General features: G+C 43.0%; 4 protein-coding genes, 1 non-coding gene and 2 pseudogenes across 14 annotated transcripts; 2 read left to right on the top strand and 5 right to left on the bottom strand.

Annotated features, from left to right (window-relative positions):
• The first annotated feature begins 10,146 nt into the window (after nt 1-10,146).
• Nucleotides 10,147-11,549, top strand: LOC113928000 (annotated as a pseudogene).
• Nucleotides 11,550-13,413: 1,864 nt separating this feature from the next.
• On the bottom strand, nt 13,414-14,453 carry LOC113927999 (annotated as a pseudogene).
• A 16,423-nt stretch (nt 14,454-30,876) lies between these two features.
• On the top strand, nt 30,877-46,663 carry TUBB2A (tubulin beta 2A class IIa). 2 transcript variants are annotated; one of them, XM_035728659.1, is made up of 4 exons: nt 42,511-42,667; nt 43,916-44,024; nt 44,373-44,483; nt 45,413-46,663. In XM_035728659.1, the coding sequence occupies exons 1-4, from the start codon at nt 42,611-42,613 to the stop codon at nt 46,471-46,473; spliced, it is 1,338 nt and encodes a 445-aa protein (XP_035584552.1). In that variant the 5' UTR covers nt 42,511-42,610; the 3' UTR covers nt 46,474-46,663. The 2 variants fall into 2 exon arrangements, with proteins under 2 accessions (XP_035584553.1, XP_035584552.1); XM_035728660.1 differs by lacking the exons at nt 42,511-42,667; nt 43,916-44,024; nt 44,373-44,483 and adding exons at nt 30,877-31,036; nt 31,380-31,490.
• Nucleotides 33,119-42,519, bottom strand: LOC113927123 (arf-GAP with GTPase, ANK repeat and PH domain-containing protein 2-like). Of its 2 annotated transcripts, none has more exons than XM_027602780.1 (3): nt 42,136-42,519; nt 41,221-41,306; nt 33,119-33,190 (listed from the first exon to the last, which is right to left on the bottom strand). In XM_027602780.1, exons 1-2 carry the CDS (start codon nt 42,452-42,454, stop codon nt 41,257-41,259), a joined length of 369 nt encoding a protein of 122 aa, XP_027458581.1. In that variant the 5' UTR covers nt 42,455-42,519; the 3' UTR covers nt 33,119-33,190; nt 41,221-41,256. The 2 variants fall into 2 exon arrangements, with proteins under 2 accessions (XP_027458581.1, XP_027458580.1); XM_027602779.2 differs by lacking the exon at nt 33,119-33,190 and adding an exon at nt 40,520-40,647 and having other exon boundaries at nt 42,136-42,469.
• Nucleotides 46,664-47,160: 497 nt separating the features above from the next.
• Nucleotides 47,161-83,779, bottom strand: BPHL (biphenyl hydrolase like). Its single transcript, XM_027602773.2, is given in 9 exon segments — nt 47,161-47,501; nt 59,004-59,127; nt 62,312-62,443; nt 71,786-71,939; nt 74,009-74,053; nt 74,056-74,150; nt 74,153-74,176; nt 76,537-76,640; nt 83,570-83,779. Coding segments are annotated over 9 exon segments (885 nt in total). The 5' UTR covers nt 83,677-83,779; the 3' UTR covers nt 47,161-47,401.
• On the bottom strand, nt 80,337-80,440 carry LOC113928134. Its single transcript, XR_003521815.1, has one exon. It is a non-coding gene; the product is annotated as a U6 spliceosomal RNA (small nuclear RNA).
• A 2,179-nt stretch (nt 83,780-85,958) lies between the features above and the next one.
• RIPK1 (receptor interacting serine/threonine kinase 1) lies at nt 85,959-134,286 on the bottom strand. 8 transcript variants are annotated; one of them, XM_027602759.2, is made up of 11 exons: nt 134,191-134,286; nt 124,064-124,283; nt 122,959-123,115; nt 120,067-120,204; nt 118,507-118,735; nt 116,547-116,696; nt 97,322-97,398; nt 93,726-93,822; nt 92,283-92,849; nt 90,914-91,087; nt 85,959-89,177 (listed from the first exon to the last, which is right to left on the bottom strand). In XM_027602759.2, the coding sequence occupies exons 2-11, from the start codon at nt 124,213-124,215 to the stop codon at nt 88,891-88,893; spliced, it is 2,028 nt and encodes a 675-aa protein (XP_027458560.1). In that variant the 5' UTR covers nt 124,216-124,283; nt 134,191-134,286; the 3' UTR covers nt 85,959-88,890. The 8 variants fall into 8 exon arrangements, with proteins under 8 accessions (XP_027458560.1, XP_027458556.1, XP_027458558.1 ...); XM_027602755.2 differs by having other exon boundaries at nt 133,842-134,253; XM_027602757.2 differs by having other exon boundaries at nt 133,878-134,253.
• Nucleotides 134,287-144,179: the final 9,893 nt, after the last annotated feature.

Genomic DNA, 144,179 nt, shown 5'->3' with positions numbered 1-144,179 from the left:
TTGTGTGTGTGTGTGTATGTTTTCATTTCTCCTGGGTATATACCTAGGAGTGGAATTGCTGGGTCACGTGGTGGTAACTCTATGTTCATAATCATTTTGACTTCCACCTAAGGATGTAAATGCTTTCGGATTTGCCTGGAAGGCCAAGATAGGATAGAGATCAGGCCAGCCCTGGCTTTTGTACTTGGGCACCCGTATAGAGTCTTAAAATTGTAGTTATAGAAATGGTGGGCACTGGAGGGATCTAACAGGACTCCATCAGTTTGCAAATGAAGAAACAAAGCCTCATTGCTTAATTAGCAAAGTTCCCAGGTCACTGTATCAGTTAGGGCTGATATTTGGCTTCTAGCAACAGTGGCTTTGGATTATTTTTTTTCCTCTCCCTTAAAAAAGTCTAGAGACACACAGCGTAGGCCTTGGGGCTCCACAATATCCTCTTTCTGCTCTACTGATCATTGTCACTGGCTTTCTGCCTCATGTTCTCCTCAGGCCACAGAATGGCCATTGCAGCTCTGGTCATGATACCTGGGTTCTAAGCACGGAAGAGGGGAAGAAGAAGGGTAAAAAGGTACCTTCCAGCTGAGTAAGCCACTTTAAAGACCATGGCAGGAGTGCCCCCAATGACTTCTACTTGTACCTCCTTTTCTGCAGGGAAGGCTGCACAAAGTTGGTTTTTAGATGGGCACATAATCCAGCCTCTCAACCATTTAGACGTTCTGTTAGGAAGGAAGAAGTGGAGAATGGACACTGGATGGGAAACTGGTAGTTTCTTCCATAATTAAAGAGTGGCTAAGAAGTGACATTGACCCAGATCTCACTGCTCCTCTTCCAGTGCTCTCCATAGACATCAGTTTGCAAAAACCGTCATGAAACTAAGAGTCCTCATTTTCTACAACAGAGAGCTGAAGACTGAATGAAAATATTTCTTGATTCAGATTTCTGAATCAAAATGTTTACTTACTTTTCAGCATTTCTAACTTTTAGTCAACAACACATGTCCATGACTTCTAGAGAGATTTCTTTCAATGACCTATAATGGAATGTTCATATTAGGTTGGGCTGATCATGAATATTTTTCAGCTAAAGCAATGGGATTTTTTTTGTCACGAATATATTTCACTGGGACTCACAAACCTGATCACTGAGGAGAAAGAACCAAGAGTACTTTGATGAATTGGGTGGGAGGAGAGGACACCAGGGAGCACTCCAGGCATGAGCAGCTGTGGGACCACATGGGACAAGTGGAGGAAATTATGGGACACACCTGCTCAGGAAGATATGGGTAGGTGTCGGTGACTAATGCAGTCAAAGGGCCCAAGGGATGAGCTTTCAGAGGTTAAGACAGGAAGAGTCAGGCACTAAGGAGGTAAGATCAAAGTTAATGCAGACTATACCTAAGTGAGCCAGATCTAGAGAAGCAACCTTCCAGGTTCTGCTTTCCTCTAGATCTCTGGGTAGATAGGCATGATTTCAGGATCTCATGTACAAGAAAGAGGAAGAGAATCAGCATTTACCAAGTGCCTGTTACGTGTTAGGAATGTGACTGCAGAGCCTATAGTGTAGAATGGAGAGAGAGCTCAATTATGTTGTTTATCGACTTTGGGACCTTAACAAGTCACCTCCCTTCTCTAAATCCTTCTATAAAATTGAGTTCTTAATAGCTACTTGTGCAGAGTTTTAAATGTCATTAAGGTATATATAGTGATAAGAAAATGAAAAAGGCCAGTATTAATCAAACATGTGCTGTCTGTTACACATTTATCTCATTTCATCCTACAGAAACGCTATATAGTTTAAGTGCTTTTAGACCTTTTTATAAAAGATTTATTTAGTTGAGAGAGAGAGAAAGAAAGCACGCTCAGGGAGGTGCAGAGGGAGAGACAGAATCCTAAGCAGACTCTCCACAGAGTGCAGAGCCCGAGGCGAGGCTTGATCCCAATACCCTGAGATCATGACCTGAGCAAAAATCAAGAGTTGGACGCTTAACCAACTGAGCCACCCAAGCGCCCCTAGTTTAGGTGCTTTTGGCTATGTCCAAAATCATTTAAAAATTTACTTACAAAAGGGTAAGTTTGGGAAATTATTGACTCAATCAAAAAGTCCAGGGGCAGATCTTTGAAGTTCTACCATGACTAATTCTGGAGCCTCTAAATATGTTATCAGAACTTTCTCCTTTATCACTCTCTGGGCTCTGCATTCTTCTGTTTTGGCTTCCTTCTTTGGCAGCCTCTCCCCAACTTTAGGCTCCTAGCACCGTGTTGCTAGAGACCCTGAGAGGAGAAGAACACAGACTGGCCAGAACTGTGTCAGGTGCCCATCCCTGAATCAGTAATGTAGGCAGGGGAAAAGGGACATTGATCAACTACCATGTGACTGGGAGTCTCCTCTTTTAGGGAACTGACAGTTCCGAAAACAATTCAGGCTTAGATTAAGTAATTTGCCCCAAATCAGTCTGCTCTAGGTGGAGGACCTGGATATAAACCCCGGGGATTTCTGACTCCAAAGTGCATGGTATTTGCAATACAACAGCAAAAAAAAGTGATTATAGCCCATTAAAAAGGGGTATCCAGAGCGGCAGCTGAGGACGCGTGCCTGAATCAGAGACAAGCAACCCTTCAGAGGCTCCATCTTGCCCACCGGCCCAAGTCTAAATTCAAAGCACTGGACCATCTGGCAAACCTCTTTACCTCTCTTATTACTTTCCAATATTCTCTTGTTACTTTCAGCATGAACACTTTGTAGTCTTAATTTCTCCAACTAAAAAATGACGTTCTTCCTCTTCTCCTACTTTCGTCATTACATATACCATCCTCTCTCCCAAGACTATCTTATTTTACTTCTCTCCCCAAAATGATTTTCGGTTCTTAGAGTTAGGCTAAAGTTCCACTTTTTCTCAGAAACCTTTCTTTACTCTGATGACTCGTGTAGCACATTCCTTGCATTTTTTATATACTAAGAGCCCAGTTCTAGGAGCCAGGCAATGTCAGTTTCCGTCCTGAGAGTTTCAGCCTCAATTTTGGCTATTGTTCATTGGTTATCTATTATGAGTGGGGCTTTTTATTCCATTTTTATCTCCACTATTGGCTTAGTTGTGTGTATGTTTTTAGTGGTTACTCTGGGGTTTCTAATATAAATCTTTAACTTGCTATCATCTACTGTCAAATAATACCGTCTCACTCCATGCACAGGGTGCGATTCTTACAGCAACATGCTTCCTAAGGTGGGGGGGGAACTAAAAAGAACATATTTATCCACATATTTACAACTCAGGTCTCTTCATCTGTTTGGGTGGATCACGTTTCCTTCTACCTGAAAAACTTCCTTTAACATTTTTTTGTAGTGCAGATCTGGGGCATGAATCTCAGCTTTTATTTGGCTGAGAAAGTCTTTATTCTGCCTTATTTTTGACAGATATTTTTCCTGGATATAGAATTTTACAGAGATGACTTGTTTTCTGCCAGCACTTTAAAGATGCCATTCTATTGTTTCCAGGTTGTGCTGTATGAGTAGTCACTAGTAATTTTCAACTTTGTTTCCCTGTATGTAATGATCTATTTTTGTCTAGCTGCTTTTATTAAGAAGATCCTTTTTCTCTTTTTAAAATTATTTTTATTTTTTTTAAGATTTTATTTATGTATTTGACGGAAAGAGAGCGAGAGAGCACAAGCAGGGGGAGTGGCAGCGGGAGAGGGAGAAGCAGGTTCCCCAGTGAGCAGGGAGCCCAACATGGGGCTTGATCCCAACACCCTGGGACCATGGCTTGAGCCGAAGGTAGACGCTTAACTGGCTGAGCCGCCCAGGTGCCCCTCCTTTTTCCTTTTTCAAAAAAATTTTATTATTTAAGGATAATTGATATACAATGTTATATTAGTTTCAGGTGCACAACATAGTGATTCAACACTTCTATATATTATGTAATGCTCACCACTTACAGGTAGTTACTACCATCTGTCACCATTCAACATATTTAATATGATGTGCCTTGGTATGGTTTCCTATCCTACTTGGAATTTTATTCTGCTCGGGATTCATTGAACTTCTTGAATCTGTGAGCTTATAGATTTCATCAAAATCGTACAATTTTCCACCATAATTTCTTCAAATATTCTTCCATCCCCCACTTTATTTTGGGATTCTAATAACATGTATTTTAGAGGTCTTGACATAGTCTCATAATCTATTGATGATCTGTTCATTTTTTTAAAGGTTTATTGATTGATTGATTTTTTTTAAAGATTTTATTTATTTATTTGAGAGAGAGACAATGAGAGATAGAGAGCCTGAGAAGGAAGAGGGTCAGAGGGAGAAGCAGACTCCCTGCTGAGCAGGGAGCCCGATGTGGGACTTGATCCCGGGACTCCAGGATCATGACCTGAGCCCAAGGCAGTCGCTTAACCAACTGAGCCACCCAGGTGCCCCTATTGATTTATTTTGGAGAAAAAGAGCAGGAACAGGAGAGGCAGAGGGAGAGAGAGTCTCAAGCGGACCCCTCACTGAGGGTGGAGCCCAAGGTGGGGCTCGATCTCATAATGCTGAGATCAGGACCTGAGCCGAAACCAAGAGTCTGATGTTTAACCAACTGTGCCACTCAGGTGCCCCAGATCTGTTCATCTTTTGTTCAGACCTTTCTCTCTTTGCTTCAGTTTTGACGGCTGTGACTTCCATCCACTGATCTTTTCTGCAGTGCCTAATCTGCTGCTAATTTCATACAAGTATTTTTCATCTCAGATATTATATTTTTAATTTCTAGTTCTATTTTTGTCTCTTAAAAATTTTCCATTTCTTGGGGCGCCCTGGTGGCTCAGTCGGTTAAGCGTCTGACTTCCGCTCAGGTCATGATCCCGGGGTCCTGGGATCGAGCCCATTTCTCTCTTTGTGTCCACACTCTCCTCTCCTTTCTTGAATGAGGGGCACATGTTTATGCCAGCTGCTTTTTGGGCCTTGTCTTCATCACCTTTGTCTTTTCTAGTCTATTTGTATGAGTGATTTTCTTCATGGTTATGGGCCATATTTTCCTGCTTCTTTGTAACTTTTGATTGAATGGCAGACATTGTGAGTTTTTTGTTGTTGAGTGCTGGATATGTTGTAGTCCTTTAAATGTAGTTGCACTTCATCCTGGCATACAATGACATTACTTGGAATTGGTTGGATCTTTTCAAAGCTTGCTTTTAAGCTTTACTAGGGCAGGTCCAGAGAACTCTGGTCTGGGGATAATTTAACCCCACTAGTAAGACAATGCCCTTGAGGCATTTCCATTCCAGTCAACAGGAACACAAATCATTCCTAGCCCTGTGTGAGCTCAAGGAATTGTTTGGTCTGCTGCTTTCCAGTTGTTCCCTCCCTATTCTCGAGTAATTCCTAATTTTGCACATTAGTATCAGTACTCAGCTCAAGACTAGAGAGGGCCTCTCTGCAGATCTCCAGAGCTCTTTCAGTGAAGTTCCTCCCACGTCTGTGTTCTGCCTGGTAGCTCCCCCTGACTTGGGTGCTCTGAATTCTGCTTTCTCTCTGCTCAACTCAGTGCACCCACCAAGCTCTGTTTGGGTGCCCCCCCCCCCCGCACTGCATCCTCCAAATCTGTTGGGACAATCACAAGCTAATTTCATGTATTTCCCTTTCCTCGGGGGTCACTATCATGCGCTGCCTGTTGTCCAATGTCCTGAGAACCATTGTTTCATATATTATGCCCACTTTTTTTAGTTATTGCGGTCAGGCAAATAAATCCAACTCCTCCTGCTCCATCACAGCCAGAAGTAGAAATCCTCTCTTCATTTTCTTTTGATTAAAATGTGTTTTCTTTCCTTCTATCTACCAATTCTCTTAGTGTCTGTCCTGTTTGTTTGCTCCTATATTCCTTTTAATTTGGACTTCATTTGCAATTTTTTTATGTTTTTTCTCAGTTCTTTCCCTTTTTACAAGTATTTCTTTTCTCCAAGAATCTCATTTCAGAGTTTTTCTAATTTTAATGTATTTTTTTCTTCCGCATTTGTGATCCTTTGCTTGACTTTTTCTTTTTTTAGCTAATTTGAAATTTTAGGTTATAGTTTTCACCAGTTTGTATCTGTTGTCTTTCTGGCATACTCTCGTCATCTGCAGGGACATTATTCTGCTCCTAATTCTTCTTGATATTATTAGTAATTTTGTATGGATTTGGTCATGATCCTTTTCTGTTGCCCATGTTTAAGTGAAACGAGTTTTATTGTGGTTTTAGGAGTAAGAGAAAGGCCAGGAGAGCTTTAAGAGCTGCCTGGCTCTATAGTTCCCCCTTCTGTTGTTTTCAGAAACCGCCCTACGTTAGAGATCTTTAATGCTCCCTCCTTCATTTTTACTGGGATTCTGATTTTTCCCTTACTGCTATTAATCCTATCCTCCATATTATGGAGGATATCACCGTAAGGCTTTTTCTGAAAGGGAACTTTGATTTTTTTCATTTGAGAGTTCATTTACTTAGCTTCTTGGTCTGTTTTTTGATGGGGGCTAGTAGGGGCGGATGGTCAAGGGAGAGTCAAACTTACGGTCCCACCTCCACGATCTTCCAAATCTCCCAGGATCCAGTCATTTCTAAAGTCTTGTAGTTCTGACTGCCATGTCTCTATTTCATTACCCATTTACTTCAACAAATGTTTATTAGATACCCACTATGCACAATGCTGTGCTAAAAATCACAAATATGAATAAACAAACTCTAGCCTTCAGGAAGTTTCCAAGTTAGTCGGGAAGGCAAATATATGCACAGTTAAGTACAGCCAGGCTGTGGTCACTGCTGTGAAGATGCTAGGGAATAGGAGCAGTGTCCACAATAGCCAAGATAGGGAAAGAGCCCGGATGTCCATTGACAGATGAATGGATAAAGAAGATGTGATATATATATACACACACACACACATACACACACACAATGGAATACTACTCAGCCATCAAAAAGAATGAAATCTTGCCATTTGCAATGATGTGGATGGGACTAGAGGGTATTATGCTAAGCGAAATAAGTCAGAGAAAGACAAATACCATATGATCTCACTCATACGTGGAATGTAGGAAACCAAACAGATAAACGTAGGGGAAGGGAACGAAAAATAAAATAAGATGAAAACAGAGAAGGAGGCAAACCATAAGAGACGCTTAACTCTAGGAAACAAACTGAGGGTTGCTGGAGAGGAGGTGGGTGGGCGGATGGGGTAACTGGGTGATGGGCATTAAGGAGGGCATGTGATGTGATGAGAACTGGGTGTTATATGCAACTGATGACTCACTAAGTTCTACCTCTGGAACTAAAAAAAAAAAAAAAAATAGATGCTATGGAAACACAGAGATGACATCAACTAATTCTTATTGGTTTGAAACCAGGGCAATTTTCATAAAGAAGCAACATTTACATCCCCCCAAACTCGAAAGTCTAATGTGATCCACCTAATAATAGGAATTAGGGTTCTTGTAGGAGAGTGGACTGATTTAAACAGTAGCTTTTGAAATAGCCAAGCTATGTTATTAAAGAACCTGCGGTGAGATAATTAGTGCTGTCTCCTCTGCAGAGCTGCAAGCTTCTCCTCGCCGTCAGCCTGGCCTCCTCTCCTTTTATCTGTTTTCCTCTTCCCTGGCAATGTTGACAGTTCTCTGGGAGGAAGGCAGGGTGGTTGCTGCTTGGTGTAGATCCTATCTCGTTCTCTTTGTGGGAGACACAGCAGATTACAGCTTTGCCTTCTTCTGCTGGAAGAGGAGTCCCGGACTGAGCAGTCCTGCTCTCCCAACCTGTGACGTGCACCCCCAGCCCCACGCCACCCCATCACCTGGGGAGACGTGCGGGCTAGCGAAGGAGCCAGGCTGGCATTTCACACAATCAAGCCCCTTTGTTTGGATCTGCTCATAAAGCCAATGGGTGGATGTGTGTACTGGCACAGAAGGAGGGCAGGCTGCCATCTACCCAGCTTTTACCCAGAACAGTCTTTGTGGGCCGATCTTCATTATACAGTACCAATGTGTGTGTCTCCCTTCTATTCCTAAGAATGTTTTTTTTTTTTGTAAGTGTTGAGTCCTGTATTCAATTATGCAAGGTTTCCACTAGAAATTTCTTTAAAAATGTAGGAGATGTGTTATTTTTTGCAGTATTTTCCTGGTCTGTGATGCTATGGCTTCCTACAGAATCAGAAGCTCAGAAGTAACCCGCGAGGCCAGGCAGGAGGTGGGAGAAAGGAGGACGTGCGCCAAAGAAGGCCTTCTCTCTGTGAGCCCCAGTAATGACCTTCCAGAAAGGGGAGCCTGCTAAGGATAAACACACCCTGAAGCTGTTGACTAAAAGAGGAAGAAGAAGAGAATTCCAAGTCCTGGAGGGAGGGGACTAGCAGCCTTCCCAGCTGCTCCTCACCCTGGCCCTTCTGGGGACCCCACTGTCCCTATACCAGCTTCCCTGCCTAGGCCTTCAGGCAAGTCACTGCCAGATCACCACTGCTTGTGCAATCTAGGGGTTCACTGACACCCCCCAATTCTTTGCCAGGTGGGGAGCTCTTTTGCATGATAGGTCCATAAGATGAGCTTAGAAATTTCACTGAAGAAATTAGAAACTAGAGTTGAAATTAGAGCTACCGTTCGATCCAGCAATTGCACTACTGGGTATTTACCCCAAAGATACAAATGTAGGGATCCGAAGGGGTATGTGTACCCCAATGTTTATAGCAGCAATGTCCACCATAGCCAAACTGTGGAAAGAGCCAAGATGCCCATCGACAGATGAATGGATAAAGAAGAGGTGGTATATATACACAATGGAATATTATGCAGCCATCAAAAGGAATGAGATCTTGCCATTTGCAACGACGTGGATGGAACTGGAGGGTGTTATGCTGAGTGAAATAAGTCAATCAGAGAAAGACATGTATCACATGACCTCACTGATATGAGGAATTCTTAATCTCAGGAAACAAACTGAGTGTTACTGGAGTGGTTGGGGGTGGGAGGGATGGGGTGGCTGGGTGATAGACATTGGGGAGGGTATGTGCTACGGTGAGCGCTGTGAATTGTGCAAGACTGTTGAATCACAGATCTGTACTTCTGAAACAAATAACGCAACATATTTTAAGAAAAAAGAAAAAGAAGAAGGTAACAGGAGAGGAAGAAAAGGGGAGTATGTCAGAGGGGGAGACGAACCATGAGAGATGATGGACTCTGAAAAACAAACTGAGGGTTCTAGAGGGGAGGGGGGTAGGGGGATGGGTTAGCCTGGTGATGGGTATTGAGGAGGGCACGTTCTGCATGGAGCACTGGGTGTTATGAACAAACAATGAATCATGGAACACTGCACCAAAAACTAATGATGTAATATATGGTGATTAACATAACAATAAAAAAATTAAAAAAAAAAAAGAAATTAGAAACTAGAAACTCTAAAGCCTGGAAACAAAGGACTTCCAGGCTACAAGATCCTTTTTTCTAGGGAAAGAGAGAGAGCATGGGGAGGGGCAGAGAGAGGGAGAGAGAGAATCTCCAACAGACTCCATGCTGAGTGCAGAGCCTGATGTGGGGCTCCATCCCAGGACCCTGAAAACACGACCTGAGCCAAAATCAAGAATCAGATGTTTAACCCACTGAGCCACCCAGGCACCTCTGAGTCACAAGATTCTTGTCCTAACTCAACTGTCTTGCAGCTTGGCTCAGCCAGCACAACCCATGGGCTCCCCTCCCATGTCTTCCTTCAACTCTGCCTGAGATAGGCACCGAGCAGAGAGACTCAGTCATTTGGGCCACAGTGGACCTGGGACAGAGCACTCTGTCCCCCTAGGTACTGGCTTCCTTCTTTCTCTCTCACTTCTGGGTATGGCCTGAGGTGGGACCTCTGGCCTTGGGGCGACCCAGAGTTTCCCCTTTGTTCCCTCAGGGATCCCTGAGCCACTGGTGATGAAGACACTTCATCAGTCAGCACTTCTCTTTGGAGCTTTAAACCTTCTTGAACAAATCCTTCAGCTCTGTGACCTTGGCCTGGTATTCTTCCCCCACCCATCTTCACTCCATCTCTCCTGGTGCTATCTGGGCTTCCACTCACACAGCCTATTGATTGTTCATGATAATTACATCCTTCAGTAAGATCCGTCCATTCGTCCCCAGTGGCATGGGCTGGAGTTTGGAAATGATTATGCTATAGTTATGGGGAATTAGATGGAGAACGTTGGTTCCTGGTAAGTGAGTACATCTACCCCGCAGGGGCATGGATAACCAGATTCTTTTCATGTCCTGGTTTTAACTCATTTTTAAACCATTCACTAAGTCCCTAGTTCCTTCTGAGTGGTTTCTCTAGCTTTTAGCTCCTAGGTCCAACAATAAATGAAAAAGCTCTTATGCTAAACGTTCTGTCCACTAGAGCGCCAAGCGGCTCTAGTGATAATCAGGCATCATTCTGATTACAAACTGGGGGACTTGGCAAGGTACAGAGTGCCCTTCTAGGCAAGCCTCCTGCCCGTCTGTCCTTAGGAGGCATGGCTGGTGCTCAGGTCGGAGAGCAGGAGGATGGTGACCCCACGCACACGCACACTCGTGCACACACGCATGCACACAGAGTAGCTGAGTGAGAAGTCATGGACACATGAGACTCATTCTGGGTGCTCCCAAAGTGTGAGGTTGCGCTCTCTTGCTCAGGCCTGTGGTGCTGGCAGGACAGGTAAGTATTGCAGTGTTCGTACTGCCAGGAAGCTCCGTTGTCACCGTCAAGATCAGAAGTGGCATTATAAACAGTACAAGAAAGCCCATTTGGGCACAGCTGTGAAAGCCAACCCTTTTGGAGGCACTTCCCATGCAAAGGGAATTGTGCTGGAAAAAGTAGGGGTTGAAGCCAAACAGCCAAATTCTGCCATCAGGAAATATGTGAGGGTCCAACTGATCAATAGTGCAAAAAAAAAAAAAAAAAAAAAACCAAAAAAACCAAAAAACAAACCACAGCCTTTGTACCCAGTGATTGTTGTTCAAAATTTATTGAGGAAAATGAACCAGTTCTGGTTGCTGGATTTGGTTGGAAAAGTCCTGCTGTCAGTGACATTCCTGGAGACATTAAGAATGTCAAAATAGCCAATGTTTCTCTTTCGGCCTCATAAAAGGCAAGAAGGAGAGACTGATATCATAAGTTTGATGGTGCACAAATGACAGTAATAAATTTTCATACGCCAAAAGAAAAAACAAAAAACAAACCAAGTGTGAGGTTGAACCATGTGGAATTTCTGGGACTTGGGGAGAAACCCGTAGATTCCTGTTAGGTCCCACTTTTAGCCTCAAGCAGAGCATGGGGGAAATGGGGATTCCTAGCTCTTCTCACTTGCCAGGTTCTCCTGATGACTCCTCCCGTGTGAGAGAGCTTCTGCATCCAGACTGGCACCTCCAACGTGAAACTGCCTACTCTTCGCCTCCTCACCTCTTGGGGGAACTCATTAAAATGCAGATTCTGACTCAGTCGGTGGGGCGGGGCTGGCGATTCCACATTTCCAACCAGCATGCTGGGGATGCTGCTGCCCGCCAGACCATCCTGGAAGGAGCAGGCTCTAGAATGTCGTCGGTAGAGTTGTAATGCATCCTAGTTCTGAAGATGGCAGAATGAATCTTTCCAGTGCAACATTAGCAGACCAAAAACAAAATAAAGCCAAGCTGCAGCCGATTGTGTGTGTCACATCCGTGTCACATTTCCCCACCCCCACCCCACCGGTCTGGAGAGTTCCATAACCTACGTTTTTTTTGCTGCAAACCCACTAAGCCTATAAAAAGGGATTTTTTTCTTTCCTTTCTTCACTGATCTTTCATTCAACAGATATTTCCTGAGCACCTACTATATCAGAGGCACCACGTAACGAAGAAAAATTCCAACCCATGCTTCATACTGTGGCAAGAGTAGTTGTTGGCAGTGAAACCTGACCCTGTGATTTCTCTTCTTACAATTCTGTTTCTGCAAATATAAAGTGCAAGTGCCCTAACATAGCCCTTCTGATACCTGCTGAAAGTCGACTTATCCTCTCCCCAACCACTCACCCTGCCTCAGGCCCTGCCTGGTGTTAGAACCCTGTCCCCTCCAGCTCCTGCTGAGTGGGTCTGAGATTTGGCACCTGCTCCCTTCCTTCCTATGGACAATCTATAGAATCTAATCTAATATAGACATTCATGGCGCACTTACCCGCTTCCAGATGTGACTCCCCACCACTCCTTTCAGGAATTCTTTTCTGAACACCCAGGTGGATTTCCCGCATCCCCTCAGTTCTGAACAATTTTACATTGAAATTCCAGTTCTCTCTCCGCTAAACTTGAAATTTCTTAAGTGTAGAGAAATGTCTCAACTCTTGCTGGCAGGTTTTCCCATTTGAGATGCCCATGGACTTTGACCTGCTTCCAAGTCATTAGTCTTGGCCTCACAGCAGCTGGTGAAGGGCTGGGCGACAGACCGCTGAGGAATGAAAAATGTTCCGGGGTGAACATGCGTCATCCGTGCTATGTGACATTTTACAGCCCAGCTGTCGGGACAGAATCAATAAAAACCCGGTCAACGCAGGGTGAGGAGAATACGAAGTAAGCAAGCGAAGGACGGGAGGGTAGGGTGCTGAAGTCTAATGCCAAGCACTTAGAGACAGAGTGGGTCAGGAATTTTAGATCTGCTCCTGCCCTGGAAATCTCTCACCCTTGGATATAATGCGATGAAAAAGGAATCCAAATGCTTTGCACCTTCTAACACTAGTTCTATCTTGCTTTACGCCTAATGTTTGGCATGGCTAATCTTTCCCAATTTGACAGTTTTGTAAACCATTTCACTTTACATCTTTGGATTGCTAAAAATCCATTCTTCCATTTTATGGGGAAAGGGTTTTGGAAAATATTTAGTTTTCTTGCTCCTCTCTTGAAATCGCAACCCCCATTCAAAAACCATGCACACTAACACACACCAACAACAGCACAAAACAAAGACTTCTTTTTCCTTTATTAGACACATTATGCATTTTTATTGTAGAAGGACATATACATATAAGTGAAAAGGTCATTTCACTTGGTCTCACCATTTGTAGGTAACCAGTTCACACCTAGTGCATATCTTTCCAGATTTATTTCCATGTACACACACATGTATAAATATTCTTACGAAAATATGATCATACTATGACTGCCATTCATAATGGTATCTTGGTGTCAATTTAGATCCATATCTTACATGGTGTCCATACAGGTTTGTACTGTTAAGACTGCATAGCCTCGCCCTGTGTGGACCTACCAAAATTTATTTAATTCCCTGTCACTGGAAATTTCTGTTGCACCAATATTTAGGCATTGTAAGCATGCCTAAAACAACGTTTTTGAACTTGTGTCTCTGGCATCATTATTTCCTTAGGATAAAGTCCAAGACATGGAATTCTTGAAAGTGGAAGAGATTAGCAGCATTTTAAAGGTTTTACAACGATGTCTTTAAGGTGTATCTGTTACGTCTTGCTTCCTACGAATTGATCTGTGCAGCCAGTGCCCAGTCTATAGCTTTGACCGCCAGGGAGGCCAGCCGGGTGGCCTGGTCAACACGTGTGCCCAGTGTGTCTGCCTCGAGGTAGCTGAGCTGCTGAGACATGGCCTGGAATTCAAATACTCTCTTGGCACGACAAGGGCAATCTGGAATATCCTTTTCTTGAGGGCTATTTTCACCAGGAATCCAGATGAGGACAATCCCTCTGCCAATTTCTGAGAATTTGTCCGGATTCAAAAGCTATTTTGGGTTTAAACTTCTGCAAAATGTTATCTTCCCTGGATCCATGTTTCGCCATGGAATCCAATTCTTTTTCAGGCGCTTCTCCCACGCTTCCTGTAATCTCTGCGACATCATCCTTTTCTACAACTTCAGGTGTAATCCCATCTTCTGTTTCCATTCCGGTTTCAAATCCTGGAGAAAGGAAGTGGCAGTCTAGAACTCTACTGTCTGGACGATCTGTGCACAAGCCTGCTTGTGTCCCAGTCTCCGGTCTGGACTTGGATGCTGCCTACTGCAGTAATGTGCCTTGTGACATCTGGGGCAGGTTTGGGGGCCCAGATAGCCACAGGCCCTGCAGAGAGGAGCACCAGACCCCAGCTGGAGGCACCAGGATTTTCCTGTCTGTGGGGGAGGATTCTCAGAAGGAAGCTCAGATGAGTAAAACTTTTTCTTGGGTTGCTGATTCCTACAAACTCACAGCTGGCGTAGCCCCGTGGCTCTGGGTAGCAGAAGAGAAAGAGGCCTCGGTGAGAGTTATCATGGGGAGGCCGGGCAGGGACACGCGCACCTGCAGCACAAAGGGATGAAACAGCACTGCCCGGCTCACAGGCCAGCGGCTGCCACCCCAGCTTCGCCAGCCCCCCGGGCCGCCCACCCACCTCATGCAGAACTGCTCCCAAACGAGCTGCCTCCTCTCCAAGCCCTGCTCCACCGACTGCTTAAATCCTTCAATATATTCATAACAGCTGTTTTTAAATCCTTGTCTCATACTGACATTTAAAAGAATTTTTCATTCCTGGCTCTTTTTCTATTGCTTTGATTTTCCCCGATTATGGGTCACATTTTCCTACCTCTTCTTGTCTAGCATCTTCTAATTGAATTTAGGGCCCTGCAAATGTTTCACTTTTAAAAAGCATGTGGATTTTGTTGTCTTCTTGTAAAGGGTGTTGGGCTTTGCTTTTGCAGGTAGTTCACTTACTTGTAGATCAGCGTGGTCTTTCCCAGGCTTGTTTCCAAGCTCCGTTGGGTGGGTCTGGAGTAACCTTTCCTTCAGTGCTACTTAAGTTCTAGTCCTAAGGTGGGACCTTTCTGGGATTTCTACTGAATATCCTGGGTAGCTCACTGAAATAACTCCTTGTGGCTGGTCAGAACTCGAATGTCTCCAGCCATGTGAGCGATAATTACCAAATAGTTGTTTTTTCCCTGGTGGTTGTTCTTTGCTTGGCCTTGTGGAATCTCACCTGTTCATTCCAAAGCCAGCCTTCAGCCAGAACCTTCAAAGGTGCCATGCAGGTTTATGGGGCAATTTCTTTGCGTGGCTTTGCAGCTTCAACCTCCCTCAGCGTTCCAAACATCTGTCTCTGTTTTCTCAGCTAAGACTGCTGGGCTCCACTTGGATTCCTTCTCTCTGTACAATGGTTTAGAAGGTTCTTCAGGCAGAAAGCACAAGTGATTGTAGGGTTCACCTCATTTGTTTCTCTTTTTTTCCAGAAGGTACAGTCCTCCTGGGTCTGTGTTCCGAGGACTGAAAACGGTTGTTTCATAGATTTTGTCCAGTGCTCTCATTGTTTATGGCACGAGGGTTGGTCTGGAATCAATTTACTTCCCATATACTCCTTTTAATGAGGCTTTTTGGGGGAAAAGGGGCGGGTTATTATGTGGTTAAAAAAAAAAGAGTACTCTGGTTCTGAGGGAGGTTTTCTTTGCTCTTAAAAAATAGTTGGGTAAAAATACATAGTGCCTTTTCTGCCTCTGAAAACATGTGATGCCACAGAGGGTTGCCACAGCCCGTGTGAGGGAAGCTGATATAAGGGGAAGGCCAACAGTGTGTTGAGAATAACAGTCTAGAAAACACCTGGGTCTGGGGTAAAGTCAGTGAGATGGAGTAACCAGTCCTGGACCTGTCCTGGCTCTAAACTAGCTGTTCTCAAACCTGTCAGCCTCAGGGCCCCCTGACACTCTGAATAATCACTGAAGATCCCAACAAAATTGTGTATGTGGCTAATCACCGTCAATATTTACCATATTATTAATTGAAATTAAGAACATTTAAAAAGGTGTAATTATTATGAATTTAAATAGATCGTTAATCTTTGATAGAATCAAAAAACCATTACATATTACCTTAACTAACATTTTTTATGAAAAACCATGTTTTATAAAACAAAAAAATAACTTAGGGATATGAGTGGCATTGTTTTACATTTTTGCAAATCCCTCTAATGTCTGGCTTTTCATAAGTGATTTTCATACTGGCTTTTCAACTGGATTTTCATAACTGCTTCTGCATTCAATCTGTTCTCATCTGTTGTTTCATTTGAAAATCAAACAAACAAAAAAATCTGGCCTCACTCAGATATGTAGTGGAGAAAGGGAGGAGTATTTTTTTTAAAGATTGTTTATTTATTTATTTATTTGAGAGAGAGAGAGAGAGAGAGAGAGCATGAGGGGGGGAGGGTCAGAGGGAGAAGCAGACTCCCCATTGAGCAGGGAGCCCTACACGGGACTCGATCCCTGTACTCTAGGATCATGACCTGAGCCGGAGGCAGTCAGTGAGCCACCCAGGTGTGCAGGGGGGAGTATTTTTTATTCACGTTCAGAAAATCGTGGGTATTCTTCTTTGGTAAACACCAAAAACGTAACAAGTTGTAATTCCTTAAAGGTTAGTTATAATGTGGACTCTGAAACGATCTCCAAAAATACACTTTATTACAGGGCTCGGTACATTTTTTCTGTAAAGGGTCAGATAGTAAATATTTTCCCCACTGCAGGCCTTGAAGTTTCTGTTACAACTGCTGAAGTCAGCCCATGCAGCTCAACAACAGCCACAATGATACATAAACACATGAGTGTGGTTGTATTTCAATAAAACTTTTACAGAACCTTCTTTGAAATAAGCTTTTTATAAATAACTGCTGACTTCTGCTTTATGACAGTTAAAACCTGTTGTCTATCCTGCACTTGGAATGGATGGTTTTGACCATACAGAGGCCCTGAAAGGGTTTCAGGCACTTCCAGGGGTCACTAGAGAATACTTTGAGAACTGCTGCTGTAATATTTTTGTTATATGGGATAACACATTTCTTCTTGCGAAAGGCATTTTCAGTTGGATCTTCTGTTCCTTGCAGACAAAAGCATCCTAGCTGATAAAGTCCTAGGTAGTTTCTCAAGCGAGAAATCTGCATACCGGTTTCTATTTTGGATTCTGGGAAATGGCAAATTAAACCCAACCACGTTCCCTCCCACCAGTTTGATGTACCAGCAGTAGAGTAGAAATTGCAAGTTGTATGTCGGGGCTGAGAGGTCCTGAGGCTGGGAGCCTCGTGGGGCCCCAGAACGTTGCAAGAGAGCTTTGGAAAGTTTCATGTTTTCACTGGGAAGAACAGAGGTAGCCAAACAGTCCTCATTATCTAGACAAGGGGTATGTGAGTCAGGGTTCTCTGGAGAAACAGAACCAATAGGATATATTTAAAGACATTTATTATAAAAAAAAAAAAAAGGCTCACAGGGTGCTCAGTTGGTTAAGTGGCTGCCTTTGGCTCAGGCCATGATCCCAGGGTCCTGGGATCGAACCCCACATCGGGCTCCCTGCTCAGTGGGGAGTCTGCTTCTCCCTCTGCCCCTCCACCTGCTCATGCTCTCTCTCTCTCAATAAAGAAATAAAATCTTTTTAAAAAATTGGCTCATAAGATTATGGAGACTGAGAAGTCCTGTGGTCTGGCATCTGCAAGCTAGAGATTGAGGAGAGCCGGTGGTGTAGTTCCAGTCTGAATCCAAAGGCCTGGGAATCCAGAGAGCCGATGGTGTGAGTCTGCGTCTGAGAGCAGAAGGTCAACATCCGGCCCCAACAGTCTGCTAGAGAGCAAATCCTCCCATCCTCCATCTCTTTAATCTATTCAGGCCTCCAATGGACAGGATAATGCCTGCCCACACTGGGAACAGCAATCTGTTCCACTCGGTCTACCAATTCAAGTGCTAATCTCATCCAGAACCACCCTCACAGAAATAATGTTTAGCCAAATATCTGGGCACCCCATGGTCCAGTCAAGATGACACATAAAATTGACTCTCACAATGGGACAGGGCAGGATATGTCAGTGAGAACTTTATAACGTGAGCCTCCAGGGACAGGAGTCTGAGAATGTGTGAGTCTGGAAGGCAGGCAGAGAAGAGGCCGTGTAGGACGCGCCTCTCTGGTGCGCCCCTGGCCCCCATCACCACCACCTCGCATTGCTCTGAATCCACCTCAGTGGGGAGGGTAAAAGCTCTGGGGTGACTGAGGGTCTCCCAACCCGACAAATACTAACCTTCACTGACTAAGTTGAAGTTGTTTCTGCCAAACAAAACAGTGGCTCTTGAGTTAGAAATGAAGATCAATTTTAGGAAAACTTAAAAATTTTTATATGCCTGTGTTTATGTCCTAAAAGTTCATATTTTCTTCCTTCCTTTTTTTAAAAAATATTTTATTTATTTGTCAGAGAGAAAGAGACAGAGAGAGAGAGAGAGAGCACAAGCAGGGGGAGCGGCAGGCAGAGGGAGAAGCAGGGTCCCTGCTGAGCAGGGAGCCTGATGCGGGCCTCGATCCCAGGACCCTGAGATCATGACCTGAGCTGAAGGCAGCCGCTTAACGAACTGAGCCACCGGGGTGCCCCGATTTTTACTTCTATTTCTTAATTATTGGTGAAGATGAGCATCACTCAGATGTTGGGGGCATCATATTTGAATCCACCACAGTGCCTTTGAGCACAGTGCAGTTCACATTTGCGGGCTCAGATCTGCAGATGAACCTACGTGCCCCGAACTGGTGACCACGACTTTTACCTTTACAGTGACAGAACTTACAGTTTGTCAAGCATTAAACAGACCACTCACGAGACATATTCCTCCCTTTGAGGTTGACCTGCGCTTCTCATATGTTGATGCTATTTATCATGGAAGTTACATTTTGTTTTCCTATGTGCACTGCCCTGCCCATGCTTTCCAATCAACTCTGTTGAATGGCTTCTGGAAACAAGGCCAGGGCACTAAGTCTCCGTGTGATTCAGGATTTTGTTACTTCCTAAATCTCTCTTCTCCTTCCCAATATTCTAATAAAAATAAACACGTACTTTGGGTCTACATTCCTCATGACAGAGGCAAGTAATTTTCCATGTTGTGCAATTTTCTTATATATTAAAGGGTTTGCCTTTGCTTGCCTGCAGGAGTCATGCCCATTTATAAATTACTCTGATTAAAAACAAAATGGTACACAGGCTACTTGAAATCTCACTGCTCTAACAGAAGCAGTTAGTTTCATTTTTTAAACATTAGCTTTAATCATTGCTTAACTCCACAGGTATTTTAAATGTGTATCACGCTGTGTCATTAACTAAGCATCTCTCCTATAAAGGTCTGTTATATTTAGTCTACAAAAGTGATAAAAACATAAAAACAATTGTATTGTGGATTTGCACAATCCTTGGCTATTGTGAAATCCAAATATTGTCACATCTCTTTATTCCACTTTATTTATTTATTTATTTATTTACTCATTTACTCAACAAATATTTATGGAGCTGGGCAATGGGAATACAAATATAAATAGGAGAGACACTGTTCCTGCCCTTAAGGACATGAAGTCTAGGAGGGGAGATAGATCTCACACGGTTCTCATGCATTTACCCATTGAGCCATGTATTCATGTTCTATCTGCACAAGCATCCAAATAGAAATCCCCCCTTTTTTAATTATCTTCCAAATTATGTACAAGCGTGGCAGCTCTGTGTGTTTTGGTTGATCAAGTTATTTCCTCAGGGCTACAAAAGCAGAACCATGACAGGGATGTGGAAGACTTGCTGTCCTCTTTTGTGGTTTAATCTCCAGACAGCACTCCCTTCTACTTCCTGCCACAGGATGGGTAGGCAGATAAAACATTCTTCTGAATGAAAAAAACAATTAAGCATTGAAAATGTGAGAACAAGAAAACACAAGATAAAAATAGAACTCACTAGCCTGCTTTATGAAACACGTTTTTAACTGGTGGGTTTAACGATAGCATTTTGTTCCTTAGTCTATCCTTTCTGGACTATACCATGTTTATAAAGAGGAAGTCAGCAAAACATTAACTAACTGTACCACTTAGTATTAAAAAAAATCTGTTTTATGGTTCAGGCCTAGAATTAATCATTAACCCCTTTAAAAAAAAAAAACCTTCAAAAACGTATTTAAACAATAACACTTAAAACCTACAAAATGGGGGCACTTGGGTGGCTCAGTCGGTTAAGCGTCTGCCTTTGGCTCAGGTCATGGTCCCGGGGTCCTGGGATGGAGCCCCGCGTCGGGATCCCTGCTCAGCGGGGAGTCTGCTTCTTCCCTCTGCCGCTCCCCCGGCTTGTGCTCTCTCTCTCTCCCTGTCAAATAAATAAAATATTAAAAAAAAAAACCTACAAGATGAAAGAATAGCTCAGACAATTCTTGAATACCCTTCTAATTCCAACAGTTATTCATGTTTTGCCCATTGTGGGGCGTTTGCTTGTGTATGTGTGCATGCGTGTGCATATACACATTTTTTTTTGCTAAATTATTTGCAAGTAGACTATAGACATCATAACAATTCACTCCTAAAAGTTTCGGTATACACCTCCTAAGGACAAAGGCATTGTCTTATGTAACCATAATGCCATTACCATTCCCAAGAAACTTATTAATTCAAGAGGGCCGCCTCATATTCAGCTCCCTGCTACAGTGTCCTGGGATCGTGAGCAGGCTCAGCCCATCTTCCTGCTGGAACTAGCTTCCAGTCCCTGCTGCCTGGCCACTGAGCCTTGTCCCTGCCCTGTCCACTGCCTGTCCAAAACTAGAAGTCTGACTTGGGGTACTGTCACTGCCCAGAGACTGTGCCAACCACCTTCATCCATCAGCTCAGACCCCTGGATGCTGATGCCTTCTCACACCCCTAAAACTGAGCCCACCATTTCCTATCCCTGCGGGCTCACCCTGCAGCTAGGCTGATGCCTCCTGACCTTCACCCAAGACCATGCTGTAGCTGTCCATTGATATTTCAGATGGCAAGTGAAGGTGTTAACCATATGTAATAAAGCTGGCTAGAGACATTTCCAACTTTGTTCCATGAGCATAGTGCTACTGAAACAAAATGGCTTTTAGCAGCAACACCCGTGAGCTTCACTTTCATTAATATTTATATCAGAAGAGAGCTTCTCATAAAAACAAAGTGCATTTCAGCTTCTTAGTAAAGGGAATGCTTTGGACTGATGAAGATCCAATTGTTGGCGGCGCTGAAGAAGCGCTCTGCTTCAACTCTCATTCTCCTTGCTTATTTAATCTCTCCGGCTAAGCCCGTCTCCTGCAGCAGGGCATGGAGAGCAAATTCTTCCAGTTCCAGTGGCCCTCTGCAATGACCATCACAGGACGGAAGATAAGAGAAGCAAAGACTCCGTTTCAGGATGAATGGATCAGGCGACACAGACATTTGCCAGCCCTGGCCCTTGTCCTGGTCACTGGCAGGTCCAGAGAACGGCGAGGATTCTGCAGAGCCCTTTGGCCATGGGGGAACAGGTGTTGGTGTTTCTCAAGGGCACAGGCTCATTGGAATAAGGGGTACTCACTACTCTTGCCCCCTAGGAAGGGGAACTTGCTGCAAGGACAAAAAGCCTAAGAGAAAAAGGAAAAAGCAGGGGAGTGAATAAAAGCAGAAATAGGCTCCATGCTCTGAACAGGCAAGATTCTCAATGCATCTGGTCCTTCAGTGAGTAGAAATTCTCATTGGAAACATAATCCCACAGGCAAGTGCTTGGGCTTTCTGTTTTCGCCACATTAACACCCCGACAAAGGCTGCGGCATTGTTGATGCAGGAAATGAAGGGAAGACTAGATGGATCCCCCGCCCCTTCCTCCCTTTCATGCAGACAGTCCTGGAGGCTGTGTGCTGGTTACCTAGGAAACTATGCATGTGAAACTCCAGAAAATGTGCTGTCAGGCGTCAGGGGATGCAACTGCTGAGGTTTTTGCTGGCATTGCACGATGCCAGGCCATTTTCTTAACCCCTCTGAACCAGTTTCCTTGTGCACAAGGAGGAGATAATCTCTACCTTGTGTGTGTGTGCGCGCGCGTGCGTGTGTAAAGTGCCTTGGTTGACTGTAGAATACAGAAGGAGCTCAGAGTGGATCTCCCTTCTTTTCCCTTCATCTCACAAACATGTTGCACGGAATAGGCGCCACTGGATAAATGGGATAGAGATCTAACATAGAAGCAGTTTTGGTAACAAATGAGACATTCATTCAATTTTTGTAACTGGAATGATATTAACACCTAATAAGAAAGTTTATTATGATAAATCTCTTGCAAATTGAAAAATCATTTAAAATGCAAATACTTCTAGTTTATCCGCTCCATACATGTGAAATGTTTAAAATGTCTTAGATGCTCTTTGAATCGGCACAGCCTCGTAGTAGGGGTTTGAAGAGCCCGTCAATGGCACTCCCTTGTGCTCTGCTTGAATTCAGACCGCGTGAGGGCTGGGTGTGGGAGTCGGCCATATCGAGGCAACACGGCCAGCCGCAGTATTACTGATAAAAACCCTATTACTGACTCTGTGACAACAATGGGGCTTTTGAGGCTGCTCCTCAGAAAGACTTCACCCTCCCTTCCCAGGCAGCTCCCCACAACTGTGGCCAGGGCTGGGCCTCCTCACCAAGTCTGGGCCTGGCACGGGCAGCCCGCACCATGCTCCCCCAGTAGACAGACCACCATCTAAGCCATGCAACACAACGAGAGGTTGCTGACCACGTGTGCATTAGGACTTCCAAGGACTTAAAACTGGAAGTTTCCAAGTGAATTAAGGAAGTGCATTCCCCCTTCAGGACTCTGAGGCTCCTGGAAGTTGGGCCACTGATGGAACCTCAGCTAGCTCTGCTCTTCGAGTTGCCTTCAGTTAGCAAGCTGCCTCACCCACAGGCATGGTCCCTTCCTCGGGGACCTGTTGCATGCCAGGGCTAGTCGGTGAGGGGAGGGTGTGAAGGTTTAGCCCCCTTGCTTCAATTTGGGACGTCCCTGAAGAGTCATCATAGCTCCAGAGCATCCCCCGGGACTGTACACCTCAGCTTCTCATTGCCCCCATTTCAGCTCCCTTCGTTCTCCAATACGCTTCTTGTGCAAATCTCTCCGAGTCTGTTTCCCAAGAGACCGATAGGAGACAAGGCATTTTCAAGTAACTGGATCATGCATTCAGATCCTAAGGAGGTGATAGACTCCACCATACAGAATTATATCTGGAAACTCACATTCTTCTGTCATTTTCTTCATATATTTATATGATCATATTTCTCCCAGTTTTTTTTTTTTTTTCTTCAGCTGCTTCTCTGTGGAGCTGTTATTCATCTGATGTTGGACCTCTGGTTAGTCCTCTAATTTTTTAATCAAATTTGCTCCTATTTTCCATCCCCCACCCTTCTTTCCTATACTTTTTAGATTTGCTTGCTCCAGCGTCTCAACTGAGTGTTCAATTATGCTCTTATATTTTTTAATTTCTAAGAATCTTTCTCAATTCTTTAATTTTATTTTTTATGTATTCTGTTCCTATTTCATGGATACACTATCATCTCTCCTCTGAGGAGATTCGTAAGATTTTTAAAGGACGTTTCCTTTTCCCTTCATAATGTTTTCCATGTTTCTTTCTTTATTCTTAATCTTTGTTTACTTGTTTGAGCCTCTGTCTTCCAGGTATCTGGTCATCTTCAGTTGTGTGCTCATTTTTAAGAGAGAGACACTAAGAAGCTCTTTGGGATCTCCAGGCCCGTGCATAGAGCTTTTTGAGCATAGGATTCACTGGGTGAATTCTGAGCAATCTGGTTATTTGTTTAGGGAACTATCAATGGAGTATACAGACTGAATGAGAGCTGAATATTTGCTCTGTGATGGTGAAACTTCGTGTGTCACCTTAGTTAACCTATGGAACCCAGTTGTTCAAAGAGTAATCTAGATGTTGCTGTGAAGGTATTTCATAGACGTGATTCACCTTTGCAATCAGATTACTCATCGTTTTATTTATTTATTTATTTATTTTTTTAAAGATTTTATTTGTTTATTTGAGAGAGAGAGAATGAGAGACAGAGAGCACGAGAGGGAAGAGAGTCAGAGGGAGAAGCAGACTCCCTGCTGAGCAGGGAGCCCGATGCGGGACTCGATCCTGGGACTCCAGGATCATGACCTGAGCCGAAGGCAGTCGCTTAACCAACTGAGCCACCCAGGCGCCCTACTCATCGTTTTATTAACAGATTATCTTTCATAATAAGGATGAGCCTCATCCAAATGGTTGAAGGCTTAAGAGCAAAAACTGAGGTTTCCCAGAGATGAATCCCTTCAAGACTGTAACATAGAAACCCTGCTTGAGTTTCCAGTATGTGGGCCTGCCCTACAGATTTCAGGCTTTATTGGTTCTGTTTCTAGTGAAACCGACTGATACACACTATTTTACAATGTGATTTTGCTACTCTATCAATCAAGAGGTAGAGTCTGTTTCTCTACCTCTTGAATCTGGGTTTGGTTACATGATTTGCTTTCACCAATGGGACATTAGCAAGTGTGATACAAGGAAGGGTGGGAAAAGCACTTGTGGATTGGGGCTTGCCCTCTCCTGCCACTAGGGACAGTTTTGCCACCATATAAACAAGCGTGGTTAGCCTGATGGATGATGAAAGACACATGGCTTTTCCAGCTGACATCAAGCCAACTGCCAGACATGACAGTGAGCCCCTCACTAGACCAACAAGCCTGCCAACCAACTGACACGTGAGTGAAGCTACCCCAGAACATCAAGCCCCAGATGAACCGGCCCATAACAAAACCACTCAGACAACCTCAAACTTATAATTAATAATAAATAGTTTGTCTCAATCCACAAAGTATTGGGGTGGATTTTTGTGCAGCAAAAGATAGCCTATATAATCATCATTATGATGTCTTTGTTCTTGAAATGATCACATAGCCCAGATCATCCCCACACATATCCTGCTTCTTCTGCCTGGCCGCCAGCATTCTGATTGCTGAGTAGAAGGCTGGAGGTTTCAGCATTCATAATGTAAATATTCACTTCATCCCCTGAATAAAATATGGACAAGTATGAAGTTCTAGAGGACACAAAGTGTCCACACAGAAGACTGCCCTCACTTCTGACAACAAGTATAAGTTCAAGGGGCCCCCAAAACCACCCTCAGTTTTAACAATTTGTCAGAAGGAGTCACAGAACTCACTGAAAGCTGTTATGTTCATGGTTATGGTTTATTATGGGGAAAGTATATAGATTAAAATCAGCCAGGAGAGGAGACACTTGGGGAAGAGTCCCAAAGGGTCTGAATGTCAAGATTCCCGTCAACCCGCCCTCATGTAGTCAGGGACAATGTTAATTCCCAGCATCTATGTATGATAACACACACAGAGGACTGCCAACCAAGGAAGTTCACCTGAGCCTGTGGTGTCCAGAATTTTGGGGGGAACTTTTATCTCCTGCCACCAGGGACACATATGGCTCATGTGGCCAACCATTAGTCTCCAGCCCGTCCTGGAGGTTGAGCTGATACCTTCAGGCTCTAGTTCCTGTGATCTAGTACCAAAGCCCTATCATACAGCACATTGACAGACTGTCTAGTGACCAAAGCCTTCAAGCAAATAGAGATGCTCCTATTGGACATTCAAGGGGCTTAGAAATCACCTCCCAGGAGCCAAGAGCAAAGCCAGACCTCTCTTCGGATAAGATTAAGTCTCCATTATATAGAAGACCCCCTGGCCTTTGGCCAAGACTCTGTTATGGCAAAACAATCACCTTTGTCTGGGCATCTGTAATTACAGATACAGTATTTACTAACAAAGCAATGGTAAACAACTAATCAATTCACCCTATAAAGCCATGACATGGACATTCACCTTTTGGTGCTAGGTTAATTACTCTTTTTCTCTCTTGGTGTGTTGCTGTTTGTACCTTATAATAAACTTGTACAGAACCCTTTAGCATAAAAATTAGCTTATGATTAGTTAAATCCAGCTGTTCCCCAAGCCAGTTGTTTTATTAACCCTGATGAGGCTTTAATATATATATATATATAATATATATATATATAATTATATTGCTACCCATATATAATATATATATATATGTATAATTATATTGCTACCCATAAACCAAGCAGCTCTTTGTTGGTTAATAGAGAGTTGTTTATATGGCAATACCCAAGTGGCTTTAGGGTCCAACAGCACGTCAGATGGTTCCAAATTCAGTCCTAAAGGAGAAGGAGCTCCCTGCTCATCAGTACCTCTCCTTGGATTCCCTTGTTACCATTTCCTATATAAATGACTTCTTTTTTATTATGAAACTCTTCTGAGCACTCCCCTCCCCATTATGGTATTTTTTGACATTACCCAAGACATTATGGGTATTTCAAGATTATTTTATGTCCTTCAGTCATAGGAACAATTCCAATTAACGTCAAATAGCAAGCTAGTAATTGTCTCTCAAATGGGAATGTTCTGGAATTTTCAAACAGCAATCCCAGGGGTCATTGCTGGGGTGGCACTCCCAGGCTTTCGTCATGAGCCCCAGTCTGCACCCCACCCCTCACCCAGTGTTATTGTACAGATGATATGTCTGTACCGCTACCCCAGTCAAATTAGCAACAGCCCACGTTGTGTGCTGTCTACTTAATAATGGCTGAAGGGTGGCTTTACATGACTTCCATTGTATAATACTAGGGTAGGGGAAGCACTGCCCAGTTAGACACAATATTCACCCCCATAATATAGTCAGGTAATGGAGATACAACCACTTCATATAGTCTGTTCAGACATTTCAGTCTTCATCTAAACTTGAATCCCACCACCCATGTCATTCCCATAGCCTCCCAATCTAACTGCAACCCCGGTTAGGACTTCACCAGCTGTGGCGTCAGGGTGCACGGGGCTCTCATGTCAAGGAGTCCCCGAAATATCATTCTTAGACTCCCTGACCATTTTACCCGCTCCTGTGTATATGCCCTTAGGTCCCCAGCTGGGGATTGGGTCAAGGGACCAGGCCCTTTTGTCAATCTTTAATGTGATTAGATTGTGGGATCATCACCTCAGGCAATTCCAGGGTGGTTTTTCCATTTTCATTTTTGCCATCCAGCTTTTGAAATTCTTCCAAACTATGGCGAATAAAGCAGATTTGCTTAAGGCCCTTCAGTGTAGGGGGAAGAGCAGAGGCTCTCATCAGTCTGTCCAACTTCTGAGAGTGCTACAGGAAGACCTTTATTTTGATCTCATTAATGTCTGCTTTAAACAAATAACTGTTTAAAAGTTTCTATCCTCCTGGCATGGGTTTCTTGACTCTCCCCTTCTCCTTTCCCCCATTATCTTGCAAATCTTGGTTATCTGTGGCTTCACCTTAACTATTTCTTTTGGCGGAAGTCCTAAAATAACTCAGATTCCAATCTTGGCTCTGTCTCAAGATCCACCCACCATCTACCTTTCATTTTGGTTATTAGAGATAACAACAACCAAGGGATTGATATTTGCTTATTTCTTGTTACTTTGCATTTCCTTATGATCCAGTGAGCCACCTCCTTAGGGTTGGAGCCATCATTTCTAAATTCTTTTGACAACTTTTTTTTTAATTTTTTTTTTTTTAAAGATTTTTATTTATTTATTTGAGACAGAGAATGAGAGACAGAGAGCATGAGAGGGAGGAGGGTGAGAAGGAGAAGCAGATTCCCCGCTGAGCAGGGAGCCCGATGTGGGACTCGATCCCGGGACTCCAGGATCATGACCTGAGCCGAAAGCAGTCGCTTAACCAACTGAGCCACCCAGGTGCCCCAACTTTTTTTTTAATTTTTAAAAAATATTTTATTCATTTATTTGTTTGAAAGAGAGAGAGAGAGTTGGGGGAAGAGCAGAGGAAGAGGGGGGGCAAGCAGACTCTGTGCTGAGCATGGAGACCAAGGTGGGGCTTGATCCCATGACCCTGAGATCATGACTGGAGCCAAAATCAAGAGTCAGACCCTTAGCCAACTGAGCCACCCAGGTGCCCCTCTTTTGGCAACTTTGTCTCCAATAACTAATGGCAGCATAGCTCCCCTGTATTCTAGGGAACCCTGTGGCCACCCAGGTAATCCCTACCCATTCTTCCTTCTCTTCTTGAACCATGTTTTGTGAGTCAGGGTCAGGCTAGCGAATCCCATTTCTGACCCAAACTGAGAAGCATTTGGGCCAATTGTGAAGTCAGAATGAACAGTCCCCAAGAATATTCTTAGTTCTGACACCAATTGCAAGGTGAAGGGTCTCCAAGATCACCCTTAGGTTTGATAATTCAGTAGAAGGACTCACAGAACTTACTGAAAGCTCTTAATATTCACAGTTACAGATTTGTCTTTATAAGTAAAGTCTATAAAAGATATAGATTAAATTAGCCAAGGGAAGAGTACAAAGGACAGAATCCAGAATAGTCCTATACTCAGAGTTTCTGTTGTCCTCCCATGGAGTCAGGACATTTTACTTTCACTGCACTGATGTTTGACAGGATGCATGGAGTATCACCAACCAAGGAAGCTCAAATGAGCTTCAGTGTTCAGTTTTTATTGTGCCTTGTGTGCATGTTTGTGGATGTTCCAGCCCACACATCCAAACTCCATCACCCCCTCCTCACATGCAGTCTGCCCTTGGTCCTAGAGGTGCATACTGCAGGCATGGCCTGTCCTCAGGGAGACTTGGGGAGAGAGACTTATACATGCACCAGAAGTGGGCTCAGAGCAGTTTGGGCAGGACGTTCAGACATCCTAGGATTTGGGACATGGTCTGAAAGAGGGGTTGCAAGCTTTGGGTGGATATGATCTCTTGGTTTGACAAATGTCTCCCATGGGGAAGGGCATGGCAAAGAAAGAGAAAAGAATGCCTATAGTTGGAATAGATCCTGTTATTGAGCTAATCTTATTAGCCCATATCAAATCTTTAGCTAGGCTGCCTGCTTTTATCACCATAGCTATATTCTCACTTCTGATTTCAGTTTTTCAGGCACTAGTTGATCCAAAACATTGACAAAATCATGTCACATCTACAAGCTGGATGTGGAATCCCAGCCCCAGACAGGCTTTACCCTCCTTCCTTGCCAGGTTATCAAGAAGCCTTAGAACAAGAGGCTAGGGGATTGGAGGACTCTCAGAAGGCTTGACTGCTACAGCAGATCACATGTGGGCAATCTTTTTGCCTGGAGCTGCGGCAATGTGGGCCATTCAGAAAGTCTGCCAGAACAACATTTTCTATGTTCTGCTTCAGGAAATGACCAGAACTATGGACAATGTTACCAAAGACCCAACACCATCACAGAGAACTACGGGAAACTCCAATGAATAGGCCTCAACAAGGGTCTGGCGTTGGCCATGATTCTGGCTTCCCAAAGGAGCAGAAGTCACCACTGTGCATGAGCTCCCATAAATGTCTAGGCCACCACCAGAAATATCCACTGCAAACCATGAAATCCATCAAATTGTCACTGTCATCTTCATTTCTGCCATTAAGTATGCTTTAAGCCCAACATCTCAGAGCCTACTCGACTCACTCACTTCAAACTTCAAATTGTGGTTTTACTCCCTAATTTAACCCTTAATCATTATTCTTTTTAGTATATTCCTAAGTTTACCTCTTATGACACCCCTGATTTTGAAGACCCTCTAACACCTGTCAGTGTAGGGGCACACCCAGCAGATGATAACAGCTAGTCCTTCAGAGCCAACAATGGAAGGCAGCCCACCCCTGACAACTAATTGAACCAATACAACCTCACAATGACTGTTATTCCATCCCCCACAGCATTTTTTTAAATTTTTTTTTAAAGATTTTATTTATTTATTCATTTGAGAGAGAGAGAGAATGAGAGATAGAGAGCACGAGAGGAAAGAGGGTCAGAGGGAGAAGCAGACTTCCTGCTGAGCAGGGAGCCCGATGTGGGACTCGATCCTGGGACTCCAGGATCATGACCTGAGCCGAAGGCAGTGGCTCAACCAACTGAGCCACCCAGGCGCCCCATCCCCCACAGCATTTAACAGAAGATTGTATCTATGAAACAAAGGAGGTAATGACCAAGTGTTCACAATTGCCCATTTCCTACCCTCTATTTTGCTTCACCTAACTGTAGGCAGGTTTTCCCCCACCCACAGCCTATAAATTTTGGCTTGCACCAAGTTTAAACAAGCACGCAGGTGAACACTGCCCCCCTTGACAGTTCAGTCTGAGAATCTGCTGACTACAGAGGAAAATATTCCTGCTGGGTAACCTGACATTGCACCTACAGCCCCACCATCTCTTTCCCTCCTCACCCACATAGTCCCTGCCAGTCCTGCCCACCTCTGCCTATAAAAGAAAAGTCTGTTCTGATTGATGTCTGATGCTTGCAGATTTCTCAGATCCGAATGGTAGATAACTTCCCTAATATGAGCACTCTCGACATGATGAGACATAGTGTCGGAGTCTGGCTTCCTGTCTGCGAGGCGGCAGGTGATGTCCCCGGCGCTGTGACTACCGACCGCAGTGGGCGAGGCAGGAGCCAGCCTGGTGCAAGGCTGTGGGCGGGCGCCTGGACAAGGACGTGGTCTCTTTCACAACCGCCATATTGCCCACCCCAACCTCCCCGCCCCCTTTCCTGCTGCAAATTCACAATGGAGCCTGTGCCCTCACCGTGCCCAGCTCTACCCACTGTCCCCGGTTGGGCTCCCAGACTCCTCCTGCCTGCCCTTCCCCACCCACCCCTGCCGTGGGCAGGGGCGGCAGGCCCTCTGGATGTCAGTGGCCTAAAACTGCTCTGCCTGGAGGGCTGGGTGGGGTTTGCACCAGGAGACCTTGATCCCTGCAGGCAGTTGAGGGGTGGGGTCCAAGTGGTCCTTGGTCCTGGCAGGACCCACCCATCCGCTGGGATGCAGTGACATTCAGCCCTGCCTGGGGGTGACGGCCCCCCAACCTCCATGGCTTTCCCTAGAAGGGCATCGCTGTGCCCACCCTCCTCGTTCAGTGCCCTTCCCAGCTTTTCAGTCTGTCGCCATCATATGGCCGATGCTCTGCGGATTTCCAAGCCCCTCTGCAGCAGCCCCTGGAGGAATGGGCGGTGCAGCTCTAGGACTCCTTCACTGGCTGACCACAGTGGCCGCTGTTCCAAGCACATGAGAGGGAGAAAACAGCCATCCTTAACCCATATTTAGGATGCCAGCCCATCATGTGATTTTTTTTTTTCCCCAGTTTTGGGAGGTCATCAGTGATGAGCATGGGATCGACCCCACTGGCAGTTACCATGGAGACAGTGACTTGCAGCTGGAGAGAATCAACGTGTACTACAATGAAGCTGCTGGTGAGTACTTGAATGTTTTTGCCCACTTTGCTTTGCATACTGTGGCAGATGGAACGTACTAGGACAGACAAATGACAAAGATGTGCTTCTTGCATTCGTTTTAAATGTCAGCTGCTAAAAACGACACGTTCTGTAGCTCCTCACGACTCCTGCACGTTGGCCATGACTAAGCATGCCGTTATCTCCTCTTCTGAGGCAGAAAACACCTCTATTCGCTCACTTTTGTCTCAGATGCTAGAATGTTCTCTAATGATTCTGCTGTGAAAGGAGCATAGAGCACAGCCTTGTCTGTGATCCCTTTGCCCGCTGCACATCTAAGGCCGGCCGGCTCTGTTCCCCACAGGTAACAAATACGTACCTCGGGCCATCCTGGTGGATCTGGAGCCGGGCACCATGGACTCCGTCAGGTCTGGACCATTCGGCCAGATCTTCAGGCCGGACAACTTCGTGTTCGGTACGTAGTCACGATCAATGGCAACTGGCTCAGTGAGTCTCCCTTCTCAACACTGTGGAAGTCAGAGATCTTAGTGCTGAATGCCAAGGTGGAGACTGTGTGTCCGCAGAGAGCCCTGGGTCCTGGCCTAATTCCGCGTAATCTTGGGGCGGCCACTTCTCTGGCCCCTCTCTGGGCAGTTCAGAGAACAGTGTCAGCCTCCAGTGGGCCCCTTCGCTCCCCGCGACCACCCCCAACTACAGAGCAGCCTGTGACAGGTGAAGAATACAGAGCAGTGACTAACCTTCCAGCAGGAGTTGATAGGCTGCTGGTGACGTCAGAGGACCAGGGCCAGCAGGTAAGCATGTCAGGAAGCCAAAGGCCAAAGGCACAGGTTATGACCAGACGTGGGGCCAGCTGCTTGGAGCCCATCTTCTTTTCGGATCATACTGTGCCCTTGCCCTTGACCATTTATGGTATCTACTTTAGGTATGTTAAATACTGAACGCAGACCTGCACAAATGGGTCATGAACACGGTGCCTTTATAGGCCCTTAATGGTGTCCAAGCTCACCCACAAATGAAATGTCCTTCCTACAATCCCAATACTAATAGCAGAGGAACAGGAAGGGTGAAATAGTTCTTAGCAGCTCCACAAAGAAGCAGGACAGCTTCATATGAGTCACCAGTAGGATGAGGCTGCCCAGAAGCTGATGTGGTCAGACCTACATTCATAGCTCCCAATCAAGACAATCGAACTAGTTCTGAACTGAAAATCCTGTTTCATGGGGCCGGGGGGAGGGAGTCCAGGAAGGGACTGGAAATTTTAACTAGTAAAACAACACCTCAGGAATATGGAAATTACAGGTATCTGAAAAGTATGGAGAAGATAAACAGCATTAGCTAAGGAACCAAACCCGGACAATTGGCTGAAGTGTATGTGTCAACTGATATGAAGGAACTTTCTGAGGAATGTCTTTGTAGCAGATACCGTTGGTGCCTGCCCATGCTCCTGGGACACTCATTCTTCCTAGACTCCCTACTGCATATCCTGCCCATGGTACCCCTTTGGAAGGAGGACTGTTGAAGGACAGACTAGGGGCTAAATAGCCCAGCTTCCCCAGCTCTTGGTGAAACCACTCTGGGTGATGGTCTGCTTCGTCCCTTACAGATCCCCCAGCATGGAAGCCTGTGCCCACCCCAGCACCTGATTGCAAATGCAGCCTGGGGTCTTCCCTTTCCTGGCTCAGTTCCCTACTACCCTCCTGCTGCTTCCTGGGGTAAACTTCACTCAAACCCTTGTCTCAGGTTGGCTTCTGGGGGACTGACCTGAGACACTCACCAAAGAGGAGATGCTGTAGTTTTTCATTGCTACGTAACAAGTTACCACAAACTCAGTGGCTTAAAGCATCACAGTTGTCTTACAGTTTCTGTGGTCAAGAGTCATGGGTCTTCTGCTCATGTCCTCAACTGACCACCCTGAGCTGCTCCATCTGGAGCCCAGGACCCTCGTTCATGGCCCTCGGGTGGTTGGCAGAATCCAGTTCCTCGCAGTCATAGGTCTGAGGCTCCTGTTTGCTTTTTGGCCATTGATCAGAGGCCATTCTCTGCTCCTTGGGGCTGCCATGCACATAGCCCTCTCCACTAGGTGGTAGTTCCTCCTTCAAGGCCAGCAGGAGAGGGTCTCTACTGCTTTGAAATTCTGATGTCCTCTTCTGCCACCTGCCAGAAAAAAATTCTCTGCTCTAAAAGGGCTCATGTGATTGAAGGAGGCCCACCCCCATAATCTCCCTATTTTAAGGCCAACTGACTTGTAATCTTAATTATTTATCTGCAAAATCCCTTCACCGGAGTACCTTGATTCGTGTTTGAACAACTGGGAAATAGTGTATATACACCAGGGCTGGGTGGCTCCCGGGGCTGTGTTAGAATTCTGCCTACCACAAATGGGCCGTTTGGGGAATCGAAAGCACATGGTCTATGAAACTGGTTCCAACATTTGAACCTATGTTCACAGAGTAAGTGATGTTCCTACTTACTAGTTGTATGGCTTTGGGCAAGTACTCAATCTCTCTGAACCTTAGCTTCTTTTTCCAAAAAACATGGTTATAATAGTATCTACTTCAGAGGGTCATTGTAAGGGTTAAATGAAATAACATCTGGAAAGTACTGGTCACACAACAGTGCAACAATTGGTGTGCAGTGAGCATCCCATTAAGGAAGGTGTTCGAGGACAGGCTATATGACTTCTTGTTCGGAATTCTGCAAGGAGGGAGGAACCAAGATAGATTAATTTTGGAATATCTTTTTATTTTAGAAAATGTGATTTTCCCTTTTGACCAGGTCCCTTTTGAAGTCTATGGATCTATGTGAATATTCTTGGAAGAGTTAATATACTCATCAAAATAAGACCTTAACTGATTGGTATTAAATAGTTTCCCTGGTACAGAATTTCATAAGGGGATGGAGCCCGTGTGCTCAAATTTGGGAAAGAGTAGCAAGAGGTGGGAAAAAGAATCAAAAGAGAAACCTAACCGCTCTTAAATTTGCCTTAGAACTAGTTCCAATTCTGTAAGTTAAATTTGCAACTGCAGGCGGCTACAGTGGAAATTTCTATCTTAGGCTGGGCTCAGAGTAGCAACATAAGATTTTCTGAGGCAGCCCTGCAGGTCAAGAGCCCATTCTAACTTTCTTCTCACATGTACTTCCTTGTTTCCTTGTCTTGTTTTTCTGTCATTTCCTTTCAGCTCCAGTTTAAGACTGGACCACAGGTTCTGGTCCCAGCATTAATCTCTAGTCAGACTCGACAGTTCATTTGTTGACTCAGCTCCTGATCTTGCTGGGCCTCTTTATTTCCCTACTGTTCCTGTACTTAGCCTATAGTGGGCTCTCCCCACTGTGGAGACTCTCAGTCGGTGCCCTATTTTCAGCTTCATTGCTCCAACATCAGTATTGGCATCTCAACGGGATCCAGATGCCTCATTAATTGCAAAACAAGCCAACCTTAAAAGTCATCTGTGAATCAGCAGAGTATTCCCTGAGTTAACAAAAATTTGACTTTGAAACATCCAGTACATAAGAATTTCTGGTTACACACTGCTTCTCTATCCTACAACTCACCAGAGGCCTTACCCTCCACTCTTCCCCCAACGCACACACACCCCACAGCCAAGCTGTCCTTTGCAGGTACACCCCTATACTGGTGAGGGGAAATGACTGGTCCAAGACTACACCTCCTTATTTTCACCAAAGTAGTTGTGCACACAACGTGCCCCTCCCTTTCCTCTTCTTTCTTTCTTTTTCTTTCTTTTTCTTTCTTTCTTTCTTTCTTTCTTTCTTTCTTTCTTTCTTTCTTTCTTTCTTTCTTTCTTTCTTTCTTTCTTTCTTTCTTTCTCTCTCTCTCTCTCTCTCTCTCTCTTTCTTTCTTTCTTCTTTCTTTCTTTCCTAAGACTTTACTTATTTATTTGAGAGAGAGCAAAAGCAGGAGAGACCACAGAAGGAGAGGAAGAAGCAGAATCATCACTCAGCAGGGAGCCCGACACAGGACTCAATCCCAGGACCCTGAGGATCTGAGCCAAAGGCAGATGTTTAACCAACTGAGCCACCCAGGTACCCCTTCCTCCCTTTCCTCTTTCAACAGTCACAGCTCCGTTAAATCTCTCTCAGAGGATGCCTTTCCCAACATAATTGTCTCCATCTTCTTTAATCTCCTTCTTTCTTCTAATTATCAAAAAAATCTCATATTTCTTTGTAAATACTCTATCATTTACAGAAAATAATCTATTTTGTAAAATGTTTACACTAATTGTAATTTATGTTATGATATAAAAGTTAAGTTGCATTTGACTAATTGACATGCTATGTTTGGTAGACATATCGTTAACATTTATTAATTTTACTATTGCAGTTTTCTTTTCATACTCATATTTTGGAGTTTTATCCCTCCCCCTGCACCACTCATCTCAAACATTTTCTTAGGTCTTGAAAACTAGTAAGTGCTATGCTTGTAGGGGTAAGATAGTAAAATGGGTAAAACTGGCCTTGCTGACAAGATGAAAAGAGTGGAAATAACAACTATTCCGTGTAATTACGAAAAACAAAAGAATATCGGGAGTGCGTTACCGAGGCATCACACTCTGAGTGTTCAACAAAATTCGGTACAGTCAAGTACTAAATTTAACAAACTTAATCTACCACATATTTGAAATGCAGCCTATTACTATTTTTGTACTGCATGACAACCAGGCATAAAGAATAACTGATTACAAGAACATACAATGGGGAAAAGACAGTCTCTTCGAACAATGGCACTGGGAAAACCGTAAAAGAATAAAACTGGGCCGCTCTCTGGTAGCATACACAAAAGTACCCAAGATGCACGAAAGACCAGGATGTGAGACCTGAGACTAGAAAGGCAGCATGGGTAGCAATTTCTCTGATATCAGCCGTAGAAATATATTCTGGAAAGGTTTCCTAAGGCAAGGGAAGCAAAAGCAAAAATAAACTATTGGGACTACATCAAATTAAAAAGCTTCTGCACAATGAAGGAAATAATGAAACCAAAATACAACCTACTGAATGGAAGAAGATATTTGCAAATGACATACCTGATAAGAGGTTAATCTCCACAACATATAAAGAACATACACAACTCAACACCAAAAAACAAATAATCCAATTAAAATACGGAAGGAGGCCTTGAAGAGACATTTTGCCAAAGAAGACATCCAGATGGCCAACAGGCACACGAAAAGATGCTCAACATGACTCATCATCGGAGAAATACAAATCAGAGCTACAATGAGCTATCACCTCACACCTGTCAGGATGGCAAAAAGTAAAAAGACAAGAAATAACAAATGTTGGCAAAGATGTGGGAAAAAAGGAACCCTAGTGCATTGCTGGTGGGAATGTAAATTGGTGCAGCCACTATGGAAAACAGTAGGAAGGATCCTCAAAAAATTAAAAATAGAATGACTATATGATCCAATAACTCCACTACTAGGTATTTATCCAAAGAAAATGAAAACACTGATCTTCCCTGTTTATTGCAGAATTACTTGCAAAAGCCAAGATATGGAAGCCATCTAAGGGTCCATCGATAGATGAATGGATAAGGAAGGTGTGACATGTGTGTGCGTGCATGTGCGCGCGAAACACCACAGGATGTCACTCAAATGTGGAATCTAAAAAAAAAAAAAAAATGAATAAACAAAGACAAAGCAGAATCAGACCTACAAACACAGAGAACAATCCGATGGTTGCCAGAGGGGGTGAGGGAGTGGGACCGTGGGACACACAGGCTTCCAGTAAAAATACAATAAAACAAAACCGATTGCAAATAAATAGTAGTATTTCTGCACAAAGCAAGCATTTCTGGCACTCAGTTGGGAAAAAAGGAGGGCAGCAGGACGGAGAAACAATTTCGGGGTTTCTCTGACGACTCCCGGCTGCACAATGCAGCAGACCCCAGCAGCCTGTAGTTTTCCACAATTTAAATGAGCTCGATCCAGTAAACAAAATGTACCTCAATATTATTTCATAGCTAAAAAATAGGCACTTCATATACTGAGTGCCTCTCCCCCCCCACCCCCCCCCCACCCCCCGGTATTTAATGAGTGGTGGTGGTTGGTTGGTGCTCCCAGGGCCAAGCCCGACCGTGAGCAAGCTGGATGGCCCATGCTGGTGGTGGGCAGAGAGGAGGTGACTCCTACATCTGGGGCGGGCACTGAAAAGGCACAGAATGTTCTGGGACGGCGGAGGCGGGCCCAGGCTGCAGCAGCTGGGCCAAGGATCCAGAGAAGCCAGTCTTGCCACTCCCCACCAGCCACCACTGGAAGCCTCTCCCCCAGCATGCTTGTGGCAGAAAGCAGAATTATTAGGCTCTGCACAACCTAATGGCTTTCTCACCACCGGGAGGAAAATGCTGACGTCAACCTTTCCATAACTGCCCTTTGCCTTGACAGTGAAACAGAGCACCACTTGAGCCCTGGAGATTCCAAGAAAATGACCTGCACCTTTTGTGCACCCGGCTTGGCCACAGGGGAGTCGGCATGGTTGGCCTTGCCCAGATTCTTTGCAACTCACTGGTGTGAAAAAAAGCCTGTATTTGGAAAATAGGTGGTGAGGAGCCAGAAAGTTGGAAAGTGATGGGAATTGGGCTCTCTTGGGTTCCACGCCTCCTCCAGGAGCTGGTCCAGTTCCGTGAGAGGTGCTCGGGCTGGAACTTCCTGCAGAGTGTGGCAACACCCACTCACCCGCAGACCCTTCGGGTCTGGGAGGGGAGACAGCATTCAAAGGGTGCCTCAGCTCACTGCCTGCTCAGTTCTTCTGCGTGTTTATTTCTACAGTAGTGCCTTTTGTTGCTAAATTAATCTCAGGGAAGAAGGGTTGGGATTATAATATGAAGATGTGTACACCATATGATAAGGTACAAAGGAGGGAGCATCACAGAGAAAGTGACATTGGAGTTGAGCCCTGATTTGTGGAGGGGAGCTTCCTGGAAGGAAGGAAGGAAGGAAGGAAAGAAGGAAGGAAGGAAGGAAGGAAGGAAGGAAGGAAGGAAGGAAGGAAGGAAGGAAGGAAGGAAGGAAGGAAGGAAGGAAGAAAGGAAGAAAGGAAGGAAGGAAATAGTAATACTAATTATAGTAGCTAAGATTAATGTAACATTTACTATGGAACAGGTGGCATTCTAAGTGTTTTCCCATATCCATTCATCCAGTCCTTGTAGCAACTCTAGGAGGTAGGTGCTATTATTATTACCATTTTACAGGTGAAGAAATTGAAGCACAGAGAGGTTAAGTAACTTCCTCTCAGTCACACAGCTAATAAGTGTCAGAGTCAGGTTTTGCACCCACTCCATCCATGGCCTGTGCTCTTAACTCCATCCAGGGAATATGAGAATGGGCTGAATGGGGGGACATTCATTCAGGTCATGTGAACAGCCCTGGCTGTATGAAGCAGTTTGCTTAGAGAATTTGGTACGTTCCAGATGCTCTAGATTATAGGGAAAATGGTAGCATTTGGAAAAAGGTTACATACGTTTGAAAATTTGTAAGATTGTGATTTAGGTCATGGCATAAGAAAATGCAGTATTTCTTCATTTTTTTAATGTCCAAAGCAAATGTAATTGAAATGATGTTAAAAAGGAACAAACAAAAACACCCAAATGACCAGAAAAAGGAAGAAGAAAAGAAAGTAATGCATCAAACATAAACAGTGAAAAAAAGTACATACAGAGAAGAGTAGAAAGACATATTTATGTTCTTTGGTATTTTCTAAAGTTTCTAATTTCATAGTCAGAAAATATGTATATATAAAATAAGTTTTCTTACCATAATAAAATATATATGTATATATGATATGTGTGTATATTATACACACACACATTTGTTGTTTTCAATTTTGAAAGGCCCAGATTGACAATTCTAGTAAAAATAACACATACTGGGACATGAAACATTCCAGAAGGGGGCTGAAAAACATTACCGTATATTACTCCAAATTATTATTCTCTGGTGCAAAAATTTATAAACTATAAGTTGGTGGAGTTGGTATTTTCAAAGTAAGTTAAATTGGGGTTCCGACTATTTATACTTCAGGCAGTCTTTTTTAAAAAAAGGAAGAATTTTAAATGCTTTAAGTAAAATTCCTCCGTCTTCATAAAGAGATGCTTTTATTAAAAGCTTGAAAATGTGTGCTCACAGTCAAAGGAGCAGGCAGGGCTATTTTAGAGGAGTTTCACGGGAAAGAGAAATTGAGGTGCCTTGTCCCCTAGACCCTCTCTGAGGGCAAAAACAAGTAAGCTGTGAGACTGTTCCAGAATAATGCATGCGACTTGATTGCTGGAATGGTTCCTGGGTTTTTGTTATTCTATTGATGTTTTCCCAGTGTCAGGGTCCCAATGAAATCTCTTTCAAGCAGATCACACGTGTCCTGTCAGAGACGGCATCCGCTAAGAGCAGCTCTCATCATGGACCTCCCAGGCTTGGGGGCGGGGGGGCGCTTTCACTACGATCCTCTCACCCAGGGCAGGAGACAAGAAGGGCAGGCAGAGCGAAGGGGAGGCTCCTGAGTCCGTCTTTACAATGCAGGCAAGGCCCAGCCTTCTACTGGGAATTCACTCCTTTCTTTCCAGTCTGAATGTTGTCAGCATCACCCCAAAGTGCCTTCAGGGCAGGGACGGCTCACACACTGAAGTCAGTGACATCAGGTCCAAAGCAGGAAATGACATGCGGGGGCGGGAGGATGTTGGGACCCCTCCCCCCTACCCTGGTGAACAGCCAGAGAGCTGCTCCTTTTTGGACAGGAGGGTCTTGGGGGGGTGGGGGAACCACCTTTCCCCAAAGCTTGCCAAAAGCCTATTCCAGGGGAGAGGGGAGGATGCGCCGGCCCCATTCCCTCCTGTTCCCTTCCCCAGGGCGGGGGTGGGGGGGTGGGGGTGGGGACGGGTTTCCCTAGACCCTTGCTGTGTGACAGCATGCTGGTGCCGCCTGCCCAAATGGAGGAGAGTAAGAGCTCACAGCCGTCGGATGAGTCACCTTAGGCTGGGCAGGCATTGTTTAAAAATCTGCCTGTGTGCCTCTTTGATTATATTCCAACGGACAACAGGGGCGGGTACTGGGGCGGGGGGCGGGGGGAGCGAGCAAATGAGAAAGCAGGCCGGTGCAGACTGGGTGGAGGGAGGAGACAGCCTCGGCAAGGGCATGTGCTGCCAGTAACCCACGGGCAGCCCTCCTGTGCCCAGGCCTGCTGTAATCAATGCTGTCATTGATTTATCGACTGCATAGGTACTAGACGTCCAGTTCACATTGTCTCTTAGACTCACAACATAACAAAACCGGATTTCCACGCTAACAGAGGCTCAGAGAGGGTAGGTGACTTACTTAGTGACCCAACCAGCAGATGGTGCCCAAGCAGAGTGGGCACCATCCATGAGGGTGATCTTTCCCTTCCACAGGTAGGGAGATGCCCACCTGTTAGGGTCCCATGTCTCCAATATCGTCCCTTCCAGGTCACATCTTCTGTGCCTACTTGGAAACAATGAAGACCAAGAAGCAATTACCTCCAGAAAATCTTTATTGGCACTGTGTTATCCGTGAAGTTACCCGGAGCAGGGCCATTCTCTGGAAGGGAACTGGAAGGCTCCATCTGCTCATGAACAGCCCAAGAAATGGGAACTGAAGGTAGAGATGGGGAGAAGGTGGAGGCCAAACCCTCGGAACGTGGGAACAGCATCAGTGGGAATAGACTGTGCCCTGGGGGCCCAGCTGCATGGGGAGGGGAGAGAGGAGGAGAGAGCCAGGAAACCCACACCCCCCTGCCCTCTCCCCAGGGCACCAGGCACCTGATCAGTGCTGAGAGGACCCCCAGAGGACTGGCTCCCTCAGGCAGGCGTGATGAAGCCATGACGTTGCCCACCTCTGACAGATGCCCACTATTAACACAGCAAGCAGGCTTCATACTTATAACAACAGCATCACCTTGGGTTTTATGGGGGCATTTTTGCTCCATAAACTTGACCTGCTTTCATATAGAGCTTCTCATTTCCTACTCACAAAGCTGGCTGCAGGGCACCTATAATTATCGTCATTTTATAGTTGGAGAAACTGGCCCCAGAGAGGAAAAGGAATATGTGCAGGCAACAAAAACAGTCCCCAGGTCCCCGCTCACCTAGCCCAACGTTCAGGATCATCTTTGAGAACAATCATGATTGGGTGTCACCTCACGCTGACCAAGCCTTTAAAACTCACCTGGGCTTTGTCTTTGTAGAAGGAATCCAGATGCCTTCACTTACTAGCTTTGTAGCTAGTCAGCTCTTTGAGCCTCTGTTTCCGAGCTGTGAAATAGGGATAGTAATTATGTATACTCTAGAGCAGAGCTGTTCAATGGAAATACAATGTGAGTCACATAGGTAAGAAAATTTTCCAGTAGTCACTACTAGTGTAGTAGTCATTTAAAAAGGTAAAAAAAAAAAAGTGAAATTAATTTTAAAAATCTATCGAAAATATTATTTTGATATGTAATCAATATACAAAATTAGTAATGGAATATTTTACAGCCATTTAACTTACTGAGTCCATGCAATCCAGTGACTCTTTTACACTTACAGCACATCTCAATTCAGACTACCCACATTTCAAGTGTTCAGTAGTCACATGTGGCTAGTGGCCTTTGGACAGGACTGTGCGGCTCTCTAGGTGGCAGCGAGGATTAGGTGACATATTGAATGTAAGGTATGGGTACCTCGGGGCTGATGTGCGGCTGTTCCATCCTCTCGGACACACACGTACGCATGCAGACTGTTTCACATTTAGATGGCCTTTACAAAGACCCAAGAGCCCAATGCAGACATGAGACAAATCCAGCACCTTCCAGACGGACCATCTTCCTCACAAGTAGAAGTAAAAGCCGCCCACTCGCCCCATTCTCTCTTTCCTCCAACACAGTTCCCATCTGCTCTCACCGGGGAACCCCCCACTCTTCCCCATGTTGCACCCCCTCCCCGCGTTTAGACTGGCTGCTGCGAATTCCCACCCGGAATAGAAAGAGACCGTGGCCGGGAGTCCAGGACCCTGCCCTGGGAGGCAAGAAACCTGAGGAACAGCTGTAGAGCCCACTGACCATTCTAGGCTCCCCGCTCCAAGAGGGTACTGGCTGCCTCTCACCTTCCACCAGGAGGCGAGGACCCTCCCACCCGCGTTCCAGCCCCTGTCGGGTGTCCAGAGTGGAAGAGTAGGTGGGATGCGGTGTTACTGAAGGTGCCAGTGCAAGGGTGGGGCCGCGTCGGTGCCTCGAGCCGACCGCGGCGGGCTGGGCCGGAGGCCCCGACACCACCCTTGGCGGCCGGACGCCAGGGCCGGGAGCCCTCTCGCGAGCCAACAGGCGCGGAGCCGGGCCTGAGCGCCCCCGCACCTCGCACCGCGCCCCAGCTCCCCCTCGCGGTGCCGCAGTCTCCGCGGCACCGCCCCCAGCCCCGCCCGCCATTACGTCATCGCGGGCCAGGCCGGGGAGGGGGCGACTGCCCCGGTATAAAAGGCGGCGCTGGGGGGGCGGCGACTGGTCTCTGCTGCGGAGTCCGCCGGTCGCGCCGAGCGCACAGCTCCGAGGGCCAACGCCACCACCCTCTCCGCAGCCGGCACTATGCGTGAGATCGTGCACATCCAGGCGGGCCAGTGCGGCAACCAGATCGGCGCCAAGGTGGGCGCGCCGCCGTGCAGGGTCCAGGGAGGGGGCGGCAGGCCCCGAGGGTGCCGACCCGGGTCGGGGGTGGCGGGACCCCAGGGTGCGGGCCAGGGCAGGGGCCGGGGGGAGGTGGCGGCCACCCGCCGGCCCCGGTGGCGCGTTCTCGGCGGGGCCGCCGGGCGGGGCCCAGGAAGCCACACAACCTGCCACGATGCTCGCGGCGACGCAGTGGGGTGTGCCTTTAATCAAGGCCCTGCGAGACGTGGTTGGCATTTTCGTAGGTGTATTACTCTCTAGAATTTGGATAGGGAGAGCGGTCATATTAATCCAGTGGCATCATGTGGAATTTAATTAGTGAATTTTCCTCTATACTTTGAATGAAAAAAATGCACTGTCATTGGGGTGACATGCTAGAGAGGCTTCTTGTTGGGTTTCAAAGACGGGGATTTAGAGAACTTCCCTAATATGAGCACTCTCGACATGATGAGACATAGTGTCGGAGTCTGGCTTCCTGTTTGCGAGGCGGCAGGTGATGTCCCCGGCGCTGTGACTACTGACTGCAGTGGGCGAGGCAGGAGCCAGCCTGGTGCAAGGCTGTGGGCGGGCGCCTGGACAAGGACGTGGTCTCTTTCACAACCGCCATATTGCCCACCCCAACCTCCCCGCCCCCTTTCCTGCTGCAAATTCACAATGGAGCCTGTGCCCTCACCGTGCCCAGCTCTACCCACTGTCCCCGGTTGGGCTCCCAGACTCCTCCTGCCTGCCCTTCCCCACCCACCCCTGCCGTGGGCAGGGGCGGCAGGCCCTCTGGATGTCAGTGGCCTAAAACTGCTCTGCCTGGAGGGCTGGGTGGGGTTTGCACCAGGAGACCTTGATCCCTGCAGGCAGTTGAGGGGTGGGGTCCAAGTGGTCCTTGGTCCTGGCAGGACCCACCCATCCGCTGGGATGCAGTGACATTCAGCCCTGCCTGGGGGTGACGGCCCCCCAACCTCCATGGCTTTCCCTAGAAGGGCATCGCTGTGCCCACCCTCCTCGTTCAGTGCCCTTCCCAGCTTTTCAGTCTGTCACCATCATATGGCCGATGCTCTGCGGATTTCCAAGCCCCTCTGCAGCAGCCCCTGGAAGAATGGGGGGTGCAGCTCTAGGACTCCTTCACTGGCTGACCACAGTGGCCGCTGTTCCAAGCACATGAGAGGGAGAAAACAGCCATCCTTAACCCATATTTAGGATGCCAGCCCATCATGTGATTTTTTTTTTCCCCAGTTTTGGGAGGTCATCAGTGATGAGCATGGGATCGACCCCACTGGCAGTTACCATGGAGACAGTGACTTGCAGCTGGAGAGAATCAACGTGTACTACAATGAAGCTGCTGGTGAGTACTTGAATGTTTTTGCCCAGTCAACCTTGCTTTGCATACTGTGGCAGATGGAACGTACTAGGACAGACAAATGACAAAGATGTGCTTCTTGCATTCGTTTTAAATGTCAGCTGCTAAAAACGACACGTTCTGTAGCTCCTCACGACTCCTGCACGTTGGCCATGACTAAGCATGCCGTTATCTCCTCTTCTGAGGCAGAAAACACCTCTATTCGCTCACTTTTGTCTCAGATGCTAGAATGTTCTCTAATGATTCTGCTGTGAAAGGAGCATAGAGCACAGCCTTGTCTGTGATCCCTTTGCCCGCTGCACATCTAAGGCCGGCCGGCTCTGTTCCCCACAGGTAACAAATACGTACCTCGGGCCATCCTGGTGGATCTGGAGCCGGGCACCATGGACTCCGTCAGGTCTGGACCATTCGGCCAGATCTTCAGGCCGGACAACTTCGTGTTCGGTACGTAGTCACGATCAATGGCAACTGGCTCAGTGAGTCTCCCTTCTCAACACTGTGGAAGTCAGAGATCTTAGTGCTGAATGCCAAGGTGGAGACTGTGTGTCCGCAGAGAGCCCTGGGTCCTGGCCTAATTCCGCGTAATCCTGGGGCGGCCACTTCTCTGGCCCCTCTCTGGGCAGTTCAGAGAACAGTGTCAGCCTCCAGTGGGCCCCTTCGCTCCCCGCGACCACCCCCAACTACAGAGCAGCCTGTGACAGGTGAAGAATACAGAGCAGTGACTAACCTTCCAGCAGGAGTTGATAGGCTGCTGGTGACGTCAGAGGACCAGGGCCAGCAGGTAAGCATGTCAGGAAGCCAAAGGCCAAAGGCACAGGTTATGACCAGACGTGGGGCCAGCTGCTTGGAGCCCATCTTGTCTTCGGATCATATTGTGATGCCCTTGACTGTTTATGGTACCTAATGTAAATATTTACACAAGATTCCTGTCCCTAATTTTAAAACCAGTTGGGTTTTGGGATGCCTGGGTGTCTCAGTTGGTTAAGTGTCTGCCTTCGGCTCAGGTCATGATTGCAGATTCATGATCCCTGAGTCGGGCTCCCTGCCCAGCAGGGGAGTCTGCTTCTTCCTCTGCTGCTATTTGTGCTCTCTTTCTCACTCTCAAAACAAAAACAAAAAACAAAACAAAAAACCAGCTGGGTTTTGTCAAACCATTTTCCTGATCAGTTAATAACTCCATCTGAACTAAACTTGCTTTTTATCCTATTATGATGTCTAGTGTTTTTGAGGATCATGGTTATATAGACAGTTTTCCATAGGTAAAAAAGGTATCTAAAAGAGAAGAATCTGCAACTCTTAAGATTAGTCTACAAATGACAGAAATTGGAATTCCTAATGTTTTAGTGTCTAATATTCTCCTTTCCCTCTGGCAGGCCAGAGTGGTGCGGGCAACAACTGGGCGAAGGGCCACTACACAGAGGGAGCCGAACTCGTGGACTCGGTCCTGGACGTGGTGAGGAAAGAGTCAGAAAGCTGTGACTGTCTGCAGGGCTTCCAGCTGACCCACTCGCTGGGGGGCGGCACGGGGTCCGGGATGGGCACGCTGCTCATCAGCAAGATCCGAGAGGAGTACCCAGACCGCATCATGAACACCTTCAGCGTCATGCCCTCGCCCAAGGTGTCCGACACGGTGGTCGAGCCCTATAACGCCACCCTGTCGGTGCACCAGCTGGTGGAGAACACCGATGAAACCTATTCCATCGACAACGAGGCCCTGTACGACATCTGCTTCCGCACCCTGAAACTGACCACCCCCACGTACGGAGACCTCAACCACCTGGTGTCGGCCACCATGAGCGGCGTCACCACCTGCCTGCGCTTCCCGGGCCAGCTGAACGCCGACCTGCGCAAGCTGGCCGTGAACATGGTGCCCTTCCCGCGCCTGCACTTCTTCATGCCCGGCTTCGCGCCGCTCACCAGCCGCGGCAGCCAGCAGTACCGCGCGCTCACGGTGCCCGAGCTCACGCAGCAGATGTTCGACTCCAAGAACATGATGGCCGCCTGCGACCCGCGCCACGGCCGCTACCTGACCGTGGCCGCCATCTTCCGCGGCCGCATGTCCATGAAGGAGGTGGACGAGCAGATGCTCAACGTGCAGAACAAGAACAGCAGCTACTTCGTCGAGTGGATCCCCAACAACGTGAAGACGGCCGTGTGCGACATCCCGCCGCGCGGCCTCAAGATGTCGGCCACCTTCATCGGCAACAGCACGGCCATCCAGGAGCTGTTCAAGCGCATCTCGGAGCAGTTCACGGCCATGTTCCGGCGCAAGGCCTTCCTGCACTGGTACACGGGCGAGGGCATGGATGAGATGGAGTTCACCGAGGCCGAGAGCAACATGAACGACCTGGTGTCCGAGTACCAGCAGTACCAGGACGCCACGGCCGACGAACAGGGGGAGTTCGAGGAGGAGGAGGGCGAGGATGAGGCTTAAGAACTCAAATAAATCGTGCATCTTTAGTGAACTTCTGTTGTCCTCAATCAAGCATGGTCTATTTGTATACTATGGTGCTCCGTTTTGCCTCTGTCAGAAATTCACACTGTTGATGTAATAATGTGGAACTCCTAAAAGATTACAGTATTGTCTAAGATATCTATACTAATAAAAAAGCATGTGTCCAAAACCGTGTGGTCTCTAATTTCATTTCAGGCAATTTTTATTCTTTCACTGAATGCTTAAATATGTTTCTGGGTTTAGTGACTTTAACAAACTAGGATTTCTGCTGTAATGTTTTTAATTAATAGCTTTTCTGCTGTTAGTGAAGACAGATAAAAAGTTTTTCATCTTCACTGGCCCAGAGTATTAAAGTAAATGAATCCGGGGAACATGTGGAGGAAATAGAGATTTAAGGACAAAGCAAACCTTCCTACCGTATTTGCTGTAGTTCCAGCAACCCTTATGAAAATGTAGTATCAAGGGCCCTAGGCAAGGATTTTCTTCTGTTTCTCTACTTTGAACAATGTGATAAATTCAAGTAAAAAGACCAGTGAAAGCTTATACCGCTCAGATAAAAGGAACAGCATGATTCTAGATTCAAGGTATCCTGAAATCAGTCATAAATACTCCAAATGCCTCACCTAAGATTCACTGGCAAGAAAGTAAATCAGAATCAGAATTCAATTTTTAAGCCAATAGTAGACATTCACAACTTTAATGTTAAAAAAAATCAGCTTTAATTTTTGTAGCACTTAGAGCTGGAAGACGTTTTAATATGTCATTATTTCTATTTGACCAGGAGCAGTTTGCAGGGAGGAATAGAAAGCATGGGAAGGCAGGTGAGCTAAGGAGGGACTGCAGTGTGTTTCAAAGGCAGCAACAGGCTCAAGCTCCACAGTAAGGAATCCCCGGGTCCCTGCTGTTCTCAGGGGCCTTTTCCCAGTAAGAAGTCTTCTACTAACTTATTGAATTCATCTGCAAAATGTAGATGTAGGTTGTGCTTGCCTTCTCGTATCAGATGCAACCTAAAAAAAAAAAGTTTGATTAATGGCACACCATTTAAAAAGATGCAACCTAAAAAAAAAAAGTTTGATTAATGGCACACCATTTAAAACTCACCCTTTCCAACATTTCATGAAAATCTGAAGTGAAAACCTGCCCCATCCTTTTTTTTCATGATGACTATTGGGGAGGAAAGGTAAGGTACATAATATAAACTTTCCCTGATTATAGACGTAAGGGTGAGAGCTTCTTGGGGCGTTTACCACCAACCTGGGGGTTGACTAAAGAGAGCACACACATTGTATTTGGAATCTGGAACTGTATCATGTAACACATGGTTTGACTTCAAATCTGAGAGTGGGGGATGTGATTTGATCATTACAATAATAATTACATTATTATTTTAATAAGGTTGATTTTAAGAGAGAAGGTTGGAAAGCCAAGAAAAATACGAAATGTCCAGAATCCACTGGATTGGAACAGGTGAGCTTCCTGGGGTATCCTAGAGTGAAAGCCCAAGTCAGAAATCACGGCCCCCAGCAGCCTGTCATTTAAGGGTCAAAATCACCCTGTCACTTTTGGATTCAAGAAGTCTGAATATTAGCCAGCAAACAAAGGGCACGTAAGTGTTCCTGGGGACCGTGGGGGCAACTGGAGCTGGCCTCAGCAACCCTTTGTGCATGTCTTGTGGTGAACCTCACTGTATTCCTAAGACTTCTTTCATAAGCTTTTGGTCAAACGTGGCTGGTTTGCAATTTCTTGAATATAGGCAGTCTTCTTTGAGTTCTACAGTTTATTTATTGGCTGTAAAAGTGCAGAAATAAAGTGTTAAAGCTTCTAGGATATAGGCACAAGTTCAAGCTGTTTTGTCTAATAACAACGACATTAAATGGATCCTATTGGGGCAAAATGCCAGTTACTACACCGCCTAATTCTCTGACCTTTCAACAACTGGGGGTTGAGAGCTCTAAGAACTTGAGGATGTGTAGGGAAAAGGAGCCGGGGGATAGAGCTGTCCTTGGACAACATCGAGCCTCCCTGCAACTCAACCACGTGGGGCGTGGGGTAGATACACAAAATAATCTACTTGAAAGAAGTAGATTGTTGGCATCTTTCTGAGGCCCTTGGGAGAACTAATAATGCCATTCATAATAGAACACTCCAAATTCAGTTTTAATGCTATTCAGAAAAAAAAGGATCAACTGCACCAACTCCAAAGGTAGGATCCCACTTGCCCCACAGGAGCAGGGCGTGCAGGGATGCTCGGGGCCTCCATTTTTAGAAGGCAGAAAATAACCAGCAGCCAAGGATACTGAGGTCATAGAACGACGTGTTTAGGCTAAACTGCATCCCCTAATGTGTGCTAAGCTGAACTCTGAAGCAGAGGGACCCTGACCTGCCAAAGCTGGACGTCTTCTTTGTGGGTAGCCAAATTGGTTATCACAGGGCCTACCCCATTTCTACAATTTGCTCAGATTCCCAACAAGGAAGGAGAGACACCAGCTGTGCATCTCTTCTTTTTAGTCTCAGTGTATCTGCACTATTCCTATGGTAATCTCTGGGTCTTAGGGAAATAAACACTAGGTCCTCTTCATAAAAATATGGGAGGCCTGTTTTCAGGCATCTACATTCAGAACTGCACTGGACTGTGGATGGATGGATGGAACGATGGATGGATGGATGGATGGGCTATAAAGAAAATTGCTCTTCTTGATACATTTTGGGGGTCATTTCAAGGTCCTTAGTATATCTTTATCCTTTAGGATTCACTATACTTAAAACCCATCATGTGAGAGGCGCCTGGGTGGCTCAGTCGTTAAGCGTCTGCCTTCGGCTTGGGTCATGATCCCAGGGTCCTGGGATCAAGCTCCGCATCGGGCTCCCTGCTCCATGGGAAGGCTGCTTCTCCTTCTCCCACTCCCCCGCTTATGTTCCCTCTCTCACTGCATCTCTTTCTGTCAAATAAATAAATAAAATCTTAAAAACCTATCACGTGTTCCTCTTTGGGAACAGTCCTCTGGACAAGCATAAATATATAGCTGTCAGGGCAATGTTGCGATATACTGCTGATGTAGATTCTTACCCAAATAACAAAAGGAACTAATCACATGCTCCATGGAGGGTGGTTTTCAAACAATCACATTTTCCAGGAAAATCAGTAGCAAGTCCCCCACCATCAGACACATAGTGCAACTGGAAATGTAGGGGCCTCTGAGGGGGCAAATATAAATTCCTCTTTCCCGGGGCAGGTTCCTGCCTGCATTTGGCACCTTCAGAAAAAGATTTGATTCTAGATCTTTTGAGGAGCTAAAATGTGTCTGATCCCACAGTGTACATTCAATGGTCACTTTACCTCTGCTTGGGAAGAGTCCTTCTAGGATGCTCCTTACAGATGAGGTGGCCAAGGACAAACACGCTGGCCCCACCATACTACCTTTCCTTCCTCAGTCTAACCTTCAACAGCTTTCAAATTAAGCTGTGAGAACTACAGACAGGAGGAGCCCATAAGTAACATGCCGTAGCATTTTTTTCTTCACCTTGGATGTGATAAAACTCTGGTGGTATATGAACCCCTAAAGTTGCTAGTCAAGTCTGTGAGCATTTTTGTTTTAGTTGAAAACCAAAGTAGGCTGCTGGTTCTGTGTACCTGGATCTCTTCCACGATGACAACTGGACAGCCATGTGGCTAACAGGGAGGCCTGGTCACTTTCAGGCATTTCTTCCAAGGCCATCCAGACCTCACTGCCAACAACATCCCCTTTTAATTCTTTATTCTCAGGCACCTGGGTGGCTCAGTCAGTTAAGCGTCTGACTCTTGATTTAGACTCAGCTCATAATCTCAGGGTTGTGAGATGGAGCCCTGCGTCAGGCTCGATGCTGGGCATGGAGCCTGCTTGGAATTTTCTTTCTCCTTTTTCCCTCTGCCCCTTCCCCCACAGTCACTCTCAAATAATTAATAAATTATATTTATACTTATATAAATATAATTTATACATATATATATATGTTCTTAATTCTCTGCTCCTTTCAGAAAGCCCAGTGGGTGGGCCACAATACCCTTCAAGCTGGTAAAATGGGGGTGTAGAGCATGGCCTCCAAGCCTGCATCCTCTCCAGCAGGCTCTCCTCCCCAGCCCAAGAGCCGAGCAGATGTTTGGGAAAGGGAAGTAGACTTCTGGGAAGTTCCTTCCCTCAAATGCAACCATATCTCAAGCATTAGAAAGAAACCAAACTGCCTCAGCGGCTGCTTTTCTGATAACACCACAGCAAGGAGTGGACCCTCTCTGGGCTGTCCAGGTCTGCCAGACTGATGCTTTTAACTCGTGTGTAGAGAAGCAAGCCCTGCCAAACCTGCGGGATGACAGGGGCCACGTTGGGGCCTTCTGACCAGACTGAGAGCTCTGAGTCACAGCTGAACGTAATTGGAGGTGATACCATAGGGTTAAAGGCATGGGCTGTATGGGGTCAGGATGTGTCCTGTCTAATCAATGTGGGATCCATGCTGGCAAGTTATTTCATCTTCCCAGGTCACACTTTCTCATCTGGAAAAGGGGGACAAGTAACAGCATCTACCCCACAGGATTATTCCAAAGACAAAATGAGATAAGGCACACAAGGCACATCGCACAGGATCTTTGGGCACACAGTGAACAATAAATGTTTTCTATTATTTTCTTATTCTATTTGAGTCGCACTTTAGCATATGCAAAAGTCCTCATAATGGTTCTAATTATGGACAGCATTGTTAATGAAATGCTCTGACTTGGGAGCTTAATTTATTTACATTTGGCTAACATAATCTACTCCAAGTAGAAGAGTCTCAAGAGAGATTTTACAAGATGTCATGGGTAAGGTTTGTCTAGAAAGGAGGAGACCCCATTCTCTCTAAAATACAAAGGACTCGGCTTTGTAAGGACGAGGCTAATCCTGTTTGCTGTTCGTCCTGTAACCCGACCGTAAGTGGGGTCTTGAGCTGACTGCTTTCCCTTCAACCACAGCAGCAAGCAGCTAGGGATGAGGAACCAGAAGCAGCCTGGGAGGAGGAAGGGATGGGGAGAGGTAAGAGAAATCACCTGGGGCAGTCAGGAGAGGGGAGGGCAGATATTCCCTCCCCCATCCCAAGGCTAGAGTTGGTCCAGAAATGGAAGTCAAGGCAGCCATCCCTCCTGCACTGTCCACCTCCCCCCAGTAACCTGGCTCACTCTACCAGAGAGCTGAAAACAATCCTTTGTTTTCCATATTTCCATTGGATGGAATTTCCAATCCTCCATAATTGCATGAGCCAATTCCTTATTCCATAAAGTAAACCAACCTCCGCGTGCGTGCGTGTCTGTTGTGTGTATCCTATTGGTTCTGTTTCTCTGGAGAACCCTAATACCCCCATACACCTATCGGCATGAACCTCTGTCACCTAGGTCAGTTCGTTCCAGCTCCTCCTGGCCTACACCAGAGGCCCTGGGCCAACTTACCTCTGGTGGTGGGATCTGAGGAGCCCAGGCAGCTGCAGAGAGGGGTCCTTCTTCCCTTCCATGAGTCAGACAAAGAACTCATGGCTCCTGGCCCACTGCCTAGACAACCTAACCCTCACTACCAATGTGTACCCTCACTACCACCCTGCTGGGACACGCTCCAGTGAATCTACCATAGGCCAAGACCTCTGTGGAGAGTAGCCTGTACCTGTGCCCTCCCCACTGTGATGGCTGGTTTTGTGCATAAACTTGACTGAGCCATGGATGCGCAGCTATTTGGTCAAACATTGTTCTGGGCATTTCTGTGAGGGCATTTTTTGGATGAGATTAACATTTAAATCATTACAATTCAGTGAAGCAGACTGTCCTCCCTGATATAGGTGGGCCACATCCAATCAGTTGAAGGCCTGAATAGAACAAAATGGCTGACCCTCCCTCTGGAGGTTAAGAGAAATTCCTCCTGCCTGACTGCCTTCAAACTGGGACATCAGCTTTTTCTTGCCTTTGGACTCACATGGAAACATCCACTCTGCCCAGTTCTCAGGCCTTCAGGCACACTGGAACCACACCATCAGCTCTCTTGGGGCTCTAACTTGTTAATGTTCCAGCTTGCCCACTGAAGATCTCAGACTTCTCAGCCTCCATAATGGCATGAGTCAATTCCTTATTCCGTAAAGTAAATCAACCTCTGCGTGCGTGCATGTCTGCTGTGTGTATCCTATTGGTTCTGTTTCTCTGGAGAACCCTAATACCCCCATACACCTATCCTGACAACGGTCTGAAAGTCAGGTCAGAGGGCAGCTTGCTACTGACCTCCTATCAAGCGACACCCCAGCTGCCTCCTGGGACCCCTGATCACTTGCACCCACCCCAGCACTCCAGCCACGGAAGTGGCAGCTACTGTGCAGCTCCCACTAGATCTACAAAATATTCTGAAATGATACGTATCATCCCCATTTTACCCACAAGGAAACAGAAGTACAGAAATACATGCACGCTGCTGAAGGGCACACACAGGGACAGCGCCAGCACTCAAACCTGGGTATGAGTCCCTGCCCGTGCTCTTAATCCCCGCTGTGAACGCTGCTCAGGATACCAATGTACCAATCCTGCTCTCCAGCAAGACTCCATTTCCCACCGCTCCCTGGTAGTTCACACTGAACCCTTGGTGCCAAGTCTTTGCACACATGGACTTTACCCCTCATTCTTTCCCACCTGATCTAGCTCTCTGGCCTGGGCCCCAGAGCACACAGTTGGACTCCACACCACACTTTTTGGGACTGAGTCACCGGTCAATGGCCCCTGTGGTGCCTCTCATATTCTCTTTCAAAGCGTACTAAGCACTTTAAAATGCACTAGACCACATCCTGGGACCGGTGTTGACATGCTCAACAGGGAGAAAATTAAATTCATATGCTCACAACTGTTAAAAAGGACCATGCAGTCTCAAAACGATGAGTAACTGGAGAAGGATACATCTGAGTTGCTACCGGAGGGATGAGTACACTTGGCCAGGCAATGGGAGGGGCTGGAGGGGAGCGCCACGGAGAGGGATTCCAGGCATGGTGCTGGTCATCTGCAGCTGGGTCTGGAACCCGGGTCCTGGTCTCTGCTGGTCCTCCTATTCCTGAGATCTGAGCACCTCCACAGAAACAGAGGCTCAAGCACACTGAATTGCACGTCCCGCAAATCCATATGCTGAAGTCCTAACCCCCAGCATCTCAGAGTGTGACCTTATTTGGATATAAGGTCTTTAAAGAGGTGACTAATGAGATCATATGGGTGGGACCTAATCCAACGTGACTGGTGTCCTTCTAAGACGACTATACATAAGCCACATAAAGAAGCCTAAGAAGAAATCAACCCTGCTGATACCCTATCTCAGACTTCTAGCCTCCAGAACTGAGAGGGGGAATACGTTTCTACTGTTTAAGCCGCCCAGCGCCCAGTGTGTGATACTTGTTACAGTGGTGCTGGCTGATCCGTACACAGAGCGACACACACGTGGCTCGACCGGCTGTAAAGTCACATTGTCTTCTGAGCTGGCTCAGCCCCACCGCCTCCCGAGGCTTGCCCACAGCAACCCCAAAGGGTCTCATGGGTGCTGGCCTCTGATCAGCGCAAATCCTCTGAAAGCGAGCTGGGGCTGGCCTTGCAGGGATGCCCAAGAAGCAGCCAGCTAGCCAAGGGGTGAGCGGTCAGGGCTTTGCAGTCTAGGGGGGAGGGCTGGATGAGCAGGGAATGCACAGGGGCTGGGGCAGGACAAGGAGAATCGAAGGGGCAGGGGTGCCCCCACCCCCCACTCTAATCAGAGGAGCTCTTATTTTATGTTATGTCTTGGGTTTTTGCATCAGAGTTTGTTAGGCAGAAGCGTTCAGCTGCCTAAAAACAAGTTTTAAAAACCACTGAACTTGAATGATCCTTAAGGCCTCTTCACTTCCAAGAGACTACCATTGTTCCTCACAAAGAGAAAAAAGCGAGACAAATTAACACAGGCCTGTTCAGCAGGCCTGAACAACTCCACCCTTCATTTGGCCTCCTTTGGAGGAGAGAAAGGCATTTGTCTCATATGTGATTATCTATTTGTTGGTATAATCTCTGAAGGGATAGACTGTATCCTTAAGTTTAATTATAAATGTACCTGGCAAGGTAATGAAATACCAAGTTCATTGGAAACTTGCCACTCTACCTTGCTTTCCTGTTGTCACATAGCCTGCAGCGCTGAATCTCAGTAGGACTTTGGTGCTCAAGGAATCCACCTTCCTTTTCTGGGGTCCGAAGTAAACCACCTGGGTTCTAGGTGGGTTCAGGCCAAACACAAAGGGCTCTTATAGCACAGCAATGCAGGTGTAAAATGCAAGCCAGTTTAAGACAATCATTGCCAAGAATACTTGGCCTTCCACTCATTTGTTCCAAAGAACACTGCTCTAAGAAAATGATCTTCCATAAAATAGTCTCCTGAAATAATTAACATCTGAACAGGAAGGGACTATTTTCTTTCCCATATTGATGTATTCCGTTGCTAGGAGATGGGTTTGGAACAGAATTCCTAAATTAAACATCCTTGCAGACTGACTTGTATTGAACCTGGCTCTCTAAGAGAACACACTGCATTTATCATGAGCATCAGTGTGCAAAAACCTGTCATTTCTGAAGCTAGAAGACAATTAACCAGGTCGGCAAGCATATAATCCAGGCATCTTACCATCATATTAAAATAAGAGTATGTTTATGAGAGGCAGCTGTGCTGTGGGGGAAAAGTGCTATATTAGGAGGGAAAAATATCCAGGATTCGTCATGTACTAGCTCTGCAATCTTGGAAGATTACTTAAGAACTCTCAACCTTGATTTTCTCATCTATACATGGGGACAATATTTTTTTCCAAAAAATCCTTTGTTATGAAGTATAGTTAGATATTATATGTAAAATGCCTTTTAAAATATAAAATGCTATATGGGATATAAAAATTATACAGGCTGATAATAATTATATTTTATTGTAGAATAAGAAGCATGTCCCCCACATTTAAAAACTCTCCTTTTGTTTGTTGAAATTTATCATGGAATAATATGATGAAGAAGTAGTGCAGGGGGGCGCCTGGGTGGCTCAGTTGGTTAGGCGACTGCCTTTGGCTCAGGTCATGATCCCCGAGTCCCGGGATCGAGTCCCACATCGGACTCCCTGCTCAGTGGGGAGTCTGCTTCTCCCTCTGACCCTACCCCCCCTTGGGCTCTCCCTCTCTCCCTCTCTCTCGCTCTCAAGTGAATAAATAAAATCTTAAAAAAAAAAAAAAAAAAAAAAGAAGTAGTGCAGGGGCCCCTGGGTGGCTCAGTCAGTTAAGCATCTACCTGTGGCTCAGGTCATGATCCCGGGGTCCTGGGATTGAGACCCACACTGGGCTCCCTGCTAGGGGGAGCCTGCTTCAGCCTGCTTCTCCCTCTCCCTCTGCTCTTACCCCCCAACCCCGCTTATATGCTCCCTCTCTCCCGCTCTACACTCTCTAATAAATAAGATCTTAAAAAAGAAAAAAGTAGCGGATGGCTTACACCATAGACAAAGATAAACTCAAAATGGATTAAGAACCATTTCTTAATGTGAGGCCTGAAACCATAAAACTCCTAGAAGAGAACACAGGCAGTAACTTCTCTAACATTGGACGTAGCAACTTTTTTCTAGATATGTCTCCTGAGGCAAGGGAAACAAAAGCAAAAATAAGCTATCGGGACTTCATCAAAATAAGAAGCTTCTGCACAGCAAAGGAAATAATCAATAAAACTAAAGACAATCTATTGAATAAGAGAAGATATTTGCAAATGACATATCTGATAAAGGGCTAGTATCCAGAACATGTAAAGGACTTATGAACTCAGCATCCAAAAAAACAAATAATCCAATTAAAAAAAGAAGATCTGAATAGATATTTCTCCACAGAAGACATCCAGATGGCCAACAGACACATGAAAAGATGCTCAACATCACTCATCATCAGGGAAATGCAAGTCGGAACTACAAGGAGATATCACTTCATACCTGTCAGAAGGGCTAAAATCAAAAACACAAGACAAGAATTGGAAAGGACAGAGAAAGGGAAACCCTCTTACACGGTTGGTGGGAATGCAAACTGGTGCAGCCACTCTGGGAAACAGTATGGAGTTGCTCAGAAAGTTAAAAATGGAACTACCCTAAAATTTGGTAATTGCACTACTGCGTATTTACCCCAAAGAATACAAAAACACTAATTCAAAGGGATACGCGCACCCCTATGTTTATAGGAGCATTATTTACAATAGTCAAATTATGGTAACAGCCCAAGTGTCCGTTGATAGATGAATGGATAAAGAAGAGGTAGTATATATACACATAGGAATATTACTCAGCCATAAAAAAGGATGAAATCCTGCCATTTGTAACAACACGGATGGAGCTAGAGAGTATAATGCTAAGGGAAATACGTCAGAGAAAGACAAATACCACATGATTTCACCCAGGGGTGGAATTTAAGAAACAAACAAGTAAAGAAAAACAGACAAACAAAAAAAGGCAAACCAAGAAACAGACTCTTAACTCTAGAGAACAAACGGATGGTTAGTAGAGGGGAGATGGGGGGGGAACAGGTGATGGGGATTAAGAGAACACTTATCATGATGAGCACTGAGTAACGTATCAGACTCAACACAAGAAAGGGCGCCTGGGTGGCTCAGTCAGTTAAGCGTCTGCCTTCGGCTCAGGATCGAGCCCCGCATCGGGCTCCCTGCTCCACAGGAAGCCTGCTTCTCCCTCTCCCACTCCCCCTGCTTGTGTTCTCTCTCTCGCTGTCTCTCTCTCTGTCAAATAAATAAAATCTTAAAAAAAAAAAAAAAATTGTTGAGTCACTCTATTGTATCCCTGAAACTAATATAACACTGTATGTTAACTACACCGGAATTTAAAAAAACAGTAGTGGAACTGTCTCTGAGTCTGGATTCCCTGCTGGATTGTGTGAGCTCTCAGGACAGGGACCAGCACTAACCACGCCAGGCAGTGCAAGCCCATGAGGCATCAGAAATCAGCTCCTGGAGGGAAAGGAGAAAAGGAGGGAGGCAGAGAGGAAGGGAAGGAGGAGAGGAGGAAGGGAGGGAGGATTTTCTTAAGTCATTAATAAAGCCAATTTCAAAAGAATTCCTCAGAATTCCAAAGATGGAATAATGACAGCATCTCTGGAATTAATATATAGTCTGAAGGGGTCAAGGCTCACTTGGATATTTATCCTCTGGTATGTTTGTTAAAAAAAAAAAAAAAAAAAATCAGGTCACTACCCCCTAGGCATACCTCACTTTCTCCTTCAGGGTATGCATCCATTTCAGGGAAAGAAAATGCTAAATTTATTCAACTTTAAATTTTCATCTTGATATAAGTACCAGGGAAAGCTGGCTCCTGCGTTAGCCAAAGTATTTAAAAGAAAAATTTCTATTCCATACAAAAATGCATGGGCTTAAAGAACAGAATTTCTGCTGACATGTACAATAAGCTTCTTCGATGTCCAAGGCTGCTTGGCAGAAACAAGAATGCAAAGAACAAGTAACATGTATCTGCTGTTTAATCAAGTGAGCCACCAACATGGCTTGGTATATGTTGATATTTTGTGATTCTGAATAACAGGCTTCCCATCTGATGTGTACATATTTAAGGCTGAAATAACATGAGAAGTTAACATAATTTTAAGTGGAAAAAAAGCAGGATTCAGAGTTGAATACAGAATATAATTATATTTACGTTTACAAAATACTAGAAAGGAGAAACATATTAAAATTGCTAATAGCAGGGGGCGCCTGAGTGGCTCAGTCGGTTAAGGGTCTGACTTTTGCTCAGGTCCTGATCCCAGGCTCTCTGCTCGGCGGGAGTCTGCTTCTCACTCTGCACCCCGCCCCCACTGCCATGTGCTCTCTTCTTCCACTCTCCGTCTCCGTGCTCTCTCTCAAATAAATAAATAAAATCTTTAAAAAAATGCTCATAGCAGAAGTACTTAAATGGGTGGCAAGCGGCAGGCAATTGGTTTTCTTCTTTTGATTTTAGAAATTTTCTTTCCTGGGTAGATAGTACTTTTATAATGATAAACACATCTGAAAATTTCCAAATTATATAAAACTGTTTTAGTTAACACTGATGGCTAGAAATCTAAACTGTCTGCAGTGTTACAGAACTTGGTACCTATTAGCACATTTGCCATAAGACATCCATCTAAGAAATCCTTTCCTTCTTTACTGGCAAACTGGGAAGGGAGGGGGACACCTTAAAAACTCCGAACCCCAGGGGTGCCTGGGTGGCTCAGTCATTAAGCGTCTGCCTTCGGCTCAGGTCATGGTCTCAGGGCTCTGGGATCAAGTCCCGCATCAGGCTCCCTGCTCTGTGGAGCGCCTGCTCCTCCCTCTGCCTCCCTGTCTCTAATAAATAAATAAATAAATAAGATCTTCTGAAAAAAAATCCCCACCGCAATGTTTCTTTTCCTTCCCTAGCTCCTTCCACGCACGCACGTCCTGAGGCTGTGAGGCAGAGCGCAGGGGCAGAGATGGCACTTACTGCGACCCTCTCACGTGTTTGTGTATGAAGTCGGCGTGGGACCGTGGGACCAGCGGATCCTTCTCTCCGTGCACGATTAAGGTGGGGCACTGAACAAGCGGCAGCAAGTGCCCACAGATATTCCCTGCAAGACAAACAGCACCGAGGATCTGCCTCCATGTGACCAGTGCGCCAGGGGAGTCAGGAGAAGCAGGGGGCTGGCGTCCGTCCTGCCTCCCTCAGGATCGGTGTCCCCGTCCCTAAAAGAGGTGGTCTGCATTAGCCGGGGCCCGAGGGGTCTCCTAGCTCTCACAACCTGTGGGCCTCCTTTTCCAGTTCTCTGCTTTTTTTTTTTTCTTCTTGGTAAGTTCTAGTAAACAAGCAGTTTTGCCTGATTATATGCGTAATTGATGCAAAACAGGAAAATAAACACACCAAAAACCCCACAGCTCTTTATATTATGGAGAGAAGTCCACAGTTTGCAAAACGCTGGTAGATGCTTGGCATCTGAAAAGCTTTTCCCTTGAAATAATGTCTTAAGTGGTCCCCCCGGGCCCCAGCTACCCTCAGAGGTTCTATACCTCCTGTGAAGTTAAAACTTACACATGGCAAATGAGCTGCTCTTCATTCCTCCTGCCTCCATGACATTCCTGTCTGCCATACTCTGGAGATGATAAGGGCCTCACCTCCGTCGTAACAACCTTCCTGAGGCAGATGAGGAACAACCTGGCTCTGGTCCTGCCCTACCATCTCCTGCCTGGGAACTCTTGGCGGTTCCACAGTGAGGAGTTTCAGCCTCCTCCCTGGTCAAACGGGATAGTTCCAGTTCTCTGGGGTGGCCGTGAGGCCAAAAAGAGGTGTCCTATCTACAGTTCTGGGCAGTGGGCAGGTACTCCATAAAGTGAGCTCCTTCTTCCTCTGCCTCCTCCCGGCCTCTGTGGGGGTCACTGGGGCCCTGAGAAAGCTGGGAGCCAGCCCACTGGGGTGCTGCCCAGGCACCTGGCCTATCCCTCCTCCTCAGGGGCCGGGGTGGGGGGCACTGCCTGCTAAATGAGAAGGGGATGGGTTGGCCAGAGAAATACTTCTCTAGGTCTCAGAAGCTGCCATCTCCTGTCCCTGGGATGACACACACTTGTTAACTGCGTAATCAGAGGACGAAGCAGTCATCCCGAGCACTATGGGTCAGACACGATTTCCATGGGTTCATGCCCATGACACAATGCCTTACCTGCTGTAGCTCACTTGGTCTGTACAATCATTGGTAGATCCAGTACCTTTCTAAAGAGAGTCCTAATAACCTTTAATCAAGCGCTTACTGTGTACTTGGTACTGCACCACAGCTGAACATGCAGAACCCTGGTTAGTCCTCAAAACCCCTTACGGGGTCGTTATTAGCTGCTTCAGTTCACAGATGGGGAACGGCAGCTTAGAGAATCTGAGTAGTCAGCCCATCATTTTGACAGCAACCAAGTGGCAAGGCCAGACTTCACACCCAGGCCTGTCTGACTCCAAATCTGCGCAGTTAACCCCTATCCTAAACCGAGCATCTACCAACGTGCACAGTGTACAATTACGACAAAAAAGGGTCCTGTGAAATTAATGAGTGTGAAGGGGAGATAAGTAGTTTATTAACAGTCTTGCTGTAAGATCACTGCCATAGTTCCTCTACATTTTGACATTTTCCCCCTCCCTTTCTTTTTTTTTAATAACCGTATTTGATTTTTTTAATTTTAGGTTTACAGCAAAATTGAGTGGAGGGTTCAGGGATTTCCTCTGTACCCCAGCCCCCCACATGCACAGCCTCCCCCACTATCAATATCTCCCACCCAAGTAGGACATTTTTACAATTGATGAACCTACATGGACACATATGTCATCATCACCCAGAGTCCAGAAATTACATCAGGGTTCACTCCTGGTTGTTGCACATTCTGTGGGTTTGGGCAAGTGTATAATGACATGTAGCCATCATTATGGGATTACAGAGTATTTTCATGGCCCTAAAAATCCTGTTTTGGACATTCTAACAGGTAAGTATTGGGATCTTGTTATTTGGCTCATCTTTTAATCAGGTTTTCTTCTTATTGTTCAGGTTTAAGAGTCTGTTGCACATTTGGATAACAGTGCTTTATCAGATATGCCTTTTGCAAATATTTTCTCCCAGTCTGTGGGGCTTGTCTTTCCATACTCTTGACAGGGTCTTTCACAGAATGGAAGCTTTAGATTTTAACAGATACAGGACATATGTTTGAGCTGCTGATTTAATTCTGCTTCTGCCTCTGAATCTTCCTACCCCACTCTCTAGTCAGGAAAGCACAAAAATTTACGTTTCAAGAATGTGCCTTCTTTAATGGAGAACTGTCTTAGACATCTTTATGGCATTTTTGTTTTAAGAGCTGAGGGAGACACATTTTCAAAGATCTATTTCTCTGGGTGGGTACTGCACTGGAAGAGGATATATTTGCTGTTCTGAACTTGAACCAGAAAAGTAATAGTTCCAAATGTCCTTTTCATTGTGAAAGTTTTGATAGGTGACTCACTCTGGAAATGATTACCTAATAGATCAAACTGCTCCTTCAGCTGCAGCCATTTTGTCACAAATGTGCTCCCAGATTTGATCTCAGCTACCCTCTATTCTTTTAGCAGTTAAAATAGAAGAGTGAGAGATTAGCAATGTAAATGGCTATTGAAAAACAGCCTTTAATTCAGAATTTTTCTTAAAGATGTCAGTTCTTCCTGTTAGTGGAAATCTTGTTAATTTTTCTGATGAAGACAGGGAATTAGAGCCACATAACTAAGTTCTGAAGGTGGGAAATAAATTGAACGCTCTTCCTCAGGCTAATTCTGCTGGAGCTGAAGGTCATGACACAAAGGCCCTTCTTTTTTATCCTGGTAAGAGAGGATATAGCAGGGTCATGCATCTAAATGTGAAAAAGAAAAAAATATGGTACGCACGACAGCTTGTTTGTTTTCTGATTACCCACTCCAGAATTAGAGAAAAACAAACACTATTTGAGGCTTCTGGAGAATTATTTTGTCATCGTACACACAAAGGATTAGAAGGAAAAAGGAACAGTCTATTAAAGACTGACTTCACACTGTGAACCCTGATACATAGAGTAGGTGTATACATATAGCATCGCTTAAGGCGGATTTATTATGCAAGAGCGTGTATGGTATACAATCACTAGCATCCTCTGTTCACGCATTAGTGTGAAAGGACAGTGGGTGAGTGCTTTCATCACCAGGGAATTCTGGAACACCAGGGGAAGAATGCAAGCAGCCTCTCTCATCAGCAAAGGAACAGCTAAACAGGTCACATAACCTACCATCTGGAAGATGTTTAAATTGTTTTATGCCATCCACCCACTTCTCACAGGTTTTGGCAAAGTAGTCATAGCCATATAAGGTTTCAAGAGGTTTTCTTATTTTCTCACTCCATTTAGAAACATCTCGGATACCTGAAAAATAGAAGTATTGACAAGAAGAGGTTTAGTCTAGGGGTACCTGAGTGGCTCAGTCAGTTAAGCATCTGCCTTCGGCTCAGGTCATGATTCTCAAGCCCTGTGTTGGGTTCTCTGCTTGGCAGGAAGCCTGCTTCTCCCTCTCCCCCTGACCCACCCCAGCTCGTGCTCTCTCTCTCTCTCTCTCAAATAAATCTTTTAAAAAAATAAAACATGAACAAATTCAATTACTTAGCCCACTCCTTTCCGTATTTCTTTAAACACACTGATAATTCTAATGCTTCTGAGCGTATTACATCTTGCTTAATAACAGCTTTTAACACAGTGCTGCTGCTACACAATACACCTCAAAGAAAACACACGACTAATGACATGAACTCATATCAAACAATAACCCCTCCATGGCACTCCCGACAGCACCAAGGCCCTGACAGGCACCCTGTATGTACTCAGTGAATGCAATTACAGAGTGGAGGAAAAATTGCTGTTTACAAGTGCACTGCCTTCTAAGGTGGGCGGATGCTGTGACAGAACGAGCCGGATCTGTTCCGACCTGCCCAGGTTAAGCCCAGAGGTGCACATGGAGGCTGGGAGAGCTGACCTGCTCTGCACAGGAGTGAAAAGACTTCACAGAGGGGTGCAGAGAAGTCTGGAAATTAAGAGGGTGTGGAGGAAGTCTGGGAAGAAGAAAAAGGAGAGTTGGAAGAGGGAGAAGGAGAGAGGAGCCAGCAAGAGGTCATAAAGATGGCCAATAAAAAAAAAAATCTCCTACAGATATGTCTACTTTGGGCTCCATTGCAGACCACAGCCTCTGCAAGGTACCCTTGCAGTGGAACGACTAGTTTTTGTTTTTGTTTTTTTTCTTAAGTAGGCTCCATGCCCAGCGTGGAGTGCAATGCTGGGCATGTAGGGAACTCCATGGGAACTCATGACCCTGAGATCAAGACCTGAGCTGAAATCAAGAGTCAGACATTCAACCAAGTGAGCCACCCAGGCATCCCTACGACTAAATCTCCTTCATAAAACATATTCTTTGTTGCATTGTTGGAGTTGTAGCAATTAATGCAAACTAGGATATGAAGGTGTGTGTGTGAGGAAGAGAACCTAAAAAGAGAGCAAAGAGTGGTAAGACTACTCAAAAGGCAGGGTGGCTTTTGCGGGAAATGTAACTGGTAGTTGGGGGTGGGTGCGTAGAGCCGAACCCAAGATTCCTAGATTAAGTGGAGATGAAAATGGCTCCAATCTGGTATGGAGCCTGTGCTTCCCTAGAATAGCAAATGTAAATCCTCTCTGAAAGAAAGCATCATCAATTTGTATGCATGGTCTTGTGTGTGTGTGTGTTTTCAGATTAAGAGTAAGCAAATATTCGCTCCCACTCACAGGTCACAACACAATCAGAATCTTTATAAAGCTAATGAAAAAGCTAAAACACTGGAAGAGAAAGCTTAAGAAATGATGCAGACCACCACACGGAGAGACAAGAAGATGAACAAGAGACATGGAAGATGGGAAGGCAAGGCCCACAAAGTCCAATCAGTGCCCTGATGGAGGAGAACGGACGAGAAGCAATATGGGAAGGAGGACACGGGCAAGAATGGTTTTCAGAACTGATCAAAGATAAGGATCCACAGATAAAAACTGAATGTAACCCAAACTGGATAAATAAAAAGGAATTCGCATCTGGACACACAACAGTAAAATAGCAATACATCAAAGAAAGAGAAGAAACCTGAAAAACAGCAATAGGTGAGACACATTCACTCCAGACGGGGGAAAGCTACACGGGCAAAACTTCTTAACAGTGGTCGAGGAAGGCAGAAGACCATGGAATGGCTGAGCAAATAATTTGCCATTTACATTTCTGCACTTAGCCAAACAATCTTTCAAGAATGAGCGTGGCATAAAGACAGTATGAGGTAAAAACGGAGCTCACTATTAACAGAGCTGCCCTTAAAGATCTTCTAAAAAAATAACTTGAAGACAAAGAGAAGTGAGCTTGGGAGGAATATCTGAGATGAAAGAAGGGGAGTAAAGAAACTGACGAACATGTCCGTTAAGTGTGAAAATACACAAAACTTGCCAAGCTAATGAGAAAACAGAACACGAACATTTTTTTACATTAAAATTAGTTCTGTCTAGAAAGGAAGTGAAAGGACAAGCCACAAGCTGTGCAGAACAAGGACTAACCCAATTACTAACCAGCAAGGGGATAATAATCAGACTGTCAAACAGCAAACACCCTGCAAATCAGTAACATCGTAATAATACTGGAAGTGTTCTAGTCTCGAGCATCATGGAGAGTCCTTGGGTGTTTGTCTGTTAGACTTCACACGGTATGCCTGTTAAACCTATCGTTTTAAAACTTTTATGTAATCTTGATACATATAAATCAACAAAAAGAAACAAAAAGACATGAATAGGGACAATACAGGAGAAGAAACCCCAGGGGCGCATAAATACATAAAAAGATTCTCAATCTTATTAGAAAGAGGAAGATGCAAATTAAGTCCGCCAGTAAGATACCATTTCATATCCATATGACTGGCTGGGACTAGGAAGTCTGATGATTCCAAGTTTTTGAGGATGTAAATTAAGGAATCTATTACGCTCGTGGTGGAAATGCAAATTTATGTAGTTGGAAAACAGCTGGTCACTGGTAACATGGCGTATTTGCATACCACAATATTCAGCAAATCTCACGTTTGGGCCTATACCCCAGACTGATACCACTGCTCATAGGCCCCAGGAGAGATGTACATGAATGTTCACAGCAACAGTGAAAACAGACCTACAGTCCATTGATAAAAGAGAGGGAAAATAAAATACTTTTGCCCAATGCAATACGATACAGCATTATCATGAATGAATCTTAGAAATTCAATGTTCATTGAAATCAGTGAGTCACAGAAGATGATCTATGGTATGAAGAAGGCACTACTTTGTATGACTCAAAAACAAATAAAACTAAATTACATATTGTTTAGGAATATAAACAGATGTAAATAAAATATATAATTACAAAATAAAATTTAAATACATATTGTATACCTTATAATATATAGCATAAATACATATTATTTGTTTAATTTACATATTTAAAGATACACAAATATATTTAACATAAATGTTTAATTTATATATATAAGGTATTTTATTATATTGTTAATAGTATTATTAATATGTAATATAAATGTAACATTTTATAAAATTTTATATGTTTTTATAAAATTTTAATACTTTTTTAAAACTATAAAATTTTATAAGACTTTTAATAAAATTATATATTTTTTATAAATAAAAAAATTCCCCTGTGACAGAAGGCCAAGATCTTTTAATCCAAATGGGCTAATGTTCAATGTGAAGACATTTTTCTTGCTAACATGTAAATTCCTCTTTGGGATAGCAAGAGATTTCTCAAAGTGAATTAACTCGGTCAAAGCAGGCATTTAGAGTGAGAGGTATCTGTTAGTATATAAACTTTAGACTTTAGACTTTAGCTTTAGACTCTCAGGGAAATATTATCTAAATCTCAAGGGGCAGAAAAATCCAGCTGTAGCTGGGGCAAGCCAGATGTTCACACCAAGCAATGTGGTTAAGCACACAGGCTCAGAAGTCATACTGGCTGGGTCGCACCTACTAGCTCTGTGACCCTGAGCAAGTTCCTGAACCTCTCTGTGCTAGTTTCCTCATCTGAAAAATGAGAATTATACCACCACTCTGAGATAAAGAGTAAATAAGTTAGACATGAAATGTGCTAACAACAGTACCCAGCATATAACACTCAAAAATATTCTATGTATTTATATACTTACTTCTGTTAATTTTTAAGAGGAAGCCAGTTTTATCCCAAAGCATAATTTCCACCAAAAAATAAGTAGCAATTATGTTTCACAGTTAAGTTCCTAATTTAACTATTTGAATCAAACTATTTGCTGATGTGAAACATATAATTTGTATCCCCCCCCACCCCCGGGAAAACAGATACATTTATTTTTTGAGCATATAATTTGTGCTAAGCACCAGAAGAAAACTCATTGGCTCACCATTAATTAGTGAATTAATCCAGTAAACATTATTTGAAGGCTGCTGAGCGTTACTCACAGCACGTACAAATCTGAATGAGATTTGGTCTCTGCCCTCAAGGGCCTTATCGTTTAGAGTTGTAAACAACCTCTGTAGAAGAGTGGGAGAGATGTCGTGGGAGAGGCTGGGGAGGACAGAGGAGGGTCAGTGAGCTCAGAGGGCAACGGCAGGAAGTGGCAGTGGTGGTGGGCTTCCTGGAGGAGGCACTGCTGGGTCTAAGTCTGCGAGAACAGAAGCCAGCAAGCAACTATGGGAGCCATTCCATCTATTGCTAGAACTTCAGGAGTTTCCAGGTGGCCGAAGAAAAGGATGGGTATGTGCGGGTAGAGGAGACAAGGTGGCAGCGGATGGACCTAGAAAGATGGGGGCGGGGGTACCAGCTCACTCAAACTTTGTGAGCAAAGCCGAGGAGTCGGAACTCCACTTATCTGGAAAGCTATGCGAGACTTTGGAGGGTTTTCAAGTAAGACATAATGAGATTCACATCTTAGCAAACTACCATCCAGTCAGGAAAGTAGACTGAAATGAGGTAAAGACAGGGCAGGTTGGAAAGTGCTGGTCGATCTAAGTGAAGACAGATGCGGAGGCCTGGAACCGGGGCCTGGCAGGAGGAACGGAAAAGGTGAGATGGATTCCAGACAGAGCCCAGCAGAACGCAAGAAGAATGCAGAGGGCTGGATCACTATACTGCAGACGCGAAACGTTGGGCTTTACTGGCGGACCTTCCCAGTTTGTGCCAACATCACAGGTTTCTTCGCGGGTCTGAGCCCAGAGTTGAGTCATAAACAGCCATGTTAATATTAGCTCATGGCAGGCATTCCATAAATCATAATTAAAATATTCTTTTGTGGAAGAAAGAGTATATTCCACCGAGTGTCACTTAGCAAAGTGAGAAATGTAGCAGGAAGACCAGGTGTGGAGGAAAGATCCTGAGCTCGACTTTAGACACGCTGAATGTAAGGTGCCTGTGGGGCAACCAGGTAAGAAAAATGGACACGAAGTTGAATACCTGGAATTTAGGAGTTTGAGGACGCCAAGGGACGAGGGAAGCTCCTTGGGTATAAGAACGAGAAGAGAAGCAGAGAGCTAAGGATGGTGCCCGGCAGAGCAGAGCAGGGAAGGTGTCAAAGACAGAGACTAAGCAAGGTAAGGGGAAAGTTCTGGACGTGGTGGCAAGAACTCCAGGGCACAGAAAGCTTCGAGAAGAGGGATGTGTATTTTCAAATGCTGCAGCATGACCAAGGAGCCGAAGGGCGATAAAGCATCTGCGGGGCTTGGCAGCACGGAGGCGCTGGTTCCACGAGGCCGGTGGGTCGCCCAAGTCAGGGCAAGAGGGGGCCGTGAGGGAGTGGGCCTGGGAAGGGCAGCAGAAAATGCGAAAGAGGAGTGTGAGGTGAGGAGGGAGCTTCTCGTGGTTTGTGTGCAGCGCAAAGAAGGGAAGTCAGGGTGACTGAACATGGGGAGTTCACACAGTTGTGACTGAAGGGAAGGTGCGACAGGGTGACAGCGCCCAGGACAATCGGGCCGGTGAAAGGGTGTGCGGAATACACCAGCGCCAGAGGCACAAGCATCGGCCGGGGCACGGGCTCCAGAACGGTGGCTGGAGAAGACGCGTGTGGGGAGACCCGGCTGGAGGGCAGGCCGCGCAGGCGAGCACACAAGCAGGTGCCGAGGCAGAGAGGCGCAAAGGAGAAAGTCTGTTCCAGGAGTAGCAGCTGTTCAGCGTGGGAGGTTGGGGGGGGGGAGGCAAGGTGCAGGGGGAAAGGTGCAGGGAGGCTGGGAGGGGGAGAAGGCACAGGGAGGGCGGGGGGGGGAGGGGAAGGCTCAGGGAGGCAGGGGGGAGGGGAAGGCTCAGGGAGGCGGGGGGGGGGGGAAGAGACACGGAGGCGGGGGGGGGAAGCACACAGAGGCCGGGGGGGGGGGAGGCGCAGGGAGGACGGGAGGGGGGGGGAGGCGCAGGGAGGACGGGAGGGGGCGGGGTGGGTGCAGGGGTAAGGTGCAGGGAGGCTGGGAGGGGGAGAAGGCGCAGGGAGGGCGAGGGCAGAGGGGAAGGCGCAGGGAGGCAGGGGTGGGGGGTGGGGAAGGCACATGGCATCCGAGGGGGGGAGGGGGGAGGGGAGGCGCACGGAGGCGGGGGGGGGGAGGGGAAGGCGCGGGGAGGCGGGGGGGGGGGCACCGGGAGGCGGGGGGGGGGGGGCACAGGGCTGAGGTGGGGGTAAGGCTCACGGAGGCCGGGGCAGGGGAGGCGCAGGGAGTCCGGGGCGGGTGGGGGGCGGGAGGTGCAGGGGGTAAGGTGCAGAGAGGCTGGTTGGAGGAGAAGGTGCAGGGAAGCGGGGGGAAGGTGCGGGGGGGGGGGGGGGAGAGGAAGCGCATGGAGGCGGGGGCGTTGGCGCACGGCGGCCTAGGGGGAAGGCGCAGCTCGCTTCAGGGCAGGCAGGGCCCAGGTGCTTGGAGGTCACTTAAGTCACTGAAGGATTATAAGTCACAGAATCTGGTGACCAGGTTTTTGCTAGTGAGGAAACTCTTTCATGTAAGACCAAGTGCCCTCAGAGGCCAAGGGTCCGAAGCAGGAAAACAGTGGGCGGGAAGAAAGGAGGGGTTACGCTTAGAGGTCGGCCCTGGATGCCTCCCAGGTGGCCCGGGCCCCACTCACTGAGACACGGGCTGGGCTGTGGGAAGAGTTATGAGGTAATGAGTTCAAGGCAGACACACTAGTTTTGACAGACTTACAGGCTATCCAGAGGAAGGTGCTCAGCTGATAGATAGAAATCTGGCTCTGGGGCTCAGGAGGAGCCTGGCTGAATAGTAGTTTAGAGAACATCACCCCCTAGTCATAGCAGAAGCTGTGAGACATCTGCTCAAGTGAGTACCCAGTATCTCTTGGGCGTGGGTGCTGGCTAAGCTGGTGTGAGCGCCCCCCCCCCAATGGATTATAGCTGAACTCCAGACGGAACAAGGAGCAACTACATGCTAATGTATAAGAGCAGGAGGCTGAACAGTCAAACCTTGAATAATGACACAGAAAGGGGATGAGTTTCTTATTTCCCTTTTCTTCCTTGGAGTCCCAACTTTGAAACACGGAGTGGGGGGGTGGACCACACATGTGGTTTGGGATGCGGAAAGTGGGAACTTCAGAAGACCCCTAGAGTTAGCCAGAGGACCTGGACCAGGCTCCCCTGCTTGAGGAAGACTGTTTCTCTCTCTCTCTTCCTACTGTAGTCCATGTTGTGAAGGTGCACAGCCATGGGCCTGCACTACTAGTCCAGCAACAGACAGGCCCCTAAAACCCCAAGAGAAGGCTAGCTTTCTGACCGAAGGTACCAGAAAAAGGGGCCCCTAGTAACTGAAGATTGTAGGTGAAATCCCTGTTAATTCTTCCACCTCTTTTCTCTGGCTGCTTTGCCCTAAAGATGGCTCCAGTTGCGCGAAGCACAGCAGCGGGGGGTGGGGGGAGGCTGCTGAAACCTCTCTTTCTGAGAGAAATCTGTTTCTGGTCATAGGAGCTTTGAAGGGGGTCCCTAATTCTGCATATGAACTAATGAAATGATTCAAGTCCTGGGATCACCCCTGAGCGCTCCATGCATGGGGAAGATCCAAAAAAGCACACAGCATAAGCATCAAGAACTGAACTACCATATAAACCACCACCTATGTCCCAGCATAGCCTGAGTAGGGTTTGTGTGGGGCAGACACGAAGAAGCATAGAACAGGCTCTGAGAATGGACCTGCTGCTGGAACTATAGCCCACAGAAGGCTAAACAGAATTTGCAGTATGAACCTAACCAGGCTGATGGCATGCCAAGAAAAAAAAAAATCAACATTCCTCAGAGTTTTAACAGGATACCAAGTCTCACAACATAGCACAATAAAAACAATCCCAAATTAACCAACATATAAAACAAATAAATAAATGAAAAAACTCTACAATCCCCAAACAGGCAAATCTGACCAATTCTCAAGGGAAAAGACAACCAGCAAATGCTGACCCGAAAATGACCCAGACATTGGAATTATCAGACAGAGAAGGCAGGCATTGTCACAGGCATTTCCATTCCATTTACAGTATATTTTTTCAGTATTTTTTTTCCTCTGAACCTGGTACGGATACAATAAGGAAAAGCAGGAGTGCTGATTAGGATAGGTGACTGCCTCCGACTCATCATTTAAGAGGTTCATTGTCCTTTCACAAACAGTGCAAAGAACTAAGATTCTACAACAGAACACTGCCATTTAGTGGCTTACTTAAATCAGGTGAATTGCAGAACCAGCTGAATAAAACTAGACTTGTCATAGTCTAGTGCCTGGGTCTGCAAATGTTTTCTGTCAAGGGCCAGAGAGTATTTTTGGCTTTGCAAGCCAAGAGGCAAAATCAAAGGTATTAGGTAGGCAGATTTACGCTTGACCCTAACTGCCTGGGCCAGGCCATCTGAGATCCAGGAGAGACATACTTGAGATCAAAAGCCACCAGACTGAAGAAGAGGGTCCTGGTGGGTCAACCCGGCAGATGGTGGTGGTGGGGTACCCCAGGGCAGTTTTGATTTTTGCCCCAGACACCCCCAGATCCTGATGTGTCCTCTTCTCCTCCCGAGAGCCAAGCAGTTTCAGTCTGGTCAGCTTGCTGGAGGCTAAGCGAGTCCTGAGGTGCTGCCTGCAATCCCACAGCTGGGCAGCAACTCTGGGCACAGAGGAGGAAACGGGGACAGAGGGGGCACCCCGCTTGATCTCTAGGCCTGCCACTGCTGGCCTTCTCCATCAGTGCCCGGCCTTACAAAAACAGATGGGCTGGATTTGGCCCACAGGCTCTAAGTTTGCTGGTCCCCATTCTTCTGCCTCTAAAACCTTCAAAGATAAGCTTCAAGGACAACCTTATGAAATGTGAACAGCACAGAATTTATCAAAATATAAGGTTTCAATACAATATTCCTTTTACGCTCCCATAATTTTAAGAGGTTATGAAGAACACTTTCCATCAAGCCCTTCCTCCTTGAAGTTCACTATCAGCAGTCGGAAATGTGAACGCGGATTTTCTAGGACCTTTTCCTGAGTCACGAAGATGTCACTTCTGCCAACAGAAAGCGTTAAAACACAGACTGGTTAAACTGTAGGGCTTTTGTGAGAACTCATGGCTTTTCTGACCTCAGAGCTGAGAACTGGAAGCAGACGAGACAGGACTTGTCAATACAGATCGAAGTAAGTCCTGAGAAGGGGAGAGCAAAGGTACCACTTATCATGACATCTACGATTCGTGAGACCTACCCTGATAAATCTTCTCATCTTCATCAGTCACGTAGGCATTGGCTCCCCAGATCACCATCTTGCTGATGAACGATGGATATTTTGCAGCTGCAATAAGAGATGTAATGCCGCCATCACTCCAGCCCAGCAGGGACACCTTCTTAAACTTCAGCATCTGCGAGGAATACAGTGAAATGCACATAGCACAGCTGACTGCTCCTCTCTGCTAAAAGAATCCCATAATTGACAGTTGTCAAAATCAATACAGCTGTGAGGTTTGGAGCAGCTGTTGGTAATTAAAGAAAAATCCTAGAATCCACCATTTGATGACGCAAATGTTTTTATCTCCATTAGTTTTGGTGTAAATCTAAGTGTCGTAAAATCCTAAGTACCTCTGAAACTAATAATGCAGTATATGTTCATTAAATTGAATTAAAAAAAAACCCTAAGTACTTAGTATTGTTTTGAATTAATGAGGGAACTACATCTTCTGGTTGGACAGACTCTCTGGAAACAGTGGCGATCACCTGTCCTTGGAAATGACAAGTAACATGTGCATGCACACCCACGCGTGAGCGAAGGCTTTGAGAATAGTAATGCAGATTAGAGAGGGAAACTTGATATTTACTGGATGGAATGAAGTCACCACATCTGATAAAACCACTGACTGCAACTGTGGGAAGAACAGGCTGGAGGAGAACGGTGTCACGGGGAGGTTATTAGTCCTTAAATCAACCAGGCTCTGAAAACGTGTTAGGGAAACTGAACAAAGATGACATCGGAGAGATGCTGCCTAGAAGTAAAAATAGAATGACCTGGAAAATGAAAGATTTAACAAATATCAGTCCAAGATACTGATGGGACTATACATGGCTGTAAGTAGCATGGATAATAATTTGGAACTATCTTGTAAAAGGAACATTTGCATCTTCCATAACCCAGCATCATCCCCTAGGTATGTATGGAACTCCTGCACCCGTACATCTGGAGACAGGTCCAGGAGTGTCCACACAAACTCTGTTTATAAAAGAACTAAAATGTCCATGGACAAAACAATATTCACTGCACTGCTGTTTCTAATAACAAAAAAAAGCAACTTAAAAATTTGATTATTTATCTACCATTAGAGAGAAGTGAAATAAGACACTGCATCCCCACAATGGAATACTGTGTGACTATTAGAAGATTTACGTAAACTTATTATTTGTTAACATGGAAGTATCTCCTTGACAAATTGTTCAAAAAACAGTAATTTGGAAAAACATTATGTATAAGTATGATGCCATCAATACAAAACCATGTATTTATATATGAAAGAAGACTGGCTGGAGGGGAACCCCCTTGCACTGTTGGTGGGAATGTAAGCTGGTGCAGCCACTCTGGAAAACAGTGTGGAGGTTCCTCAAAAAGTTAGAAATAGAACTACCCTACCATCCAGCAATTGCACTACTAGGTATTTATCTAAAGGATACAAACATAGTGATTCAAAGGGGCACATGCACCCCAATGTTTATAGCAGCAATGTCCACAGTTGCCAAAATATGAAGAGAACCCAGATGTCTATCAATGGATGAATGGATAAAGAAGATGTGGCCTAAATATACAATGAAAGATCACTCAGCCATCAAAAATAATGAAATCTTGCCATTTGCAATGGATGAAACTAGAGGGTATTATGCAAAGTGAAATAAGTCAGAGAAAGACAAATACCACATGATCTCACTCATATGTGGAAGTTAAGAAACAAAACAGATGAACATGGGGAAGGGAATGAAAAATAAGATGAAAGCAGAGAGGGAAGCAAACCATAAGAGATGTTGAACTCTAGGAAACAAACTGAGGGTTGCTGGAGGAAAGGTGGGTGGGGGGATAAGGTAACTGGGTGAAGGGCATTAAGGAAGGCACTTGATGTAAAGAGCACTGGGTGTTATATGCAACTGATGAATCACTAAATTCTACCCCTGAAACTAATAATACACTATATGTTAACAAAATTGGAAAAGAAAAAAAAAAAGATGGGCTGGGAAGGCAGAGTGTCAAAGTCATACCAGCAGTATCTCTAAATAGTTGGATTGTGGGATATTTCTACTTCCTAATTCATACCTATTTGAACTCCCTGAATTCTCTGTAAGAATTACATGGTATTACCCCTAGAGAAATAAAAAAACCACAAAACCAAAAACAAATAGATGAAGACAGGCCCAGCCATCCTCCCTTCTCTGGGCTCTTCCCTAAGAGACCCACCTTCATCAAATCAACAGCATCTTTTGCATCCCCTTTCAAAAACGTCCACTGGGAAAATCTCGATCTGGGGGTCTGGAGTGTCCATACCCTCGAGGATCCCAGGCAACCACTGTGAAGAGCTTCTTATTTAGGTTCTTAATCTGGGTCCAAAATCAGTCTCTCCACTTCCTAAAAATAGCCACTCAGTTACCCTCAGGTGAATGATTTCATTATTTCAAGCACATTACAGTAAAAGAAGCAGAAAACAACTACAATCTTAAAACAAAGTAACTAGTTTCTACTCGAAGTTAGACAGCAAGATGCAGTCAGCAAAGTAGCCTTGTGATGATAAATAAATCCATTTACGGGGAGGCTGACTTCCTTTCCTGGTGTTCAGGACCTGCCTTTTGTCTCCTCCTAGTGGCTACTTTGAGGATTCATTTGGTCCTGTATTATTACTTTTGATACTTTCCCAGTTAATCTTCCTTAAAAAAATTTTTTAATTTAAAAAAAGGAATTCATGAAACTGCATAGAATTACTGATATGATATGTTTCTGGGTGATTTTTTTCTTTCTTTCTAAAAAGTGACTTTTACAAATGAGAGCTATCTCAATATTATCTGTCAACAAATTTATGAGATTTGGTCCAAGTTATTCAAAGTAGAATTCTAAATTCCCAGGTTGGTTTGTTGTTGTTTTTTTTTTTTTTTCAAGGTTTTACTTATTTGAGAGAGAGAGACACAGCAAGAGAGGGAACACAAGCAGGGGGAGCAGGAGAGGGAGAAGCAGGCTTCCTGCTGAGCAGGAAACCCAATGTGGGGCTCGATCCCAGGACCCTGGGATCATGACCTGAGCCGAAGAGGCAGTCGCTTAACCAACTGAGCCACCCAGGCGCCCCAAATTCCCAAGTGTTTTTTACTAGGCTAATGTGAACAGCCCTGGAGATTTTATTTTCTGGTTATAAGTGAACACCAGAAAACTCAACTAAAACTCTAAAATGAGGGAGAGGGCAGGGTGTGGAGGGAAGAAATCAGATTAGCTTGTTTCAAACAGCAGCATGGTAACAAGCAGAACCACGTTGAGGCTGTAGTGGAACTGACTGGCAGTTCCCAGCCTCCCCACAAGGTCACAGCCACTGTGCGCACACACCTACTGCGTGTGGCCCAGAAGGCCAGACTCTCAAGGAGCCCAGTCCAGGAGCAAGTCCACATTTCATTTTTAAAGTCCACTTACTTTCTAAGGGCTTGTAGCTCAGGCCACCTAAACATCTTGCTTGATAAACTAGCTATTATTACAAAATGTCTTTTAAGATGGTACAGGATCATTTAACACTATCAAGGACCACCATTCTTCCTGGGAAGATCTACCTTTCTCACCATCAGGTAAATCATTCAGAAAACCTAAGGCAAAAATATAAATGGAGGGGTGCCGAGGTGGTTCAGTTAGTTTAGCATCCAACTCGGGATCTCAGCTGTCTTTTTTTTTTAAGATTTTATTTATTTATTTGAGAAAGAGAATGAGAGCATGAGATGGGGATGGGTCAGAGGAAAAAGCAGACTCCCTGCCAAGCAGGGAGCCCAATGCGGGACTTGATCCCAGGACTCCAGGATCACGACCTGAGCCAAAGGCAGCTGCTTAATCAACTGAGCCACTCAGGCGCCCCTCAGCTCAGGTCTTGACCTCAGGGTTGTGAGATTGAGTCCCATGCTGGGTTCCATGCTAGGCATAGAGCCTACTTAAAAAAAACTTGTATATGTGTGTATATAATGTGTAATATATATATTGTACATATATGTTTTTTGCACATATGTTTTTTACACACACACATATTATGTGTATATAAGTTTGGAAAGGCATTTTAGCATTTTACTTTTAGAAGAAGAAAGAAATCATAAGGAAATAGTATATATTGGTATTATTTAACTAAATTAAAACAATACTAAAATCCTTAAAACCAAATTTGAGTGTCCTGGGATCACTGGACATTAATTATCGTCCTGAGCTGTCTACATGTAAATTACTTATCTGAAAGATAAAATTGGGATATAGTCGGCTTTACTATGCTCCATTCATGCCAATCTAATTTTGACTTCCAAAAGGCTTTAAATTAAGTCTTGTTCTTAGCTCGTATTTTAATTGAGCATATAGTCAACTGTAACAGGATGATCAATCCATCTTCCAGCACTGGAAGTCTTGCATCCTGGAACCCCTCAATTCCAGGCACACTGGGATGGTTGGTCAGTAACTCGTCTCCTGCCTTTATCTATCCCTTCTGCCCACACACCTTTCCTTGACCCCTGTCATCCTCCCAAATTGTAGGTAACTACACAGTATATCTCTATGAGAAAAAAAAAAAAAAACCTGGGTATTTAAAGGAATAAAGAATACATATAGTAGAAAGTTATCCTTCTTTTCTGAATCACTTAAATTTGTAGCAAATATTAAAGCATTTAGCAAAGCACTAAAATTAATAATCAATATTTGGCATCTAATAATGTGAATGCATCACAGACTACACAGCATGAAAATTCCATTAAAAACTTCCAGACCCAACATTCCAGGAAGCAGCAGGACTGCATGCTCTCCCTCTCCAGTCTGCTGATAATGCAAATGGACACCATTCACAGCCACTTTGGCAGAGGTTACGGAGGTGCTGAAAGAGAAAAACCCCACCCCCAAAGAATTATTACAAAGCAGTACAAACGTAATATGACCAAATTGCCCTTTTATATACCCAAGTCAACTCCAGTACCCTCCTCAGGCTTCTTGGATTCCTTTGAGTTGTGCTTAAGTTTTCCAAACCTAAAAGGGGACCGCTTACTAGACTGCAGATCTGAACTGTGCCTTCATGTTTGAATATCCTACAGCGCCAGCCCAGGGCTTACCCTACAAAAGTACTGAGAGGTTGCTGAAATCAATGGCCATACACCCCCAAGGGCATACACCTGGTGAGCTGGAAGCCAGTGAGTAGTGCCAAGGTCCAGGCTGACGCACGAGCTTCACACAATGACATGCGAGGGTGGAGCAACCAGGGACACAGAGCCTGGAGCCACTTGTCAGGACCTTAGCAGATCTAGAGGGGCGACCTGGGCCTTCAGCTGCATTGGCGGTGTCCCTAAGGGTGAGGCTGGTCTCAGGAGTCCTCAGAAAAGGCCTTGGTCCCTAGGCAGTCCTTTAGGCACATGGCTTCTCATGTTCTCTGGCCAGCCGCAGAAGGGCTCTTGGCAGGAATGGGTCTGCACTGCTATGGCCAGCCTGGTTTTTAACACATTGAAATATTTGTGTTGATTGTTAAACATGCAGGTCCATTAGCTTCAAGTGCCCTCCCTGTGCCGCTGACCCTCCTTGGCCCAACGCCTCCCATGACACAGCACCTAACTGGACATGTTGGCACAGCAGAGTGCCTCAGGCAGGACTCCTGCCCCGTCTGTTCTGCCTGATGCTTGCACCAACCGTATCAAGGGTCCTGCTCTGATGAACCTCTCCTCTGCGGCTCTTCCGGAAGCTCCAGAATGACTGTGCGGGGATACACAGCAATAAGCCCATACAAGGCTCCTGCATCAGGCTCTTACAGCCTCCCCACTAATCTCCCAGGTGGCTGGGTGACCTCTGCTCCTGGCAGAATGTTAAGGAATTTAAATTAGCCACTGCCCCCCTTTTTCTTTACGTACTCTCTACCCCTATTACCTCTCTGCAATTAATCAAAATGCTTACGGAAATGAAGCATTTTTAAAAAATGAGGTCCTCGGCGCCTGGGTGGCTCAGTTGGTTAAGTGTCTCCCGGGGTCCTGGGATTGAGCCCTGTAGAGGGCTCCCTGCTCAGTGGGGAGCCCGTTTCTCCCCTCTCCCTCTGCCCTCCCCCCCAGCTCATGCTCTCTCTCTCAAATATCTTTTTTTTTTTTAAACTGAGGTCCTCTTTCCTCTTGTCGCCAATTTCAAATGAGAATGCAGAAACGAATGTGTTGAATGCAGGTACATTAAGTCTTAACACAATTTCTGCAAAAATGACAGAATTGGGTGGTAATAAAACCTGACCTAACTATAAGCTCATCTATAGAAAAGTCATGAGGAGCAAAAATAAAACCACTGAGCAAGAGTGGTATCATACGGACACTGCCAAGTCCTATTCTTTGGAGTCATTCATTTTTATTGTTAAGGTGGCTCTAGGATCCAGATAAAGGCAAATAATACTCTGGTAATAAAGATTCATTTCCGCAAACATTTACTGACATATTTATTTTTGCCCACAATCTAGCAGGAGAGAAGATAAAGAGACAAGAGATTTCGCTCTGCAAACCATCAGGGAGGGAAGGTTATGACTGAGGCCAGGAGCACAAGGAGCACGGCTGGAACTAGTTAGTAGGATTTCCCATATTCACCACACAGGAATGAGGCAGCTCCTAACTAGAGATGACCAGCATTTGCACGGTTCCTGTTAGTGATGACGTGTACCTTTATTATACCTCACGCCCTAAAGATTTTTGAGGGGGCTCCCTTCCTTGAAGCATTCAAGGACATGCTTGTAAGAATCATTTTGCGCAGTGAGGATGTCACATACAAAGAAAGGAACGCCACTCCCCACAGCATCCTTCTCAATGTCCAAGGCAGTGGGTTTTGTGGCTGGGTGTTGCTGACTCTCGCTGTCTGCAACTCTTCAGGGGCCCCAGGCGTCCTTTCCTTCAGCTTTCATGATCATTCCCAAGTCTCTTCTGCAAAAAACCTCTGCTTCCCTTTGCACTTTGCTGTATTTGTGTTTCGGTTTCCCATTCCAAACTTTTTCCCCATTAACCCTATCCCATCTTTTGGTTGCCCAAGATGAAGGTAAAAACAAAACCATGAAGTCTAGAATTCAGCATAATGGGAACTCAATCTCAAGGCAGGGTTACTAAGGCAGAAGACTTTGAAGATGGTTTTAGAGAGAGACAGAGACCATACTGGGTTGAGTAGAGGTATCTGGAGAAGAGTGAAAAAAGTAGCATTTGAATTGAACTTCCAAGAGACGTAAAATTTTGAAAAAAAGAGAATGTGGTGGGGAGGGTGCTTCTAGAAGAAATAGCATGATCAAAGGCCCGGGAGGAAGGGAGGTCCTCGGCACCTGGGTGGTTCAGTCGGTTAAGAGTCTGCCTTCGGCTCAGGTCATGATCCCAGGCTTCTGGGATCGAACCCCGTATAGGGTTCCCTGCTCAGCAGGAGGGACAAGGCAGTGTTCAGTCTGGCAGGAGTGTGGGGGCAAAAAGGGAGCAAGGTTTGGGCTGAATGCTAAGGAGGTCTGCAGCTAGGCTAAGGGGAAAGGAGATGACCCCGGTGCCTTGTCATCAACATCCTATATGTCCCCACACCAGAGGTTCTTGCCACTATCACATCAGCCCACCCCCTGGGGTTAATGGAGGCTGCCAAAAACCCTTTATCAATCTTCAGGTTGGGGAAACAGGACAGAGAAGTGTTTATGAATAAAAGTAAATCAATTTCAAATGTAAGAAAAAAAAATTCATTTACAAAAATAAAGTTACTGAATGAAAAAAAGTTACTGAAACATTTACTGAATGATTCACTTATCATCAATAGAAGACCACTGAAATGAATAAAGCATTCTTTTCTCCAGCTTAGCAAGGGACTCTTAAGACAGCAGTTCAAGCCTCATTATGTGTCCGTTGAAAGAAAATCGGGCTGCGGGGCGCCTGGGTGGCTCAGTTGGTTAAGTGACTGCCTTCGGCTCAGGTCATGATCCTGGAGTCCCGGGATCGAGTCCCGATTCGGGCTCCCTGCTCAGCAGGGAGTCTGCTTCTCCCTCTGACCCTCCCCCCTCTCATGTGCTCTCTCTCTCTCTCTCTCTCTCATTCTTTCTGTCAAATAAATAAATAAAATCTTAAAAAAAAAGAAAGAAAGAAAGAAAGAAAGAAAGAAAATCGGGCTGCGGAGAGACCAGGCCTTCAATGGCCCTAAAATGTGCATATTACTTGAGCCACAATCAAGATACCAAATTTCCCAAACTCTCACACAGGAAAGAGAATAGAAAACTTCAGAAAATTTAAAGACCAAAAACGAATCTTTCCTTTGGGGTGTCCGTCCGTCTTTAGCACCACTTTCTCCCCACTAATAATCACTTCACTTCTCTAACCCATGCATTCTTAAGCAGGTGTGCTTGTTAGAATCACCTGTGGAGAGTTAAAAATATACCTGCCTAGGACAATCCCGGGAGACTATCACTCAATGATTGGGGTAGAGCCCTGGCATGTGATTTTTTTTCTCTTCCTTCCTTTCCTGCCCTTCCTCCCTTCCTCCCTCCCTTCCCTTTCCTTTTCCCTTCCCTTTCCTTCCCCTTCCCTGTCCCCTTTCCTTTCCTTTCCTTTTAAATATGGAACGCCTCATGAATTTGCATGTCATCCCTGCACAGGGGCCATGCTGATCTCTGTGTCATTCCAATTTTAGTATATGTGCTGCCAAAGTAAACATGCCCTTTTTTATGAGAGCATTTCCAGCTTCCCACTATCTTAGTGGGAAGCTCAAACTTAGATTTAAATCATCTGGCACACTTAAATCTCCAGATGCCCAGGCCACAAAATCTCTGGGGTGGGACACAGGCATCTGTATTTTTTAAATTCCCTGAGAGATTCCAATATGCAACCAAAGTTGAAAATGACTGTACTGAGTTAATTTCTTGTAGAAGAAAAAGAAAACCCTAACTCCCCGTTAAAAACAGCCTGTAGGAAGGCATGCTCACCTAAAATTGCCTTACTTCATATTTGTCCCTCTCTTTTTCGGGGAAGCTGGATAAGCAATTTTGTGAAAGGGGAAGGTCACAAGCAATACACTGATAATAACTCCCTGATTGAGGGGGCTGAGCTGCTCCTTTCCAAGAAGGAAAGTTTCTTTCAAGAATCTAACAACTTGGGGAAAACAAACTAACATTTAGTTTCATTATTAAGCTAAATAATGAATTCTACTAAGAGCTTACTTATCTTATTTGTTTTGCTATGTGCTGTACATACACTTACCCTAATTTTACCATTGAGAAACCTGAGGATTAGAGTGTCTAGACAACTTGCCCCAGTCACATTACTGGTAATGTCTGACATCAGCGCCTTTGGCATTTTGCCCTTTGCTTAGAAATAAAAATGGAGCGAGCCAATTAATACAATACATCCTCACTTTGAAAGTCCTACATATTTGCCGTATATCTTATGTTCAGCTATTTTTTTTTTTTGTATATTTTTTCCAAAGTAACCATTAGCAACAATAAAGTAGTAGCTACCCGTAGGGCTTGGAATTAAATGAATTTTGATAACTTACTTTGCACCTTTTACACACTGCATTACTAATCTGTATCAGTACTAACTGTAGCTACTACTTAGTGAATTCTTATTATATTCCAGGCCCTTTATATATATATTTTTTTCAAGATTTACTTATTTGAGAGAGCAAGAATGAGAGAGAGAGAGAGTACATGAGAGGGAAGAGGGTCAGAGGGAGAAGCAGGCCCCTCACCAAGCAGGAAGCCCAATGCGGGACTCGATCCCAGGACTCCGGGATCATGACCTGAGCCGAAGGCAGTCGCTTAACCAACTGAGCCACCCAGGCGCCCAGCCCTTTACATATATCGTCTCTAATCCTCAGAACAATTCTGCAAGGCACTAGGCTCCAGGTTAAGTAACTTGCTCACATTTGTGCAGCTAGAAGTGGCAATGCAGCCATGTAAACACCAGAATCCATGTTCTTTCTGTTAGGTCAAGGCCGAACAAAGTCTCCCAGTGAGGCTCTGGCCCCAGGGCCCCACCAACCCTGACTGCCAGACAGAAAGAAGGTGGTGGCAGGTGCCAGGGGAAAGGAGGGTCTCTGATTCTCAGGCAGAGCATCCCAAGGTTGAACTCAGAAGACATTTTTCTTCTGGCAGGTTGTTAGGTTTTTATTACTATTATTTTTTTACCTGATCCTGGAACAAAGCAGTTTACAGATTACAAAATAAAAAAGAGCCAGAGTTCCAAATTACAGACAAAACAAGCTTTTGGAATACAACTCAACTGTAGGCTGGGTACTGGCTGTTTTGAAAGAAAGGTCTTAAAGGGGTGCTTTCACCTATTTATATTGGGCTGCAGCTTCATTTCAGGATCAACCACTGCTGGTTTTCTCTGATTACATGTAATATCAACTTGCAAATGCATTTACAAAATGGCAATTCAAAATCCAGAGAAACCTGTTTTTCAGAGATACTTTACGAAGAATGATTTGCACTAAATGGATGAGGCCTTCCTGCAACCATTAAATAACCTATCTTAACTTGGGTATTGGTACACAGTAACCTCATTTCAATCTCTTTCTGCAAATAGGAAACTGGATAAATTGCCATTTTTCAATGTTTATTTATACAGCTGTGAACATTGACCTATTTTTCCACCTATATTAAAATAGTCCTGAAAATCTAAAAGTTCTAAAACAATAATAAAAAAGAACTTAAATCAAATATGAAACTCAGAAACTAGTTAATCACAACATAAAAATTTAAAGCTGGTCAGATTTTTCCCTTCTCCTTCCAAATTAAATTTTCAAATGAGAAGTTTCCACATTGGATCAACTGAAGTTCTAAATGCCAGGTACCCATTTGGGATTTGACTTTCCCTAGTCATAAATGGAACTGACCCATCACCAGTTAATTGCATACATGCCCTGCGAACGTTTGTGTGTAGAGTGTACAGGTAGGTCTATGGGAATAAAGTAGAGCAAGCCTCATGCTGCTCTAACCACATTTTCTTAGTGTCTCTTGGGACCAAGGGCACCCATTTTTAAGACAGTAGGTCAAAGATTAATCTAGTTTTGTTTTTTTTTTTTATTTTTTATCTCGAAGTATATGTGAGTATGGGGGATAGGGAGTCAGAAAAGAAAAAGGCAGATTCTTGGCCTTTCCGGCTACATCAGAACCTCAGAGTAGGCCAAGATTTTGAATTTTCCCAGGTGCTCAGGATGGTCCTTTTGCATATTAAAGTTCAAAATCAGCAACAACAAAAAAAAGAAGACAACGCAGGGACTTCGGACCTGGGACCCGTGACTATGAGAGCTAACAGGTCACGGACATTCTCAGGCTTTTTTTTTTTTTTTTTTTTAATATAAGAAGCATGAGAGATCAGAGTCCTGAAGGTGTGAAGAGACTGGACAGAGCAACGAATAAGAATGAAGGGTTCGGGATTCTAACCTCTGTCGTGAGAGTGTCTGTGGCCGAGAGCAAATTACGTTACCTCCCTGGGTCTCTTTCGTCTGCACAATGAAGGGCTTGAACTCCATCACCCAAGTCCTTTAGGGCTCCAGAGTCACCGAACTGAAGCCGATGCAAGGCTGGAAGTGCTCAGTCCCGGAGTAGCAGAGGTGGAGAACAGCCCCACCGCCTCCAGTGCAACCACGTAGCGCAGGCTCCGGGTCGCCGTGCAGGGGCAAGAGGGCGGAGACCCTGCGTCCACCGCCGCTGCTCGCACGGCCCAGCCAGTCCCCCCCCCCGCCCCCCCCCCCCCCCCAAGCTAGCGCGCTCCTCTCCCGCCGCCCCCCAGAGCGCGGACCTCGCCGCGCGGGCTCCCGGAGGGAAGCGGGCAGCATTACCTGAACGCGGCTACAGGCCCGGCACGGGGGACCGGGTTCCCGGGCTTCAGAGCCGACAGGAGGATCGGCAGACGCCGCAAAAGCCGGCTGTTTGGCTCCGCAGCCATGACCCCAGGGGCGCCCAGCCTCGGAGCGCGCCTGCGCCGGGCTCCACCCACTGCCCCGGGAGGGCCCGGCACCGCCGCGGGAGAACAAGCCTGCGCCCCGCCCCGCCCCGCCCCGCCCCGCCCGCTGCCCCAGGCCCGCTGCCCCAGGCCCGCTGCCCCAGGCCCGCTGCTCCAGGCCCGCTGGCTGAGTCGCTAGGAAACACGCATGCGCCGAGGGCCCGCTCCGCCGAGGGCCCGCTCCGCCGGGCTGCCCGGGAGCACGCATGCGCCGGGACTTCAGTCGGGTGATGGGTGCATTGGTCACCTTCCGCCAGGTTACGCTTGTCACGCTGAGATGCTGGGCCGTCCGTCTCTGACCCTTGACAGAAACGGGGCTCGGGGTCCCACGGCACTGCAACACAGATCGTCTCCTCTCGGGGTGCCAGTTCTGGCTCACGAGGAGCACGTCCCAGTGGGCTCTGCCCCGCTTGTCGCCACGGTGACTGGTCCCTTCAAGGAGGCGAGGCCGCATCCGCCCATCTTTGAGAGAGTGGGTGGTGAGGAGGGGCTCCGGAGGGATGGGTGAGAGAAGGGGGGCTTCAGGCTGGCTGCTCTCGGTGAGGTGAAATGCATTTGCTTCTAAGAATGATGGGATTAAAATTTCCCTTCATACCATCTCACATCCATTGGTATAGCTATTGTCAAAAAACAAACCAGAAAATAATAAGTATTGGCGAGGATGTGGAGAAATTGGAACCGGTGCACCGCTGGTGGGAATGTAAAATGGTGCAGTGGCGGTGGAAAACAGCATGGTGGGTCCTTAAAAAATTAGACCTAGAATTACCAAAAGATCCGGCAATTCCACTTCTGGGTATATACCCTCAAGAATTGAAAACAGTATCTCAAAGATATTTATACACCCATGGTCGTAGCATTATTCACAACAGCCAAAAGGTGGAAAGCAACCCAAATGTCAATGAAGGGATGAAGGTATAAATGTGTATACATATAATGGAATATTGTTCTTTAAAAAGGATGGAAATTCTGTCATATGCCATAATATGGATGAACACTGAGACATTATACTAAGTGAATATGCCAGTCATAAAAGGACAAATACGGTATGATTTCATATATATGAGGAATAGGCAAATTCAAAGAGACAAAGTAGAAAGGTGGTTTGCCAAGGGGTGCCAGAAGGGGAGAATGGGGAGTTAGTGTCTAAGGGGCGCACAGTTTGTTTTGTAAGATGAAAGGAGTTCTGGAGATGGAAATGGTGGTGGTAGCACGAGGATGTGAGGTTACTTAATTCCACTTAACTATCTCCTTAGAAGTTAAGATGGTAAGTTTTATTTGTATTTTATCACAAAATATGTTTCTTCTTCAGATTATATAATTGCAGCTTTCTAAAGATTATAAATATTACCTGCAATTCACAATTCAGTGGAGAAAAAACTACCGCTGTAATTCTGGCTACCACTCTGACTTAACTGGAAATAACTGGCAGATTTACGGTCACTGTTTAGCCTTGGCTCCAATTATCCAGAATAGCTGAGGCTTCCTTGCATATCACATTCTTTCTCTTCCCTGAGACCCTTCTATTGGAAATAGTCCTATACACACAGTGCTTTTTAAAGTGTTACAGCCATGGAAAGTTCTGATACCTGCAGTATCCCCACTGGCCATTTGAGTTTCTGGAGCAATAAAGGCAAGGCGGGCCTAAAAATGGATTATGCAGAAATATTCTCTCAACATGTGTCACATCAATTTCCTGCATAGAAGGAAAGAGAAATACATTTCAGCTGATTACTATCATCTGACTTTTAGAAACCTTTGGTGGGTCAAGATTTCCTTATTTTTTCCTGAGACGTTGATTTGGGATTTCTGGTCAGAGATCATGAGAGTAAGAATAATTGTACAATTTTAGCAATGTTATCCTACCGAGAAGCAGAAACAGTAGCACTGTGAGGCTTTAGGTTATTGGTGTCACAATTGATTTTTAAGTGCACACTTGAGAACTAGTACTTTATGTATAACACTACTGTACAGTTTTAAAAATAACTGTGCTGGGCACCTTATGATGCATTATTTTGATCCTCACATCAACTTTATTGCCCTATTACTAGAAGAGAAAATTGAGGCTAAGAGACGTTAGGAAGCAGGCCCTCCATACACAGCAAAGGAGTGGCAGACGAGTATTTAAGCCTGCTTGATTTCACAAACTGTACTTGGATTGTTATTTGTTATGGAGTTCACTGGAATACCATTAGGCCTTCAATGATTTCTTTGTAGTCATATTTCTAAAATCTTGACCACATAGACACCTAGTGTTTTGCTTTGTTCTTTTGTTGTTGTTTTTTTTTCTTGACTTCAGTCCTTTACAGTGAAATTGCACATTAACCCTGCCTGATTGCAATGGGTAAAAATCATTAATCTTTCACTTCTTACCCCTAAAACACTAGAACCTGATGCGTTAAAGTAAATTTAAAATTTAAACCGCGATGTTGTATTAAATTCAGTTTTGGCAGTTAGTGGATTTTTTTTTTTTAATCCTACAACAACAGATGTGACTGAAAGAATCGATCTTGTTGACATGGTTATTCTTGTATGGAGAGAAACCAATACTAAAATACTAACAATATCGTCTACCATTGCACATTCTGGCAAGGAAGTTTTTACAGAAAGCCAGGTTGAGCTTGTTTTCCATTATAGTGTCACAGCCTGCTGCTGACACAAAACATTTTTATCTGCGATTGGCCAAGTCATTTGTCTTAGTGACACCTAGTTTTATTCACATTATTATAAAAGAAAAACGTTTGTAAATAACACACGTTAAAAAGTACATCGAAATTCTATTTAAAACATTTTCTGAGAAAGAAAGAACTATTCCTGAAGACCTAACTTCATATGATGGACCCCAAACAAATATTGTAACCACAGCAAGTGGAAAATCTGCTGATTTCACAAGGCTGTAAGAGTTCGAAGTGGGCGTTATTCACGGTAGAAACCTTAGGGTCTTTTGCAAAAGCAAGTATGATTTCTCATTTTGTAGTCCGTGCCATCTCACTTAATTGATTTTCTGCCCAATTGATTTTCTTGTATTGAAACTCTTCAGATACAAATTTGGCTCTTTTCAGTCCAGTTTTTAGAGAGCAGGGGTTGAAAGAAAGACTTCTGAACCATGTTTGAAGGACAGCAGGGCTGCAGGCTCTCAAGGCAGCACATTTTCATCCTGAGAGCCAAAAAGCTGTCCAGAAGCTTCTCTTCTTTTTACTACCAGCTTCCTCTTGCCTGTTAATAGCAGGAGGGTGAAAGGGAGAGTACGTCTAGGAAATGCCAACCTAAGTGGAGAAGCCCAAACGGTTTCATTTATACAAACACATCATTTCAGTTGCTTATATTTGAGGTACAAAATTTTATTTTTAAAAGTCCATTAAAATACCATTTTTTGCCTTTTAACATTGATCATTCAATCGCTTTGGAATTTAGAGAATTTAAACACTTAGGACAGAGGTACAAGGGATACATTTAGAAAAGCAATCATCCACCCACGCCTCTCTAGCAAAGCCTGGGACTCTTTCTCCATCCAATTTTTCTTTTGGTCTATGTGATCTAATGCGATGTGGCAACTAAGTAGTGAGCCTAGATATGTGTGGATAAGAGACTGAGGTTCATTACTTTGTAGCAGTGCTCTTCTCAATGGGGGCACCTATGTCCTTCCAGGGAGCATTTGGCAATGTCTTGAGACATTTTGGCTTGTCCCAACTGGGGACAGGAGGAGGGGAGAATGGCACTATTCACATCTAGTGGGTAGAGGATACTTTCAGACATCCAGATCCTACAATGCTCAGGACAGCCCCCACAACAAAGAATTATCCAGCCCAAGATGCCAATAGTGAAGAAGTTGAGAAATTCTGTTTTACAGTCCCACTTCAGGTGTTGGGGTGTGTGTGTGTGTGTGTGTGTGTGTGTGTGTGTGTGTGTGTGTGTGTGTGTGTCAGCTGGGGCTAGCGGGATTTTAGAATCACCAACCACAATACTGTTATCAGCCCACCAGACCCTAGAATCTGTTCTGACATCTAGAATCACCATACTGCATCCTTCTCTCCCTCCTTCCTGGAAGGGCTGAGCACAATGACACACCCTCTCCATTTAGCCACGTGGAGGCAGTGATACTGGATGGGCTGCTTGCCTTCAGTCTTCTAGTCTTCTGGTTCCTTTCACTCAGTCCTGAGTTCCGGGTGGGCTTTGAAAGGTCGAGTGTTAGAGGCACAATTATCAGACTTTGAAGTATCCTTTTTTTTACATCACAGCAGCTCACAGAAGAAAATGAAAATATTTCTACAGTATCCTGGGGTAAGCTGAGGAAGCTGCTCAACAGTGATCAGCCCTGAAGCTCCAGTCACAGCCAGGTGTGAAGAGATCAATATTCCCTGTGTACATGCTCCCTCTGCACGGCACAGAGGTTGGGAAAGTACATAAAGTATCAGAATGCTAGGAAAGAAGTTAAAAACTTCATCAAAAATTGATGTAGTCACCACAATTAGTAGCAATTCCTTGCAACAACCACCTGGATAATTCTGATTATTTTTGTTCTCTATTTTTTTTTTTTCTGTTTTAGTAGTCCTTAAAATCCCTTCAGTTAATTTATGGAGTGGAGACTGCATGTAATTCTTGAAGCCTGTGGTGAATGACACAACATTTGATACTGAAGTTAACAGACCTTAGAGTTTTGGAATGAACTGTGGTTAGAATACCAAAAAAAACCCTAGTTGAAGAGAACTCACAATTTCACTGTACTTTGGTGATAACAGGAGCCTATGTGGAGAAGAGAGCATAAAATAAGAAAGTTGACTTTGTTTATGTCCCCTGAATTTTTTTTTTTTCTTGCTGAAACAAAACTCCAGGAAATTAAATGAATGTCATTGCGGAAGGTTATGGAATGAACTGAAAGAAAATTATCTTCCTCAAATATCTCTCTCTCCCTTTCAAAACCCAATTAGGCTTCTTTTTGGATTGGGTCTCAGCCATTAATAGGTCTTCCTGGTTAGTAGGTTGTTCGCTGTAGATTTCTTTCCCATTCTCCAGCTATGGAATGTGGGAGATTTTTATGCAGACAGAGAACGTGTATCAGTGAGGAGAGAATTCTGAAGGATCTGAGGCAGCACACTTCCAGTGGGTTACTTACTCACTAGGTGAGGAGATTACCTCATGCTGCCAAAGCCCGTTCTGGAGTTAGCTCTGGTTGATATGTACCAAATAGTTCAGGAGGTCTATTCTTGAACACTGGTAGAGCGCATAGGCCAGCTTTCCCACCGTGGCCCCCTTATTGCCTTCCCTCATCAGCCACGTTTTGAGCATCTGGTAAACCTTTTCTTTTAGTCCATCTCGCTCATAGTCATGGTCAATTTCCTCAATCTGAGGTTCACTGAAGCCCAGCTTACGGGCACAGTTTTTCCATTGCTTTCCCAGATTTTCCCTGACTGGGTCCAGATGTTTATCAGTCAGACTAGTGGTATTTTCTGCCAAACAGAAAAGAAAAGAAGGCATCAGGCTATAACCCATTTGAACATTCTAGTTTCAAAAACCTGTATAAAGATTATCAGGAGACAGTAAAAAAGAAAACTTATTAATTATAGAGTTGTTGACCCGTGAGGTGATACTTTACATGTCTGGAAGCCCATTTGGAATGTTTATGTGAGTACAACAGAGAACCTCTTCCTCCTAGCAGATACCTCTCTGAGCTACAGCTGATGGCATTGGGAATAAAAGCCCTGCTTGGCTACTAGGCTGTTCTATACAACCTTAGCCAGTGGCCCTGTTAATATCAGACCTTCCTGATGTAAAGAGCAAAGAAAACACCATTTTTGTTCCTTTTGGCATTGTCTACTTATATCTGGCCAGAATCAAGGTCATTCAATTCCTGATCCCCTGCACCCTACAGTTCACTTTCCTCTTACTTACGGAAACCAAGACCATCAAGTGCAAACTTGTTCAATTACAATGCCTTCCCTTGTCTTTTAAGGAATGAGGTATCTACTTTTCAAGGTCTGTTTTGGGACTCCTCTCTCCTTTACCCTAAGCGTTACCTTCTCTTCTCCTACAGCCACAGCCTCCCTTTCTACTGATTCCTTCCTCTTAGGCCTTCATAAAAATAACAAAAAGAAACTATAAAGTATAAAATCACCACCACACACATTTTCCTTGATCCTCATCCCACCCCAATAAGCTGAATATAAGGAAAAAGACATCTCATTCCCCATGCCCATTCTTTCCTTAGCACTCCCCTCCCCCCGCAACTCCCATTCTTCCCTTAGCTCCCCACAATGCATCTTCTGTCATCACCACTGGACGTCAGCAGTCCAAAAACGTCCCAAATTTTGTCAATACCTCTCCAGGAGAGGGACCCTGGGTTTCATCAGATTCTCAAAGCTACCTGTGTCAAACCAAGAGTTAGGAACCTCCTCTCTAAGGACTATTCTTCAAATGGATTGGCAAACTATGGCTACTGGGCCAAATCTGGCCTGCTGCCTGTTTTTGTAAATAAAAGTTTTACTGGAACACAGCCACGTACATATGTACATATTGTCTGTGGCTGCTATTGTACTACAATGTCAGATGAGTAGTTGCAACAGAGACCTCAGGGCCAGTGAAACCTAAAATATTTACTATCTGGTCCTTGACAGAAGAAACATTTTGCCAATCCTGGGGTTAATCATAAAGTTGCATTCTTAAATCCCATTGCTTTGGCCTCATGCCTGTTTCCCAGGTTGTGTTTTGGGATTAATGTCATGAGCCTGCATAGTGGAACCCTGTAAGAGAAAGCTCTCCTGTTTTTATAACAGAGGTGCTGTTGAGGGCAGAATCTTCTATCTTTTCAGAATCCCTTTTGATGAAGACCTGAGGGACCTACCTCTCCTAGGTCTGAGTAGTGATATTGGTCATGATGATGATGATGATGTGTTCAACACTTTCATAGATCTTACTATGTGCTAGGCAGTGTTCTAAGCTCTTTATACATATTGACTCATTTAATTTTCATAACAAATCTGTGAATTAGATATTATAATTATCCCCATATTAAACATAAATAAACCACAAAGGAATTATACGGAAATTACAGAGACATTTTACAGAGAAAACATGGGGCAACTTTCAGGGAAAATAATTGGAAAAATTTCAGGATTCCACTCTATCCCTCTAAACAAGTAAGAAAGTTCCAGGTTGCTAGATGATAGGTCCTTAAAGGGCATCTTACCAAAGATATCTTGGTACTTAGAAGCTGGCTCTTCTTTCAAGTTCATGTCTGGTAGCACTGAACTCATTCCACTAATCTCCATATAATTATGGTCTCCAACCTGAATGCCAGCACTGTTGTATATGGTACATTTCACAGACTCATCTGAATAGAGTGAAGCACAGGTAAGTGTATCTAGATTGAAAGCAAAAGAAATAAATACAACATGGTAAAAAGACAGAGCTTTACTCTGGATGTATAAGTTAAATTATTTATCCTACGCCAACCTTTGAAATTTTCTTCTTTTAAAATGTAACTGAACCAACCTCACATCCATCAGGATGACTACTATAAAAACAAAAACAAAAACAAAACAACAACAGAAAGTAACATGTGTTGGCAAGGATGTGAATGAACTGGATGTGAATGTGCTGCTGGTGGGAATACAAAATGGTGTGGTAAACAGTATGGAGGTTCCTCAAAAAAATTAAAAATGGAATTACCCTAAGATCCAGCAATTCCACTTCTGGGTATATACCCAAAGGAATTGAAAGCAGGGCCTCAAACAGATATTTATACACCCCTGTCTATAGCAGCATTATTCACAACAGCCAAGAAGTGGAAGCCACCCAATGTCCATCAACAGAGGAACAGATAAGCAAAATGTGTTATATACTGACCATGGATTATTTTTCAGCCTTAAAAAAGAAGGAAATCCTGATACATGCTACAACATGGATGAACCTTTAGGACACTGTGCTCAGTGAAATAAGCCAGTCACAAGAGGACAAAGACTGTATGATTCCACTTATATGAAGTACCCTAGAGTAGTCAAATTCATAAAGACGCAAAGTAGTATGGTGGCTGCCAGGGTCGGGGGTGGACTGGGGAATTAGTGTCTGATGAATACAGAGTTTCAGCTTGGGAAGATGAAAAGAGCTCTGGAGATAAATGGTGGTGATCGTAGACCAATATTTTGGTTTCATCACAAATGGCAGTCTTTGGCCTATATAAGATAAGCATCAAAATATCCAAGACTTCTTTCTTAACCTTCAGAAAATAGCAAGCAAGTAAAAGAACACAAGCAATGACCTTCACTTCCATCAGAGATTGGGTACAATGGGACCACTGTGATGCAGATTAGAGCAGACGTGCCTACCAGTTACAAGGAAGGACCTGTAACCCAACACTTGCAGGCAGCTGCAATGAATCCCACCCGAACTGAGACCAAGTGGTCTGATGGAGACTATTCCACGGTTGCAAATTGCATCTGGCGGCTGAACACCACAAGCAACTCATCCTTGTTACCTTAGAGTCTACAACAGAGCTAATGGCTGCTTTATTTTCAGAAACATTAAAAAAAAAAATTGTAGCTAAAAAAACTGTTTACCTCTTGATGGGAAGGAGCTGCATGGAAGGGTGGGTGTGTTTCCCAGTAGGTTGGTCTCAGGCACTGGAATTTTATGCACGCTTGGCATATGGCTTGGATTTGGCCCATACAAAACTCTTGAACCTGTTGTTCCCAGATCCTGTGGTCTTGTTCCAAAAGCGAATGGATTATATAATCCATTGTTCCAGTATAGTACTTGGGGTTGGCTGGTTAGCCCTGTGGGTTGGTGTAGTGCATTACCAGGGCTGGTTGCACTAGAATATGGAAGGCCTTTCACTCCTGGGTTCTGAACATGCTCATAAGGTCTCTGCTGTGCAAAAGGGTCATGGGAGACCCTTCGTCTCCTTTCCTCCTCTCTATTATAAGCCACATTCTGTTTGAGCGGTTTTGTCTGCCTGTCCATGCGGCTGCCAAAAAGATGGTAGTTGGCTTCCTCCTGGAGTTTACTCTGCAAGCTGAGCTGATTCTCCTCCTGCTGGTTCTCTAGGGAGGGAGAAAACCAGGACTCCTCCACGGGACCTATCCCAAGTCCGTGGGAACTGTGCAGCGAGCTGGGCTGTTCTGGGGCTGAGAAGAAATGATCAACATTGGAAAGAGTTTCAAAAAGCAACAAGAAGTAAAATAAAAGCTGAGCACCATCATACATCTGTATCTCAGAATAACATCCTGAAACCTTTGAGAACAAATAAAAAAGCATTTACTTGATGGTCCTCTTGCTACCTATATTACCTCTATAGGTAATTTGTAGAAGTACCTGCATGGTGGTGAGAGAGCACTAGGGAAATTTTAACAGGAAACAGAAATGTGAGTGTCACAGGAATGAGCAAGGAAGAGAGGGACTTGTGTTGTAGCAGAGAAGGTGGCTGTCTCCTTGATGGGATGCAGGGCTACAAAATAAGAACAGGAGCAGCTTGGTTTTAAGCACTTTCCATGGATTCTTTTATTCTTTAAAAGCCCTGTTAAGAGTAGGCGCAATTATTATCATGATTCGATGGATGAGGTTTACAAAAGGTTAATTTGTCCTAGGACAGATAGCTAATAAAGTGGTTTCAATATCCTATACTCTGTTTTTCCTTTTGTTATAATGAAAAAAGTATCCTTCCTTGAATCTGAGGATCAACCTCTCTGCTTGTTCTCTGGATCTATCATCCCTGACCTCAAGGACCTTGCTTCCACACATGTCCCCTCTTGTTCCTGAGCTGTCACTTTCTTCCTATCAGGTAAGTTAGGCCTCTTATGTTCAGGATGCTTTGTGATTTTGGTGAATACACTGTTATTTACTATTTCAAATATATGTGTCTTCACTCCCAAATATATTATAAATTTCTTTAAATATTTTATAGCTTCTTCTGTTTCTTTACGGTCATGAAGAGTATTTTTGAGAATAGAGTGAATGCATAAATAAACAAGTGAATACATTACTTTCAATCATTGGATATTTACCTGAATTTGACCTGCTTGGAGGTATTGCTGTACAGTCAATCTGGAGAGAATGCATTCTCTTCACAAATGAATTTTGGTCTGGGTCTGGATACTCTTTCTGTAATTAACAGCATAAATGTACACCTTAGTGAACAGTAGAAAATAGTTCCAGAAAATTATTGTAAGAAAAACAAATCTTTTCAAACGGTAGAGATTTCATATAGCTCTTACAAGGAATAAATCTTTTTTTAAAAATAAACTTTTTTCCCAAATAGCCAAAACAACCCTAAAAAAGAAGAACAAATTTGGAGGGTTTACACTTCCTGATTTCAAAACTTACTACAAGACTACAGTAATCAAAACAGTGTGGTAATGGTCAAAGGACAGGCAGAGAACAATGGAAAATAATAGAGAACCCAGAAATAAACCCTTGCATGGCTAACCGATTTTCAACAAGGGTGCCAAGACCATGCAATGGGGGAACACAGGATATCCACACCTAAAAGAATGAAGCTGGACCCTTACCATTAATATATACAAAAATTAACTCACATGGACCAAAGCTTAAGTATTCAAACCACATAAACATTAGAAGAAAACATAGGGGGAAAGATTCATGACATTTGATTTGACAATAATTTCTCAGATAGGACACCAATAACATAGGCAACAAAATAAAAATAAATAAACTGGACTATATCAAAATTAAAGCCTCTGTGCATCAAAGGACACCATCAAGAAAGTAAAAAGATAACCCATGGAATAGGAAGAAAAATATTTGCAAATCATATATCTCTGATAAGGGATGAATATCCAGATTATATAAAGAATTCATACAATTCAATAATAAAACACAAACAACTCAATTCAAAAATGACCAAAGGGCTTGAATAAACATTTCTCTAAAGAAGATATACAAATGGCACATGAAAAGATGCTCAACATCATTAGTCATTAAGAAAATGTCCATCAAAACCACCCTGTAAGATATATATGACTTCACACTCATTAGAATGGCTATTATTTAAAAAAAACAAAACAAAACCCAGAGAATGAAAAGTGTTGGTGAGAATGTAGAGAAATTGGAACCTTGAGCATTTCAGGTGGAAATGTAAAATGGTAGGGCCATTACAGAAAACAATTTGAGGGTTCCTCAAAAGTTAAACATAGTATTATCATACAATGTAGCAATTCCACTCTTAAGTACATACCCAAAAGAATTGAAGGGAAGAGCTCAAAAAAAAAAAAAAAAATCGTACACCAATGTTCATAGCAGCCTTATTCACAGATAAAAGGTGGAAACAATTCAGTATCCATCACAGCTCAATCAATAATCAAACTGTGATATACACATAAAATGGAGAACTATTCAGCCTTAAAAAGGAATGAAGCTCTAACACATGCTACAACATGGATGAACCCTGAAAACATTATGCTTAGTGAAACAGGGTAGACAAATACAAGAAGACAAATACTGTCTGATCCCCACGTCTGTAAGGTACCTAGACTCTTCTAGGCAAATTCATAGACAGAAACTGTAATTAAACGTTACCAGGAGCTGGGGAGAGGGAGGAATGAGGAGCTCTTATTTAATGGATCCTGAGTTTCTGTTTGGGATTTTTAAAAATGGAAATGGATACATTGTGCATGTACTTAATGCTACTGAATTGTACACTTAAAAATGGGTACGATGGTGGGGCGCCTGGGTGGTGCAGTCCTTTAAGGGACTGACTCTTGGTTTCCGCTCAGGTCGTGATCTCCGGGTCATGATATAGATAGAGCCCTGCGTTAGCCTCTGCGGTCAGCACCCAGTCGCCTTAAGACTCTCTCTCCCACTCCCTCTGCCCTCCTCCCATCCATGTGCGATCACACTCACTCTCTAAAATAAATAAATAAATCTTTAAAAAAGAAAAGAAAAAATGGGTAAGATGGTAAATTTTATGTTATGTATATTTTACCAATATAAAAGTAGAAAAAGAAACTTTTTTTGCTATAAAAGTGATACTACTCATTATTGAAAATATAGAAAATATACAGAATTATATTTAAAAAGAAACCTACACATACACTGCCTCCACTCCAAGCACAAAATTAACATTTTGGTATTTCCTTTAAGTTTTTTTCTTAGTCATATTTGCATTTTGTTTTAATATGTAGTGTTTTTGTTAGTCTTCAGTTTTAAATTTTTCTAAGTTCCATTGTGATTTCCTTTTTGATCGACAGGGTATTTAAAAATATACTTCTTAACTCGTAACCACATGAGATTTTTCTAATTTTAAGATTAATTTGTAGTATAACTGAAATAAAATCAGAGAAAATTCTTTATATGATTACAATCTTTTTAAATTGGTTGGTTGATAATTGTTTTATTTCCCAGGGCATGGTCAATTTTAAAGTATTGCTCTGTATGTTCTTGAAAAGCCTTTAAAGTTAAGTATTCTGCAGTTATTAAATGCAGTGTTTTATTTATTTCCATTCAGTCAAATGTTAATCATGTTCTTCAAATTTTCTACACTCTTCCTGATTTTTTTTTTGTCCAGTTGTTCTATCAGTGAGAAATCTGTATTAAAATCTCCAATTTGTCTATTTCTTCTTTGAGTTTTGTCAAGTTTTGCTTTGTATATATTGAGGCTATGTTATTTAGGGCATATACATATTTAAAGCTGTTATTATCTTCCTGGTGAATTGAACTTTTTATCATTATGAAATATTCCTGATTATTGTGGTAATGCTTTTTAGCCTCAGTAACTATCCTTCCTGATGGCCTTTGGATGCCCAAGAACGGTTACCATTGGATACCTCTCCTTTTAGAGTGTAGGTATCCCTCAAAAGTCTGGTAATTCTTGACGCTCTGGTTTTTTATCTTTATTTCAAAATCTCCATATGCCTTCCTATCTTATTTACTGTAGTCTTCCCTTCATGTTGCTGTAAGACTTATGCCAGCAACTTGCTTTCTAAGTGTGTATATAGGGAAGGTCTTTGTTTCTCTTGGTTACTTAGCTGGTATCAACCTATCAACCTTTGACATACCTCTTAGACCCCAGACACCAACTTCACTGCTTCAAGTTGAGGCAGATGCTGCTCCCATCTGTTGCTAAGCACAAGGGAATCAGGGGGAGGAGTCAACTTTTCTAACTGACACAACCATGGTTCCCAAATGACAATCTTAACATCAATGTCCCAGGTGACCATTCTGTTCCTTGTACACACGGACCCAAGGCTTGCTCCACCAGTTCTTCCTCAGCATTATGTTTTGGGTTAGCATTTTCTTTTTCTGTTCTGTGACTTAGCAAATATAATTCTGTTGGCTTTCTATCTTTCAAGAATTCTTCAAAATGACTGATCCACCTACGGTACTTTCCATTCTATTCCAGTGACATTGCGCTTTTGTTTTCATATTGCTATATATAATTTCTCTCATTTCATTAGTTTTGATGGAGGAATGGGTCCAGTATGCCAACTTGATGATATCTGTATAAAACTGCTCATTTTTTTCAAGTGGTTATCAAGCTCGCTTACCTCAAATCTTAGTAACAAATTATATTGCCTTGGTTTTCAAGATTGATAATATGTATGTTTTGATATGTTATGCTTTGAGTACCTGCTAGGTTACCTACCTTTAAACTTGTCACATCATCTTCTACATTTTCTTCTAATTGAACTACATAAAAGGGCCTAAATTTTTCTTCAATGCCTGTATAAAAAAAATAATACTTTAAATTTCTTAGGTATTTTCTAAAGTAAAATTTAAATATTAGTAATCTATTATTTTTGAATTACTTACCTTAATCTGTGGACAAAGCAGTAAAATAAAAATTTTAATGCCAAATCACTGACTTACATGAAGAGACAAGTAAGACCAATAACTAGGTGGAGAGGAGGGACAAAGTAACACTGAAAACCAAGAGCTACTGCCTAATAGCATGTTTCTCTGGCTGCAGCACAGAGCCCTATCTAATATGAATTACTCTCCAAGTGAACCGGGATGGATGGACTCCTTGTTTCTGTCTCTCTGGCATCAGAATTATTATAGGACAGAATACTCGGAATAAGGATTTGACATAAAGAGTTAAAAGGTGCTAGCTTTAAAAGAAAAAGGCAACTTCCACTTTCAGGAAGATGGAGTGGACATACTTTTCCTCATTTCTCCCTCTAAGCACAAGAACCGCTAGATATCACATATAAAACAAACATGAAAAGAATCTGAAAGGAGGAAAGTAAAGGCAGACCAACTAGGGACTATGGGATCTGAGGAAAGACATGGCGATGAGTTCACTAGGATTTCTTTTTGCCTCTTAGATCCCAAACTTGGACTTAAGGAAGCTGGCAACCCCCCCACACACACCAAAAAAAAAAGCCTAACAAAAGCCTCTTCTTTCTAGCCAAAGGACTAAGCAAGGGGCAGCCTAGCAAGACAAAAGACCTTTATTCAATAACCATTCTCCAGCCAAACATCACAGAATACACTGTGGCTCCACTCCCAACCTCACCTGCAAAGGCCAAGTAAGGAGAGCTAAGACTTCCAACCTCATGAAACAGTAACAGGGTACTCCAACATCCCCACCAGGGTGATCTCAGAGAAGGCCAAATAAGGAGCCAGGTCTTTCCTTCCTGCCAGATGGTAATCAGTGGACTATGAGGGTAAACTGGACTTGCACCCTTATTTTGCAGTAATAAGGTGCTCCCACCCATTCCAATGGAGAAGTATCAGGAGAGACCCCAGTGGGAGTCAGAACTTTCACCTCCACTGCAGTGTCCACGGAGACCACGTGCACTCCACTGGAACTTCCACCCTGACCAGTCCAAACAAGGAGCCCCCTCCCCGCCGCCTCAGGTGTCAACAGGGCTCAGTAGAAAACCTGGACTTCCCTCTACCTGTCAAACAAGGTGGCAGCCACCCTTCCACTGGCAAAGCCATGTCAGAAAAGGCTAGCTAAAAGAGAAGGCTTAAAGAAGATCCAGAATCTCCTAACACTATAAGAAAATGTACAAATTTCAAGAGAACAAAATCACTCATCACACTAAGAACCAGGAAGATCTAAAACTGGAGAAAAAAAGATAACCAAGCTACCGAGATGTTAGAATTCACTGTTAAAGGTTTAAACAGCCATGATACAAATGCTTCACCAAACAATTACAAATAAGCTTAAAACAAATGAAAAAACAGGGATGGCTGGGTGGCTCAGTTGGTTAAGCCATTGCCTTTGGCTTGGGTCATGACTCCAGGACCCTGGGATCGAGTCTCACATCAGGCTCCCTGCACAGACTGCTTCTCCCTCTGCCTGCCACTCCCCCTGTTTGTACTCTCTTGCACACTCTCACTCTGCCTCCATCAAATAAATAAATAATCTTAAAAAAAAATAAAGATGAAAAAACAGGAACCCTCAACAAAGAAACAAGATATAAAAGAAAGTTCAACGAAATTTTTGAATTAAAAAATATAGTAAACCAAAATGGATGAGTTCAACAGCAGAATAAAGGGAACAGAGGAAAATCAGTGAGCTGAAAGACAGAATGATAGAAATAACCTAATTTGATCAAGAGAAAGAAAATAAACTGAGAGAAAAAAAGTGTACAGAGCCTCAGAGACAAGTGAAACTATAACAAAAGTTATAGTTGACTTGGCTGAAAGCTTCTCAGATTTGGGAAGGGACACATACCTACAGATTCAAAAATCAAAAGAAAATGCAAACAGAATAAACCCAAACAAATTCATACCAGGACAAATAATAATTAAACCTCTGAAAGATAAAAGTTGTGAAAGCAGCCAGAGAAAATACCTATAGTTTAAAAAAAAAAAAAAAGGATTTCTTAACTAAAACCATGGAGGCCAGAGTAAGTTGCATAGTATTTATTAAGTCCTGAAAGAAAGGAATCATCAACCCAGAATCCTACACCCAGCAAAAATATCCTACAGAAATGAAGGTAAGACCAAGACATTCTCAAATGAAAAAAAAACTACGATAATTTGTCCCTAGCAGACAACACCCTAAAAGAATGGCTAAAGGAACTTCCTAAACAAGAAGGAAATGATAAAAGAAGATACCTTGGAACATCAGGGAGGAAGAAAGAACACATGTGGTATAATTAAAAAATAAATATTTGTTCTTTTTCCCAGCTTCAGCTGGTTCATGGCAGGGAGCTCCCCAAATCCCTGGGATCTCCTAAGCAGTAAGAATGTCTTTTCTATGTTAATGAGATGGCTCCTGCCTAGAGGGTTGAGGACAAGAAGCTAGATAGCTTCAGGATGGGAGCTGGTCACCAGAAAGACCTAGTTATGATTACAAGGTTGGCGCTTTCAGTACCAGCTGAGGGGAGAGGGACTAGAGATTTAGTTCAGTCACCAATGACCAGTGATTTAATCAATACTGCCTACCTACTGAAGCCTCCATGAAAACCTCTAAACAATGGGGTTTGGAGAGCTTCCAGTAGTGAATACATTGAGTGAGTACATTGTTAGGAAAGTGGCATGAGAGCTCTGTGGCACACCACTCCCACCACCAATAACTTACTTAATGAATCTCTTCCTTTGGCTGTTCCTGAGTTGCATCCTTTATAATACCCCAGTAAATGCAAGTAAAATGTTTTCCTGAGTTCTATGAGTTCTAGTGAATTATTGAACCTTTAGGGGGTATTATGGGGACCTTCAAATTTGTATTTGGTGGAGCAGAAGTGTGGGTAGTCTGGACATCCTATCTGCATCTGGTGTCTAAAGTAGTGACAATCTTACAGCAGGCCTAAGCCTTTAAATCTGTGGAATCTGACAATAACTCCAGTTGGTTAGTGTCAGAATTTAATTGGATTCTAGAACACCTAGTTGTGGCACATTTAGTATCAGAAATAATACTACAAAAAACACCCACAACACAGAAATCAAAAATATGGGTAAATATAATAGGCTTTCTTTTTTTGAGTTTTCTAAACTATCACTGACAGTTGAAGCAAAACTGTAACAATGTCAATGTATTCTAAATATATGTAGAGGAACTATTTAAGGCAATTATATACAGAGGAAGGTAAGGGGAAGTAAAGGAAGTAAAGTTTATACTCCACTCAAACTGATAAAATAACATCAGTATACTGTGATAAATTATGTACAGATAATGTAACACCTAGAGTATCCATTGGAAAAACTATCCTCAAATATACTATCAATAAATTCAGGGGAGCCTGGGTGACTCAGTCAGTTAAGTGTCCAACTCTTGATTTCAGCTCAGGTCATGATCTCAGGGTTGTAAGATGGAGCCCCGCAATGGGCCTGCACTGGGGCATGGAGCCTGCTCGATTCTCTCCCTCTGCCCCTCCCCAGCTCATGTGTGCATGTGCTCTCTTTAAAAAAAAAGAAAGAAAAAAAATACCATTGATAAATTAAAATGGGGTTCTAAATATGTTCAAGAATGCACAGGAAGGCAGCAAAAAGAGAATGGAGAAATGAAAAACAGAAAGAACAAAAAACAAAATAAAATGGCAAATGTGAGCTCTAACATATCAAAATTACACTAAATTAATATGGTCTAAAAACACCAATCAAAAGACAGGCATTGGCAGAATAGATTAAGGAAACATGACCCAAGTATACGCTGTCACAAGAAACTCACTTCACATATAATGATTATAGGCAATTTAAAGTAAAAAGACAGGGAAAGATATATCATATAAACATTAATAAGAGGAAAGAAAGGTGGCTATATTAATATCCAATAAAGTAGACTTCACAGCAAAGATGATTGCTGGAGGGCGCCTGGGTGGCTCAGTCATTAAGTATCTGCCTCCAGCTCAGGTCATGATCCCACGGTCCTGAGATCGAGTCCCACATCGGGCTCCCTGCTCAGTAGGAAGCCTGCTTCTCCCTCTCCCATTTCCCCTGCTTGTGTTCCCTCTCTTGCTGTATCTCTCTCTCTGTCAAGTAAATAAAATCTTTAAAAAAAATTAAGATGATTGCTGGAGACAAAAAGGGACATTTATATAATGATAAAAGGATCAATCCATCAAAACATAGCAATCCTAAATATATATACACCAAACAACAGAGATAGAGAATCTATAAAGCAAAAGATGATAAAATTAAAAGCAGAAATAGACAAATTCTCAATTATAATTGTAGACTTGAATGAACATCTCTTTCTCAACAATTCAAAGAACTAGACAGAAAATCAGGCAAGGCATAGAAGAACTCAACAACATCATCAACAGGGTCTAATCAAGATTTACAGCACACTCTATCCAAAGACAGCAGAATACTGCATTCCTTTCAAGTGTCCACAGAACATATCCCATGATACACCATATCCTGGGCCATAAAATAAACCTCAATAAATTTGATAGAAGTTAAACACACAGAATGTGTTCTCTGACTAAAATGAAATCAAGGCAGAAATCAGTAACAGAAAGATAACAAGAAAATCTCCAAACTCTTGGAAACTAAACAACATACTTCTAAATAATGCATAGATCAAAGAGAAAGTCTCAAGGAAAATTTAAAAATGCAATGAAGTAAATGAAAACAAAAAACAATATATCAAAATTTGTGGGACATAACTAAAGCAGTGCTGAGAAAGAAATTTATAGCATTACATACACATTAGAAATGAGAAAAGGTCTCAAATCCAAATCAATAATCTAAGTTCACACCCCAAGAACCTAGAAAAAGAAGAACAAAACAAACAAAAAGTAGAAGAAATGAAATTATAAAGAACAGGAATCTATGAAATGGAAAACATAAAAACAATAGGGGAAATCAATGAAACAAAAAGCTGGTTATTTGAAAAGATCAATAGGAAGACTGACAAAGGAAAACAGAAGACATACATAACCAGTATCAGGAATGAAACAGGGGATATCACTACAAACACTGCAGATATCTAAACAATAATAAGAGATACTACAAACAACTTTACACATATAAATTTGACAACTTATATGAATTATTTCCTCAAAAAATACAAACTACCACAACCAGAACGACCAAACTATTTGAGATACTACTCTGATATAAAACAGACTACTCTGATGTAAAACAGGTCATCTTGATAGCTCCTATACTATTAAAGAAATCAACTTTACAATTTAAAAACTCCCAAAAAAAGAAATTTCCAGGCCTGGATGGTTTCTTGGGAGAATTCTACCAAACTTTTAAAGAATTAACATTACTTACACCATTCTCTTCTAAAAAATAAGAGGGACAACTTCTCAATTTATTTTATGGAGCCAATATTGATCCTGATATCAAAACCAGACAAAGACAATACAAAAAGCAGAAAGTTATAGACCAATATCCTCATGACTATACTTGCAAGTCTTAGCAAAATATTAGCAAATGGAATTTAGCAATATATTAAAAGAATCAAACACCATTACCAAATAGGTTTTATTCCTGGGATGCAAGGCTGGTTTGGTATTCAAAAATTAATCAGTGTAATTCACCATATTAACAATGAAAAGAAGGGAAATCACATTACCATACCAATCAATGCAGAAAAAGCATTTGACAAAATTCAAAATCCTCTCATGATAAATTCTCAGAAAAATAAGTATGGTGAACTTCATCAAGTGATAAAGAGTATCTACAAAATACCTAAAGCTAACATACTTCATACAGAAAGTCTGAATGCTTTCCCTTAATATTGAGAAAAGGTGAGGGTGTCTGTTCTCATTGCTCTTATTTAAGATAATGCTAGAAATTCTAGCCAATGTGATAAAGGAAGAAAAGGAAATAAAAGTCACAGAGATCAGAAAGGAAGAAATAAAACTGTCTGTATTTGGAGATGACATGAAAATCTAAAAAAGATATCCCAAAAAACTCCTAGAACTAATAAGTCAATTCAGTAAGGTCATAAGATACAAGATTAACATACAAAAAAAAATCAACTATAGTTCTCTATTCTAGCACATGGGCACCTAAATTTAAAATACAACCTACTTATAATTGCTCAAAAAAGAGAAATATATAGGACTTGTATGCTGAAAACTATAGAACACTGATAAAATAAATCAAAGAAGATATAAATAAATGAAGAGACATATTGTGTTCATGGATTAGAAAACTCAATATAGTAAAGATCTCAATTCTCCCCAAATGGATATACCGATTTAACACAATTTCTATCAAAATCTGGGTAAGATTTTTTTTTATAGATTTAGACAAGATTTTCCTAAATTTTATATGGAAAGACAAAGGAAATAGAGTAGTTAAAAGAATTTTTTAAATAAAAAAATGGGAGGAATCAGTCTACGCGGTTTTAAGACATATCACTATATTAAGACTGTGGGTATTGGCTGAGGGATAGATGCACACATCAATGGACCAGAATAGAGAACCCAAAAATAAACGCATAGAGATATCCCAATGATTTCTGCCAGAGAAGAAAAAGCCATTCAATGGAGGAAAGATAGACTTTCTTTTTTTTTTTTTTTAAGATTTTATTTATTTATTTGAGAGACAGTGCACAAGCAGGGGGAGAGGCAGAGGTAGAAGCAGGCTCCCCACCAAGCAGGGAGTCCTATGTAGGGCTTAATCCCGGGACTCCAGGATCATGACCTGTGCCAAAGGCAGACAACTGAGCCACCCAGGTGCCCTGGAAAGGTAGACTTTCTACAAGTGGTGCTGGAACAAGAGGATATTCATAGGCAAAAAATGAACTTAACTTAAGCCACATATCTTATACAATAATTAACTCAAAATAGATTGTGGTATTTTTCCAATAAAATATAAATTGAATAACTGGCAAGAAAGACAACCAAATATTTAGTTCTGTGCTATTGTTCTTATCAATTAAAAATTTTCCTTGATAATTATAGAAAAAAAATACTTAACACAGTCTTAAATGTAAAACTGTAAGAATTTTAGAACAAAACATATTAGAAAATCTTTGAAATCTAACCCTGACAGTGTTCTTAGGATTGACACCAAAGGTACAATCCATAAAAGGAAAAATTAATAAACTAGACTTCATCAAAAACTTTTACTCTGTGAAAGATGCTGTAAGAGGATAAAAAAAAGCACTATATGTTAGAAGAAAATATTTGCAAACTACATATCCAATGAAGGAATACTATATAGAATAGATAAAGAACATTCAAAATTCAACAGCAAAAAGAAACCAAGCAATCTAATTAGGAAATGGGCAAAAGTTATTAAAGCAACATTTTACCAAAACAGACAGAATGCAAATAAGCACAAAAAAAGATATATTCAATATCATTAGCCATTGGAGAAATATAAATTAAAACCACAGTGAGATATCACTACATACCTATCAGAATGGCTAAAATGACATAGTGACAATACCAAATGCTGGCAAAGATGCAGAGAAACTGGACCACTGGTGGTTCACATTGCTGGTAGGAACATAAAATGGTGCAACTACTCTGGAAAACAGTAGCAAAAAAAGCCCACAAAAAAACAATCATGAAACTACCATACAACCTAGCTATCTCACTCCTGGGTATTTATTCCAGAGAAATAAAAACTTATATTCACACAAAAACCTGCAACATGAATATTTACAGCAGTGTTAGTTATAACAGCCAAAAACTGGGAACAAACAAACCAGATTTCCTTTGAGGAGAGAATAAACAAACTGTGGTATATCCACCCCATGGAATACTATTCAGCAATGAAAAGGAACAGATCACTGATACACAAAACAGCCTTGATGAATCTCTAGGGATTTATGCTGAGTGGCAAAAAGCCAATCCCAAAGGGTTTCCAAAAATTATTTTATGATTCTATTTATGTAACATTTGTGAAATGACAAAAAAATGATAGAAATGGAGACCAGTTCAGTGATCGGCAGAGGTGAAGGAGGGGGGTGGGGTTGGGGAGGAAAGTGGGTGTGGCTATAAGAGGGCAACAGAATGGACCCCTTGTGGTGATGGAGATGTTCTGTATCTGACTATATCAATGTCAATATCCTAGTTGTAATACTATACTATAGTTTGGCCAGATATTATGGGGGGTAAATTCGGTAAAAGGATAAGGGATATTTCTGTTATTTCTTTTCTTTTCTTCTTCTTTTTTCTAGATATTATTTTATTTATTTGGCACAAAGAGAGAGAGAGAGCACAAGCAGGGGGAGCAGCAGGCAGAGGCAGAGGGAGAAGCAGACTCCCCACGGAGCAGGGAGCCTGATTCAGGGCTTGATCCCAGGACCCTGGGATCGTGACCCGAGCCAAAGGCAGAGGCTTAACTGACTAAGCCACCCAAGTGCCCCTCTTTTTTTTTTTAATAATTTTATTTTATTATGTTATGTTAGTCACCATACAATACATCATTAGTTTTTGATGTAGTGATCCACGATTCATTGTTTTCATATAACACCCAGTGCTGCATGCAGTATGTGCCCTCCTTAATACCCATCACCAGTCTAACCCATACCCTCACTCCCCTAAAACCCTCAGTTTGTTTCTCAGAGTCCATAGTCTCTCATGGTTTGTCTCTCCCTCTGATTCTCGCCCCCCGCTTCATTTTTCCCTTCCTTCTCCTAATGTCCTCTATGCTATTCCTTATGTTCCACAAATAAGTGAAACCATATGATAATTGACTTTCTCTGCTTGGCTTATTTCACTTAGCATAATGTCCTCCAGTCCCATCCATGTTGATGTAAAAGTTGGGTATTCATCCTTTCTGATGGCTGAGGAATATTCCGTTGTATATATGGACCACATCTTCTTTATCCATTCATCTGTTGAAGGGCATCTTGGCTCTTTCCACAGTTTGGCTATTGCAGACATTGCTGCTATGAACATTGGGGTGCATATGGCCCTTCTTTTCACTACATCTGTGTCTTTGGGGTAAATACCCAGGAGTGCAATTGCTGGGTCATAGGGTAGCTCTATTTTTAATTTTTTGAGGCACTTCCACACTGTTTTCCAAAGTGGCTGTACCAACTTGCATTCCCACCAATAGTGTAAGAGGGTTCCCCTTTCTCCACAACCTCTCCAACATTTGTTGTTTCTTGCCTTGTCAATTTTGGCCATTCTAACTGGTGTAAGGTGGTATCTCAGTGTGGTTTTGATTTGAATTTCCCTGATGGCTAATGATGATGAACATGTTTTCATGTGTCTGTTATCCATTTGTATGTCTTCTTCAGAGAAGTGTCTGTTCATGTCTTCTGCCCATTTTTTGACTGGATTATTTGTTTTATGGGTGTTGAGTTTGAGAAGTTCTTTTTTTTTTAATTTTTTTATTGTTATGTTAATCACCATATATTACATCATTAGTTTTTGATGTAGTGTTCCATGATTGTTTGTTCATAACACCCAGTGCTCCATGCAGAACGTGCCCTCCTCAATACCCATCACCAGGCTAACCCATCCCCCTACCCCCCTCCCCTCTAGAACCCTCAGTTTGTTTTTCAGAGTCCATCATCTCTCATGGTTCGTCTCCCCCTCTGACATACTCCCCTTTTCTTCCTCTCCTGTTATCTTCTTCTTTTTCTTTTTTCTTAAAATATGTTGCATTATTTGTTTCAGAAGTACAGATCTGTGATTCAACAGTCTTGCACAATTCACAGCGCTCACCGTAGCACATACCCTCCCCAATGTCTATCACCCAGCCACCCCATCCCTCCCACCCCCGACCACTCCAGTAACACTCAGTTTCTTTCCTGAGATTACGAATTCCTCATATCAGTGAGGTCATGTGATACATGTCTTTCTCTGATTGACTTATTTCACTCAGCATAACACCCTCCAGTTCCATCCACGTCGTTGCAAATGGCAAGATCTCATTCCTTTTGATGGCTGCATAATATTCCATTGTGTATATATACCACTACCTCTTTATCCATTCATCTGCCGATGGGCATCTTGGCTCTTTCCACAGTTTGGCTATGGTGGACATTGCTGCTATAAACATTGGGGTACACGTACCCCTTCGGGTCCCTACATTTGTATCTTTGTGGTAAATACCCAGTAGTGCAATTGCTGGATCAAACGGTAGCTCTAATTTCAACTGTTTGAGGAACCTCCACACTGTTTTCCAGAGTGGTTACACCAGCTTGCATTCCCACCAACAGTGTAGGAGGGTTCCCCTTTCTCCACATCCCCGCCAACATCTGTCGTTCCCTGACTTGTTAATTTTAGCCATTCTGACGGGTGTGAGGTGCTATCTCATTGAGGTTTTGATTTGGATTTCCCTGATGCCGAGTGATGTTGAGCACTTTTTCATGTGCCTGTTGGCCATTTGGATGTCTTCTTTGGAGAAATGTCTGTTCATGTCTTCTGCCCATTTCTTGATTGGATTATTTGTTCTTTGGGTGTTGAGTTTGATAAGTTCTTTATAGATTTTGGATACTAGCCCTTTATCTGATATGTCATTTGCAAATATTTTCTCCCATTCCATCGGTTGTCTTTTGGTTTTGTGGACTGTTTCTTTTGCTATGCAAAAGCTTTTTATCTTGATGAAATCCCAATAGTTCATTTTTGCCCTGGCTTCCCGTGCCTTTGGCGATGTTTCTAGGAAGAAGTTGCTGCGGCTAAGGTCGAAAAGGTTGCTACCTGTGTTCTCCTTTAGGATTTGGATGGACTCCTGTCTCACGTTTAGGTCTTTCAACCATTTGGAGTCTATTTTTGTGTGTGGTGTAAGGAAATGGTCCAGTTTCATTCTTCTGCATGTGGCTGTCCAATTTTCCCAACACCATTTGTTGAAGAGACTGTATTTTTGCCATTGGACATTCTTTCCTGCTTTGTCAAAAATAAGTTGACCATAGAGTTGAGGGTCCATTTCTGGGCTCTCGATTCTGTTCCATTGATCTATGTGTCTGTTTTTGTGCCAGTACCATACTGTCTTGATGATGACAGCTTTGTAATAGAGCTGGAAGTCCGGAATTGTGATGCTGCCAGCTTTGCTTTTCTTTTTCAGTATTCCTCTGGCTATTCGGGGTCTCTTCTGGTTCCATACAAATTTTAGGATTATTTGTTCCATTTCTTTGAAAAAAGTGGATGGTATTTTGATGGGGATTGCATTGAATGTGTAGATTGCTCTAGGTAGCATTGACATCTTCACAATGTTGATTCTCCCAATCCATGAGCATGGAACGTTTTTCCATTTCTTTGTGTCTTCTTCAATTTCTTTCATGAGTATTTTATAGTTTTCTGAGTACAGATCCTTTGCCTCTTTGGTTAGATTTATTCCTAGGTATCTTATGGTTTTGGGTGCAATTGTAAAAGGGATAGACTCCTTGATTTGACTCTCTTCTGTCTTGTTGTTGGTGTATAGGAATGCCACTGATTTCTGTGCATTGATTTTATATCCTGCTACTTTACTGAATTCCTGTATGAGTTCTAGCAGTTTTGGGGTGGAGTCTTTTGGGTTTTCCACATACAGTATCATATCATCTGCAAAGAGTGAGAGTTTGACTTCCTCTTTGCCGATTTGGATGCCTTGGATTTCTTTTTGTTGTCTGATTGCTGTGGCTAGGACTTCTAATACTATGTTGAATAGCAGTGGTGAGAGTGGACATCCCTGCCGCGTTCCTGACCTTAGGGGAAAAGCTCTCAGCCTTTCCCCATTGAGAATGATATTCGCTGTAGGTTTTTCATAGATGGCTTTTATGATATTGAGGTATGTACCCTCTATCCCTATACTCTGAAGAGTTTTGATCAAGAAAGGATGTTGTACTTTGTCAAATGCTTTTTCTGCATCTATTGAGAGGATCATATGATTCTTGTTCTTTCTTTTGTTAATGTATTGTATCACGTTGATTGATTTGCGGATGTTGAACCAGCCTTGCAGCCCAGGAATAAATCCCACTTGGTCATGGTGAATAATCCTTTTAATGTACTGTTGGATCCTATTGGCTAGTATTTTGGTGAGAATTTTTGCATCCATGTTCATCAAGGATATTGGTCTGTAATTCTCTTTTTTGATGGGGTCTTTGTCTGGTTTTGGGATCAAGGTAATGCTGGCCTCATAAAATGAGTTTGGAAGTTTCCCTTCCATTTCTATTTTTTGGAACAGTTTCAGGAGAATAGGTATTAATTCTTCTTTAAATGTCTGATAGAATTCCCCTGGGAAGCCATCTGGCCCTGGGCTTTTGTTTCTTGGGAGATTTTTGATGACTGTTTCAATTTCCTTAGTGGTTGTAGGTCTGTTCAGGTTTTCTATTTCTTCCTGGTCCAATTTTGGTAGTTGATACATCTCTAGGAATGCACCCATTTCTTCCAGGTTATCTAATTTGCTGGCATAGAGTTGCTCATAATATGTTCTTATAATTGTTTGTATTTCTTTGGTGTTGGTTGTGATCTCTCCTCTTTCATTCATGATTTTGTTGATTTGGGTCATTTCTCTTTTCTTTTTGATCAGTCTGGCCAGGGGTTTATCAATCTTGTTAATTCTTTCAAAGAACCAGCTCCTAGTTTCGTTGATCTGTTCTACTGTTCTTTTGGTTTCTATTTCATTGATTTCTGCTCTGATCTTAATGATTTCTCTTCTCCTGCTGGGTTTAGGCTTTATTTGCTGTTCTTTCTCCAGCTCCTTTAGGTGTAGGGTTAGGTTGTGTATTTGAGACCTTTCTTGTTTCTTGAGAAAGGCTTGTATTGCTATATACTTTCCTCTCAGGACTGCCTTTGCTGTATCCCAAAGATTTTGAACAGTTGTGTTTTCATTTTCATTGGTTTCCATGAATTTTTTTAATTCTTCTTTAATTTCTTGGTTGACCCATTCATTCTTTAGTAGGATGCTCTTTAGCCTCCATGTATTTGAGTTCTTTCCGACTTTCCTCTTGTGGTTGAGTTCTAGTTTCAAAGCATTGTGGTCTGAAAATATGCAGGGAATGATCCCAATCTTTTGGTACCGGTTGAGACCTGATTTGTGACCTAGGATGTGATCAATTCTGGAGAATGTTCCATGGGCACTAGAGAAGAATGTATTCCGTTGCTTTGGGATGGAATGTTCTGAATATGTCCGTGAAGTCCATTTGGTCCAGTGTGTCATTTAAAGTCTTTATTTCCTTGTTGATCTTTTGCTTAGATGATCTGTCCATTTCAGTCAGGGGGGTGTTAAAGTCCCCCACTATTATTGTATTGTTGTCAATGTGTTTCTTTGCTTTTGTTATTAATCGCCTTATATAATTGGCTGCTCCCATGTTCGGGGCATAGATATTTACAATTGTTAGATCTTCTTGTTGGATAGACCCTTTAAGTAGGATATAGTGTCCTTCCTCATCTCTTATTACAGTCTTTGTTTTAAAATCTAGTTTGTCTGATATAAGGATTGCCACCCCAGCTTTCTTTTGGTGTCCATTAGCATGGTAAATGGTTTTCCACCCCCTCACTTTCAATCTGGGGGTGTCTTTGGGTCTAAAATGGGTCTCTTGCAGACAGCATATTGATGGGTCTTGTTTTTTAATCCAATCTGATAGCCTGTGTCTTTTGATTGGGGCATTTAGCCCATTTACATTCAGGGTAACTATTGAAAGGTATGAATTTAGTGCCATTGTATTACCTGTAAGGTGACTGTTAACTGTCTGTTGTCTGTGTTCGTTTCTGCTCTTTGCTGCTTTTAGGTTCTCTCTTTGCTTAGAGGACCCCTCTCAATATTTCTTGGAGGGCTGGTTTCGTGTTTGCAAATTCCTTTAGTTTTTGTTTGTTCTGGAAGCTTTTTATCTCTCCTTCTATTTTCAATGACAGCCTAGCTGGATATAGTATTCTTGGCTGCATATTTTTCTCGTTTAGTGCTCTGAAGATATCTTGCCAGTCCTTTCTGGCCTGCCAGGTCTCTGTGGATAGGTCTGTTGCCAATCTAATGTTTCTACCATTGTAGGTTACATATCTCTTCTCCCGAGCTGCTTTCGGGATTTTCTCTTTGTCTCTGAGACTCGTAAGTTTTACTATTAGATGTCGGGGTGTTGACCTATTATTATTGATTTTGAGAGGGGTTCTCTGTGCCTCCTGGATTTTAATGCCTGTTTCCTTCCTCACATTAGGGAAGTTCTCTGCTATAATTTGCTCCAATATACCTTCTGCCCCCCTCTCTCTCTCTTCTTCTTCTGGGATCCCAATTATTCTAATGTTGTTTCGTCTTATCGTATCACTTATCTCTCGAATTCTGCCCTCGTGATCCTGTAGTTGTTTCTCTCTCTTTTTCTCAGCCTCTTTATTTTCCATCATTTGGTCTTCTATATCGCTGATTCTCTCTTCTGCCTCATTTATCCTAGCATTTAGTGCCCCCATTTTTGATTGCACCTCATCAATAGCCTTTTTGATTTCGATTTGGTTAGATTTTAGTTCTTTTATTTCTCCAGAAAGGGTTTCTCTAATAACTTCCACGCTTTTTTCAAGCCCAGCTAGTATCTTTAAAGTCATGATTCTGAACTCTAGGTCCGACATCGTACTAATGTCCGTATTGAGTAGGTCCCTGGCTGACGGTACTACCTCTTGTTCTTTTTGCTGAGGTGATTTCTTTCGTCTTGTCATTTTGTCCAGAGGAGAATAGATGAATGAGAGAACAAAATGCTAACAGGTTTACAACGTCCCCAGCAAATATACTGTATACAAATCAGAAAAGACCTGAAACCAGGGGAAAAGAAAGGGAAAGAAAGAAAAAAGAAAGAGAAAAAAAAAAAGAAAAAAAAAAGATCAAAACAATACAAAAAAAGCAGAATATGATCAAATATGATCAGGCTAGTGCATAGATCAGTGCCACACACTACATTTTGGGCGTATTTTGGTCTGTTAGAAAAAAGTGCCTCCTAAAATTTTAAAGGAAGAAAGACATATATGTACAAAATAAGGGTTGATACAATGAAGGGATGGAAGATGACTGTAAAGATGAAAATTATAAAATTTTATAAAAGGACTTGGTAAGATAAGTTGTTTGAAAAAGGAAAGAAGATTTAAGAAAAAAAAAAAAAGAAAAAGGGAGAGAATGTGATCAGGCAGGAGACTAGAACAAAGCCATACACTAGTGATTTAGGGTATATTTTGATCTGTTAGAAGAAACTGTACCTCAAAATTTTAAAGAGAGAACAACTTATATATATATGCCAAAAATAAGGGTAACTACTATGAAGGGATAAAATATGACTCTAAAAATGAAAAATAAAAAGTTTTTTTTTTTAAAAGGGGATTGATGAGATGTTGGTTGAAAAAGGGAAAAAGAAAAATAAAAAAAAATAGTCAACAAAAATTAACTTTGATGAAATAATGAATCATGGTAAAAAAAAAAAAAAAAGCCATGAATCTATGTGCAGTATTCCCCTAGCGCTGGAGTTCTCCCATTCTCCTTGATCGATCAACTTGGTCTTGGCTTGCTGGCTGTTTGTGCTGATCTGGGGGAGGGGCCTGTTGCTGTGGTTTCCAAATGTCTTTGCCAGAGGCAGAATTGCCCCGTCCTTGTCGGTCTGGGCTAAGGAAGCTGCTCCGGTTTGCTCTCAGGAGCTTTTGTTCCCTGCAAGCTCTCGGTACAGCTTTGGAGGACCAGGGCAGAAATGGTGGCCTCCCAATCTCCACCCGGAGGAGCTGAGAACTCGGGGCCCCGCTCCTCAGTGTGCCCCCAGAGAAAAGCAGTCACTTCCGTGTCCCCGGTCTCCGGCCGCACTCTGTGCTCACCCGGCCTGTGATCGAGCGTTGCTATCTCTGGCACCCGACCCCACGCGGAGTCTCCAAACCCAGCAGATCCCTGCAGTGCGTTCCCGCACCGCTCCTCCCAGGGAAGGAAGGGGAGTCTCCCCGGATCTGCTGCTTGTTGGGTCCCTGCTGGAGGAGCCGTGCCCCAACTGGGCCGCAGATCACAGTTTATGGCAACCCCGAGCTGAGAGCCCGCGCCCCGGCTCCGTCTCTGCAGCCGGCTTCCCCGCTCTGATACCTGGGAGCTCTGGCGCACTCAGGCACCCCTGGTCTCTCTGTGACCCCAAGGGTCCTGAGACCACACTGTCCCGGGAGGATTCCACTCCCCGCTTAGCCACTGCAGCGACGTCCCTCCGCCGAGCCAACTTCTAAAAGGTCTGATTTTGTGCTCCGCGGCTCTATCACTTGCCAGAAGCGGCTGGCGGAGGCCCCTCCCCCGCCGTCTATCCTCCCGAATATCGCCTCGGATTCACTTCTCCGCACGCCCTACCTTCCAGTAAGTGGTCGCTTCTCTGTTCAGAGAGTTGTTGCTACTCTCCTGTTCGATCTCCTGTTGAGTTCGTAGGTGTTCAGAATGGTTTTGATCCCTATTCAGCTGAATTCCTGAGACCAGACGAAATCTAGGTCTCCTACTCCTCCGCCATCTTGCTCCGCCCCCGAGTTTGAGAAGTTCTTTATAGATCTTGGATACCAGCCCTTTATCTGTAGTGTCATTTGCAAATATCTTCTCCCATTCTGTGGGTTGTCTCTTTGTTTTCTTGACTGTTTCCTTTGCCGTGCAGAAGCTTTTTATCTTGATGAAGTCCCAAAAGTTCATTTTTGATTTTGTTTCACTCGCCTTTAGAGACATATTTTGAAAGAAGTTGCTGTGGCCGATGTCAAAGAGGTTACTGCCTATGTTCTCCTCTAGGATTTTGACGGATTCGTAGTTTGAGTTTATCTTTGTGTATGGTGTTAGAGAATGGTCGAGTTTCATTCTTCTGCATGTGGCTGTCCAATTTTCCCAGCACCATTTATTGAAGAGACTGTCTTTTTTCCATTGCATATTTTTTCCTGCTTTGTCGAAGATTATTTGACCATAGAGTTGAGGGTCCATATCTGGGCTCTCTATTCTGTTCCATTGGTCTATATGTCTGTTTTTGTGCCAGTACCATGCTATCTTGGTGTCACTGCTTTGTAATATTGCTTGAAATCAGGCAACATGATGCTCCCAGCTTTGTTTTTCTTTTTCAACATTTCCTTGGTGATTCAGGGTCTTTTCTGATTCCATACAAATTTTAGGATTATTTGTTCCAGCACTTTGAAAAATGTCACTGGAATTTTGATTGGGATAGCACTGAAGGTATAGATTGCTCTGGGTAGCACAGACATTTTAACAATGTTTAAGCCACACATTAGAAGAGAAATAGTTAAGATTAGAATAGAGATCAATGGATTAGAAACAAGAAACACAGTAGATCAGATCAATGAAACTAGAAGCTGGTTCTTTGAAAGAATTAATAAGATCAATAAACCATTGGCCAGACTTATCCAAAAGAAAAGAGAAAGGACCCAAATTAATAAAATTATGAATGAAAGGGGAGAGATCACGACTAACACCAAGGAAATAGAAACAATTATTAGAATTATTATCAACAACTATATGCCAATAAATTGAGCAACCTGGAAGAAATGGATGCCTTCCTGGAAACCTATAAATTGCTAAGACTGAAACAGGAAGAAATTGACAACCTGAATAGGCCAACAACGAGTAATAAGATTGAAGCAGTGATCAAAAACCTTCCAAAAAACAAAGAGTCCAGGGCCTGATGGATTCCCTGGGGAATTCTACCAAACATTCAAAGAAGAAATAATACCTATTCTCCTGAAGCTGTTTCAAAAAACAGAAACAGAAGAAAGCTTCCAGACTCATTCTATGAGGCCAGCATTACCTTAATCCCCAAACCAAGCAAAGATCCCATCAAAAAGGAGAATTTTTTTTTAAAGGTTTTTAAGTAATATCTATACCCAACCTGGGGCTCAAACTTACAACCCCCCAGATCAAGAGTCCCATGTTCTACCTATTGAGCCAGCCAGGTACCCCTCTGTGTTTTTCTTACAACCACATGTAAATCTACAATTATCTCAAAATAAGAACTTTAATTTTGAAAAGGTGAAAAAGGCATGAAAGAAGAGAAGAGACCAAGTCAGGAGAAGATTGGCTGACTAACAGAATAAGAAAACAAGCAAATAAACCAAAGTAACCCTCTAATCCTTGGTAGTAGTGGTAGGTGGGGCTTTAATTCTGTTTTCTCATAGCAGAAATAGGCTCCTAAGTGACTTCCTACTGTTTATTTTTTGCTCACCTGATTTTCTTTCCTCTGATTTCCATTTTTCCTCTGCCTCTAGGATCTTAGCAAGATCCTAGGTAACCTAGAGGAATGGAAAGAGGTGCAAGGATGTGACAAACATCCATGTCCCTTTCCCTCTCCCTCTCCTACAGGCCCAATCTAAATGACAACATACATTTCCAAAGATGTCAGCTACACAAGGGGAGAGAAAAGAAATAAGAGAAGCTAAGAAATAAAGAGGCCAGTGGAAGCAACCCAAGTATCCATCGACAGATGAATGAATAAAGAAAATGTGGTCTATAAACACCACAGAATACATACCATTCAGCAATAAAAAGAAAGGAACTTCTGACACATGCTACAACATGGAGGAACCTCAGACATTATGCCGACCGAACTAAGCCAGGCACAAAAAGACAAAACCTGTATGATTCCACTTACATGAGGTACCCTGAGTAGTACCTTTCTATTTATGTAATAATAAACATAACAGAATAAATTCAGAGAGATGAAAAGTTAGAATGGTGGTTGCCAAGGGCTGGGGGAAGAGGAATGGGGAGCTGATATTTAACTGAAACAAAGTTTCAGTTTGGAAGATGAAGAAGTTTTGGAGATGGGTGGTGGCGATGGTGAATGTACTTAATGCCATTGCCCCTTACACTTAAAGAAGGTTAACATGGTAAATGATGTGTTATGTATATTTTAACACAATTTTTAAAAAGTTACTTCTGAAAAAAAAAGAAATAAGAGGGCCTTACATGCCTTCATGCTTTTGAGAGGGATGGTATCTTTTCATTGAACAATATGTTTGAAATCTAGAAAACCAATTTGAAATCACAAGTGGAACTGAGTTTTTTGAAAACTTAAAGCAACTTCTTGACAACATCTTACTAGGAAAATTCGCCTCATTGGCAACGTACACAGTCATAAAAGATGCTCTTACCAGTAAATGTTGGCCGAACTTCTGGTTTCGTGTCCCAGCATTGCTTCATGATGCTGATAATCTCCACGGGGCAGTACTCAAGGATGTCGTCCACATTTGGCCTGTTCCCAGATTTAATGCACATTATCAACTGCTGTTCACAGATAGCATCTATAAAGCAAAGAAGAATTTAAGTTGACTTTCTCTTAGGTCCTGCATATCTCAGGCAGGGAGGTGGCAGAACTTGGACAATGCTGCTCATCTCTCTCTACAGAGGGTGTGCTTTTAATACAGGTGCCTCATCTGATAGGGGCAGAATGACCCTCTGACAAGGCGCTGACATCTTCTACTGCCCAGATGATCAAACGACATTTTAACCTCTGCCGATGAGACAGAATTCACAACAAAGTGGCCTCCTGGTAGAACAAATAGAATATATAAATAAAACCAACAGCATACTCCAGATTTTAATACAAAAACAAATACGGCACAGCTCTTACCTGTAAGGAGCTCAGTCTATTTAGAGTGACTGAACACACTGAGTGGTAACTTATTCAAGGAGTAAGTACAAAGGGTTCTGCTAACAACTGTGACTAGAAGGTCAGAGAAGGCTTTGCTGAGTCAAGAAAAATAAGCAGGATTTATCCATGTAAGGAATCAGGAAGGAGGACTCCGAGAGGAGGATTCCAGGCTAGGGAAGCAGGATATGAATAGACTGGAAGTCCCCGAAATCATGATGTGTCCCAGGAATTATGAATAGTTCATTATAACTGGGCATATTGACTAAAGAAAGAGAGGTAAGGAATAAGGCTAGAGAAAGACGGAAAAGCCAAATCAGAGAGGGGTTTGTATTCCATACTGAAGAATTTGAACTTTATCCTGAAGGCCCAGGGAGCCTTGGAAAGATTTTAAATAGACGAGTGAGATGGTCATACTTGCCTTTTAGCATGAGCATGAGCAGCTTGGCTGCAGTGTGAATGGGGAAGGGCGTGAGCAGGCTTCAGCAGAAATATGGAGGGTGTGAACTAAAGAGAGTCTGGTGGGGATAGAAGTGGATGGATTCAAGATGTATCTTGAATCATATGTATACCTTGAATTCATAGGTTTTGATGTCTGATTGGATGCAGGAGACAAGGGGCAAAGCTGAGAATGGGATGCATAAGGGTTCTGGTCCAGCGACTCAGTAGGTGGATGGTGATGCCATTTTCTGAACATGAGAAGAGCAAAGCTGCGTGGACTACAAGGAGAGCATGCAGAAGATGAATTTGTTTGGGGGGATGTTGCTTTGGGTTCCTCTGGTATGTGTAATGGATCTAACAGATAAGGGGATATCCCAGGCCAGGGCTAGAGATAAGAGATTTTAGAGGCCTTGGCAATGGGTGATCATTAAACCAGGGGAGCTGATAATCACCCAAGAAAATGGGACCAGAAAATGTCCATTAATCTGAAGAATGACTACTTCTGTATGGGTTCTCCTTCATGAACAATGTCTTTTCTCATCTCTTTATTCTTAATTCCCATTAAAGTGCCCATAGTAAGTACTGAAAAGAAATAATTCTCGAGTAAGGGAGCAAGTGAATGAATGAAAGTATGAAGTAATGTGTCTCATAAGCAGAAGCAAGCAAGCTTTCCCATCCAGGAAGAATCCTGGAATTTTATGTCACTTCCCAAACTCAGATATATCATCAAGGCTCCTATTTGTCCTGTGATTTGCCCTGATTCCTAAACAGATTACTCATTCATTCAACATAAGGGCATTGAGCACCTACTGGGTTCCAGGCACTGTGTGTGTAGATACTGGGGAAATAGCACTGAATAAATCAGATATGGTCCCAGCCCCTGTGTAACTTATGGTCTAGTGGGTAAAAAAGACATTAAATGAACAGACAGTCATAAGTCTTAACTGACTTCACTGAAGGTCACTATTTTACTCAGCAGTTTTGATGAATACCCAGATCCCATTCCTCTACAAATGTCTTACTTTCATAGGGCTCCTTATTAGCAAATATTGCCCAAAGTACTATGCCAAAGCTGTACACATCTGACTTCTCTGAGGGCTTTGCGTTGATGTCATTCAGATGCTCAGGGGCCATGTAGCAAAGGGTTCCACCATTTTTCTTAGAGACACTATTCAATTTTCTCTGCTCATTATGTTCCTCTTTAGTCAGTTTACTCCACATCTTAAAGGAAGCAACGCCAAGATCAGCTATCTGCAAGAGATCAAAACCAATAGGATTGTTCTGTGAGAGCCACAGGTAAATCAGACTTGTCTAAATTTGGGGCTTAACTAGTAGATGGGAGGTATAGTGGATTTCCAGAAATTTCCACTAGATAGATTTAAAACAGCTACTTCTGAACAAATTCATAGAAACTTTGTGTTTCCTCAGCTAGCTGGAAAATGTCCTCTAAGAAATGTCCATGTGAAATTCTGGTATCTCAAATTCTTATGCAATGAAACCATGGAATTTGCTAGTGGGGTTAGGGGAGGGGAAGGGAAAAGAAAAAGCAGAAGTCATTTCTGACATGAACTACAGCAAACCATGTTTATTCTAATTCCTCATTTACTCTACATATTTTTCAACTATTTCTGGGGCTAGGAAGAAAAGGTATTTTCTTCTCAGCAGATTTGTATAGCCGATGGTGACGAGATACTGCACCTTCAATTTTCCCAAATGGTGTCCTGAAGCCCATGGACGCAAGATTCTAAGGACTCCTAAGTCCTGAAGTTAAGGACTGCAATGCTAGTTGTTTTGAGTTGGTAGCCTGAACCTAAGAGAAGATGGGAAAGGAAAGAGGAGGAAAACAGAGAAGAAAGCAAAAACAAAAATACAAAGGTCAGACACAGAACAGGGAGAGGTGGCAAGAACAAAAGTACAGAACAATAGAACAATACAGTTAAGAAGAAATCAAAGATGACAGTTTCACTTTTGCCTCTAGGAATTCAAGCATATGGGTATGGGTTTTGGCATGTGATGATCCAAAATCCCCAGATTTTAACATAAGAGATACGTAAGAAATGTTATTAATGTAAAGAAGGAACCTTCTTTCAAAGTCGTAGGAATAAAAATCTGTCCAAGACTAGAAGGAAGTGTTAGAAGCAGAATCTTGTAGTAAAAGGATGCCTGCGTAAGCAGTTCCTGAGTTCTCCCCCAAATGCTGCTTCCCCTTTCGGATTCTCGTGCTTGGATTCCTGTTGCCAAAACCAATTAGATGTGAGATTCCACCTCGTTAAATCTGCTCTTGAGTGAACAAAAGGAAAATCTCTTCCCCTTGTTGCCTTTACTACATTGGAGTATGTTACACTTAAAAAAAAATGATAAAAAATGTAGATGAGAATAAATAAATAAGTAAATAATATGAATTCCATCAAGTCTGCATCTTTCTTGTCAATCCTTGGCAGAACCTTCCAGCACCACTGTCTTCAGTTCTAAGCTCAGTGAGATCTTCCCTTAGGGGTCTACTATGTACAAAATGGATTTATAGTGGAGAATTAAAACTAAAATCACCCTAATCTTCTAGAAACCTTCAGATCATGACTTACCTTAATGTGAAAGTCATCATCAACGAGGATATTTTCAGGCTTTAGGTCCTTGTGTATTACGCCTTGTCCATGTAAGTAGCACATCCCTTCAATGGTCTCCATAATTATCCTTCCTTTTACAGAAAGGGGGATACTGACCTAAAACAAGTGACATTAAGTCTATGAAATGGAAAGGTAAGCCAAATAGGCCAAAGCAACTGTTTTATTCAAGAGTAGTGGGGTCTGAACCTGAGGATATACAGATCTTCCTCGACATACAATGGAGTTATGTCCTAATAAACACATCATAAGTTCAAAATACCATAATTCAAAAATGTTTAATATATCTAACCTACTAGACATCATAGCTTAGCCTAGCCTATCTTAAATCTGCTTAGAATGCTTACATTAGCCTTAGTTGGGCAAAATCATCTAACACAGGGCCTACTGTATAATAAAATGGTGACTATCTCATGTAATTGACTGATACTAAACAGTAAGTGAGAAACAGAATGGCTGTGTGAGTAACAGAATGGTTGTAAGTATATCGGTTGTCTACCGTGTGATCACGTGGCTCACAGCCACTGCCCAGCATCCTGAGAGAGGATCATAATGCATGCTGCTAGCCCAGGAAGAGATCCAAATTCAAAATTCAAAATACGGTTTCCACTGAATGCCCATTGCTTTTGACCATCATAAAGTGAAAAAATCGTAAGTGGAACCATAAGCTGGGGACCATCTGTAGTTACCAGGATTCCTTCTATCATGCTCTGCAGCACTGCCATCATTTTAAAAGAAGCCCCCTTTTAAAGAAAGATTTCATCCCACATGCTAATGGTATTAATGTTATATTCTGTCATGTAAAAATAAAACATTCATGCCAATATGGTAATATATAAAAATGCTATAAAATTAAGCCCCTTAAAAGCAGAACATGATCATGATGATGATTATAATATGCATCCTTACTACCTAGCACAGTGCCTAGAATTGCTGTTGAATGAAGGGATAAATAAACCAAAAACAGGCATTTTCTACAGTGCATTAATATATGCTACTGTATACTAAATAGGTGAACAATGTCAAAGAAGTGTGTATATGAAATAATACTGAGAAAAAAGAATATAAGAGATTCTCAGCGTGTTCACACTGATTGCAAACATGTAAAGATTAACCTATGAGATATCATGATGTTAAAACAATGTGGAAGTGAATTTCATAGCTATTTGGTAATTTGGTATCAGATACTTCAGCAGGTTTTTGTAAATTCACAAGTCATTCTTACTTAACAATTGTATTCTAGTTACATAAATATCAACATTAACATAGAGAATTCCAAAACATTAGTTTTGCTTAACACTGAAAAATGCAGATTGTTTGTGTGTGTGTGCAGTCTCTAGTTTACAAACAGGCTATTTCCTAAAAATTTATGTATATGTTGGTTGTTGGTAAACAGGACAAAAATTTAAATGATGGAAGTTAGAATCCCAAGTCAACCCCCCCAAACCATATTTAAAACCCATAACGTAGCTGAATTGGTAGTCTGATCACCACCATCCAAAAAAGAGCTAGAGATTTTCCGTTCTTCCTTGGTATACCTCGGACGTAGAAAAAAATTCTGAGCAAGCCAAGGAAGTCCCTTTCTCATCCCCCTTTCTGCTTTTCTCCCTCACATCCTCCTGAATTCCTCTGGAGCCCAGACTAGTCCACCTTATCCTCGCCTGATCCGGAAGAACGCCTCTTGTTGCACAGGATTTATTTCCCAATCAAAATGCCTACTCACTTCACGCAGCAGCTGGTCTAACCTAGTTTTGGCGAGAAGAGCAGTCTCTTCAATTATAACACAACATGTATAAGTGAACATCCCTTACCCTTCCCACATGTGTCTGCGAGAGATGTCTGGGGCTTAGAAGAACTGAAGAATGGACATAACCTCAGGCAGTTGTAGGGCGAGGGAGAAGATGGGAAAAGGGGGGATATTTGCCCTACAGACTGCCACATCCCACCACGCCCAGATGCAGTCTATGCTTTGGCCAAAGCCAGTTATTTGCAGTGTCCCCACTTTGGCATATTCTCTTTCCTTTGCTATTCTCTCGCCCGGAACGCATATCCCTCATTCTCTGCTTGTCCTTCAGGTTTTGGCTCAAGCATCCCCCTTCTGGAATCCCTTCTCATCCCTTCCACCCTGAAGTGAGGGCCTCTCCCCTGTGTTCCCACAGCCCGCTGGGAGATGTCTACTGAAACACCGTTAGGCCATACCGTTCCCTCCTGATCTGTCCGTGGTACGTGTCTGTGTCCTATTTGCTACTGCCTCCTGAGCAACTAGCATGAGGCCTTGCTCTTAATAGGTAGATAAACTCTAAAAAATGCTTTATTACAGTGATGTGGTTTTCATAAACAATTTTTCTTTTCTTATTTTAAGTCTTATCCAGTGTTGTTGCCTCTAATGCTCTCTCTTTAGCCTCTAAGTTTTCTCAAGTGTTATCAAAGAGCAATCGTTAATATTCCATTTCCACCTACAGTCACGTCTAGTGTACATCCTTCAGTCAGTCAGTCAGCTCACACCCAGGAGGCATGTGCCTCACGACAGGCGGCGGCCTTCAGGAAGACAGTGCCTATCCCTGAACTGTGGATGCTGGGGTGGCTGACCAGAGCCAGCTACAACACCAAGACAGAGGGGGGACCTCCCCGGGTGAGGGTTTCAGACAGCTGTCTATAAAGACTGACAGGAAGGCAAGACCACGTTCTGGGCAGACAAAGTGCAAGATGTTCTCACCAGGGACTGACTTCAGAAAATCCACACTATGTAGCAACTCGCAAGGGGGTTATTTGACCCCAACAAGATACAAAAGAACACCATGGCGAGCACCATCACGGATGCGCGGGCCCAGCACACAGCAAAGCCCTCTTTACCTCCGCCTTCAGAACGTGCATCAGGTTGCCCTTTTCCATGTACTCCATCACCAGGGAGTAGCTCCCTTCTTCCATGATGACGCCCAGGAGCTTCACCACCCGATTATGTCTCAGCCTGTGCATCATCTTGCCCTCCTCAAGGAGGGACTCGTTGTACCTGCGGGACAGAAAGGTGCTGTTAACATGGGCGGAGTTTGTGCCCTTGTCCCTTGTGCCCCCAAGAAATGCAGTACGCGCCTCCCACGCATCACATGCTGGTGTTGGAGCTTGTGCATGTACTGATCTCCTCCAGGCCCAGACAACAGACGTCCGCAGGCAGAGGACTTTCTCGTTCCTTCACAGTGATGGGCAGCGAGAGCTCAAGAAACCTCAGAGCGACGAACGAATGAATGCAAAGTACGTGAAGAGCCGCAAGGAGAGGCAGCCGGACAAAGGGCTGTGTTAGATGGCATAACAGAAAATTCAGCCTCTCTTGGTAACCACTCTGGCAAGAAGAGAGGGACGTAAAACAAGTCCACCAACTGCTTTAAAGAGAGGGCTTCTGGAACCTCTAATTAAGAACGTTTTTCTTTTTTAAAGATTTTATTTATTTGAGAGAATGAGAGAGAGAGAGAGAGCACATGAGAGAGGGGAGGGTCAGAGGGAGAAGCAGACTCCCGGCCAAGCAGGGAACCCGATGCGGGACTCGATCCTGGGACTCCAGGACCATGACCTGAGCCGAAGGCAGTCGCTTAACCAACTGAGCCACCCAGCTGGTCCCCACCAAAACCATGCAGCAAGTAGGCAAGTGTATCTCACTGACCCCTCCCATGGCTTCTCACTGCCTCCCCCATCACTCTTCATCTCCTTCCCTTTCTCTAATTCCTTCCCTTTGCTTCTCTTCCATTGTCTATTAGCTGTGAGCTTTTTGCTAACCAGCGGTACAGGGATAATAATAACCAGCTCAAAGGGTTATGGGACAGCAAGTGTGCCCACTGACACCCCACAGTCTGTCTCCTTCTAACACCTAGGCCATGCTTCTCCACTGCCCTGCCCTGGCCCTCCCCAGTAATTTTTCCCATGGCCAGCCCGTAATTTGGCCCACCCACCTCAGCTCCCAACTCACTCGGTGCGCTTGGGCCCTGTGTACACCTTTTTCAGTATTACAAGTCCATGGGATCTGTGTAAACACAAAGACACCTTTCCGAAGCCCCCACTGTCCAAATGCTCCTTCTCCAAAAAGTCACTAGATTTCATTTTAATGTCGTCCAAGGACATGGCTAGTTTCCTTGTGAATCCTCAGAATGTCCAAAAATGCACCACTTTTTCCCCGTCAGAGCTGTGCCCTGTAAAACAAGACAAAACCAAAGAATTTCAGGTAATTAAACTATTGAATACTCTTAGAAAATAAATAATTATGAACAAAAAGACTGAATTTGAAGAATATAAAAACAAAAACGCATTATCTAAAAAGAATAGAAAGGTATAAAAAGGATGAGGATTTGAAGAATCTGTACGTAAGTGCTACGAAGTCTACAGTGTATAAAATCTCAAAACAGAAATGTTTGCTTCTCCTTCTTCCCTTCTTCCATTCATTTTCCCCAAACTGAACTGAAGAGTAAAAACCCATGGGGGACCATAATGAGACACCATTACACACCTACCAGAATATCCAGAATTAAAAAGGCTGATACCACCAAATACTGGGGAAGATAAGAAACAACTGGAATTCTCATACATTGTGAATGGGAATATAAAGTGGTACAACCACTTTGATAAAAGGTCTGGCGGTCTCTTATAAAACTAAACATACACCTAAACTATGGCCAAGCAATTCTAATCCCAAAAGAAATGAAAATATATGTCCCCAAAGACTTCTATGATGTTTGCTGCAGCTTTATTCATGATAGCCCCAAACTGGAAACAGTGATGCATCAATAGGAGAATGGATTAAAAAGAAAAAAAGACTGTATATTCATACAATGGATTACTACTCAGCAATGAACTACCAATACGCACAACAAAGTGGATGAGTCACAAAAGATGCTAAATAAAAGGAGCCTAGTACAAAAGAATACATACTATATAACTCCATCTATGTTAAGTTCTCCAACAAAGTAATCTATGTTGGAAAAGTAGCACCTTTCCAGGGACAGGTTGCCCAGGGACAGGGTGAGGACTACATGGTTTGGAGTATGAGGAAACTTTCTGGTGTGATGGTAATACTCTATCATCCTGGTGGGGGTTAGGGTTACACAGGCATAAGCATTTGTCAATACTTAGCAAATGTACTGTAGGCAAATCTTGCATCAAAAGAAAAATTTGTAAACATACTGAACTCTAGTTAGTGGTGCGCATGCTGAAAATATTTAGGAGGAAGCATACTGATATCTGCAATTTACTTTGCAGACAGACTGGTGGATAAAGAGTGTGTTAAACAGATACTCTGTGATAAAGCAGGCCAAATAAAATAATATTGATGGTGGATGCATAAAAGTTCACTGTAAAATTTTTTAAAATTTGTTTCTACATTTCTATTTTTATTTATTAATTTTTCCCATATATTCCTCACCCAGTTTCTAATAGTACATATGTCAAAACTAAGAAACCAACATTGTACATTACTATTAACTAAACAACCTACTTGATTCTGATATTACTCATTTTTTTACGAATTCCCTTTTTCTATTCTAGGATCCAACCCAGAATACTACATTGCCTTTTATAGCTTGTGATTTTTAAATTTTTTAAAACCTTTTGACCCCCTTCACCCATTTCTCCCAGCCCCTGCCTCTGGCAACCCCCAATCTGTTCTCTGGATCTATGAGCTTTTTGAGCTTTTGTTTTTTTAGGATTCCACATATAAGTGAGATCATACAGTATTTGTCTTTCTGACATTTCACTTAACATAATGCCCTCAAGGTCCATCCATGTTGTCACAGATGGCAAGATTTCCTTCTTTTTTATGGCTGAATAACATACATATAAATCACATCTTCTTTATCCATTCATCTACTGATGGACTTTTAAGCTATCTCCATATCTTGGCTATTGTAATTGATGCTGCTATGAACATAGGAGTGCATATTTTATTTTGAGTTAGTGTTTTTGTTTTGAGTAAATACTCAGAATTTTTTGAGGAAGCTTCATACTGTTTCCATAGTGGCTAAAACAATTCACATTCTCACCAGCAGTGTACAAAAGTTCCCTTTTCTCCACATCCTTGCCAACACTTGTTATCTTGACTGTATGATAACAGCAGTTCTAAGAGGTGTGATGTTATACCTCATAGTGGTTTTGATTTGCATTTCCCTGATGATGACTGATGCTGAGCGTCTTTTTATGTGTCTGTTGGCCATCTGGATGTCTTCTTTGGAAAAATGTCTATTCGGATCTTCTGCTCATTTTTTAGTTGAATCTTTTTTTTTGCTATGAAGTTGTATGAGTTCTTTATATTTTTTGGATATTAAGCTCTTAACAGATACATGATTTGCAAATATTTTCTCCCATTCAGTAGGTTGCCTTTTCATTTTGTTGATGATGTCCTTTGCTGTGAAGAAGCTTTTTTGTTTGATGTAGTCCCACTTATTTTACATTTTGTTTCTTTTATTTTTGGTGTCAGATTCAAAATATCATTGCCAAGACCTATATCAAAGAGCTTACTGCCCAGGGTTTCCTCTAGAAGTTTTATGGTTATTAAAAGAGTGGGCATGTTACATTCAAGTCTTTAATCCATTTTGAGTTAATTTTTTTGTATGGTTTAAGATAGTGGTCCAGCTTCATTCTTTTGTATGTGGCTGTCCAATTTTCCCAACACGATTTCTTGAAGAGATTGTCATTTTCCCATTATATATTCTTGGCTTATTTGTTGTAAATTAATTGACCACACGTGTGAATTTATTTCTGGGCTCTCTATTCTGTTCCACTGATCTATGTGTCTATTTTTATGCCAATACCACACTCTATTAATTACTGTAGCATTGTAATAAAGTCTGAAATCAGGGAGTGTGATGCCTCCAGCTTTGTTCTTCTTTCTCAAGATTGCTTTGCTGATTCAGGGTCTTTTGTGGTTTCATATATATTTTAGGACTGTCCTATTTCTGTGAAAAATGCCATTGGAATGTTACTAGAGATTGCTTTAAATCTGTATATTGCAGGGTACCTGGGTGGCTCAGTTGGTTAAGTGTCTGCCTTTGACTCAGGTCATGATCTCCAGGCCCTGGGATTGAGCCCCATGACAAACTCCCAGCTCAGCAGGGAGTCTGCTTCTCCCTCTCCCTCTACTTCTTCACCTGCTTGTGCTCTGTCTCTCTCCCTCTCAAATGAATAAATAAAATCTTTAAAAAAAATAATAAATCTGTATATTGCTTGGGGTAGTATGGACATGTTAATATTAATTCTTCCAATTCACAAGCATGGAATATCTCTCAACTTATTTGTGTCTTCTTCAATTTCTTTCTTTAATATCCTGGAGTTTTCAGTACACAGATTTTTCACCTCCTCAGTTAAATTTATTCCTAGGCACTTTTTTTTTTCTTTTGATGCAGTTGTAAACAGAACTATTTTCTTAATTTCTCTTTGGTAGCTCATTATTAGTGTATAGAAACTGGATTTTTGTATTTTGATTTTGTATCCTATAACATTACTGAAATCATGTATTCTAATAGTTTTTTGATGGAGTCTTCATGGTTTCCTATATATATTATCATGTCTTCTGCAAGTAGTGACAGCTTTGCTTTTTTCTTTCCAATTTGGATGCTTTTTCTTTTTGCCTAATTGTTGTGGCTCTGACTTCCAATATTATGGGTTTTTTAAAACATTTTTTAAAGATTTTATTTATTTGACAGAGAGAGAGAGTACAAATAGGGGAAGCAGCAGGCAGAGGGAGAAGGAGAAGCAGGCTCCCCGCTGAGCAGGGAGCCTGATGCGGGACTTGACCCCAGGACTCTGGGATCATGACCTGAGTGGAAGGCAGACGCTTAACCGACTGAGCCACCCAGGGACCCCGACTTCCAATATTATGTTGAATAAAAGTGGCAAGAGTGGGCATCCTTGGGGCGCCTGGGTGGCTCAGTTGATCAAGCCCCACATCGATCTCCCTGCTCCGTGGGAAACCTGCTTCTCCCTCTCCCTCTCCCACTCCCCCTCGTGTCCCCGCTCTCGCTGTGTCTCTCTCTGTCAAATAAATAAATAAAAATCTTTAAAAAAAAAACAAACAGACTGGGCATCCTTGTCCTTTTCCTGATCTTAGAGAAAAAGCTTTTGGCTTTTCACTATTGAGTATGATGTTAGCTGTGGGTATAAAATCTTCTGAACTTTTCACTTTGAAATTTTTCATAATAAAATATAGTGAGGCAGGAAGTTTAAAAAGAAAAGGACCCGAGGGATTTCTGAAAATGCCTGGCCTGATGGTGGTCTTGCATAGTGGCCTGTGGAACTCTGGCTCAGGTTACCACCTGCACCTTGTACAAAGGCTGTGGGTAGACCATGTCACTCCAACAAAATTCATGTATCAGCACAGTAGACAACGCTATGAACCATCTTTCTGTAACATGAGACATTGCCAAACAAGAGGAATCACCCTCTGGAAAGAAGCACATCTATGTATGGGGTAGACAGGGGGTGGGGGAGGCTACCCAGAGAAAGGGCATGAAGATGAGAAGCAGAGGGTGGTGATGGTTCTGAGGCAGGCATTGAAGGAGAGGTAGCAGAGCCATATTACTGTGGAAAGAGCACAGGCCTTTCTTTTGTGAGTATGAACTCTAGTTCTGTAATTTATTAGCCCCATGACTCGTGTAACTTCATAAGGCTCAATTTCCTCATTTCCAAAAGGAAAACAGATTTGTTGCTTGCTTAATGGTTCTGGCTATGGTTGGGCCAGCTGCTCACATTTATCCACATTTCTCCCATTTTAATGGGCTTTGAGAATGCCAGTGTGCTGCTGGGATCCTCTGCTCAGCAGTTCTCTACTGATCCATCCTTGTGAGAATGGCAGGGTGCAGGGAAATAGAGTAATTTGTCCTACTCTCCCCTACAACCCTCTGAGGGCACCTTCTTCTCTGGGCTCATCCTGCTCATCCTTCTGGTCTCAACGAAATGTCATTTCCTCAAGGAAGTCATCCTAAGTCTTCCCATTAGACATTTTCATAGAACCATTTACTTCTCCCTTGAAACAGTTAAGATAGCTGTAATTTGAGAATTATTTCTAATTAATTACACAGGAGGCAGGAAACTATCTTGTACACTGTCTGTAGTACCTAGGACAAAACCAGACATATAGCAGGTTTTGTCCTAAGCACTGATCAGGAACAGGACAAGGATGCCCATTCTTGCCACTTGTATTCAACATAATGTTGGAAGTGCTAGCCACAGCAATAAAGCAAGAAAAAGAAATAAAAGGTATCCAAATTGGAAAGAGAAAAGCAAAGCTGTCACTATTTGCAGAAGACATTATATATAGGAAACCATGAAGATTCCATATGTCCTAGTTGATCATTAAATGGATAATTATCTTTTAAAAAGAAATATTTAATTGTCCAAAAATAAAGGATACAGTTAAATGAATTACAGGACATTCATAAGATGGAATATCATATAACCATTCAAAGTTATAGGTAAAAATAAAAAACATATTTACAGGGAGATGGCTACATATACATATAGATATACATACAGGAAAAAAAAATGAAGATACCAAAATGTTAGCAAGGATTATATTTGGATAGTAGGGTGATTTTTACTTTCTTCTGTACAGTTTTACATTTTCCAAATTTCCTATAATAAGCATAAATTACATTTATAATAGAACATTTCTTAAAGGCAATAATTACTTCACTCAATATTTCTTTAATCAAATCAGAGATGCTGATAGATTATTGACAATGATGGTCCTGGCAACATTACACAGAACAGCAAAAGCATATAAAACAATTTACATACACAGAAGAGAGACTAAGTTATGGCCCATCTATATTCTGAAATACATCTAGCAGTTTTTGAAAATTATGTTGTATATGACCTTTTATTTATTTTTTTAAAGATTTTATTTATTTATTTGCTAGAGAGAGAGAGAGAGAGAGAGAGAGAGAGAGCGCAGAGGCTAGAGAGAGTGAGCGAGAGCACAAGCAGGGAAAGCTGCAGGCAGAGGGAGAAGCAGGCTCCCCACTGAGCAAGGAGCCCGATGCAGGACTCGATCCCAGGACCCTGGGATCATGACCTGAGCTGAAGGCAGCTGCTTCAGGTGTCCTGTATATGACCACACCACATATACAGGTGTCCTGTATATGACCTTTTAAAAAAAGGCTCACAGAGTAAAGAAACAGGAAGGAATTATTAACTGTGAAATATGCCATTTGAGTATAAGATTTCAACTTTTTTGAGGAGTTCTACTTGCTCTCTCTCCTTCAGCCAAGATCTTGTCTCCTGGAATTTGCCAGGACCAGCTAGGATTTGCAGGGCCTCCTGCCAGCATAATGGACCTCAGGGGAAGGAGGCCTCCTAGTGATTCCACTGCACTTTGTGAAGTTGGCTCCTGATCAAATCAGTTCTCTTCTCAGTCTTGGAGTTTGCTGGTTTACTCTGACCTTAATCTTATGCACCTCTTGCATGGTTCCCAGTGATTTCTTTTGCTTTTACTGCTTTTGTTCCTTTTTCTTTTCCATGAACAATTCAACTTTATAAGTACCGAATATCTTAGGAAGGTCTTGTGAGTGGTTTAGATATCCAACAGTCACAAAAACACTGAATGTAGGCAGGCAGAAAACCACATTATAAAGCCATGTTACAGAGTAATAAATGAAAGCACACTGCCCTTTTATATCATCTTACGATAACTAATTTCTTTTTTTTTAAGATTTTTATTTGTTTATTTGCTAGAGAGAGAGAGAGAGTGACAGTACAAGCAGGGGGAGTGGCAGACAGAGGGAGAAGCAGGCTCCCCGCTGAGCAAGGAGCCTGATGCAGGACTCAATCCCAGGACCCCAGGATCATGACCTGAGCCGAAGGCACACGCTCAACCGACTGAGCCACCCAGGTGTCCCTATGATAACTAATTTCAACTAATAATGTAATTGTGTCCATTTTAATGGGATTTCTTAATGTTTTTTTCATAAGTGGATGTTAATTCAGGGACTCAGGAAAGCAAATTTTGTCCACGGAAATTAACTGACAATTTCAAGAAATTTCACAAATTTCTAAAATTTATTCTAAGGCAGGATGAGTCTATATATCAAAATACTCACATCTATATTCAATTTTGTTTGTCAATTATACCTCAATAAAACTGGGGGAAATACAAATAAATAATAATACCAAGAACAAAGGCAGAATTAATTTCTGATATTAACAGATAGTGGTTACTATAAGATAGAAGACAGGAGATAGTGAGTAAGAGGAGAGAGGCACAAGAGCTTTCAGGAATGATAGCAATGTTCTATTTCTTAACCTGGGTAATGTTCATTTTGTGATACTTCATAGAGCTGTACAATTATGAAATGTGCATTTCACATTCATTATGTTACACTTTTTTTATTTTAAAAAGACTTTAAAATATTCATACTTACCTTTCAGTGCTGGAAGACTATTTTTTTTCAGCTTTTCAAAGATGATCATACATCAAGAATCAGGAAACGTCACTTGCCTACCTATCATTGCCTTCCTTTCCCCTGCTAACAGAACTCTGATTTTACTCAAGTATCCAATGTGGACCTCTCAAAGGTTCTTTGATTGTAACGGCTTAATGCTTTGCCCCAGATAAACAAGAGCTCTGAGTAAGGAAGAACCAAATGAAGAGCAAAGGATAGGACTGGAGGAGTTAACCAGGTATTATCATATACATTATGACCCCATGAAGTAAGTTTTATTCTTATCATTCCAATTTAGAAATAAAGAAGCTGAAATCTGGAGTTAAATGATTCACCTAAAGCGGCAGATCCTGGCACTGAACTTTTGTTTCATTCAAGCTTCCACTATCAATTCGCTAACACATGCAACTTCTCTAGATAGCAAACTATAATCTTTGTTAAAATCCTATTCGAAGACTCAATCTTAATAGCTCTGTTCACCTATATTAAATGAATATGCTACAGTCAGAAACATGGGCAATACACAGACTAAATTTTTAAAACAACAAAATATGTAGTTCAAAATCAGTATTTTACAGGTTACTGCAGTCAATCATTTTTGCCAGAGTATAACAACCAACCAAAGCATGGGAACCTATATATATATTTTTAAATTCCAGATCATATTGGTGGTATTAACATATTATGGATTAATAAGCACCAAACAGTAGTTAGCCATTTTGGAAGTTGATATTTTAGGAATTTTTAATTCTCATTAATATGCACATTCTTAAAAGTGCAACATATTGGGGAGCCTGGGTGACTAAGTTGGATGGGGGCCTGACTCTTGACTTTGGCTCAGGTCATGATCTCAGGGTTACGAGAATGAGCCCCACATGGGGCTCCAGTAGGTGTGGAGCCTGCTTAAGATTCTCTCTCTCTCCCTCTGCTCCTACCCCCCCCAAAAAAGTACAACATATCTCTGCAGCTCAATATAGTGAAGAAGAAAATGAAAATTAAAGTGAATCATTACTGTTTTATTAACAATAATTGTAATGATACACCCTAAATTTTATTTAAAGATTTTATTCATCTATTTGAGAGAGCGCACATGAGCAGGGGGGAGGGGCAGAGGGAGAAGGAGACGAAGACTCTTCTGCTGAGCAAGGACCCTATGCAGGACTGGGTCTCAGGACTCTGGGATCATGACCAGAGCCAAAGGGAGAGGAGACTCAACTGACTGAGCCACTCAGTCGCCCGATACACCCTAAATTTTAAACAAACTTAGTCTTCACTTTTTGTGTTTAGAAGAGCTGTTCTCCACATTCTTAATTGACTACAATTTCCTCCTTCCTCTGGCACCTACCTGGTGTTTACAAAATGCAGACAACTACTAAGTCACTCTATGTTCCAAAGGTTACTTGTGCCCTGATTTCCTCGGGTGTAAATCACGGGAAGAATTAATAGTGGTCTAAAGACCGAAGGACTTCTGAAAAGTTGGTTGAATGTAACAGCCTCGGGCTTTGTCCAAGATAAACAAGAGCTCAGGGCAAGGAAGAGCCGAATGATCAGCAAGAGACAAAGAAATAACCGCCACCCCCCCATCGGTGGGGTTTTGTCAAATGCTTAGGAAAGGAGTATGTAGCTTAACCTCTTCAAACCCTGACGAGATTCTGCAGCACTTCGTAAAAACAAACGCCACTGACTACGTAAGAGGTCACCTAGGGTTCTGACATTCATCCCTTCTGTCGCTGTGGAAGTGGACCCTTCTTTTCCATTTGCCAGCTCACACCTAAGATTATGCGGAAATGCTTTGCAAAATGCTTTATATCTGCAACCGGCGCGCCCGGGCCCAAGGGCAAGAGTAAAAGCCCTTTCAAAGGCTTGGTAAGCAGTCCTAGCCCAGGACCAGTACGTAATCCTATTACGACGAGAGCATGCGCCACCGTATCTTAATGAGAGCAATAAAAACCCATCATCGCTACGAAACAACAACGATAGCAGCAACCCAACGCTACACCGTCCTCCTGGCCCGAGGGCAGGTCTGCGTCCTTGGACGGAGTTAACACCAGGTGAGCAACATCTGGGGAGAAAGGAGAGCAGCTGGGCTTTTGACAGTTCTACAGCCGACTCAGGGAAATTCCATAGGCCCAGCAGGCCGCCCTACTTCCGGGAATACCGACCGCTTTCCCACAGCTCAACTTCCCCAACGGCCGCGAGCCCCGCCCACCAGCCGAAAGGCCCAGTCACTGTTAAGAGTTCCGGTGGACGCCGTCCCCGCCCACCACCCGCCCGCCTAATCAGGAAACCCCACCCCTGCCTGGAGGCCGGTCCCAGGCGAACCTGGATGTGGCAGCCACTGCCTCCGCGCAGACGCACCCAGAGTTATTTACTTTCGTTTCCGCGGCAAACTTCCCGAGGCCTGGGTAAGGAAGGAAAGAGGCAGCGGTGGGAGAGTCCGGGGTTACTCCGACGCCGCGACAGCCTCGGCGGGACAGGCAGGGGGCGGACGCCCGAGCCTGACACGGGGGTCGCCGGGGACAGAGCTCGTCGGGCTCGGAGAGGCCGAGCCGCAGAGTGGCCGCCCCGCTGCGCGCTCACCGCGCTCGGCTCTGTGGGCCCCGCTGGTCAGTGCGCGTCAGGCCGCGCGGCCCGGGCTCCCTCCTTGCAGCGGGACAGCGGTCTGGCGCACCTCGAGATGTGGGCCCGCCAGGACCGCCGCGCTCCGTGAGCCCCGGTCCGGTGTCCGCGACCTCTGGGTGTCGACTGAGGGCTCTGGGGCCGGCGAGAGGGCGTGGACTCCTCGCTCCGCCTCCGCGGGCTCCGGAATCGGGTAGGAGGAGAGCGCCTGCCCCGCGGCCAACCGGGCCTTGCACCCAGATTTTAAATTCCAGGGATGTCACCCAGAGGATCATGGCTTTACTTTGTTTTAAAGTCAGCTGGGAGGCCAAAAGAGGATATGTTACCTAATCATAGAAATCGCCGCCGCTGGGGAGAAGCAGCTTGGCCTAGGGGTAAGCACTGGGTAGATGCCACCACTCCCCCCAACTCCCACTCTGAGCTCCGCGGGGCGCGTTATCAGCCCTACAGCTTTAGGCAAATTACCATTCTCGTATCTCCCTTCACCTGTGAAGTGGGCATAATAAAATCCGCTCTGTGGAGCTGTGGAGGAAGAAATATATTTATCTTGCATTCCTTTAGAATGGTGATTGGGAAGTCTCAAGCAAAATGGGAAATGCCATATTATACATAGCGTGATTACATATTGTAGAAAGAATATACAGTTGACCACTGAACACCAGGGGTTTGAACTGCAGGGGACCACTTATAGGTGGGTATTTTCGGTAAATACAATAGAGTACTGTAAATGTATTTTCCTCATATTTTGAACATGAGAGTAGTTTATTGTTAGAATACAGTATATAATATATATAACATATAAAATATGTGTTAAATTGGCTGTTAGTGTAAGGCTTCCAGTCAACAGTAGGCTATTAATAAAGTTTTTTGGGGAGTCAGAAGTTATATGTCAATTTTCAACTGTGTGGGGTGGGTACCTCTAACCCCTGTATTCCAGGGTCAAATGTATACTTCAAGAGAATAAGAAGCCACAAGCTGGGAGAAAATATTTGCAAAAGACATCTGATAAAGGACTGTTATCCAAAATACACTAAAAATTCAACAATTAAAAAAGGAGCAACCCAATTAGAAAATGGGCAAAAGATCTGAGCAGACACCTCACCATGTAGATGACAAATAAACACATGCAAAGGTGCTCAGTATTATAGGTCATTAGGGAATTGCAAATTTGAAACAATAATGAGATACCACTACATACCTATTAGAATGGCTAAAATCTAAAACTCTGATGATACATGTTGGTGAGGTTGTGGTGAAACAGGAATTCTCATTGTTGGTGTGAGTGCAGATTGGTACATCCACTTTGGGGAGAGTTGGGCATTAAAAGCTGAAAATAATCTTACCATATCATATGATCCAGAAAGCACATGCCTTGGTATTTACCCAAGTAAGTTGAAAGCTTATATCTACTCAAAAATCTGACATGAATGTTTATAGCACATTTATGCCTAATTGCCAAAACTTGCAGGCAACCAAGATGTTCTTCAGTAGGTGAATATGCAAAAAAACTTGTCCATCCATACAATGGAATAGTCTTCACTAAAAAAAAAAAAAAAGCCATCAGGTCATGAAAAGGCATGGAGGAAACCTAAATGATTATTTCTAAGTGAAAGCTAATCTGAAAAAGCTACATAATATATGATTCCAACTATATGACATTCTGGAGAAGGCAAAAATATGAAGGCAGTAAAAAAAAAAAAAGATCAGGGTTTGTCAGGTTTGCAGGGAGATGGAGCACAGGATTTTTAGGGAAGCAAAACTATTCTATATAATGCTACAGTGGTGAATACATTATACATTGTCAAAACCCACAAATGTACAACAAAAAGAGTGAAATCAGATGTGAACTATGGACTTCACATGATAATGTGTCAGTGTTGGTTAATTGATTATTAACAAATATGCCACACTGGTGCAGGATGTTGATGGCTGGATAGTCTGTGTGTTTGCAGGTAGGGGAGGGAGGTAGAATATGCAGGAGCATTCTGCTCTTTCCACTCAATTTTGCTTTGGAACTAAATCTGTTAAAAAAAATTGTTTATTTAAAAAATACATATTAAAAAAGATGAAAAGGGTACCTATTCATTCAACAAACATTTCTGACTAACATATGCTAAGCAGGTACTAGAATAAGAGTATCTGATGGAAGAAGATACAAGTAATACAAAAAGGCATTCATTCATTCAATAAATATTTGCAGAGCACCTTTTGCAAACACTAAAAATTCAATTTTGAATAAACAAAAAATACCCTTACAGAGCTTACGTGCTAGTGGGGGAGATGAATGAATGAGGAAACTATGTAGTATGTTAGTGGTAAGTGCTAAGAGAGAAAAAAGAGCACCAGCGTTGGATTGGAGATGTGTATGTATGTATGGGGAGTGGATCATGGTATTAGATGGATGTCCAGGTGCAAAAGTGATATTTGAGTAAATAAAGGAAGTGAGGGAGGAAACCATGAGGATATTTTGTGGAAAAGCAAGGACAAAGGCTCAGAGATGGGAGTATGGCAAGGAGGTGCCTGAGAATGAACAAGATAAAAAATAGTAATAGAGGATGAGGTCAGAAAAGTTAGGTAGGGAGCAGGGGAGACTATGAGAGGCTCTGTAGGTGATTTAAAGAAGTTTGTCTTTTACTCTGAATTATGGAGTCATTGAAGAGTTTTGTGCAGAAGAGAAGCATGCTCTAAATTATAATGGGATCATTTTGGATGCTGAGTTGAAAATACACCAAAAGCGGGCACCTGGGTGGCTCAGTTGGTTAAGCGACTGTCTTCAGCTCAGGTCATGATCCTGGAGTCCTGGGATTGAGTCCCGCATCAGGCTGCCTGCTCGGAAGGGAGTCTGCTTCTCCCTCTCACCCTACCCCCTCTTGTGCTCTCTCTCTCTCTCTCTCTCTCTCTGTCTCAAATAAATAAAATAAAAAATCTTATTAAAAAAAAGAAAATACACTAAAAGCAACAAGAGCAGGGGTGCCTGGATGGCTCAGTTAGTTAAGCATCTGAGTTTTTTTTTTAAGATTGATTGATTTTAGAGCAAGAGCATGTGGGGTGGGGAGGGGCAGAGGGAGAGGGAGAGAGAGAATCTCAAGCAGACTTCCCGTTGAGTGTGGCACCCAAGGCAGGGCTTGCTCTCACAACCCTGAGATCATCACCTGAGCCCAAATCAAGAGTCAGAAGTTTAACGAACTGAGCCACTCAGAGTCTGACTCTTGATTTGGGCTCAGGTCATGATCTCAGGGTTGTGAGATCAAGACCTGCATCAGGCTCCTTACTCAGTGTGGAGTTTACTTGAGATTCTGTCCTCCATCTGCCCCTCCCCCTGCTTGCTTAATCGCTCTCTTTCTCAAATAAATAAATAAAATCTTCTAAAAAATAAAAGGAACAAGAACAAAGCATAAAGACGAGTTTGAAGGTTATTACAGTAATGTTGACAGGATAAGGATGGCTTGAATGAGAGTGATAGCAATGGAGATAGTGAGGAATTTTCATATTCTAGCTAAAATATGAAAGTGGAAGTGATGATTAGCTTGGCGATCAGAAACGGTGTGAGAAATTAGGAGAAAACCAGAAGTTTTCTGTCCTGAGTGTAATGGGAAGGACAGAGTTGCTGATGGAGAAGACAAAGAGTAGTGACAACAGCAGATTGGTGGAAATATCAGGAGCTCTGTTTGAACATGTTAAAATTTGAGATGGCTGGTTAATCAAATGCCCAGGTGGAGATGTGACGTAGGCAGATATATGTGAGTATGGAGTTCAGGGAAGAAGTCCAGGTAGGAAATAGAGATTAGAATGTTATCAACACATGGATGGTATCTAAAACTAAGGGGCAAGATCTTCAAGGTAGGGAATGTTGATAGAAAAGAGGAGAGATCTGAGGAATGAGCCCTGAGGTTCTACAGTGTTTAGAGGTTGAGATGAAGAGGAGCCACTAGGAAAGTAGGGGAAAACCAGTCAGAGAGACATCCTTAAGGGAGTGATCAGTTGTGCCAGTTGCTGTGAATAAGTCAAGTAAGATGTGGCCTGAGAATTCACCATTGGATTTGATAACATGGAAATTATCAGTGACCACAGTAATGTAAGTTTTAGTGGTATGGTGGGAGCAAAAGCAAATTTGGAGTATATTCAAGGAAAAGTTGGAGGAGATGGGGAGAAAAATGAGACACTGTGAATATAATTAGGTCTTTAAAGGAATTTTCCCCCCAAAAAAGGAATTTTTGAGAAAACAGAATGAAATTGATAGGGGAGTCCCTCAGAGAGGCAATTGTTCCATAAAAATGGAAATGTTATCTAGTAAGGGTAATGACAGAGGTATGTGCCAGGTTCTGTGGCAACCAGAAAAAAGTTCCACTTGAAATGATAATTCTAGAGCAAAAGAATCAGGAAAAAGTTCACAAAAGAAGTCACATTTAGGTTGAATCTTAATATATGAATATTCTGGTCTCCACAGAACTGGTCTCCAGAGAACTTCCTATTCTGGTCTTCAGAGAACGTTCAGAATGAATCCTTTCATTGAAAACAATAATGGAAAATGGACAAAACATATAAAATGACCTAAGGCATTGGAGAGCTAATTTCCTTGCTTTTTTTCTGGGGGTATATCTAATTCTGTGCAAAGGGTAATAGAACCTAAGCAGAAAGTAGCAGTCTCACTGAGGACATCAGAGTTTGGAACTTGAAGAGCAAAATCTCAGAAAGAAGGGAACTATAAAGAAGTGACCCCCAAATTATCATTTTTATTACACTCCAGTGATTGGCTGATGACTAAACCATGCATATATAGGGACAGACTCCAAGAAACCCAGCAGGCAAGAGCAGACCAGAGGCTAAAAGCTGAGCAGGATTTTCAGCAGCTTCATAGTGCTAGGGAGATAGAGGTTAGAATTCAAGTCCTCCCAAGCTGAATGGGTCTCAGAAAACACCCTAGGCTTTCCATTAATATCTCATAGAAGGGACAGACCCTAGGAGTCAGGACCATGCTTGCCTTAGCCTGTTCAGAATGCTAAAACAAAATACTATAGATTTTGTATAGTAAAATCTATACAAATCTATACAAATACCCCTCCATAAAATCTATACAAATACCCCCAGAACATTGTTTTGGGTAGCTAAAACAATACACATTTATTTTCTCACTGTTCTGGAGGCTGGAAGTCTGAGATCAGGATGCCAGCATGGTCAGTTTCTGGTAAAGATCTCTCTTCCTGCCTTGTTAGTGACCACCATCTTGCTGTGTGTTTACATGACCTCTTCTTTGTGCACTTGTGGAGAGAAAACAAGCTCTATGGTGTCTCTTCTTACAAAGGCACACATCCCAACAGAAGGTTCCATCCTCATGACCTCATCTAAACCTAACTATCTCCCAAAGTTCCCATCTCTAAATACCATCAGATTGGGAGTTAAGTCTTCAGTATATGAATTTGGGGCAGGTAACATACAATTCAGTCTATAGCAATTCCCTTGAAGTAAGGATATGACCCAAGAATAAGGTAAAAATTGAAATAACCCAGATATAACAAAGCACAGTTTTAACCCACCTAAACAGGACCATGGTAATTTGCTGGTAAACTATGTGCTTGCCAGAGGAAACAACACTTTTTGAAGGTAGACAACACTATTCTGTACTTCTACACTTTTTTGTAATATCTGGCATCCAATAAAAAGGTATGAAACATGCTTAAAAATAATAGAAATTTCAAAAAACAGGAGGAAAACACAAGAGAAATGGCATCACTGGTGATTCAAATATTGAATAATCAGATAGGAACTTAATTATGATGAGGGGCACCTGGGTGGCTCAGTCGGTTATGCATCTGTCTTCGGCTCAGGTCATGATCCTAGGGTCCTGCAGTTGAGCCCTGCATTGGCTTCTCCCACTCCATCTGCCTGCTGCTCTCCCTGCTTGTGTGCTCTGTCTGAAATAAGTAAAATCTTTTAAAAAATCATTATGATGAATATTTTAAACAACTTTGATGAAAAGATGAAGAATCTCACCCCAAATCTGAAAGCTGTTTAAAAGAAAGCCAAATGGAGATTCTAGAACCTGAAAAATACTATACTTGAAGTTAAGAAATCAAATGGATGGATGGGGCGCCTGGGTGGCACAGTCGGTTCAGTGTCCAACTCTTAGTTTCAACTCAGGTCATGATCTCAGGGTCATGAGATTGAGCCCCACATTGGGCTCCGCACTCACCGCTGAGTCTGCATGGGATTCTCTCTCCCTCTTCCTCTGTCCTTCTTGATTATGCTCTCTCTAAAAATAAAATAAATAAATCTAAAAAAAAAATCAAATGGATGGGGTCGATATCAGATAAGAGCAAAGGATTAGGGAAGTGGAAGATAAGGCAGTGAAAAAATATCCAGAGTGAAGAACAGAAGGGAAAATAAATGGAAATGGGAAAAAGAAGCACAAGAGGTATATGGAACATGATGAAAATGTCAAATATTTACGCTCTTGAAATACCACAGAGAGAGAATGGGATAGGAGAAATATAAAAAAATTACTGACCAAAAATATTCCAAATTTAATTGTCAAGCATTAAGCAACACATTCAAAGAACTTTGTAAACCCACACAGGATAAATACAAAGAAAACCACACCTAGACACAGAAAAGTCGGCTGACAATAAAAGCAAAAAAAAAAAGAAAAAACAAAAATCTTAAAAACAGCCAGAGGGAAAAGACAGATTACATTTAAGACAGTAACAGCAACACAGATGGCTGATTTTTCAGCAAAAATTGAAGTCAATGAATTGTCCTCTTTAATGTGCTGATAGGAAAAAAAATATATTCCAGTCTAAAATTCTGTAGCTAGCTAAAATATCATTCAAAAATGAAAATACACATTTCAGACAACTAGAGCTTAGAGGATTTATTGTCAGAGAGCTGCATTACAAGAAATACTAAAGGAATTTCTATAGGCTGAAGGAAAATGATCTCAAAGAGCACAGAATGACAAGAAATAAAAAAGTACACTGGAAAGGGTAATATATGTGGATAAATATAAATAAATATTGAATGTTTAAAACAATTATGATGATGATGACTTGTGGGCTATAAGACCTATGTAGAAATGAAATATGTGATAACTAGTACAAAAGGGTTAGAGTTGAGAAAATAGAATTAAACTTTAGTTTCTAGCATTGTGAAGTGGTAAAATTCTAATTTCTGGAAGACATACCCCAAAATAAATAGTTTAATTCCTATAAGATTAAAATAAGAATGCATAAGTAAAAAACTAATATGGTGGAAATACAATAATATAAAACTTTTGAGTAATCCAAAATGAGATAAGGAAGGAGAAATAAAGGAATAAAGACAGGTGGAACAAATAGATGGCAAATAACAATGTAGTAGACTTAAATTCAATTATGTCAATAATAGTATTTTGTGTAAACAGTTTAAACACTCCAACTAAAAGTGTCATGTGAAGAAAAGTACAAAACCCAACTATACATTTTTAAAAGAGCCACATTTTAAATATATGGACCTAAAGTCTAAAAGTAGAATAATAGAAAAGATAAACAGAAAGTAGAATAACTAGAAAAAAGTTGGCATAACCATTCTAATACCAGGTAGAATAGAATTTAAAGGAAGAGAATGTTGCATAACAATAGAACAGTCAATTGGATGAGAATATATCACAATTCTAAATTTGCATGTGCCTAATAACAAAAAGATGTTAACAGAACAAAATAAGAAATAGACCTACAGTAATAGTTGAATATTTTAACAAACTTCTGTCAGTAATGGATAGAAAAAGCAGACCAAAAAAAATCAGTAAAGATATAGAAATATTTGAACAACCAAAACAAACTGACCCAATTGACATCTTGGGTGTCAATGTAGAAAATTTAGAAACCTAAATTCAACAACTGCAGAATATCCATTCTTTTAAGTACACATGAAACATTTGCCAAAACAGACAATATCCTGCACAATAAAGCAAGTTTCAACAAGTTTCTAAGGATTGAAGTCATATGGAATATACTCTCTGGCTACAGTAAAATTAAAGTAGGTATCAATAACAGAAAGACAACTAGAAAGTCCCCAAATACTCAGAAATTAACTATCACAATTCTAAATAGCCAATGGACCAAGAAAATATTAAAATAGCAATTAGAGGGATGCCTGTGTGGCTCGGTCAGTTAAATGTCTGCCTTGGGCTCAGGTCATGGTCCCAGGGTCCTGAGATTAAGTCCTGCATTGGGCTCCTTGCTCAGCAGGGAGCCTGCTTCTCCCTCTGCCTGCCACTCCCCCTGCTGTGCTCTCTCTAACAAATAAATAAATAAAATCGTTAAACAAATTAGAGAATGTTTTGAACTAAATAATAATAAAAATATGTACAACGTGTGTGTGTGTGTGTGTGTGAGATGAAGCCAAATCAGTGCTTAGAGGGGTATTTTGGCCTCTAAATGCATGCATTATAAAATAAGAAAGGTTGAAAATCAATTATTTGAGTTTTCGTCTCAAAAATCTGAAGAATAGAACCGCAAATTAGACTTAAAGAAATATAGTAACGTTCTAATACATATAAGAGAATAAATCATTGCAATAAAAACAAACATAAAAAAGAAGAAATCAAGAAAAAGTCGATCCTTTGTAAAGATTAAAATTAACCCCTGAGCAAGATTGACCCAGTTAAGAGAGTGAGCGAGAGCACCCACTGATATTAAAAATGAAAAAGATGACATCAATATGGAATTTTAAAGCATTAAAAAGAAAATGAAGGATTACTATTAGCCACCTTATGCCATTAATTTGACAGTGTAAATTAAATAGATACATTTCTTGAAAAATGTAACTTGTCAAACCTGATCTAAGAAGAAATAGAACATTAGAATAGTCCTATATCTCTTGAATAAATTGAATGCATCTTTAAAAATTGAAGAAAACACCACACCCAAATGACTTCGCTGGTAAGTTTTTCTAACCATTGAAGATGAAATAGTGTAAATTATACACAAACTTTTCTGGAGAATAGGAAAGGAAACTTCAAAAGTTTTTAATAAGTCCAGCTTACTCGTGGTAGCCAAACCTGACAAGGAGAGTGCTAGAAAAGAAAATTACATTCCAATGTATCTCATTAACATGGGTGCAGACAATCCTAAGTTGGATATTATCAAGTTGAATTTATAGACATTAATAGAATAATACATTATGACAAAGTAGGTTTTGTTTCATAAATGCAATGTTATTTTAACATTCAAAAATCAGAGTAATTTACCACATTACAGAAGAAAAAAAATCATGATCTCAAAAGATACAGAGGAAGGATTGATAAAAATTCAAGATTTGTTCATGATAAAAACCCTTAAAACTAGGAATAGAAGATAATTTCCTTAATCAGAAAGAATATTTACAAAAAAACTATAAATAACATCATACTTAATAGTGACAAATTAAACACTTTCCCTTGAGATCAGGAACAAGGCAAGGAGGTCCACTATCACATCTTTTCAAAATTGTACTGGAAGTTCTGGCCAGTGCACTACAGAAACAAATGAGAATTAAGACATATAAATATTGGAATGGAGGAAATAAAACCGCCATTATTTTCAGATGAAATGATTATGTGGGTGGGGTATTCTAAAGGATCAAAAACTATTAAAATTAAGTGAATTTAGTAAGGTCAGTGGATTAAAAATAAATATTAAAAATAATCTATTTCTGTATCTAGCAAGAAGTATTAGAAGATGAAGTTAGAAAAGCAACAGCATTGAATTATAATAGCATTAAAAGCAGGAATTAATACAGTGAAAAATAGGGTGCCTGGGTGGCTCAGTTGGTTAAGCGACTGCCTTCGGCTCAGGTCATGATCCTGGAGTCCTGGGATCGAGTCCCACATCGGGCTTCCTGCTCAGCAGGGAGTCTGCTTCTCCCTCTGAGCCTCTTCCCTCTTGTGCTTTCTATCTCTCATTCTCTCTCTCTCAAATAAATAAATAAAATCTTTAAAAAAAATACAGTGAAAAATATGTAGGACTCTACAAAAAGAACTGCAAAAGATTGCCAAGAGACATGAAAAAATACCCAAATAAACAGATG

Source organism: Zalophus californianus, chromosome 7, assembly GCF_009762305.2.
Source record: "Zalophus californianus isolate mZalCal1 chromosome 7, mZalCal1.pri.v2, whole genome shotgun sequence".
In the NCBI taxonomy this organism is placed as follows: domain Eukaryota; kingdom Metazoa; phylum Chordata; class Mammalia; order Carnivora; family Otariidae; genus Zalophus; species Zalophus californianus.
Note: the sequence above shows the minus strand (reverse complement) of the source record. Positions and strands in the feature narration are given on the sequence as shown.

Coding starts and splice junctions, on each gene's coding strand:
- TUBB2A (XM_035728659.1), top strand. CDS start 42,611: ATGCGTGAGATCGTGCACATCCAGGCGGGCCAGTGCGGCAACCAGATC. Junction 42,668..43,915: donor GCAACCAGATCGGCGCCAAG/GTGGGCGCGCCG, acceptor TTTTTTCCCCAG/TTTTGGGAGGTCATCAGTGA. Junction 44,484..45,412: donor GCCGGACAACTTCGTGTTCG/GTACGTAGTCAC, acceptor TCCCTCTGGCAG/GCCAGAGTGGTGCGGGCAAC.
- LOC113927123 (XM_027602780.1), bottom strand. CDS start 42,454: ATGGCGGGCGGGGCTGGGGGCGGTGCCGCGGAGACTGCGGCACCGCGA. Junction 41,307..42,135: donor TCCTCGCCTCCTGGTGGAAG/GTGAGAGGCAGC, acceptor CCTATTTCACAG/CTCGGAAACAGAGGCTCAAA.
- RIPK1 (XM_027602759.2), bottom strand. CDS start 124,215: ATGTCCTTGGACGACATTAAAATGAAATCTAGTGACTTTTTGGAGAAG. Junction 120,205..122,958: donor TGCACGTTCTGAAGGCGGAG/GTAAAGAGGGCT, acceptor CACTTGTTTTAG/GTCAGTATCCCCCTTTCTGT. Junction 93,823..97,321: donor ATGATGTGACAAGTTTAAAG/GTAGGTAACCTA, acceptor TGTTAATTACAG/AAAGAGTATCCAGACCCAGA.